Genomic DNA, 144,179 nt, shown 5'->3' with positions numbered 1-144,179 from the left:
GCCAGGTACGGTGGTAAATTTTTGCTGAGGAGGACTTACGAGCCTTGAGCATGGTGCGAAAGAATTGGGAAGAGAAACCACTGCTCTCAAAACCGCGGTCTCGACCGCCACGCCATCAAAGCAGAGACGGCAATAGGGGTGGCACAGGAGACCTGAGATAGGAGGACTGGACGATAGGGAAGGCTCAACGTTAAGTCGTTCAGGAGCCTGACCATGACGACGTACCACGCCCATTGGGCCCAGGCTGGGCCACTAGAATGGCGGAAACTTCCCACTGAGAGTTTCCTCAAGACCCCGAAAAGAGAAGAAAGGGAGGGAACAGATAAGGTAGGGCAAAGCCCGACCACCAAATAGACAAGGTAGGGCAAGGCTCAACCAAGAGAGAGGAACGCTTCGGTTGTGGCAGGACAAGCAGAGGTCCATGTCTGGAGCGCCCCAGGGGTTGCAGATCACAGCAAACACCCCTGGATGTAGGGACAAGTGGCCTTGGACGACTGAGGACCGGCCAAGAAGATCACATCCCAGGGACGGCCAGACTGAAGACAACTGAGCTGGCCGGAAACCTGAGTTCCGCCCAGGAGGGAAATTCCCAAGAAGCAAGCAAAGAAAGAATTGCCCTAGGCCCCAAAATGTTGAAGGGGAAAAAGCTTCTTGGGGGGCGAAGACCCTGAAAACACCTCCCCAGGCTAACAGACTGGCAGGGAAGGACAGGAAGGAACACCCCCGAAAAAAATGAGGGGGAAAACGAAGCCACCATAGAAGGGACCAACAAAACTGACGAGAGAGAACTATCTTGCAGCCGAGAGACAATGGAGACCTGTCACACCGGAAGAAAATCACCAGTTTAAGAGGTCGGTGATTAAACTGGGCAAATGGCACAGCCTCCACGGCGGCCGCCAATCGACCCAGGACATCGATGCAAAAGCTAATGGAAACTGGAGCAGGGAGCCGAAGGCATCAGACCCTTGAAAAGAGTCGGCGGAGTCGAAAGTGGGCAGAGGCCGCATCGAACTGGAGCCCCAGGAGAGCGGTTGGGCTCGTCCCAAATGACCATTCAACCGAAGTGAGACAAGGTCGGGAGGTTGAGACTAAGACTCTCCAGGATCTGGGTCCTGGCTGGAGCTCAGATCAGGAGGTAGTCCAAATAAGGAATCATGGAAACAACTGTTGTCCGTAAAAAGGCTATCACAGGCGCCAGGACTTTGGTAAAGGTCCGCAGAGAAGTGGCCAGACCGAAATGGATAGCCACAATAGAAAATGACCGTCCGGAACTGCAGAGCGGAGGTACCGCTGATGACCGGGAAACAATGAGAAGTAGAGGCAGACATCCTTGATTTCCACCGAGGAGCGAAAACTCCCCTTGAACCATGGACACCAGCACCGAACGAAGAGACTCCATTCGGGATGGGAATGCAAAATGCTGGCTGAGATACTCGAGAACCAAGACTGGGCGAACAGAAATGCCTTTCTTGGAGACCACAGAGAGGTTGGAATAAACCTCGAAAACGTTCACTTGAAGCTGCATGTCCAGGCATCTCGGAGGGTAAGAGGCGACCAACCACCCGAGAGAGGTCGGCGGGTGGGGGCGACCCTTCAGGCCGAGGAAGGCCTAGGGGTGCCTGATAGCCGACCCCCGGGAGCAATGGGATCGGAAAGAGGAGCCCTTTTCTCATGAAGGCGGTGGCTACCAGGCAGCTTGTGGTAAAGGCAGCACAGTGGCTGCACATGGAAGCAGAACACAGAAAAATCTCCGGCTGCAGAGCAGAGCTAGATTAAATAAATCCTCTGGAGGGATCTTGAAGACTACCCTGGCGGAGTTGGAAGACCATATTAAAAGGGCCTTTGACATCCAGGCAGAAGCAAAGCAGGAAGAACCTGCTGCCTCAAGGGCAGAGATTGCCAAAATATCCACCTTCATGTCCGCTGGATTCTTGAAGGCAGCCGCATCAGCCAACGGCCGGGTAGGCGCCTTAGAGAGGCGGGAGACCGGCGGATCCACAGTTGGAGAGGAGGTCCACCGAGCAATGAGGTCCTTGGCGAAGGAATACCGCGCTTGAACCTTCTTAGTTTCCTGAAACTTCTTGCCAGGGTGACTTCAGGCGGATATCCGCAGGGCGTAAAATTCAGCATGAGAGCTGAAAGTCTTGAGTGCCAGTCGGGCACAAAGAAAGGAGACTTCTGGAGCCACATCCGAAGTTCCTGGGTCCTTTAGATGGAAGGTGTCTCTTATGGCTGCAACCACTGAGTACACCACATCAGGCACATCCGTGCGGTCCTCGGAGTCGGAGGCCGAATCAGAAACCTCATCCACAAGTTCTCCAGGTGAATGGGAACGAGGTGAGGATCCCCTGGGAGAGGTCGGACACGATGAAAGGAAACTTCTGGACCACGTCCGAAGTTCCTCGGTACTTTAGCTGGAAGGTGTCTCTTATGGCCGCAACCAATGAGTACACCACATTAGGCACATCCTTGCGGTCCTCTGAGTCGGAGGCCGGATCAGAAACTTCTTCCACAAGTTCTCCAGGTGAATGGGAATGTGTGAGGCGGCCCTGGAAGAGAGAGAGACGGACCTGGTATGCGGGTCTTAAGAGCCAGTGCGGCGACCCTGGGAGCATTCTCTAAAGGAGCGACGCTTGCTACAGGTCGGAGTAACGGGGCGATGCCTGCGAGGGGAGCGCCTGTGCCTGCCAGAAGACTTGGGGGATGAGTCAGATGACACACCCCTATGATGCTGCGAGAGCATCAGTATAGGGGGAGAGCGGAACCCTCAGATGGGCCGGTGTAGGGAGGGCCTCTCCAAGGCAGTCCCACATAACGGGAGACCTGAGCCAAGTCGGATATAGACTGGGAGAGGGAGGGAACCCAGGCTGGAGGGGTGGCCGAACCCACCGGGTCTGGAAGAACAACCGGGGTAGAGTAGCAGGGGGGTCTAGGGGAGCAGTGGAGCAGGCAGAACAAGTGGTTCAGCAGAACCAGACAGTTTAGAGTTACAGTATTAACAGAGTAAAGGAGTGGCTAACACTCCAGTTAACTGTTTAGAGGGAGGCCGTTTTGGGCCTCTCTCACCCGACTGTGTTCCATTTCACTGTGTTGCTGATACAGTCTGCTTATCTTACTGTTTCACATGCCTTGAGATCCCCATGGACCACAATGGACCTATTTTAAAAATTAAACCACAACACTGTAACACTCTGTCCCACCCCGGGACTCAAACCCGTGGTGGTCTCCAGGCTGTCAGAGAAGAGAAATGCCGGCCAATAGCAAGGGAGGGGCGTGTTAGGAGCAGGGGGAACCAATGCTGGGCCCCTGCCACCATAATCGCGCGCACATCGCTGATTGGTGGACAGTTCGCGCCCAGAGAAGCTTCGGCGGCCCTGGGTGGATGGAGCTAAAACGCACCAGGCTGTCGAAGTATTAACAAGAAGTCCCGCAATGGTGCCCGCTCCTTGCCCCGAGCACACATGTGAATGCATGTGCGCTCACGGGGAATTGAGTAGCCTAGACGCCGCCGGCAGCAGCCGCTGCCGAAAGTGAAAGTAAGCCGGTGCTCAGAGCGCCCGCATAGAGAATGCCCCGGCTGTCAGCCGCTTCAATGTAAAAAACACACACTCACAGTCGTTCCACACACACACACACATATATATATATATATATATATATATATATATATATATATATATATAAAAGTATAAAGTGTAGAAAGTTGTGCCCAATTCAAACTGCCACTGCTCACCCCAGTTTTTAATAAAGGACCCCCTGTCCATGCCAGCCCCATTAGACCCATGAGAAAGGTGGGTCAAAAACTGAGGGTCTCCAGATGTTGCAAATCTGCACCTAAGGAGAAAGTGAAATTTATTCACCTCAGTCAGAAGAACTTACCTCATGAAGTCTTCCTATGAAGTCTTCAGCCAGCTTTTATCACCTGCATCATGCTGGGCTACCATGTGCGAGCAAGGCGAGCAGGGAGATAGGATGACCCGGACCCACGAGGTCCAAACCCAGGCGCTGACCGTTGGCGAGGGGGGGGGGGGGGTGAACAGCGCATATACGCAATGTCTGTGCCCCCTTACTCGCAATGGGGAAACCGTGAGCCGCAGTTCCTGAGTCCCCATCTGAAAACAGGAAAGAAAATGGAATAAAAATCTAACACATCCCTAACTAGGAAAATAATAAAACATAAGACCTGGTCTGGAGAGAACTCCAGACCATGTCCACCTCCTTAGACACTAAGCTTAAAACTGATTACCTCAGGGCCTGGAGGCGGGTATATCCTGCTGGGAGGAGCCGACTTCTTTGTTGCCATAGTGTCATACCTCCTAGAGACAGCAGCATACACCCACGGTCTGTGTCCCCCAATGGAGTCGTTAGAGAAATGCTATTTTGTTGTGCAATATTGGTGATGGAGACATAAAAGTTACATGTACATGATCAGGATAAGGTACTGAGTAACATATAAAAGGACTAAAACAAAAGTATAAAAAAATAAAAAGATAAAGTTGAAGAAAAAAAAACCTTTCCATTTAATATATATATATATATATATATATATATATATATATATCTATCTATCTATATATATATATATATATATATATATATAAATTGTATCAGTGTAAAGTTATACATTGCACATAGTTAATGCTGTTAACCTGTTGGGGACGAAGGGCGTATGCATACGCCCTTGTGTCCTGGTACTTAAGGACGAAGGGTGTATCCATACGCCCGTGGGAATTTCGGTCCTCGTCACGCGTCGGGTGGGGACCGGACTGGGGTGACTGCTGATATTGATCAGCAGGCACCCCGTGCAAATGCCCAGGGAGGTCATTAGACCCCCCATGTCGGCAAACAGCACAAATCGCAAGTTAATTCACACTTGCGATATGCGCCGATTCCGGGTCATATGGGTCTATGGTGACCCAGAATATAAGGGGGATCGCGGTTGTCTAAGACACCTACGATCCCCCTTACGGGATAGGAGTGAGGTGGCAGGGGTGCCAACCCTCCTATCCCTGCTATTGGTCGTCAGAAGCGACGACCAATAGCAGATTGGGGGCGGGGGGATTAACTTGCGCTTTCCCCGTCCTGCCCACCGACAATAGACGGGGCAGAACGGGGAACCAATGGGGACTTACACATCCGGAGGCTATGGGCGACGGAGATCGGTGGGCGGCGATGTCGTGCGTAAGAAGAGTACGGCTCCCTGGATCCTAAGGAAGCCGGTAAGTTACCTAGCAACATCTGGAGGGCTACAGTCTGAGGCTGTAGCCCTCCAGATGTTGCAAAACTACAACTCCCATCATGCCCAGACAGCTGTTTGTGCATGCTGGAATATGTAGTTTTGCAACAGCTAGAGGGCTGCAGTTTGAGACTAGTGTTGCTCGCGAATATTCGCAATACGAATTTTATTCGCGAATATCGCATTTTTGTGAATTCGCGAATATTCGCGAATATAGCACTATATATTCGTAATTACGAATATTCTTTTTTTTTTTTCCCACAGTACTTATCACAGTGATCATCCCTCTCTGCTTCCAGCTTGTTTGGTGTAAAGAAGGCTCTAATACTACTGTGTGAGACTGGTGTGCGAATTTTCGCTTATGCTATTTTTTGTATGTGCTACTTTTCGCATATGTTAATTTTCGCATACGCGAAATTTTAACATATGCGAAAATAAATCGAGAATATTACGAATATGCGAATATTCGCGAATATATGACGAATATTCGTCCATATATTCGCGAATATTCGCGAATTCGAACATGGCCTATGCCGCTCAACACTATTTGAGACCACTATACAGTGGTCTCTAAACTGTATCCCTCCAGATCTTGCAAAACTACAACTTCTAGTATGCCCAAACAACTTTGCTGTCTGGGCATGCTGGGATAAGTAGTTTTGAAACATCTGGAGGTTCACAGTTTGGAGATCACTGTACAGTGGTCTATAATATGTAGCCCTCCAGATGTTGCAAAACTGCAAATCCCAGCATGCCCAAACAGCAAACAGCTGAAGCAAAGCAGGAAGAATCTGCTGCCTCAAGGGCAGAGATTGCCAAAATATCCACCTTCATGTCCGCTGGATTCTTGAAGGCAGCCGCATCAACCAATGGCCGGGTAGGTGCATTAGAGAGGCTGGAGACCGGCGGATCCACAGTTGGAGAGGAGGTCCACCGAGCAATGAGGTCCTTGGCGAAGGAATACCGCGCTTGAACCTTCTAAGTTTCCTGAAACTTCTTGCCAGGGTGACTTCAGGCGGATACCCGCAGGGCGTAAAATTCAGCATGAGAGCTGAAAGTCTTGAGTGCCAGTCGGGCACAAAGAAAGAAGACTTCTGGAGCCACGTCCGAAGTTCCTGGGTCCTTTAGATGGAAGGTGTCTCTTATGGCTGCAACCACTGAGTACACCACATCAGGCACATCCGTGCGGTCCTCTGAGTCGGAGGCCGAATCAGAAACCTCATCCACAAGTTCTCCAGGTGAATGGGAACGAGGTGAGGATGCCCTGGGAGAGGTCGGACACGATGAAAGGAAACTTCTGGACCACGTCCGAAGTTCCTCGGTACTTTAGCTGGAAGGTGTCTCTTATGGCCGCAACCAATGAGTAAACCACATTAGGCACATCCGTGCGGTCCTCTGAGTCGGAGGCCGAATCAGAAACTTCTTCCACAAGTTCTCCAGGTGAATGGGAACGTGTGAGGCGGCCCTGGAAGAGAGAGAGACGGACCTGGTATGCGGGTCTTAAGAGCCAGAGAAGCGACCCTGGGAGCATTCTCTAAAGGAGCGACGCTTGCTACAGTCTGAGGCTGTAGCCCTCCAGATGTTGCAAAACTACAACTCCCAGCATGCCCAGACAGCTGTCTGTGCATGCTGGAATATGTAGTTTTGCAACAGCTAGAGGGCTGCAGTTTGAGACTAGTGTTGCTCGCGAATATTCGCAATACGAATTTTATTCGCGAATATAGCACTATATATTCGTAATTACGAATATTTTTTATTTTTTTTTTTCCCCACAGTACTTATCACAGTGATCATCCCTCTCTGCTTCCAGCTTGTTTGGTGTAAAGAAGGCTCTAATACTACTGTGTGAGACTGGTGTGCGAATTTTCGCTTATGTTATTTTTTGTATGTGCTACTTTTCGCATATGTTCATTTTCGCATACGCGAATATTCGCGATACAGTGGTCTCTAAACTGTATCCCTCCAGATCTTGCAAAACTACAACTTCTAGCATGCCCAAACAGTTCTTTGCTGTCTGGGCATGCTGGGATAAGTAGTTTTGCAACATCTGGAGGTTCACAGTTTGGAGATCACTGTACAGTGGTCTATAATCTGTAGCCCTCCATATGTTGCAAAACTGCAAATCCCAGCATGCCCAAACAGCAAACAGCTGTTGTAGTTGCGTAACCTCCAGCTGTTGTAGTTGCGTAACCTCCAGCTGTTGCAGAACTACATCTCCCAACATGCCCTTCGGCGATCAGTACATGCTGGGAGTTGTACTTTTGCAACAGCTGGAGGCACACTGGTTGAAAAACCTTCAGTTAGGTTCTGTTACCTAACTCAGTATTTTCCAACCAAACTGAAGGTTTTCCAACCAGTGTGCCTCCAGCTGTTGCAAAAGTACAACTTCCAGCATGCACGGTCTGTCAGTACATGCTGGGGGTTGTAGTTTTGCAACAGCTGGAGGCACACTGGTTGGAAAATACTGGGTTAGGTAACAGAACCTAACTGAAAGTTTTCCAACCAGTGTGCCTCCAGCTGTTGCAAAAGTACAACTCCCAGCATGCACAGTCTGTCAATACATGCTGGGAGCTGTGGTTTTGAAAAAGCTGGAAGTTTGCCCCCCCCCCCCCCATGTGAACGTACAGGGTACATTCACACAGGCAGGTTTACAGTAAGTTTGCTGCTTCAAGTTTGGGCTGCAGCAAATTTTTCGACACAGCGCAAACTCCTAGCAGGAAACTCACCGTAACACGCTAGTGCGAATGTACCCTAAAAACACTACACTACACTAACACATAATAAAGGGTAAAACACAACATATACACCCCCTTACACTGTCCCCCCCCCCAATAAAAATGAAAAACGTATTGTACAGCAGTGTTTCCAAAGGGAGCCTCCAGCTGTTGCAAAACAACAACTTCCAGCATTTCCAGACAGCCATTGACTGTCGAGGCATGCTGGGAGTTTAGCAATAGCTGGAGGCACCCTGTTTGGGAATCACTGGTGTAGAATACCCCTATGTCCACCCCTATGCAATCCCTAATTTAGTCCTCAAATGCGCATGGCGCTCTCTCATTTCGGAGCCCTGTCGTATTTCGAGGAAACAGTTTAGGGCCACATATGGGGTATTTCCATAATCGGGAGAAAGTCCACTACAAATTTTGGGGGGCTTTTTCTTCTTATGAAAAGGAAAAGTCGGGGGCTACACCAGCCTGTTAGTGTAGAAAAATAAAAATGTTTACACTAACATGCTGGTGTTGCCCCATACTTTTTATTTTGACAAGCAGTAAAAGGAAAACAAGACCCCCAAAATTTGTAACGCAATTTTTCCTGAGTTTGGAAATACCCCATATGTGGACGTAAAATGCTCTGCGGGCGCACAACAAGGCTCTGGAGTGAGAGCACTCCATGTACATTTGAGGCCTAAATTGGTGATTTGCACAGGGGTGGCTGATTTTACAGCGGTTCTGACATAAACGCAAAAACATAAATACCCACATGTGACCCCATTTTGGAAACTACAACCCCCACGGAACATAACAAGGGGTATAGTGAGCCTTAATACCCCACAGGTGTTTGACAAATTTTCATAAAATTTGGATGGGAAAATGAAAAAAAAATGTTTTCCCTAAAATGCTGGTGTTACCCTAAATTTTTTATTTTCACAAGGGAAAATAGGAAACAATCCCCCCAAAATTTGTAACTCCATTTCTTCTGAGTAAGAACATACCCCATGAGTGGATGTAAAGTGCTCTGCTGGCGCACTACAATGCTCAGAAGAGAAGGAGTACCATTGGGATTTTGAAGACAAAATATGTCCGGAATTGAAGGCCACGTGTGTTTACAAAGCCCCCATAGTGCCAGAACAATGGACCCCCCACAAGTGACCCCATTTTGGAAACTACACCCCTCATGTAATGTATTAAGGGGTGCAGTGAGCATTTACGCCCCACAGGTGTCTGACAGATTTTTGGAACAGTGGTCTATGGAAATGAAAAATTTTATTTTTCATTTGCACAGTCCACTGTTCCAAAGATCTGTCAAATGCCAGTGGGATGTAAATACTTACTGCCACCCGTATTAAATTCTGTGAGTGATGTTGTTTCCAAAATGGGGTCCCATGTGGGGGGGGGGGTCCACTGTTCTGGCACCACAGGGGGCTTTGTAAACGCACATGGCCCCTAACTACCATTCCAAACGAATTCTCTATCCAAAAGCTCAATGGTGCTCCTTCTCTTCTGAGCATTGTAGTTCGCCCGCAGAGCATTTTACGTCCTAACATGGGGTATTTCCATACTCAGAAGAGATGGGGTTACAAATTTTGCGGGGCATTTTCTACCATTACCCTTTGTAAAAATGGTAAATTTGGGGAAAAAACTGCACTTTAGTCGCATTAGACGCCCCGGATGAAGCAGTAGCGAAACGTTGGGTTAGTTGTTGGTTACCCAGATATACTCTGTCCCACTGTGGTCTTCATGTATATGTCGTTTTATACTTTGTTATTAATCTGTAACTTACCAGAGTAACCTTTTGTACTATGTTCTACCATTGCACATGGGCTTAGTCCCATCAATAAGGGTTTGTTTACATACATCCTTGGGTGGCCACCATTTTCAGTCTGGTCCATTGTGGCCATTATCATAACTGTTTGTTGTGTCTCTCTCAATCCCTTTTATGGGTTTTTAATGTAATTTATGTATTTAATAAAGCATTGTGTGATCTCTAAAATTCTTTTCTCTCCTTTCTTCCAAAGCCCCCATAGTGCCAGAACAATGGACCCCCCACATGTGACCCCATTTTGGAAACTGCACCCCTCATGTAATGTTTTAAGGGGTGCAGTGAGCATTTATGCCCCACAGGTGTCTGACAGATTTTTTGAACAGTGGTCCATGAAAATGAAAAAAACATTTTTTCATTTGCTCAGTCCACTGTTCCAAAGTTCTGTCAAACGCCAGTGGGGTGCAAATACTCACTGACACTCTTATTAAATTCTGTGATGGAGTAGTTTCCAAAATGGGGTCACATGTGTGGGGGGGGGGGTCCACTGTTCTGGCACCACAGGGGGCTTTGTAAACGCACATGGCCACTGACTACCATTCCAAACGAAATCTCTTTCCAAAAGCTCAATGGCGCTCCTTCTCTTTTGAGCATTGTAGTTCACCCGCAGAGCATTTTTGTTACGCCGAGCACTCCGGGTCCCTGCTCCTTCCCGGAGCGCTCACGGCGTCTCTCTCCCTGCAGCGCCCCGGTCGGTCCCGCTGACCGGGAGCGCTGCACTGACATGGCCGTCGGGGATGCGATTCGCACAGCGGGACGCACCCGCTCGCGAATCGCATCCCAAGTCACTTACCCGTCCCGGTCCCCTGCTGTCATGTGCTGGCGCGCGCGGCTCCGCTCTCTAGGGCGCGCGCGCGCCGGCTCTCTGAGACTTAAAGGGCCAGTGCACCAATGATTGGTGCCTGGCCCAATTAGCTTAATTGGCTTTCACCTGCTCCCTGGCTATATCACATCACTTCCCCTGCACTCCCTTGCCGGATCTTGTTGCCATTGTGCCAGTGAAAGCGTTTCCTTGTGTGTTCTAGCCTGTGTTCCAGACCTCCTGCCGTTGCCCCTGACTACGATCCTTGCTGCCTGCCCTGACCTTCTGCTACATCCGACCTTGCTCTTGTCTACTCCCTTGTACTGCGCCTATCTTCAGCAGTCAGAGAGGTTGAGCCGTTGCTGGTGGATACGACCTGGTTGCTACCGCCGCTGCAAGACCATCCCGCTTTGCGGCGGGCTCTGGTGAATATCAGTAGCAACTTAGAACCGGTCCACCAGCACGGTCCACGCCAATCCCTCTCTGGCACAGAGGATCCACCTCCAGCCAGCCGAATCGTGACAGTAGATCCGGCCATGGATCCCGCTGAGGTGCCGCTGCCAAGTCTCGCTGACCTTACCACGGTGGTCGCTCAGCAATCGCAGCAGATTGCCCAAAAAGGACAGCAGCTGTCGCAGTTGACTGCCACGTTACAGCAACTTCTGCCTCTGCTACAGCAGCAACCATCTCCTCCGCCAGCTCCTGCACCTCCTCCGCAGCGAGTGGCCGCTCCTAGCCTCCGCTTGTCCCTGCCGGACAAATTTGATGGGGACTCTAGACTCTGCCGTGGATTTCTGTCTCAATGTTCCCTGCATATGGAGATGTTGTCGGACTTGTTTCCTACAGAACGGTCTAAGGTGGCGTTCGTAGTGAGCCTTCTTTCAGGAAAGGCCTTGTCTTGGGCCACACCGCTCTGGGACCGCAATGATCCTGCCACAGCCACAGTCCAGTCCTTCTTCGCTGAAGTCCATAGTGTCTTCGAGGAACCAGCCCGAGCTTCTTCTGCCGAGACTGCCCTGCTGAACCTGGTCCAGGGTAATTCTTCAGTGGGCGAGTACGCCATCCAATTTCGTACTCTTGCTTCCGAATTATCATGGAATAACAAGGCTCTCTGCGCGACCTTTAAAAAAGGCCTATCCAGTAGCATCAAGGATGTGCTGGCCGCACGAGAGATTCCTGCCAACCTGCAAGAACTTATCCATTTGGCCACCCGCATTGACATGCGTTTTTCTGAGAGACATCAGGAGCTCCGCCAGGAAAAAGACTTAGATCTCTGGGCACCTCTCCCACAGCATCCTTTGCAGTCTACGCCTGGGCCTCCCGCCGAGGAGGCCATGCAAGTGGATCGGTCTCGCCTGACCCAGGAAGAGAGGAATCGCCGTAGGGAAGAAAATCTTTGTCTGTACTGTGCTAGTACCGAGCATTTCTTGGTGGATTGCCCTATTCGTCCTCCACGTCTGGGAAACGCACGCACGCACCCAGCTCACGTGGGTGTGGCGTCTCTTGGTTCAAAGTCTGCTTCTCCACGTCTCACGGTGCCCGTGCGGATTTCTCCTTCAGCCAACTCCTCCCTCTCAGCCGTGGCCTGCTTGGACTCTGGTGCCTCTGGGAATTTCATTTTGGAGTCTTTGGTGAATAAATTCTGCATCCCGGTGACCCGTCTCGTCAAGCCGCTCTACATTTCCGCGGTCAACGGAGTCAGATTGGATTGCACCGTGCGTTACCGCACAGAACCCCTCTTGATGTGTATTGGACCCCATCACGAAGTGATTGAGTTCTTCGTCATTCCCAACTGTACCTCTGAGGTCCTCCTCGGTCTGCCATGGCTCCGGCTTCATTCTCCCACCCTTGACTGGACCACCAGGGAGATCAAGAACTGGGACTCTGCTTGCCATAGGAAGTGCCTCTCCCCCCCTCCCAGTCCCGTCAGGCAAGCCTCAGTGCCTCCTCATGGCCCCCGTCCTGGTGACACACTGTCCCGTGCCAGGCTTCGCCCTCTGCCCTCCCTCCCCATTCCCACTCCTGCTGTACTGCCTGCCTTTGAGGAAACCCTCCATTCACTACCGGTGTCCTCGTCCCAGGTAAAGCAGTTGTCGGACAAAAAAAGGGGGAGACCTAAGGGGGGGGGTACTGTTACGCCGAGCGCTCCGGGTCCCTGCTCCTCCCCGGAGCGCTCACGGCGTCTCTCTCCCTGCAGCGCCCCGGTCGGTCCCGCTGCACTGACATGGCCGTCGGGGATGCGATTCGCACAGCGGGACGCACCCGCTCGCGAATCGCATCCCAAGTCACTTACCCGTCCCGGTCCCCTGCTGTCATGTGCTGGCGCGCGCGGCTCCGCTCTCTAGGGCGCGCGCGCGTCGGCTCTCTGAGACTTAAAGGGCCAGTGCACCAATGATTGGTGCCTGGCCCAATTAGCTTAATTGGCTTCCACCTGCTCCCTGGCTATATCACATCACTTCCCCTGCACTCCCTTGCCGGATCTTGTTGCCATTGTGCCAGTGAAAGCGTTTCCTTGTGTGTTCCTAGCCTGTGTTCCAGACCTCCTGCCGTTGCCCCTGACTACGATCCTTGCTGCCTGCCCTGACCTTCTGCTACGTCCGACCTTGCTCTTGTCTACTCCCTTGTACCGCGCCTATCTTCAGCAGTCAGAGAGGTTGAGCCGTTGCTGGTGGATACGACCTGGTTTCTACCGCCGCTGCAAGACCATCCCGCTTTGCAGCGGGCTCTGGTGAATACCAGTAGCAACTTAGAACCGGTCCACCAGCACGGTCCACGCCAATCCCTCTCTGGCACAGAGGATCCACCTCCAACCAGCCGAATCGTGACAATTTTACGTCCTAACATGGGGTATTTCCATACTCAGAAGAGATGGGGTTACAAATTTTGGGGGGCATTTTCTCCCATTACCCTTTGTAAAAATGGTAAATTTGGGTAAAAACCTGCACTTTAGTGAAACATTTTTTTTTTCATTTACACATCCGATTTTAACTAAAAGTCGTCAAACACCTGCGGTGTGTTAAGGCTCACTGGACCCCTTGTTACGTGCCTTGAGGGGTGTAATTTCCAAAATGGTATGCCATGTGGGGTTTTCTGCTGTTCTGGCACCATAGGGGCTTTCTAAATGTGACATGCCCCCCCAAAAAACATTTCAGCAAAATTCACTCTCCAAAATCCCATTGTTGCTGCTTCCCTTCTGAACCCTCTACTGCGCCCACCGAACACTTGACATACACATATGAGGTATTTCCTTGCTCGAGAGAAATTGGGTAACACATTTTTGGGGGGATTTTTCTCCTATTACCACTTGTAAAAATTCAAAAACTGGGTCTACAAGAACATGCGAGTGTATAAAATTAAGATTTTGAATTTTCTCCTTAACTTTGCTGCTATTCCTGTGAAACACCTGAAGGGTTAACAAACTTACTGAATGTCATTTGGGATACTTTGAGGGGTGCAGTTTTTATAATTGGGTCATTTGTGGGGTATTTCTCATTTGAATGCTCTTCAAATCCACTTCAAAACTGAACTGGTCCCTGAAAAATTGCGATTTTGAAAATTTTGTGAAAAATTGGAAAATTGCTGCTGAACTTTGAAGCCCTCTGATCTCTTCCAAAAGTAAAAACATGTCAACTTTATGATGCAAACATAAAGTAGACATATTATATATGTGAATCAATATATAATTTATTTGGAATGTCTATTTTCCTTACAAGCAGAGAGCTACAAAGTTAGAAAAATGCAACATTTTCAAATTTTTCCTAAATTTTTTTAATTTTTCACCAAGAAATAATGCAAGTATAGACGAACATTTCCCACTACCATAAAGTAGAATATGTCAAATAAAAACATTCTCTGAATCAAATTTATAAGTAAAAGCATCCCAGAGTTATTAATGCTTAAAGTGACAGTGGTCAGATTTGCAAAACATGCTCCCGTCCTTCGGGTCATAAAGGGCTCTGTCCCCAAGGGGTTAAAGGGGTACTCCGGTGGAAAACTTTTTTTTTTATTAACTGGTGCCAGTGGTACCCCTCGATAACATCTATGCATCCCCCCATGATGTACTGATTGTTGTGAGTATGTGCAGATAAATTTGCAGAAGTTGGAAGATTGGTGAGTTGCCGGCTTTTCATTTCTTCTATCAAGTTTGCTACAGTATTATACTTCTACAAGCCAGAGCACCACTTAGCCACCAGTAAAACCGCAGTAGTGACTTTGTATCCAGTAACAGAGAGGTACAGAAGTAGGCAGTGCCGGATTTCTTCATTTTTTCTTTCAAGATTTGTAAATAATTACTTCTATTAAAAAATATTAATCCTTCCAGTACTTATTAGCTGCTGAATACTACAGCGGACATTATTTTCATTTTAATACACAGAGCTGTCTGCTGACATCATGAGCACAGTGCTCTCTGCTGACATCTCTGTCCATTTTAGGAACTGCCCAGAGCAGCATATGTTTGCTATGGGGATTTTCTCCTATTCTTCTACAGCTCCGAAAATGGACAGAGATGTCAGCAGACAGCTCTGTGTTTCAAACGGAAAATAATTTCCACTGTAGTATTCAGAAGCTAATAAATACTGGAAGAATTAAGATTTTTTAATACAAGTAATTTTCAAATCTATGTAGAAGATGTTCGGCACTGCTAACTTCTGTACCCTGAAGCTGATGGACACTAAGTCGCTGTTGCGGGGAGAGGATTCAGTGGTGCTCAGACTCACGTAGGATATGACATCAGTGCATAAGAAGAAAAATGAAAGGTCAGCACTCACCGGATTTCCAATTCAGCAGGTTTTATTGCACAATACTCACAGCCATAGTACAGTTCTAGGGGAGACGACGGATGGTAACAAAGGTGGGCTCTCTGTGGTACCCCCCTTTGTTACCATCCGTCGTCTCCCCTAAAACTGTACTATGGCTGTGAGTATTGTGCAAGAAAACCTGCTGAATTGGAAATCCGGTGAGTGCCGACCTTTAATTTTTTTTCTTATGCACTAATTTTCAAATCTGTTTAACTTTCTGGCACCAGTTAATTCAAAATAAAAATAAAAAGTTTTTCAGTGGAGTACCCCTTCAAGAAAAAAAAGTCAAAAAGTTATGTGCTCCCAAATATTGTACCAATAAGAATTACAGTTTTCCCCACAAAATAAAGTGATCACATGGATAGGGGGGGGGGGGGGGGAGTTGTGGGTATCAGAATATAGTGATGCAAAGCAAGATTTTTTTTAATAAAGCAAACAATCAAAAAATAAAAAACTATATAATTCCGGTAACATACTGAGCTGCAAAATATTGATATATATATTTTCTTTATACTGAATGGTTTACTCCAAAAAGTTGAAGGGGTATTCCGACCTTAGACATCTTATCCCCTATCCAAAGGTATTTTGTGTTCCAGGCATTCTGTGCTGGGCACTGCTCCGGAGATGCCCCCATCATGCCCCATCCCATAGACATTAATGGAGGTGGCGTGACATCATGAGGGGGCATGGCATGACATCACGTCTCCGTCTCTGGAGCAGCGCCCAGCACAGAATGGTGGGAGCTGCCCAGAGATTGTGGGGGTCCCAGCGGCGGGACCTCCGCAATCAGACATCTTATCCCTTTGAATAGGGGATAAGATGTCTAAGGATGGAATACCTCTTTAACCTGTTAAGGACATAGGACGTTCTCTAACGTCCTCACTACCTGGGCTTTAATGCCCAAGGACGTTAGAGAACGTCCTGTTGTATTCCCGATCTCTGCCGCTCGCCGGGCAGAGATCGGAACTGGATGCCTGCTGAAATCCTTCAGCAGGCATCCAGGGCAAACGCCGAGGGGGGCCATGTAGATCGCCGATACTGGGCTGATCGGGTCTCTGGGACCCGACCGCCCGGTAATTTCGCATGATCCCGGCTGTCACAGACAGCCAGGACCATGCTGAAGTATCGGAGCGAGGTGGCAAGCCTGCCACCTCCTCCGATCCCCTGCGATCCGTCGGTTTACTAACCGACCAATCGCAGGAGGGGGGGCGGTTACTTCCTCCCGTCCTGCCCGGCCCCTGGAAGTCCGGAGAGGACGGGAGGAAGACCGGAGGACGCGGCGGGGGACGGGGGAGTGCTGGGGACCGGCCCCGGTACTTACCTAGTCCCTGAAGACCCGGATCCAGACGGCGGCAGCGGCGACAGGTTAGTAGATCTTCAGCCGCGGTCGGGCCCTTTACTGCAATGCAAGTCGCCCTAAAGCGACATGCATTGCTGTAATGGGACCGTGTATACTACAACTCCCAGCATGCCCAGACAGCCCTTAGCGTCTGGGCATGCTGGGAGTTGCAGTTTTGCAACATCTGGAGGTCCACAGTTTGGAGACCACTGTGCCCTTCCAGATGTTGCAAAACTACACATCCTCAGCATGTTCTTACTGTCCAGGCATGCTGGGAGTTGTAGTTCTGTAACATCTGGCCCTTCAGATGTTGCAGAACTACAACTCCCAGCATGCCTGGACAGTTTTGGCATACTGGGAGTTCTAGTTTTGCAACATCTGGAATGACACAGATTGGGAACCACTGTATTAGTGGTCTGCAAACTAGTCCTCCAGATGTTGCAAAACTACAACTCCCAGCATGCTGGGAGTTGTAGTTTGGCAACATCTGGCTCTAAAGATGTTGCCGAACTACTACTCCCAGCATGCCTGAGAATGCTGGGAGTTGTGGTTTTGCAACAACAGGAGGCACACTGGTTGGGAAACATTGTCTGTTTCCTAACTCAGTGTTTCCCAACCGTGTGCCTCCAGCTGTTGCAAAACTATAACTACCAGCATGCACTGATAAACTGTGCATGCTGGGAGTTGTAGTTTTGTAACAGCTGGAGGTCCCCCCCTGTGAATGTACAGGGTACATTCACATGGACAGGGGGCTTACAGTGAGTATCAGGCTGCAAGTTTGCGATGCAGCAAATTTTGCGTGGCAGATCAAACTCGCAGCGGGAACTCGCTGTAATCCCCCGCCCGTGTGACTGTACCCTAAAAACACTACACTACACTAACACAAAATAAAATAAAAAGTTAAAAAAACACTACATATACACATACCCCTACACAGCCCCCCTCCCCTCCCCAATAAAAATGAAAAACGTCCGGTATGCCACTGTTTCCAAAATGGAGCCTCCAGCTGTTGCAAAACAACAACTCCCAGTATTGCCGGACAGCCGTTGACTGTCCAAGCATGCTGGGAGTTTTGCAACAGCTGGAGGCACCCTGTTTGGGAATCACTGGCGTAGAATACCCCTATGTCCACCCATATGCAAATCCCTAATTTAGGCCTCAAATGCACACGGCGCTCTCACTTCAGAGCCCTGTCGTATTTCAAGGCAACAGTTTAGGGCCACATATGGGGTATCGCCGTACTTGGGAGAAATTGTGTTACAAATTTTGGGGGGCTTTTTCTCCTTTAACCCCTTATGAAAAGGTGAAGTTGGGGTCTACAACAGCATGTTAGTGTAAAAAAATAAATTTTTTACACTAACACACTGGTGTTGCCCTATACTTTTCATTTTGACAAGAGGTAAAAGGGAAACCCCCCCCCTCAAAATTTGTAATGCAATTTCTCCCGACTACGGAGATACCCCATAAGTGGGCGCAAAGTGCTCTGGGGGCGCACAACAAGGCCCAGAAGGGAGAGTGCACCATGTACATTTGAGGTGATTTGCACAGGGGTGGCTGATTGTTACAGCGGTTTTGACAAACGCAAAAAAAAAAAAACACATGTGACCCCATTTCGGAAACTACACCCCTCACGGAATGTAATGAGGGGTGCAGTGAGAATTTACACCCCACTGGTGTCTGACAGATCTTTGGAACAGTGGGCTGTGCAAATAAAAAAAATTGGTACAGCCCACTGTTCCAAAGTTCTGACAGACACCAGTGGGGGGTAAATGCTCACTGTACCCCTTGTTACGTTCCTCAAGGGGTCTAGTTTGCAAAATGGTATGCCATGTTGGGGTTATTTTACTGTCCTGGCACCATAGGGGCTTCCTAAATGCGACATGCCCCCCGAGCAAAATTTGCTCTCCAAAAGCCAAATATGACTCCTTCTCTTCTGAGCATTGTAGTTTGCCCGTAGTGCACTTCAGGTCCACTTATGGCATACCTTCATACTCAGAAGAGATGGGGTTACAAATTTTGGGGGGTATTTTCTGCTATTAACCCTTGCAAAAATGTGAAATTTGGGGGGAAACACACATTTTAGTGAAAAAATATATATATTTTTTTACATATGCAAAAGTCGTAAAACCCCTGTGGGGTATTAAGGCTCACTTTATTCCTTGTTATGTTCCTCAAGGGGTCTAGTTTCCAAAATGGTGTGCTATGTGAGGGTTTTTTTTCTGTTGTGGCACCATAGGGGCTTCCTAAATGCGACATGCCCCCCGACCAAAATTTGCTCTCCAAAAGCCAAATATGACTCCTTCTCTTCTGAGCATTGTAGTTCGCCCGTAGTGCTCTTCAGGTCCACTTATGGGGTACCTTCATACTCAGAAGAGATGGGGTTACAAATTTTGGGGGGTATTTTCTGCTATTAACCCTTGCAAAAATGTGAAATTTGGGGGGAAACACACATTTTAGTGAAAAAATATATATATTTTTTTACATATGCAAAAGTCGTGAAACACCTGTGGGGTATCAAGGTTCACTTTACCCCTTGTGACGTTCCCCAAGGGGTCTAGTTTCCAAAATGGTATGCCATGTGGGGATTTTTTGCTGTTCTGGTACCATAGGGGCTTCCTAAATGCAACATGCCCCCCAAAAACCATTTCAGAAAAACATACTCTCCAAAATCCCCTTGTCGCTCCTTCGCTTCTGAGCCCTCTACTGCGCCCGCCGAACACTTTTCATGGACATATGAGGTATGTGCTTACTCGAGAGAAATTGGGCTACAAATATATGTATACATTTTCTCCTTTTACCCCTTGTAAAAATTCAAAAATTGGGTCTACAAGAACATGCGAGTGTAAAAAATGAAGATGGTGAATTTTTTCCTTCACTTTGCTGCTATTCCTGTGAAACACCTAAAGGGTTAAAACGCTGACTGAATGTCATTTTGAATACTTTGGGGGGTGCAGTTTTTATAATGGGGTCATTTGTGGGGTATTTCTAATAAGAAGGCCCTGCAAATCCACTTCAAACCTGAACTGGTCCCTGAAAAATAGTGAGTTTGAAAATTTTGTGAAAAATTGGAAAATTGCTGCTGAACTTTGAAGCCCTCTGGTGTGTTCCAAAAGTAAAAACACGTAAATTTTATGATGCAAACATAAAGTAGACATATTGTATTTGTGAATAAATGTTTTTTTTATTTGGAATATCCATTTTCCTTACAAGCAGAGAGCTTCAAAGTTAGAAAAATGCTAAATTTACAATTTTTTCTGCAAATTTTGGAATTTTTCACTAAGAAACGATGCAAGTATCGACAAAATTTTACCAATAACATAAAGTAGAATATGTCACGAAAAAACAATCTTGGAATCAGAATGATAGGTAAAAGCGTTATTAATGCTTAAAGTGACAGTGGTCAGATGTTCAAAAAACGCTCCGGTCCTAAGGTGTAAAATGGCCTGGTCCTTAAGGGGTTAAAGGGGTACTCAGGTGGAAAAAAAAACATTTTGGAAAATCAGCTGGTGCCAGAAAGTTGAACAAATTTGTAAATTACTTCTATATGAAAATCTTATTCCTTCCAGTACTTTTCAGCTGCTGTGTGCTCCAGAGGAAGTTCTTTGTCTTTTTTGCATATATATTCAATAACAATTATATGATTGATTGTTATACGCTTGTTTTTGCTTTTTTGTACACTCATTACAAACAGATCAAACATGTATTGCACCATATAAAGTGGCAAGGTGCAATGCATAAGCCACATGGTCTATCGACAAGTAATTAAACATATAAAAGATATACAGAGGAAAGTAACAACAATCATTACCAAGTGGGAGAGAATAATGTTCAAGCATTCACCACCCAACATTTCGCTCCAAGGCTTCTTCCACTCCCCGGAAGAAGCCTTGGAGAGAAACGTTGGGTGGTGAAGTGTTTCAAATTATTCTCTCCCACTTGGCAATGATTGTTGTTACTTTCCTCTGTATATCTTTTATATGTTTAATTACTTGTCGATAGACCCTGTGGCTTATTCATTGTACTTTGCCACTTTACTTGCTGTTTTAATTATGTAACCATAGAGGTCCCCTTTTTCTATTTCTTTCTGATACCTTAGTGTCCCAAATTGTAATATATGTGCTAGCCTCCACTTTTATTTGTTTCCTATCAGTAGCACCATCAGCATCCAATGTAATTGTTAAGTAGTTAATTTTTATGGTCTTTTAAATGTATGTCTTTTTTGCATATATGTTCATTAAAAAATATATGATTCATCGTTATACGCTAGTTTTTGCCTTTCTACATGAATCTCTAATGGCGTTAATCTAGTACTTATGGGATTATTTATTGTGTTTTGGTGAATTAGTATACACTCTGCATTACATATTGCATCTTTTAAACAAGTTAAGGGTAAGTAAGAATAAAGCCCAAAAAAAAGTAAAGGTTTGTGATCATCTTTGCATTCATGGCCTTTAGGGATGATCAGGTAAATGATGAGGCGATAACAATAGCCTAACCAGTTTAGATAAATCTTTTGTTCTTTAGATTCTTTTATTCTCATGTCTACAGTAAAACATGAACATTTTATGAATACAGTTGTACAAGGCAACCGCCTGGCCATGGACTGCATTTTGTGCTGAAAGAAATTTTATTTCTGATCATTAATCAATGTTAAGGGATTAATGTCACCTGCCAGTTAATATTTAGTAGAAATGTAATACTTTTTAATGTCCAATTTTAATCCCAAACTATTTCCCTTTAACCACACCATTAGGCTTTCTTATGTACATGTAATCTGCATCTGTATAGTTTTGGGAACGACATCCATTTGCCATGTAAGCTTGCTGTCCTGCAGTGTTGATATAAACCTTAACAGTGCAAGGAATGAATGTAATCAGCATTGAAAACCTTGTCAGTCATAATACAGCGTTGACCTCAGGCGAACTGCTGGGTGCATTACAACACGACTGTGGGGAGCACTTAAATGCTAACACTTCATTTCAACTGCAGCATGTGAGCTAATACAAAAGAGAACGAAAGGATTGGGCTTTAAAATCCATCTCTCTTCTTCTCATCTTCAACATCATCTGTAGGAGGTAAGTTAAAGGGGTTATCCAGGAATTAAAAAAACAGAGCTAATTTCTATCAAAAAACAGCTTCACATCTGTCCCAAGGTTGTGTGTGGTATTACAACTTGGCTCCATTTACTTCAATAGAACTGAGCTACCAAACCACACCCAACACGGAGACAGAAGAAATTAGCTCTGTTTTTCTATTCCTGGATAACCCCTTTAAGTGACTCCCATAAAAATTAGATAGTCAGTCATGCCACCCAAACAAGAGTATTCAGCTGGTTTCCAGGATTTCCGGTTCTTTGAATGTGAGGCTGTTAGTCTAGTTACTAATATACTCTGCTTACCTGAGTTTGGCGGTTGGCATCAAATTCCTTTGACTTTATTTTTCCTCGAAGTTCTTTTTTTGCAGCCTACAAAATAATTGTTGTCTTGGACTTTTCCCAGCCTGCTGTGCAGACTTACACAATACATCAAATGTCATGTGCTGAAAGGGTGCTTGGCTACTTTTACTAATTAGCCAATTACCAAAAAAGCTAGCAGCATGGTGGGGGACACAGGACACAGCCATTTACCACCAACACAAGCACAGATCATTGGTAAGTATATCCATTACTATATGACACTTAATTGCTATAGATACCTTATGTTGAAAAACCCCTTTAATGGGTATGAGGGCCTTAAAAGGTTATTCTGGTTTTTGAAAATTATATTTAAATAAGGTTATTCCAGTATCAGAAATTTATATTTTAATATTAACTCGTTACTGGCCGAATGTAAATATACGGCGCAGATGGTCTATGTAACAACCTCAGCAACTGAGCTTGTTTTATATCAATTAGTTGCCAACTACTATCAGCATCCAGGACCCATGGGTAGTGCCGTACATTGGCGATGAGGTTGATGTCTGACATTAACTCTAAAATGCTGAAAAACTAATGTCGGTAGCTCAGCAGAGCTGATCGGGACCACGACGGTAAAAACGCAGTGTCCCGATCAGCTGAGAGGACGTCGGGAGGGCCCTTACCTTCCTCCATGCCTTCCGATCGGTGCTCCAATGCTCCAGACAGCCATGGCAGATTGAAGCAATGGAGCACCGATAACACTGATCAATGCTATGCTATGGCATAGCATTGTTCAGTGTATGCGATCTAAAGATTGCTTTTTATAGTCCCCTATGAAGACAAATTTTTTTTATGTTAATAAATGTGAAATAACCCCTTTCCAAATAAAAGTTTTAATCACCCCCTTTTCCCATTTTGTAAATAAAATAATGTAAACAAAAATAAACAAAAACATATGTGGTATCTTCGCATGTGTAAATATTCAAACAATTAAAATATAATGATAGTCGAACTGCATGGTCAATGCATAAAAAAATACTACATTCCAGAATTGCGTATTTTTGATCACTTTATAAACCAAAAAGTTTAAGTCCTATCAAAACAAAATTGGTACCAATAAAAACTACAGATCACAGCGTAAAAAAGGACCCTCTTACATCTCTGTAAAAAATAAAAAGTTTGAGAGGTCAGAAGAGGACAATTTTAAGCTTACTACATTTTTTTTTAGTAAAGTAAAACAAAACTTATGTAACTTGGGTATCATTGTAATTGTATGTAGGTCCAAAAAGTGCACTCTGTAGAAACAGAAGCCCAAGAAAGTTGCTGAATTGCTTTTTTCTTTCAATTTCTCCCCACAAATATATATATTTTTTTATGTATTGCCATATGTTTTAAGGTAAAATGAATTATGTCATTACAAATTACCACTGGTGGTGCACAAAACAAGCTTCATATTGGTCTGCAGGTGAAAAAATTAAAGTGGCTGTCACGATGCCGGCTGGCAGGAGGTGGATCCTCTGTGCCAGAGAGGGATTGGCGTGGACCGTGCTAGTGGACCGGTTCTAAGTCACTACTGGTATTCACCAGAGCCCGCCGCAAAGCGGGATGGTCTTGCTGCGGCGGTAGTGACCAGGTCGTATCCACTAGCAACGGCTCAACCTCTCTGACTGCTGAAGATAGGCGTGGTACAAGGGAGTAGACAGAAGCAAGGTCGGACGTAGCAGAAGGTCGGGGCAGGCAGCAAGGATCGTAGTCAGGGGCAACGGCAGGAGGTCTGGAACACAGGCTAGGAACACACAAGGAAACGCTTTCACTGGCACAATGGCAACAAGATCCGGCGAGGGAGTGCAGGGGAAGTGAGGTATACATAGGGAGTGCACAGGTGAACACACTAATTAGAACCACTTGCGCCAATCAGCGGCGCAGTGGCCCTTTAAATCGCAGAGACCCGGCGCGCGCGCGCCCTAGGGAGCGGGGCCGCGCGCACCGGGACAGGACCGACGGAGAGCGAGTCAAGTACGGGAGCCGGGGTGCGCATTGCGAGCGGGCGCCACCCGCATCGCGAATCGCATCCCGGCTGGAGGCGGAATCGCAGCGCACCGGGTCAGTGGATCTGACCGGAGCGCTGCAGTAGCGAGAGTGTAGCGAGCGCTCCGGGGAGGAGCGGGGACCCGGAGCGCTCGGCGTAACAGTGGCTATTAAAAGGCAAAGAGTAAAAAAATTAAACCCCACAAAAAAAATTGTCCGGGTCCTTGAGGGGTTAAAAAATGTTTGTCTGTTTTCCCTTTCCTTGTACTGCTTGTACTCCACCTGCCCTAATGTCTACCTGACTGGCTATGTTTATGGCCTACTAGTATGGCACCACACTTGGAGTTATCAACTGTTGCTATTCAAGACTACTCTTAGGGAAGTCTTGGCTAGTCTTGAAGGATGTAAATGACTAAAGTTATATTTAAATGGGCACTGTCATTAAACATGGTGTTTAATATTTCATTCCATATGCCAAATAAATAACTTTTGTTATTGTCTTCCATTAAAAAAATAAAATAAAATATGTTAGTTTTTCTTCTGTATACTTCTGGCCACCAGAGGTCTCCCTACTTGGCCAGAACACATTCCATCTAGGTCAAAATATCTGATTTTGGTCTCCTGCTTGTAAAGGCAGGAGAACAAACTAAGGAAGTGTTTCTCTGCACTGAGCTTGATTGACAGCTGCACAGAGCCTCACTGACAGCAGCTGCACAGACTAAATGGTGAACGGAGCCTCACTGAAAGATAAACAGACTGAAAGCTGCTGCACAGAGCTTGAGGTCTTCTATTCATCACAGCACTGCAACAATGTGAGGGCGGAAGTGGTCCCCCAGCAGGCTTCAGTGATGTTATGCCTGCTGGGAAACACCCAATTTCTTCTGCTGGGAGATTTCACTATGTGAGCAAGACTAAAGGTAAGATACACAGCTTTTCAAACCTCTGAAATTTTTCTAAGGGTGGGAGGGTTGTTAGGAATAGTTAGGGAACATAGCCTGAGTTGGATTAGAAAAGTTTATTTAATTACAGGTACTCTTTAATCTTTTCCACACAAATATATCTCAATCTGCTCAGATCCTCTTACTATAATAACATGATATCCACAGATAGGACTGCATTGTCAATTAGACAGGTTACCATTAAAGAGGTACTCCACGCCCCCTCAATGCAAGTCTATGGGAGGGGGTGTGGTGGCTGCCATGCCCCCTCCCATAGACTTGCATTGAGGGGGCTTGGTGTGAATCCACAAGGGTCGTTCGCCGTGACATCACGACCCCCGCAGCCCGCACCCAGCATTCAGAACAAATTGTTCAGAATGCTGGGGCAGTGAAGTACCCCTTTAAACTCTAGTCTTCAGTTTAGACCAAAGAAAAGTCCAAAGTAACCAAGAGGATTCACATCTACTACCAGGAAGGTCTTGTGTGATGATAGATAGATAGATAGATAGATAGATAGATAGATAGATAAAGAAAAGCAATATATCCGCAGCACACTGTTTCCAGAATAATTCAAAAATCTATTCCAAAAAACTTGAGTGTCAGTAGCAAAGTTTCGGCTAGCTCACCTAGCCATTCTCAAGCTAGATAGATAGATAGATGTGGCTTGAGAAAGACTGGGTGAGCCAGTGAAAAAGTTGCCTCGTAAAGACAATTGTTCTATGAAATAAACAGCACTTTATTCACTACGCTGGAGTGCTCTGGAGAAATTTTATTTGCTAGATAGACAGACAGACAATTAGAGATTCTACATATATCCATTAAATAAAAACTTCTCCACAGCAACCTATACATGCCAATGCCCCATTCACAGAATAGACAATGACCCCAATTACTCAGATCCAAATCCTTTACTAACATAAGTAACAATGAAAGCATAGGGTAAAACCAAGAACTCAAGAAAAAAAAATGTTTTGCTTAACCATGTAAAACCTCATAAATCACTGGTCTACAAGCAAGAACACTGTTCTTTTAGTCTTATTTTCCCTCTTTTTTTTCTCCTCGGGCAGCAGAAAGACTCTCCAGAGCATCATAAAGGAGCCATGCTCTGAGTTACTGAACGCTGGCTGTATTGTTCCCCATAGCAAGAGGTGAAGCTTCCCTTTGGCAGAAATGTGTTTGGAATGATCTCATTTATAGTTATTATTTCGAGTACAATGGGACGGTTCTTCATAATCACCTATCACTTGAATAGGAAGACTAAAGTTAATTGCATTGCACCAGGCAATAATTTCCCTGGGTTATCTCCCTTCACAGTGGTTCTGCTTCCCCCGGAAACAATGGTATAATGCCTCATTAATCACAGGTGGATTCCACGTGTCCCACGTAATTTATCACACCTTTTAGATACTGTTGCAATACAATGCAGAGTGATTTAAAGACAGAACTGTAACAAGTCTTATTGTTTTCATATAATAGATTCACCGACAGGGTCATTAATAGCAAACACCCTCTACAAATATGGGAAATTGTGGAATGTCTCTCACAAAAAGAATGAAGAAAAGAACTCCTAGTACCCTGAAGAGAAGACTTTTATTATATAAGAAGACAATAATATTTTATATGCATTTTATGCAAGCATTACTGCATCTAGCTGTAAAACACTGAGTCCTGGGCCATTAGATACATTTAATAAAGTGTAAAAAAGGTTAAAAAAAATACTATAAAGTAGCAACACTATGGAGATGTCTAACTGTAAGGTTTGTCAAGAACTGCTGAAAAGACAATGTATTATAGTGTGTGTGTGTGTGTGTGTGTGTGTATATATATATATATATATATATATATATATATATAAAACTCAACATGTGTGTGTGTATGTATGCATGTGTGTATGTTCCAGCATCACGTCCAAACGGCTAAAGATATTAACATGAAACTTGGCACACACATTACTTATATGTCAACAACAAACATAGGATAGGTGATTTAACCCTTACCCACCCCCATTTGCCAGGGGCGGGGTTTATGTTTAAAGTCCCATACAGGTCAATGGGAAATACATGTTACAGCATAACTTCCAAACGGCTGGAGATATTTTCCATAATACTTGGTCACATGTTACTTATATGTCCACTTAAAATATAGGATAGTTAATTTAACTCTTAACTACCCCCATCTGTGAGGGTCAGGGCTTTTGTTTAAAGTCCCATGCAAATCAATGGGAAATGTATGTTCCCACATAACTTCCGTACAGCTGGAGATATTTCAATACCTGGTACACATATTACCTGTCAGGATAGGAGGTCAAGATAGGAGGTCAGGATAGGAAGACGCGATATGAGGAAGGGATAGGAGGAAGGGATAGGAGGTCGGGATAGGAGGTCGGGATAGGAGGTCGAGATATGAGGTTGGGATAGATGGACTGGATAGGAGGACGGGATAGGAGATTTGGATAGGAGATTGGGATAGGAGGTCAGGATAGGAGGTCGAGATAGGAGGTCGAGATAGGAGCAGGGGGGATAGGAGGTCAGGATAAGAGGTCGAGATAGGAGGATGGGATAGATGGATTGGATAGGAGGATGGGATAGGTGGTAGGGATTGGAGGTCAGGATTGGAGGTCGGGAGAGGAGGTCTGGATAGGAGGTCTGGATAGGAGGTCGTGATAGGAGGTCAGGATAGGAGGTCGGGATAGGACGGGGTAGGAGGATGGGATAGGAGGACGGGATAGGAGGTCGGGATAGGAGGTCGGGATAGGAGGTCGGGATAGGAGGACGGGACAGTTGGTTGGGATATGACAACAATATATGAGGACCGGATATGAAGTCAAAAGCTTCCTCCTTTGTTTATTTTCCTTCCCAACAAGGATTAGGAAGGAAAAAACGGGCAACGCCGGGTACTCAGCTAGTATATATATATATATATATATATATATATATATATATATATATATATAACTCAAAATGTGTATGTATGTATGTATGTGTGTGTGTGTATGTTCCACAATCACGTCCAAACGGCCAAAGATATTACCAAACGGCCAAAGATATTAACATGAAACTTGGCACACATGTTACTTATATGTCCACTTAAAATATAGGATAGTTCTTTTAACCTTTAACTACCCCCATTTGTGAGGGTCTGGGTTTTTGTTTAAAGTCCCATGCAAATCAATGGGAAATGCATGTTCTCACATAACTTCCGTATGGCTGGAGATATTTCAATACCTGCTACACATATTACAGGTCGGGATATGAGTTCGAGATAGGAGGTCAAGATAGTAGGTCGAGATAGGAGGTCAAGATAGGAGGTCAAAATAAGAAGACAGGATGGTCGGGATAGGAAGACGGGGTAGGAGGTCGAGATAGTAGGTCAGGATAGGAGGTCGGGATAGGAAGTCAAGATAGGAGGTTAGGATAGGAAGACGGGATATGAGGAGGGGATATGAGGAAGGGATAGGAGGTCAGGATAGGAGGACGGGATATGAGAATGGAATATGAGGATGAGATAGAGGGTTGGGATAGGAGGTTGAGATAGGAGGTCGGAATAGGAGGACGGGATATGAGAACGGGATATGAGGATGGGATAGGAGGTCGGGATAGGAGGTCGAGATAGGAGGTACACATAGGAGGATGGGATAGGAGGACGGGATATGAGGAGGGGATATGAGGACGGAATAGAAGGTCGAGATAGGAGGTCGGGATAGGAGGTCGAGATAGGAGGTTGAGATAGGAGGACGGGATAGAAGGAAGGGATAGGAGGTTGGGATAGGAGGACAAGATAGGAGGTCGAGATAGGAGGACGGGTAGGAGGACGGGATAGGAGGACGGGATAGGAGGTCGGGATAGGAGTTCGGGATAGGAGGTTGAAATAGGAGGTCGGGATAGGAGGACTGGATAGGAGGTCGGGATAGGAGGTTGGGTTATGAGGACGGGATATGGGTTTGTGATATGACAACAATATATTAGGATGGGATATGAAGTCAAAAGCTTCCTCTGTTGATTTTTCTCCACAACAAGGATTAGGAAGGTAAAAACGGGAAGCGCCGGGTACTCAGCTAGTAATCGTCCAATTCGATTTGCTCATCTCTAGTATATATATATATATATATATATACAAAAAAGAAAGTTGCAACAACACTCTTGGTCAAAAAATGGAGGCTCTCAGCGCACTGTTTGATCAAAATGTGTCCCCCCATTCACCACGCGGAGGTGGCCTCATATCGGATGGGACCCTAACATGATAATTCACCTCTGCTGTGCATATATTCTCTGACTGTGTGACATGTTGGATCAGTCATTGACTAAACCACCTCCAGTCTGAGAGGGGTGGGGTGCACGGCTAAAGAGGGTGCCACACCCCCCAACTTTCAAAGTAAAAACAAAAGGAAAAATAGCCAGCACAACAACCTAATACACAGGTGCCCGCTGCTGTGGCAAATACAAAATGTACAAAAAAAGAAAGTTGCAACAGCACTCTTGGTCAAAAAATGGAGGCTCTTAGAGCACTTTTTGATCAAAATGTGTCCCCCCATCCACCACGCGGAGGTGGCCTCATATCGGATGGGACCCTAACATGATAATTCACCTCTGCTGTGCATATAGCCTCTGACTGTGTGACATGTTGGATCAGCCATTGACTAAACCACCTCCAGTCTGAGAGTGCTGCTCCACCTGCCAGCTATATATATTGATATAGATAGATATAATAGAGATGAGCAAATCGAATTGGACAAAGTCTAATTCGTTCCGAATATCATGAAAAATTAGATTTGGACCAAATCAGGACTTTGACTCGATTCAAAATAACTAATTTCTTCATTAGCGACACCCCTGCGATCGTCCTGTATAATGCACAGATACAAGAGGCTTTCTCCTGCACTTGCATCTCTGCAATAGATAGGACGATTGCAGCGGGTGTCAGGAGTGACACCTGCTGGGATCTGTCCTTAATTGTAGGTACTACTGCTCCCAACATGGAGCACACTCTGCTCAATGCTGGGAGCTGTAGTACCTGCTTTAATAGACAGATCACAGTGAGTGTCACTTCTGACACCCGATACAATCATACTATATAATGTATACATGTGGGTGGCCAGCCACTCTTCTCTGGTCCCACTGTAGTATGCGTATATGCCGTGAATATACCTATTCATATTTCCCGCAGAGAGCTGTGAATGGCTGGACCCATCTGGCCAATCACAGCTCTCTGTGGGGAAATATGAATAAGTGATGTGAATTCTATTTATATCACTGGCCAGAGGAGTACAGTGCAGAGATGCGAGCGCAGGAAAAAGTTGTTCCATCTCTGCAATAGAAAGGACAATTGCATCGGGTGTCAGGAGTGACACCTGCTGTGATCTGTCTATTAGTACAGGAACTACAGCTCCCATCATGGAACAATCTGTTCCATGCTGAGAGTAGTAGTACTACCTAACAAATGTAAAAATAGAGAAAAAACGTGAAACCCACACACCCACACACTTTATTAAACACAATATTAAAATACATTACTAATAAGAATCTTTAAAACATTTATTATAAAAAATATATTATTTTTACATTTAAATGGCCCCTTTCTACATTTTAATTATTATCGACTACATTTTTAGGTCCCTGCCCACCCATATAAATTGATCCCTGTTTAAAATTAACATTAACATTTTTTCTTTTTGCCTTTCATTTTTCAGGAGCGGCCAGGGATCAGAAAATTCAGCGCTCAATATTAAAATATTAAAAATTTTGAATAAAAACTACAAAAAGAATTATGAAATGCGCTCCAAATTCATTTTCAATATTGAGCGCTGAATTTTCTGGTCCCTGCCCGCTCCTGAAAATTGAAAGACAAAAAAAAAAATGTTAATGTTAATTATTAAACAGGGATCAATTTATGAGGGCGGGCAGGGACCTAAAACTGTAGCTGACAATAATAAAAATTTAGAAAGGGGTCATTTAAATGTAAAAATAATATATATTTTTTTTATAATTAATGTTTTAATTTTTTTTATTAGTAATGTATTTTAACCCCTTCCAGCAAATGGACGTTTATGAACGTCCATTTTTCCTGTCACTCAGCGCAAATTGACGTTCATAAACGTCCAATACAATTTCTATCACCATGTCTGGTGGTATGGTGATAGAAACATTATTGCAACTGTTTTGAACAACTGACCAATGACACTATGCAGCTGTGGACCAATCAGAATGGTCCCATGCTGCTAATCATTGTCATTGGCCAGTCAGTAAGTGACTGACCAATGACAAGGGACTTAGGGGTTCAGGGCGGTTCTTGGCTGATCGGGTCTTTGGTGACCCAATAGCCCAGAAAACAGGGATGATCGGGGCTGTCAGAGAAAGCCCTGATCATCCTGAGGGATAGGAGCGAAGTTGCAGCGGTACCACTTCCTCCTATCCCCTGTCATTGGTCGGTTAGAACTAACCGACCAATGGCAGTTGAGGGCGGGAGGTTAAAGTTGAAATCCCCGCTCTGCCCGCCCCAGGATGTCAGGACAGAGCAGGGGGAAGATGGCGGTGGGCCCCAGGACCCAGCGATCGCGGCGGGATTGGCGACAGACAATGGCGGGATCAGCGGCAGGCAGTGGCAGAGGCAGCAGTAAAGATTAGCGGTAAGTGATCTTCACTGCTGTCTTCCATGAGTTGCCAAATACAACTCCCAGCAAGCCCAGACAGCCAAAGGCTGTCTGGGCATGCTGGGAGTTGTAGTTTTGCAACATCTGGAGAGCCACAGTTTGGAGACCACTGTGCAGTGGTGTCCAAACTGTAGCCCTTCCAGACGTTGCAAAACTACAACTTCCAGCATGCCCAGACAGTCCAGGCATGCTGGGAGTTTTAGTTCTGTAACATCTGGCCCTTCAGATGTTGCAGAACTACAACTCCCAGCATGTCTAGACAGTCTGGGCATGCTTAAAGCTGAAGTTTTGCAACATCTGGAGGGCTACAGTTTGGACACCACTGCACAGTAGTCTCCAAACTGTTCTCCTCCAGTTGTTGCATAACTACAACTCCCAAAATGTTCTTCAGCTGTCTGGGCATGCTGGGAGTTGTAGTTTTGCAACAACTGGAGGCACCTTGGATGGTAAACACTGAGTTAAGTAACAAATGTAATCATTGTTAAGTAATCAGTGTTTTGCAACCAGTGTGCCTTTAGCTGTGGCATAACTACAACCTCCAGCATGCTCTTCTGCTGTCAGCCAAATGGCATGCTGGGAGTGTTAGTAGTTTGCCAACAGCTGTTGCATAACTACAAGTCCCAGCATGCTCTTCAGCTGTCACTGTATGCTGAGAGTTGTAGTTTTTGCAACGGCTGAAGGCTCACTTGTTGCGAAACACTGAAAGTTTATTACCTAACTCAGTGTTTCGCAACCAGTGTGCCTCATATCAAACTGCACCTCCCAGCATGCACTGATAGACCATACATGCTGGAAGTTGTAGTTTTGCAACAGCTGGAGGCACACTGGTTGCCAAGCACTGAGTTAAGTAACAAGCTCTGTGTTTTGCAACCAGTGTGCCTCCAGCTGTTGCATAACTACAACCCCCAGCATGCGCGGACAGCCAAAGGACATACTGGTAGTGGTAGTTTTGCAACAGCTGGAGGCTTGCCCCCCGCCCCTACCCCATGTGAATGTACAGGGTACATTCACACGGTTGGGGGTTTACAGCAAGTTTCCCGCTGCAAGTTTGAGATGCAGCAAACTCCCAGAGGGAAACTCGCTGTAAATCCCCGCTGTCTGAATGTACCCTAAAAACACAACACTACACTAACAAATAATAAAGGGTAAAACACTACATATACGTATGCCCTTACACAGTCCCCCCCCCCCCCCCAAATAAAAAAAAAGTCTCATATGACACTGTTTCCAAAACAGAGCCTCCAGCTGTTGTAAAACAGCTCCCAGTATTGCCAGACAGCCATTGACTGTCCAGGCATGCTGGAAGTTTTGCAACAACTGGAGGCACCCTGTTTGGGAAACACTGCCGTAGGGTATTTTTGGTATCGGAGGCAAGTCTAATTCTTGCATCCGGGTCCATCCCTATGCAAATCCCATATTTAGGCCTCAAATGCGCATGGCACTCTCTCACTTTGGAGCCCTGTTGTATTTCAAGGCAACAGTTTAGGGTCACATATGGGGTATTTCTGTACTCGGGAGAAATTGGCTAAGAAATTTTGGGAGACTTTTTCTCCTTTTACCTCTTATGAAAAGGTAAATTTGAGGTCTACTCCAGCTTGTTATTGTAAAAATGTTTTCATTTTTTAAACTAACATGCTGGTGTTACCCCATACTTTTCATTTTCTCAAGAGGAAAAAGGAAAAAAGTCCCCCAAAATTTGTGGAAATACTCCATATGTGGACATAAAATGCTCTGCGGGTGGCTGATCGTTGTGGTTCTGACATAAACAAAAAAAAAACTCATGTGACCCCATTTTGGAAACTAGACCCCTCACGGAATGTAACAAGGGGTACAGTGAGCCTTAACACCCCACAGGTGTTTGACGAATTTTCGTTAAAGTTGTACGTGAAAATTTTTTCACTAAAATGCTGGTGTTTTCCCAAATGTTTCCTTTTTACAAGGGGTAATAGGAAAAAAGCCCCTCAAAATATGTAACCCCATTTATTCTGAGTATATAAATACTCCATAACTTGATGTAAAGTGCTCTGTGGGTGAATTGCAGGGCTCAGAAGAGAAGGAGCGTCATTGGGCTTCTGGAGAGAGAATGTGTCTGGAATTGAAGGCCATGTGTGTTTACAAAGCCCCCATGGTGCCAGAACAATGCCCCCCCATATGTGACCCCATTTTGGAAACTAAAACCCTTAAGAAATGTAATAAGGGGTACAGTGAGCATTTACGCCCCACAGGTGTCTGAATTTTTTTGAACGTCCGTAAAAATGAAAAAATTTAATTTTCATTTGCACAGCCCATTGTTCCAAAGATCTGTCAAAGGCCAGTGGGGTGTAAATGCTCACTGCACCCCTTATTAGATTCCGTGAGGGGTGTAGTTTCCGAAATAGGGTCCCATGTGGGGGAGTCCATTGTTCTGGTAGCACGGGGAGGTTTTGTAAATGCATGTGACCCCCAAACTCCATTCCAAACAAATTCTTTCTCCAAAAGCCCAATGGCGCTCCTTCTCTTCTGAGCATTGTAGTTCGCCTGCAAAGCACTTTACATCCACATATGGGGTATTTCCATACTCAGAAGAGATGGGGTTACTAATTTTGGAGGGCATTTTCTCCTATAACCTCTTGTAAAAATGGCAAGTTTGGGAAAAAAAAACTGCATTTTAGTGGAAAAAAATTGTCATTTACACATCCGACTTTAATGAAAAGTCCTCAAACACATGTGGGGCTCACTGTAGCCCTTGTCACGTTCCTTGAGGGGTGTACTTTCCAAACTAGTATGCCACATGTTTTTTATTTTTTATTTGCTGTTCTGGCACCATAGGGGCTTCCTAAATGCAACAGGCCCCCCAAAAACCATTTCATCAAAGTTTTCTTTCCAAAAGAAAAATGTGACTCCTTCTCTTCTGAGCTTTGTAGTACACCCGCAGTGCACTTGACGTCCACACATGGGGTATTTCCATACTCAGTAGAGATGGAGTTACAAATTTTGGGGGGCATTTTCTCCTATTACCTCTTTTAAAAATGAAAAATTTGGGGGAAGACCAGCATTTTTGTGAAAAAAAAATATTTACACATCCAACTTTAAAGAAAAGCCGTCAGAAATCTGTGAGGTGTTATGGCTCACTGTACCTCTTGTTATGTTCCTTGAGCGGTGTAGTTTTCTAAATAGTATGCCACATGTTTTGTTTTTTTTCTGTTATGGCACCATAGGGGCTTCCTAAGTATGACATGCCCTCCAAAAACCATTTCAGAAAAACTCACCCTCCAAAATCCCATTGTCGCTCTTTCCCTTCTGAGCCCTCTACTGCGCTTGCCGAACACTTTACATCCACATATGAGTTATTTCCTTACTCGAGAGAAATTGGGTTACAAATTTGGGCAGGATTTCTCTCCTTTTACCCCTTGTAAAAATTCAAAAACTGGGTCTACAAGTACGTGTGAGTGTAAAAAATGCAGATTTTTTATTTTCTCCTTCATTTTTCTGCTATTCCTGACACCCGATGTGATTGGTGTCACTCCTGACACCCGATTGTCCTTTCTATTGCAGAGATGGAGCGGCTTTCTCCTGCGCTCGCATCTCTGCACTATACTCCGCTGGCCAGTGATGTGAATAGAATTCACATCACTTATTCATATTTCAAGCAGAGAGCTGTGAATGGCCAGACGGTTCCAGCCACTCACAGCTCTCTGCGGGAAATATCAATAGGTATATCTACGGCGTATACGCATACTACAGTGGGACCAGAGAAGAGTGGCTGACCACCCGCATCTCTACATTATACAGTACGATCGCATCGGGTGTCAGCAGTGACACTCGCTGCGATCTGTCTATTAATGCAGGTACTACAGCTCCCAGCATGGAACAGAGTGTTTTCCATGTTTGGAGCAGTAGTACCTGGAGTTGAGGACAGATCACAGCAGGTATCACTCCTGACAGCCAATGCGATCATCCTATCTAGTTGCGAGAAAGCCACCCGCATCTATACATCATACAGGACGATCACAGCAGGTGTCAGGAGTGACACCCAGGGCGATCTGACTATTAGCACAGGTACTACTAATCCCATCATGAAACAGTCTGTTCTATGCTGGGAGTATTAGTACTACTTAAATAATGTAAAAAAAAATTAGAAAAAAAGTGAAACACACACACTTTATTATACACATTATTAAAATACATTACCAAAAAAAATATGCAAATTATTTGTTCGGATCAAATCAATTTTTTCTAAAAAATTTGTCGAATCTCTAAGATATATGTATATATATATATATATATATATATATATATATATATATATATATGTATATATATATATATATATATATATGTATATATATATATAATGGAGTAAGTAAGAAAGAAAGGAATAGCACTACTTGCGATTACTACAGAACTGATAGGGTTAAACTTCAAACGAACAGCTCCCACGGAGGCTCCCACGGAGGCGGGTCCGAAAAGGCCGTCAGCTGTGGTGGTGCTGGGAAGATCCAAACATGCTGTAATGGGTGCTCAGGTGTGAGGCGATAAGCCGGATGAAGCGCACATAGCGCGAAAAAAACGGTTATCGCCTCACACCTGAGCGCCCGTTACAGCATGGTCCCCGTTCCGTTGGTCTAACCATCATTAATTCCTAGGAGCTGGCTGTCGCTAACCTAATGGTGAGTGCGGGTATTTTATCTTTGAATCTATCTTCTATGCACATTGATATATATATATATATATATATATATATATATATATATATATATATATATGGGAAGGCTAAGTCATTATTGGGAGGCTACCTGCAGCCGTACCTGTTTCTTTCACTGTGGGTTCTTCCCGTGACATTGCTGTCAGCTGACAGGAAGTAGGAGGTAGGCACAGGAGGTGAATGCAGCTTTGCCACAGCACTGCAGGAGCTCCGGTTTCGAGCACGCGGGTGACGGATAAGTTTTGGGATAGAAGTGGTGCTGTTAATCTGGTTCGCCATGCCGGCCAGCAGTTTGGTTGTGGTCACGGCATGCACTTATTATGATGGCATGTGTATCTCAGGCGCAACGGAGCTCCCACTTACACTGAAGGTACTATTCATATTAACAGATCGAGCTCGGGCTTCGGTCTGTTTGCTCTCACGAGCCAGGACGGATATGTGTGGCTGGTCACGTGGGACCATAGCCTATCACGTGGGGCAGTTCTTAATTGTAGTATCACACTTAAGTTTACATTTTTAGTCTACAGTCTCTTGTATGTGTATATGCTGGCAGTAGGATCATGTGATCACTGGTAATATGAGTTAAGTTCAGTTCTAGTATTTGACGTTACTTATCACTCAATTTAATTAAGGATGTAATTTAAGTTCACTACATGTACTGTTATTATATTTGTTTTGATATGGTGCATATTGATCTCATGACAATCCTTGCTGTTTTACCCCGAGGTCTGTTTCTGTGATATTGTCCGTTTATCAGGTAGGGGTTTAGACCATATTCATGCACATTTTTTCAACCACAGAAATTGATTGAGTTGTCAAGTTTACTGGAAGCCTGTGCTAGCATTTCTCCTGCGGTGTTGCTATCAGTGTGTGAAGAGTGGGAGAAGAGGGTTGCATTGACAATCCAACACAATGGGCAGCACATTGAACATATTTTATAAGTGGTCAGAAACTTGTAAATAACTCATGAAAGAATTAAGTTACGTTAAAGCCAAGCACATCATTGTTTTCTTGTGAAATCCCCAATTAGTTTGATGTGTCACATGACCCTCTTCCTATTGAAAAAACAAAAGTTGGATTCAAATTGGCCGACTTCAAAATGGCCGCCATGATCACCACCCATCTTGAAATGTTTCCCCCCTCACATATACTAATGTGCCACAAACAGGAAGTTAATATCACCAACCATTCCCATTTTATTAAGGTGTATCCATATAAATGGCCCTGTATACATGTCTCCTGAGGTGGGGGGTGGGTGGGTTCGGTCAGTTTCAGAAGATAATTTCTCTTTCAAAACAATAGTAAACATAGTGCCTTCTAGGAACTGTATTGCCCCTCAACAGGCCAGTGGTACACAAATGGGTCTTGTCTGTTGGGTCTGGACCCCACTGGACACCTATGAGATTTCTTTACCTTTTTTTTGGTCCCTCTGCTCCATCAAAACATATCATGAAACTGCACATTCAACAAAATGACACACGATAGCACCACTTCAGTGGCAAAAGCTCATGAAGGAAAACACACTCAGGAGCTGTAAGTAAATAATACCACAACCCCAGACAACCCCTAAATATAATTTATAGTTAAGCCTCTCCTGCAAACAATAGCTTATGCATTGGAATAGCTTATACCTTGAGCTTCCAATTTCTGATATCTAGATATTATATGATATTGCAACTGATGTTTTCACTACAGATATCTGATTGGAAGCACAAGATTAGACAAATCCACCAGAAGACCAGTGATCCTTTAGTGGGCCAAAATTGTGACATAATACGCAGGGCATGCATTGGAAAATGGTATTAGAAAAATCTGCCTTTTATGTGCAATAAAATAATGCTTCTACATGTAACTCACTTTTTCCAATATTTAGCAAGGTGTAGGCCATTTCCCAATATATTTGTCCCACAATCCCTCCACCATTTATAAGATGCATTATAATGTATGAGGTGCAATCTGGAAGTGAATTAGTACTATCCCAGTACTCTAGTGTCTTTTTGGTTCCATGTTGTTTGTAGAGGCTAGTAGCTTCTAAAGTCAATTGTAAAGGGAATTTATCACTAAGATTTTTATAGAGCCTTAAACTGAGACATGTCCTTTTTTCTCATCTGTTTCTATTTTCTGATTTTTTTTTCTTTATGGAGCAGCCATGTAGTCTGAGCTGTGTTTCACAGTGTTAAGAGGTATATTTTACAGCACGCCCTAAGGAAATATGCATAGTAGGCTGGATGAGACACTATTTATTTTTCTGAGATAGTTTTCTAGGCATGCTCTGTGACTGGTGCAGAAATCAATGCACCGGGAGTTGGGTTGTGACTTGTGAGGCTGAGCTGTGACCATTACCTATTGTGAATACCCTGACCAAACCAGGTTTCTGCCATTCTAGTGGAGCCGGGGAAACTTTGATGACACGTCGATGGTGTATTGGTGAGTAACAACATTATGGCTGAAATTATTATTACTGTTTAAATTATTAAAATATGGATATCTGTAGTGGCAATTGTAACACCCATAAGTCTGCAAGAGCAGAGATTCTCTGCTCAGATATGGTGCCCTTCATCATGACACTGCAAGCATTTTGTGCTCATGAGCCAAGTCAACTCTTCTATGTGGTACAGCAAAGCTGAGTTGGTTCATGAGCACACAATGCTTGCTGTGGGGTATAGCAGAACTGACTTGGTTTATGAGCACACAATACATGCCAAGTGGTATAGCAGAGCTGATTTGGTTCATGAGCACACACTGCTTGCTGTGGGGTATAGCAGAGCTGACTTTGTTCATTAGCACATAATGCTTGCTAAATAGAATGGCAGATCTGAGTTGGGTCATTAGCACACACTGCCTGCTAAGTTGTATTGCAGGGTTGAGTTGGTTTATGAGCACACAATGCTGTGTTGTTTAGCAAAGCGGACTTGGTTTTTAGCGCCTAGTGCCCGTTGACCTCCACAGCAGTAAACCAAAATACACTACCAAGGGAGAGACTTCTAAAAACTGATCTGTACAGAATGGGAAGTGTCAGCCTAATTTTAGGTTTAGTGGCGAGAATAAAAACTGTAAGGGTATGTTCACATTGAGGAATTCAAGAGGAATTCACAAGGAATAATTTCGGTCAGGAAATTGTTGTCTTCTGTCATTTTATCCATCAAGCAAAATTCGAGCTGAATTCAAGCAGAATTTGAGCGGAGTTTGAGCACAATTCAAGTGGAATTTCCATGGGGAAATGAAGAGGAATGAAGGTGGAGGCTATTTAATTCTACTTTCCTGAATTCCGCTTGAATTCTGCGTGAATTCCGCTTGAAAACAATGTTGGATGGAATTTTTTTTAACCATTGACTTCTATTGAATTCTGCTTGAGGATTCCGCTTGAAGATGTTCTTTCTTCAAGCGGAAAGGAATTCAGCGTCGGAATTCCGCTAGCGGAATTTCCGCAGTGTGAACAGGACAGCAGAAAAAACATTAAAGTCAATGGACAGAGGTGATGTGTATTAGTTTGGAGCAGAGAATTCAAGAGGAATTTCTCAAGTAAACTCCTCTCCAATTCCTCGGTGTGAACATGCCCTAAGACAAAATGTGTTAAGCATAAAAGCTTGTTTAAAGTTAAAAAAAAAAAAAAACAACAACTATGAGATAGAGAAGGAGAGGTCATTTGTGTTCTATTAAGTAACCTTTTGGGAATTTACAAAATGAAGTGGTATGTATGACCTGCAACTAATAAAAGGAAACTATTATAAGACCAGCTTTTGCCTGCAGCTTCACTGGCGTTAAATTTGGGGTAACACAGATCTACTTTTTACGATCTCCAATTACAGGAATAACGTTGTGGGGCACCATAGTCCCATCTATTTTCGACAATTCTACATTCATTGTGATAGATACCAAACTAAAGGTAAATTGTAGTCAGAATAAAGAAACAAAAAGGGGGAACCCGCCTTCTCGTGCTGCTTATATACTGTCCGGATGCAGCGTGTACATGTTGCATTTATAATGAGGTGGCCCACCTTCTCGCACTGCTTATATACTGTCCGGGTGTAGCACGTGCAAATTTTTTAGTGTTTTGATTGATTATTCGGAGGATTATTATAATGTAAATACAGATACAGACAGACGTTGTTTTCCTTTAAGAGTAATGGTGCAAATTTTCTAATTAAAAAATCAACCTTCATACAAACTTTGAACCCCCGTTTCACCTCTTCAGGGGTGGAATTTTAGAAAATATTAAAACACGTGTTTCTTTATCTCTAATTGTTAGCCTAAAAACAAAGTTTCATGCTTCTAGCTTTAAAAATGACAAACTGCCATCCAAACTTTCAACCCCTTTTTCACCCCCTTAAGGGTTGAATTTAGAAAAATCCTTTCTTATTCCTCGTCTATGTCTTAAAAACAACACCTGTGAAAAAATTCAGCTTTCTAGGTCTAAGGGTTTAGGCTGGGCGTTGATGAGTCAGTAAGTCAAACCTTCTCTTTTTATATATATAGAATAACCTTTTCAACATTCTAGTTTTCAAACATTGTTTATCTGTTAATCACTATAGGTATTCATATGGTTCTATGTGTACTTACCACAAACTGGGATGTCCATGTCTTTGGGAATGGAGGCAAGGAGGCTATAGTTTATATCTAACTCTCTTTTATTGCAGCTGCCAAACAGCATAGTATCTGTATAGCTAGTATCACCCTGAGGTACTATCTATACAGATCGTAAAAAAGTATGTGTGCCCCAAGAGGATTTCAATTGAATAATAAAAACAGTATAACTCATTTAAAGACTTACTATACAAGTAATAAAACAACATTTCCTTATATGAAACATTCCCGTTAACACCTTTTGTCAATGGAACAAAAATAGTACCTCCTTTGCTCTAACACGTCCAACATACAAAGAAAATTAAATATGGTCTCCAGTGACTAAAATATATTTTCCCTGCCAATAGACACATTTTCTTTTTGTCTGGTAAACTTGTTCCTATGAGTTAAAAAAATAGAACTAAGAACACCGCGCCCTGCTGAAAATATTTTCCACTTCACTGAACTATGAGGATAACGTCTACATGTATACATACAATGGCAGGACCTTATGGTTTTATCAGTGAGAAATTCTCTCCACAGATTGCTGCCGTTTCCTCTACTACCTATCAATGTTTTCCTTAAGTCTGAATTACTTGTACCAAAGAACCAACAACGAATAAGATCTATGGTCCTCGAGAACAATACAAGGAAAGTCCTGTTTTCACTGGAGTGTGCCCATAGAATTTCTATCATATTTCTTTCCACAGGAAAAAAACTTGGTATTGTAACTACTATAAGGAAAGAAATGAGTTATTATGTTGTGTTGTGTTTACTACGGATGTACTACTAGAATATGAAAAATCTGTTCACACGCAAAGGTTATAGTGGTCCTCTAAATGCATCATAAACCAAGGCTCTTTGTAAGGTTGGATGGTCTGTTGGAGGTTGGAGTGTACAGTAGGCCCAGGTTTCAACCCAAAGGTCAAACAGATGGCAGCCTCACTTGGAGCCAGTCACATGCCACTGGGTTATTTTTCTTATGGGTTCACATTTAGCCTTTTTGATCTTATAAATTACATGTCCAGAGTAAGAAAAGTCTATGTACACAGGCAATTTTCCGTGGTTGACTCAAAGAACCCCAGTCTGATGTTGGACTAGATATATTCATAAGACATATAACAGTGAAAATACCATTTTACTTGTCGCCCTCACAAAAAAATATGTTAAAGCCTTGGAAATACTGTCTTAAATTTGGTTCACATGTAGTATTATGGTAAGTATTTTTAGGCAAAACGGCGGTTGGGTCCAAAACACAGGAAAGGTGCAACACAGTGACATTAGGAATAGTACAACCATAGCCTCTAGAAAAAGTGTCAGTCATATACTTACTATCCCACTTTGTTTAGTGGTGCATGTTAAGGCCTTCTTCTGGCCTAAGACCAGCGCTGTATGCCTGCTAAGACCAGTCTAATATTATTGTGTGATGCTTCCTGTTTGTCAACACACCATTTATCACCATTTGTCACAAACTGGCGTTGGACAGAATTTTTTTAAACTGAGAAACCATGGTTTATCACTCTAGCAGATCTTTATACGTATAGGTTGGATGCTAGTGCTATTCAACATTACATGTCCCAGTGGTTGGCAGATAAAGAAGGAACTGAAATTACAGCCATAGGTGCACAGAGACAAATCTCTCTATAGATGGATTGTCAGGTTAGAAAAATGGTGAATAGAATACATTTTATTTGTGAGTAAAATTGCATGTACCACACTAAGCCTAGGGCATTGAACAGTGTCTACAAAAACCATCAGAATGTACTAGCATGACATTGACCTATGAGACTGATGTCCATCTACCAGTGTTTCATTGAACTCACAACCCTCCTATCAAGTGTTATCATTGTGCAGAGCAAGATGCAGTGGAGGCTGAAATGGAGACTGGTCGGGAGAACAAATGGGCAATGCTATGAAGACAGCTTTACAAGGAAACATCACCTACCTTATGGAGTGGGATGGCATTATATAATGTGGTCATGCTCCTTTAGTCCGATATTACATTGTTTTCATTGTGGAACCAGTGGTACAGCCAGTTCTCTGATGTGTCCGAGGAGCCATTTTTTATTTTCCATTCAGCGTGGCAGAACATTCCTCAAACAACCTTTAATAACTTCATTGATAACATGCCAAGGAGAGTAAGTTCCTGTATTTCTGCATGCAGCACTCATACTAGCTGCTAAATAAATTGAAATGTGCTGAACATTTTGTTTCTCTTTTTTATTATTTGCATTGCATTAACATGTCTATTGATTTTATGATTTTCATAATTCCACATTTTCCTTCTCGGTGTTACAATTCCAATGTTTAGGAGTATATTATGCAGCATAATTTTACTACATAGTCTAAAATGTTGAAGCACATAGATATAAGCCATTACAAAGATAGTAACATCACATAAAACAAATGGTTATTGTGAATATTAATGCAAATTATTGAAGCTGTTGAGCAGAGTAACCTGCCCAGTCAGATTCAATTCTGTGTAATTTATCTCCATTAAGGCAAACTAACTAACCTTGCTATGAGCTCTCCTCATATGAGTGTAGGTACAGTCAACATAGAGTTAAAAGTGACGTACAGTTTATGGCACTAGAATGCTTCATCTCCTCTCCTGTTAGCACGCTGTGTGAATACTCACCAATGTGGAAATAATTGTGCTTATTAAGATGAATTCCTCATGACACTGCTCCACTTGTCTTTGTTCATCAGCCATTAATAAGATGGCAGATTCACATTATTGATTCTGTTCCAGATGTTTTGTAGGAACTTTCTTGTACTGAAGTCATATAAAATCCATTGCAGTAGAATTTTCATTTACTTTTATAAATCTTGTGAAAATATCAGTCATTGTGGATAATACATCAAACATAGAAGAGGACAATCTGATATTACAGATTAATGTGGATGGTTAAGAGGCTTGGGAAGAGAAGGGGCAAATGAGATTTAACACTGGTGAATACTGTAAGATTTACAAAGCGTACTACATGGGAAAATATTGACAACTAGCTGAGTACCTGGCGTTGCCCGGTTTTTCCTTCCTAATCCTTGTTGGGGAGGAAAATAAACAAAGGAGGAAGCTTTTGACTTCATATCCCGTCCTCATTCATTGTTGTCTTACCCCGACCTCCTATCCCGTCATCATATCCTGACCTCCTATCCCATCCTCCTATCCTGTCCTCCTATCCTATTCTCCTTTCCCGTCCTCCTTTCCCATCCTCATATCTCGACCTCCTTTCCTGTCCTCCTTTCCCGTCCTCCTTTCCCATTCTCCTATTCCGTCCTCCTATCCCATCCTCCTATCCCATTCTCCTATCCCGTCCTCCTATCCCGTCCTCCTATCCCGTCCTCCTTTCCCGTCCTCCTTTCACATCCTCAAATCTCAACCTCCTTTCCTGTCCTCATTTCCCGTCCTCCTTTTCCGTCCTCCTATCCCATCCTTCTATCCCGTCCTCCTATCTTGACCTCCTATCTTGACCTCCTTTCCCGACCTCCTATCCCGACCTCCTATCCCGACCTCCTATCGCGTTCTCCTATCCCGACCTCCTATCCCGGTCCTCCTATCCCGGTCCTCCTATCACGTCCTCCTATCCCGTCCTCCTATGCCGTCCTCCTATCCCGACCTCCTATCCCGTCCTCCTATCCCGTCCTCCTATCCCGACCTCCTATGTCGTCCTCCTATCCCGACCCGTAATATGTGTACCAGTTATTGAAATATCTCCAGCCGTACGGAAGTTATGTGGAAACATACATTTCCCATTGATTTGCATGAGACTTTAAACAAAACCCCCGACCCTCACAAATGGGGGTAAGGGTTAAATTAACTATCCTATATTTTAAGTGGACATATAAGTAACGTGTGACCAAGTATTATCCAAATATCTCTGGCCGTTTGGAAGTTATGCAGTAACATATATTTACCATTAAGATGAATTCCTCATGACACTGCTCCACTTGTCTTTGTTCATCAGCCATTAATAAGATGGCAGATTCACATTATTGATTCTGTTCCAGATGTTTTGTAGGAACTTTCTTGTACTGAAGTCATATAAAATCCATTGCAGTAGAATTTTCATTTACTTTTATAAATCTTGTGAAAATATCAGTCATTGTGGATAATACATCAAACATAGAAGAGGACAATCTGATATTACAGATTAATGTGGATGGTTAAGAGGCTTGGGAAGAGAAGGGGCAAATGAGATTTAACACTGGTGAATACTGTAAGATTTACAAAGCGTACTACATGGGAAAATATTGACAACTAGCTGAGTACCTGGCGTTGCCCGGTTTTTCCTTCCTAATCCTTGTTGGGGAGGAAAATAAACAAAGGAGGAAGCTTTTGACTTCATATCCCGTCCTCATTCATTGTTGTCTTACCCCGACCTCCTATCCCGTCATCATATCCTGACCTCCTATCCCATCCTCCTATCCTGTCCTCCTATCCTATTCTCCTTTCCTGTCCTCCTTTCCCATACACATATCTCGACCTCCTTTCCTGTCCTCCTTTCCCGTCCTCCTTTCCCATTCTCCTATTCCATCCTCCTATCCCATCCTCCTATCCCATTCTCCTATCCCGTCCTCCTATCCCGTCCTCCTATCCCGTCCTCCTTTCCCGTCCTCCTTTCCCATCCTCAAATCTCAACCTCCTTTCCTGTCCTCATTTCCCGTCCTCCTTTTCCGTCCTCCTATCCCATCCTTCTATCCCGTCCTCCTATCTTGACCTCCTATCTTGACCTCCTTTCCCGACCTCCTATCCCGACCTCCTATCCCGACCTCCTATCGCGTTCTCCTATCCCGACCTCCTATCCCGGTCCTCCTATCCCGGTCCTCCTATCACGTCCTCCTATCCCGTCCTCCTATGCCGTCCTCCTATCCCGACCTCCTATCCCGTCCTCCTATCCCGTCCTCCTATCCCGACCTCCTATGTCGTCCTCCTATCCCGACCCGTAATATGTGTACCAGTTATTGAAATATCTCCAGCCGTACGGAAGTTATGTGGAAACATACATTTCCCATTGATTTGCATGAGACTTTAAACAAAACCCCCGACCCTCACAAATGGGGGTAAGGGTTAAATTAACTATCCTATATTTTAAGTGGACATATAAGTAACGTGTGACCAAGTATAATCCAAATATCTCTGGCCGTTTGGAAGTTATGCAGTAACATATATTTACCATTGACCTGTATAGGACTTTAAACATAAATCCCGTCCCTGGCAAATGGGGGTGAGTAAGGGTTAAATCACCTATCCTATGTTTGTTGTTGACATATAAATAACAAGTGTGCCAAATTTCATGTTAATATTTTTAGCCGTTTGGACGTGATGCTGGAACATACACACATATATACATACACACACACACACACGTTGAGTTTTATATATATATAGATAAATGTAACTGTAGCAACCAGTGTCAGACAGCTCCTGCCAAGGCAGATAAGTTAATGAAATGTATCAAAAGTTTCATAGAAATCCATGACCCACACATAGTTTCACTTATTTACAAACCACTAAATAGACCACAAATGGCATACTGTAAAACGTCTTTAAATGGGCACTCTTGAAATAAAAAATGTTTTATACAGAAGTGTAGGCCCCCTGGACAACTTTAATTTATAAATAATTGGGTGTTCGGATCAGCAATTTAATTTTGAGCTATCAAATCTCTGAAAGACACAGTAATATCTCAGAAATAAAATTTGTTTTGCATCAAAACAAAAGTAGACAGGTGCATCAATTTGGACACCCCAACAAAAAAACCATATCAATATTTAGTTAAGCTTTCTTTAATAACGTTCTCTAAATACTTCCTATAGCCTGTAATGAGGGTCTAGATTGTGGAAGAAAGGATTTCGTTCCATTCCATCTCCTGTTTAGTTAGGTTTGATGGTTGCCAAAGCTGAAGCACAGGCTAGGACAAAGTCCAGGAAGTGGGAGTGACACTAGAACTCCTCTGTGCTTACTCTTGTACCACCTATCAGACTCCTATCTGAAAATAGAGAGGTAGGGGTTACAGAGCAGCTTGCAGTAATTGGATGAAGAGACCCAGCACAGCAGACTCAGGGAGGAAGTGAATGCATGGTGATGGCAGTGGAAATTCAGTTACTTTAGCTAATGTGATCTTGGAATCTGTATGAAAGAGGCACTTACATGTGAGGTTTCAACTGGGCTTTCATCTCCTTCCTGCTGTCAAAGAGAAAATATGGAGAGGGGAGTACATAGATATGTTCTCCCTCTTACCATCTGCTAAGGAACAAGCTTTCAATTCCACAGATAGGAAAAATGATGATGATGAAAAACATCTTGTGCCGGTTAAACATTTCATAATTGGGTCCAAGCATTCTGTATTTTTGCTGCTGTGATGGGGGAAAAACACTCCCATCAGTGCACCGCCCTATTTCAACATCTAGATATTGTGTTGGAAGCCTATTGGAATTTTGGCAGGTCTGCTTGGATTTCTTACGATGAAATGTTTAGGCAAAAGTTGTCTGTTCACCCTCAGGTAAAGTGGGGACAAAAAGACGTAGGCTTATGGCTCAATCTAATACTTCCCCAGAGAAATCGCAGCTTGCCTGCCACAGTACAGGGTCGCAATGGAGTGTGTTTCGTATTCAATGAAGGACAATGCAAGTGGCAGGCCAGCTGTAGATACAAACATGAGTGCACACATTGTGCCGTGAATCACCAGATGAACAGGTGTTTTTAAAAAATTTATTCATCCACTCAGCACATGCCGTCCAGCAGGGAGACGCTTTCCCGCAGCATTGACTCCGGTGAAGCTCATAAGCATGCTTCCTTATCTAAACAGGTACACAAACACTCAGATGGCTAACTTGCTTATTGAAGGTTTCTCTAAGGGGTTTTGTGTTCCGGAGTTTTCTGGTTACGGCTGTGCTTGGGTGGAGAACCTGAAATCAGTTTCACAATACACAGAGGTGGTAAGGGAAAAAATATATAAAGAGATCTCTGAGGGCAGGGTGGAGGGTCCTTCTGATACCCCTCCCTTCAGAGACTTCAGGTTGTCCCCCCTGGGCTTGGTTCCTAAAAAAGAGCCAGGGTCTTTTAGATTAATCCACCACTTATCATATCCAGACAAAGGTTCATTAAATGATGAGGTGAATGCCAAGGATTGTACAGTAGAATATGCGTCTTTCGACTCTGCTTTGGCCAGGCTGAGGGAGGCTGGCAATGGAGCTAGGCTGGCTAAGGCAGATATAAAATCCGCATTTAGACTTTTACCAGTGAGGGAGTTCGGTTACAACTCATTGGGTTTTCAGTTTGAAAATCTGTTTTATTTTGATAAATCTCTGCCCATGGAGTTTTCCCTTTCATGTTTTTATTTTGAAGCCTTTGTCTCCTTTTTAGAGTGGGTAGTTAGAGAGGAATGTCCAGTAGGGCACATGGTTCACTGCTTGGATTATTTTTTATTTTTGGGTTCCCAGTTTAGTTCAGATGTTTTTAGATTGTTTGACACTTTCATTAACATTTGCAGTGAGTTTGGCATCCCTTTAGCACATGAGAAAACAGTTTTACCGGTTAAAGAGTTAGTTTTCCTAGGTATTAAAATAAATAGTTTATTAAGGAATTCTAGTTTACCGCAGGATAAGGTTCATGCAATGTTAGTAAGTATTAATAAGTTGATGGTTAGGAAAAAGTTAACATTGAGAGAGCTCCAACAATTATTGGGTATATTTGTATTTGCATCAAAAGTAATCCCTATGGGCAGGGTTTTCTCTAAAAGGCTGTATTTGGCAACTTAAGGTATCAAATCCCCTAAACATTACATCAGGCTGGATAGAGCACTGAAAGATGATTTGTCCTTATGGGCGGAGTTTTTGTCAGATTTTAATGGGTCATCAGTGTGGCAGGCGGATTTTAAGGACTTAAATCAGCTTGGGGTGTATACAGATGCCGCTGGAGCTTTTGGATACTTTCAAGGGCATTGGTGTGCCGACCCCTGGCCATCTAAATGGGTATCGGCAGGGTTAAATGCCAATACTGTCTTGTTAGAGCTGTTCCCAGTGGTAGTTGCATTAGTGGTCTGGGGTACAATATTTAGGAATAGACACATCATCATAAACACTGATAATAAAGGGGTAGCATTTGCAATCAATTGTCTTGCATCGAGATCTGATCTGGTCATTAAGGTCCTCAGGCATTTGGTATTACTGTGTCTTAAATTAAATATTTGGGTTAAAGCTAATTATATAAGAGGTGAGTCCAATATTATAGCTGATGCACTATCACGGGGTCAGTTTTGCAGGTTCCGTCAGCTTTGCCCAAATGCAGATATGGAGGGAGTACCCTGTCCACCCCCCCTATGGAACCTAGTATGGGACTGATTCAGCATTTTGCATTGAAATCAATTTCTGCAAAAACCCAGTAAGTAGTAAGTTGTGGGATAAATGGTGTTCCTTCTGTGTTTCTAGGGGTTTCTCTGTATCACAGTCAGATGTTAATTGTTCCTTGTAATTTTTATCCAGTTTGTTATTAAAAAAGTTTTTTTTATAGCCATTTAAGCAGCATTTTAGCAGGCATAGCCTTCTTTCAGAAGTGGTTGGGGGTCCACCCTATCAATTCTTTCTATCAAGTTAAACAAGTACTGAAAGGCTACCGTTTATCGTTTAGCAACAAGTTTCAGAGGAGGCCCATTAACTTTGATTTGTTACAGAAATTGGGTCATACTTGTGGTACGGTCTGTTTAGATGAGTATGAGGCATTACTTTTTCAGACAGCTTTTGTCTTGGCTTTCTTCGGTGCCCTGAGAATAAATGAAATCACAGCAAAGAATAAATGGTCGGCTGCACCGCTGGATCTTTCAGATGTTAATATTTCTTCAGTCAATTTAGTTATAAATGTTAAAAGGTCTAAAACGGATGTGCTGGGGCAGGGTAAACAACTACAAATTGCCCGCTTGTCCAATAATCACATATGCCCTGTGGGAATGGCGGACATTTTTTTATCTTCCCGCCCACAGGGTTATCTACCTTTCCTGATACATAAAGACGGCTCTGCCATGGCCAGTTTCCAGTTCAGGTTTATTTTAAGAAAATGCTTAACATGTCTAGGTCTCCACAGGTTTAAGATAAGCCAATCCTAAAGGAATGTGCGGCAACCGAGGCTTCTCTGGCTGGCCTTTCGGTTGACACTATTAAATCTATTGGTAGGTGGAAATCGGATAGGTATAAGAGTTATATCCTTCCAGATCTGTTAATTAACTCACTCCTTCCATTGCAGAGGAGCCTGTCAGAATAATTTGGATAATGGGACATTCCTTCATTTATTGGGCAGAAAAAAATGCAGCAGTTAGACCTTAAAACCTGAACCTGGGTTTTCCTAGTAATAAGGTTTGTGTATTCTGGGATGGAGTTAGAGGTTTAAGATGGGATGATTTATTTGACTGCTGCACCAGTAAAGCGGGGCTCTGGCCTCCTCCTGATGTAATCATAATGGGGGAGATTTATAAAACCTGTCCAGAGGAAAAGTGGCCCAGTTGCCCATAGCAACCAATCAGCTCGCTTCTTTCATTTTTAACAAGGCCTCTGCAAAATTAAAGAAGCAATCTGATTGGTTGCTATGGGCAACTGGGCCACTTTTCCTCTGGACAGGTTTTGATAAATCTCCCCCAATATTGGCAAATGTAACACCTCCTTGTTGTTCCAAAAATTTAAACAGGTTTGCTTTGCAATCCACGAATTGTTTCCAGCGGCAGTATTAGTGTTTTCGGAAATCATTCCTCGGCTGTCCTGATCTCCCAGGAGAGCAACGTTTATAGATCGCATACGAAAACGCCTGAATAGGGGGATGGAAATTTTTTTAAAGAATATAGGTGGTTTTTCCTATAGGCACAGGGAGTTGGAAGGGTTCGAAGTAGGCCTTTTTAGAGGGGTGGACATTTTTTATGTGGGGTTGCAAAATATTATAGACTTGTCCACGGCTGTGGGGGGTGCACGCCTGTGATCAGGCATGCTTTTGGGGGTCACCCAAAATGTTCTGGGTGGACAGCTGGTGGTTATTTAAAGTTGGTGAGTTTATTACAGTATATGGAGTTCATTAGTTTATATACATTTATGGTTTAATAATATTTATTTATTTAATAAATTACTTGATAAATTATTTATTTATTTATTTAATATTTATTTCCATTCAATAAACGGCCGTGGCCTTTATCCCAACAATGGTTGTTGTCTTTATTTAAAGGTGGTAGTTGTTTGCGGGTGGGGGGCGATGTGAGGGGTCCCTATCCCATGTAAAGGGCCCAGGAGGGTAACGTAGGGGCCACATGGCATGGGCTCCTCTCCCCTCCCCCTTTTTTCCCATTATTGGCTATGTATGTCTCATATTGGTATGCATGCTAATCTGACAGTATAGTAAGGGTTAATGGCTGTTTACCTATTCATGCTGGCGCTGAGTCTCTCTTACAGGACTGTTGCTGGGAAGATATTAGCTTGCCGCGGATTGGCTGAGAGGCTAGCAGTGGGAATTTCATAAGGTATAAATAGCCAGGCATCGCTATTGCTGGGGTCAGTCTGGAAAACCTGTGAAGAAAGAAGAAGATCCAAGCTCCCCCCCCTTCCCTTGTCACGGCCGTTGTTGATGGGTGTCACCGAGTTAGGTGGACAGTTGTTTGGTTATTTTATATGGAGCTCACCCAGAATGTTCTGGGTGGACAGCTGGTGGTTATTTAAAGTTGGTGAGTTTATTACAGTCTATGGAGTTTATTAGTTTATATACATTTATGGTTTAATGAAATGTATTTATTTAATAAATTATTTAATAAATTATTTATTTATTTAATATTTATTTCCATTCTATAAATGGCCGTGGCCTTTATCCCCAAAATTGTTGTTGTCTTTATTTAAAGGTGGTAGTTGTTTGCGGGTGGGGGGCGGTGTGAGGGGTCCCTATCCCATGATATTTCAAGCAAGTTATTCCGGCAACTATGGTAATGAATGTAATGGGAGGACTACAGTACATTGAAGGATTTGGGATAATGATTAACCACTACCGACTACTATGGTAGAAAATAGTGCAGCAATAACTTGACAGACGCAGTCTTTGCAAATAACTCAAGCAGACTTTACTTAATAAAGGCTGTTCATGCATTATAGTTGCATTAACATACATTCAAAGGTAAAGTCATTGGCAGTTCTTCTTGGATACATTTTTAGCTTGTTGGTTTCTTAAAACAAGCACACAGTTCTTAACAATTGCTAGTGATACTGTTGCGGCAATAACTCACTAACTCAGTCTTTATCCCTGTAAGGCTGGGTTCACACTACGTTTTCTCCCATACGGGAGCGCATACGGCAGGGGGGAGCTAAAACCTCGCGCTCCCGTATGTCACCGTATGCGCTCCCGTATGTCATTCATTTCAATGAGCCGGCCGGAGTGAAACGTTCGGTCCGGTCGGCTCATTTTGGCGCTGTATGCGCTTTTACAACCGGACCTAAAACTGTGGTCAACCACGGTTTTAGGTCCGGTTGTAAAAGCGCATACGGCGCAAAAATGAGCCGACTGGACCGAACGTTTCACTCCGGCCGGCTCATTGAAATGAATGACATACGGGAGCGCATACGGTGACATACGGGAGCGCGAGGTTTTAGCTCCCCCCTGCCGTATGCGCTCCCGTATGGGAGAAAACGTAGTGTGAACCCACCCTTACTGGGGTTGTTTGTCTCAATCTCTGACCCCAGCTACCAGGGAAACCTTTACTGCTCTTTATTCTGCAAGCTCTATTGCAGCACACAAACAATACTCTGTAGTTAAAGGGGTTATCCAGGAAAAAACTTTATATATATATATATATATATATATATATATATATATATATCAACTGGCTGCAGAAAGTTAAACAGATTTGTAAATTACTTCTATTAAAAAATCTTAATCCTTTCAGTACTTCTGAAGTTAAGGTTGTTCTTTTCTGTCTAAGTGCTCTCTGATGGCACGTGTCTCGGGATCCGCCCAGTTTAGAAGAGGTTTGCTATGGGCTGTTCCTGAGACATGAGACATCAGAGAGCACTTAGACAGAAAAGAACAACCTTAACTTCAGAAGCTCATAAGTACTGAAAGGATTAAGATTTTTTTTATAGAAGTAATTTACAAATCTGTTTAAATTTCTGGAGCCAGTTGATATATAAAACAAAGATTTTTCCTGGATAACCCCTTTAGGTACTCTACCAGCCTTACTCATGTGTACCAGGAATCTGTCAAGCAATGAACTCACTTCACACAAGGCAGGGTCTTGACCTAGCACTCACCACCCCCCCCCCCCCACACACACACACACTTACAACACACACACTTACAATCTTATTATTTTCGGTGTTTTAGCGCTCATCACAGACACATTGTGTCCAGGGACAGATTTCCCCTTTGCTATAATAGCAATCCACACAGTGGCCACAGAGAAAACAAAACCACTAGCACAAAGACTAAAGGTGCAGCAAAACATTCTGGACAGAGAACCTTCCCAAGCAAACGGCATAGTTCATCAGGGTTAAAAAAATGTATATGTTCATAAAGTATAACCTGTACAGTATATTGCATCCCTACAGTGTTGATCTAGAGGAAAACCCTTATGAGGCTCATACTGATTGCCCCATAATAGCCGAAAAATTCCTTCCTGACTTCAATATGTCAATCAGAATAAATCCCTGGATTAATATTCTGCCCCTCTAAATCTAGTATCCATAACCTGTAATGTTATTGCAGAAATGTATCCAGGCCCATTTTTAACAGTAAACAGTAAAACAAGATAAAACAGCATGGGCAGAGTACACTTTTTTTTTTCTTTTTCTTTTTTCTTTTTCTTATAAAATACGAAAACCTTTATACCTTAACCCCTTGAGGACAGGACCATTTTTCATTTTTGCACTTTCATTTTTTCCTCCTCCCTTTCTAAAAATCATAACGCTTTCAATTTTCTACCTACAGACCCACATGCGGTTTGTTTGTTTTTTATTTTATTTTTTGCGCCACAAATTTTACTTTGTACTGACATCAATCATTTCGCCACAAAATCTATGGTGAAACAAAAAAAAGTATTTGTGAGGCAAACTTGGAAAAAGAAATGACATTTTGAAACTTTTAGAGGCTTTCAATTCCACACAGTGCACTTTTTGGTAAAATAAAAAATGACACCTTATATCTATTCTGTAGGTCCATACAATGAAAATGATACTCAACTTATATAAGTTTGATTTTGTTTTACTTCTTACCTTTTTTGTTTTGATAGGACTTTTTGATCACTTTTTATAAATTTTTTGAGGGTAAAGTGACCAAAAATAAGCAATTCTGGACTTTGGTATTTTTTTACGTATATCAGATTGACCTGGTGCTCAAAGTAACATTACATTTTTATATTTTGGACATTTATTAACACGGCAAAACCACATATGTTTATGTTTTTTTTTTTTTTGGTTGCATCTTTTTTTTTTAAATGGGAAAAGGGGTTGATTCAAACTTTTATTAGGAAAGGGTTTAAATCACTTTTTTTTTAAACTTTTTTTAAATACAATTTTATAGTCCCCATATGGGACTATTACATGCAATCTTCAGATTGCATACACTGTTCATTGCTATGCCATAGAATAGCATTGATCAGTGTTATCAGTGCCCTGCTGCTCCAGCCTGCCATGGCTGGCTGGAGCATCAGATCATCGATTTGACGGCGAGGAGGCAGGTAAGGGCCCTCCTGCTGTCCTCTCAGCTGATCAGGACACCGCAGTTTCCCTATGATGGTCCATATCAGCTGGGAAGTGTTTTTAACATTTTAGATGCCGTGATCAACTTTGAACTATGTCTGCTATTAGCCACAGGTCCCAGTGGCTACCTGCCCTGCTATGACCCTGTTATGACCCGCGCTCAGCTCCTGAAGGCTCATCATAGAAGAAGAGCGGGATATGGGTGTACAGGTATGCCCTTCATCCTCAAGAGGTTAAAGGGGTACTCCGGTGGTCAACGTTTTTTTCTGTTTTTGACTTACCCTATTCATTTTGTTTCATTTATATTCTTGTTGTTTAGGCTACTCTATTTCCATTCTTTGTTGTGTTTTTATCCCCCTCTTTGTTTTCCTATCTTTGCTTCTATTTCCTGTTTCTTTCTGTGCTGAAAACTACAAATCCCAGCATGCCACATGCCTTGCTGATTTGGGGCAGCTCCTTTTTTGTGTGTGTTTGTTCCCCCCTTTACCCACCCTACTATTTTCCCGGATCAGCCCCTTTATACACAGCACACTAATATAATCATCCCTGGTTGGGATACACTGGCATGCAAACACAAAAGGGACTACAACTCCCAGCATGCGTCATTCAGGAGTCTTCAGTCTGTGGTATAACACCAGCATGCTGCCTCTGTAGTCTCCTGGGGGTTTCTAGTTCACCACACCTCTATAGGGCATACACCCGTGTTTCCCAACCAGGTGTTGCAAAACTACTACTACCAGCATGCCCGAACAGCCAAAAGCTGTCCGGGCATGCTAAGAGTTGTAGTTTTGATCCAGCTCAAGACACCCTGGTTGGGAAACAATGCACTTTGTTTGTAATATACTGAATAGGCTAGGCCAGTGTTTCCCAATTTGTGTGCCTCCAGCTGTTGCAAAACTACAACCCCAGCGTGCCCAAAGGCTGTCAGGGCATGCTGGGAGTTGTAGTTTTACAACAGCTGGAGGCACACTGTTTTGGAAACACTGGTGTAACATGATGTGTATGCTAAATAGGCTAGGACAGTGTTTCCCAAACAGTGTGCCTCCAGCTGTTGCAAAACTACAACTCCCAGCATGACCAAAGGCTGTTACAGCATGCTGGGAGTTGTAGGTTTACAACAGCTGGAGGCACACTGGTTTGGAAACACTGGTGTAACATGATGTGTATGATGAATAGGCAAGAACAGTGATTCCCAACCAGTATGCCTCCAGCTGTTGCAAATCTACAACTCCCAGAATGCCCAAAGTCTGTCCAGGCATGCTGGGAGTTGTAGTTTTGCAACAGCTGGAGGCACACTGGTTTGTAAACACTAGCATACACACACATATTAGGGACTACAATTACAGCATGTGTCATTCAGAAGTCCCCCCCCTTCACACATAGAAATAATCCCCAGTCTGAGATTTATGGCCCTGCAGTCTATACATCCCCAGCCCGTGCACTTTGTTATCCTCCCCTTCAGATAATATTCTTATCATCTCTGTCTTCTTTCAGTGCAGACCTGCATCCTCAGAAGACAGAGCAGGGGGAGGGGAGATGAGGAGCTGTGTACGTCCTCTCTCTCCCCCTTCTCTGTCTTCAGGAGGGGGAGATGAGGGGGCATGGCTTCTTTCTCTCATGCAGTTCTGAAAGAACAGAGGAAAAAAAAGCTCTGACATGTTGTCCATAGCCTAATCCTAACATGGCTGACATTGTGGAAAACAGTAAGGGATCCATTACAGAACTACAGAACTTCCTGGCCCACAAACAGGTAAGAAAAAAAGACACATGCTACAGAAACATATCATACATGTCAATTGCAAAAAACATGAACATTAAAAGAAGATGCAATATAGCCAAAAATCTTAACCACTGGAGTACCCCTTTAAAAAGTAAACATTCCAATCATCATCAGGATTTTTACATTATGAAAAGATATATTACATCCTCATAAAGATGTGCAGAGTACACTTACTATAAACATGGCAGTCTTTTAAGGAGGGTGAAAGTAGGCAAAATTTAGGAACTTACACAATTTGATGGTTGCCCCAGTTTTGCACTCCTTACATGCCACCAAAGGGACAATGTAAAACTCCATAATGTCTGCTAAATGCAATGAGTTGCCTCCATAGCATATGAAGTTTCTGTGTCTTTAGGAGTCTCTCTTGTAGCCATGCATGATTCAGAAGGTACAGAATAAGTCATTCTCTTCTGATCAAGGATATACGAATATAGGTTTTTGAAACCAGGCAACCCCTTTGCTGACAATTTTTTTTAAAAAAATCTCCAGACATTCGTATTTCGGTTCAATTCCTCGAACTTGACTTTTAGTTTCTATTGGATTTGGAAGAGCCCCGTTTGCTTGGAAGACCCCATACAAAGTATATACAGGTGTAGAGCACCTTGTCCAGAAAAGGGTGTAGTGAGGGTAAGCCGTGATGCAGACAGCTTAACCACTTACCTCTGTGCCACTCGGTGTACAGAAGTGCAAAAACAAATCTAAATTTCTTTTTACAAAATTGGACCAGATCTGAGTTGTGCTGGCCAAATCTGACTCGAATATTATTAAAATAAATGTTATTGGGTATTTTAAGAAGCCATGAGTAAATGTAGAGCTTTGGAAAGGAATGACAAGGGACTGTAATTAAAATTTACTTTAAAACTTAAACAGTTAAAATGTACATAAGATATCCAAATTTTGATATATTGTAGTGGTTTCTGTAAACACATTTAGTATATCCTATGATATATTACAAAAATAATTGCACTGTATATTATGTGTCACATAAAGTCTTCAATGGAAAGATCTATTTATGTGTAAACCAAGGGAGATGTAATCTTCCCACACGAGATAATAGTTGCAACAAAAGAGGACTTTGACACTTTCCCATCTCATGATTCCTCCAAAGAGACTGTAACATATACTATATAAGACATTTTTACTGCAAATAAAATTGAGCTAAAACTCAATATTTCAAAGGTTGCATTATACCTCTGTAGGGCCGGCATTGATTTTCCTCCTTTACATTGTGTGGTTAAACAAATTCTATAAAGGGACGTGTTATAGGCTGTTGCATACCATCATCTAGTTCAGCAGATTGCAATCAATAAATGCCTCGTTCTCCGTAACAATGTGAACCTAACAAAACTCTCCATAAACACAACTTGCCTTCTGTGTTGCTGACATTTCCAGTCAATAATGACTTTGAAAAATGACATTTAGCTCAAAATCGATAACTCATAACCCCAACAGTATTGTTTTTGCTATATGTGTTTGAAATGAAATATATATACACAAACATTCTGTTATGAAAAGTCTCCTTTTTTGACCTAAAAAATGGTTATCCTGAGGCAAAATAACTTTGGCTGACCAATATTCTTTAAGCATATAAAACAATGTCAACATACTTTTATAATGTTAGCCTGCTGTTTACTATGCTGGTGCGGGACTGCCTTAGTCCATGTAGTGTTTCCAGCTCAGTTAAAGGGCAACTACTGAGAAATTGGGGAAAAAAGATGATTGTGACTTTATGAGAAAAAAATAGATTTCTCAGTTCAGTTATTATTAAAAATTTTAAGTACAAAAATACTGTATTAGGATGCGTTCACACTGAGTTATTCAAAAGGAATTTACTAGAGTAATTCCTCTTGAATTCTCCACTTAGAAATAATGAACATCTGTTTTTGCCATTGACTTCAATGTATTTTACTCTGCGCTGTTCACACTGCGTAAATTCTACTCGCAGAATTCCGTTCTGCTATAGGAAAGAACATGTTCCTTCTTCTTGCGGAATACGCCAGCAGAAGTAGTTTTAGTGCAGAATTTGCATGGAATTTGCGCAAAATTCGCACAGAAAAAAAGGGAAATTCTAATTGGTGGTTGTAGTCATCTTAAATGCTACTATTTTGGGCTTAAAAGGGTACTACAATTATTAAAACAATTTTTGTAATGTTGCTCAGACAAGTCAAAAGTTGTGATTGAACCTAGTCTTACACCTAAGACCCGCTGCAATAACGCATAACAGCCAGGTGAAGTTCAGGGTGGTGCACGCCTCACTCTCCGGTTGTCACTCAAATCCGAACTTTTCAGATGTGCACACTGTGCAGTGAAAAAGTAGGATCTGTTTTCCAACAGGCCAACCGCGTGGAATCACTAAAAGATGTTGTTTTTTGCCAGTCAGCTGTAAAATATGGTGCGAGTATATATCCAAATGGCAAAGTTATAGGAGGAAAACATACAAGCTAAGAAAGGAAGACATCAAAGTGTCATGGTAGAAAACTAAAAGCAACATACCCTAAAAATGAAAAATTCTAAACAAATGAAAAACAAATTTGTAGGAACCGGAGTCAATGATTGAGAGAGAACAGTAAGCAGTCTACACAATAGAATTTTCATGCAGAAAAGCCAAATGTTAAAACTAACACCGAAACAGTAGAAAATAAGGTTATAGGGGCAAAAGAGAAGCAATAATTGAGTGTGGAGAATTAGATGATAGTAGTGTTCAGTAAGCAATTACCAATCTACATTGGCTAAAGTGTTGATTATCAACATTTTTGTCTAATGCTGTTCTAATGAAACACTAAAAATTAAGATTTATTTTTATTTTTCTAAAAATAAAATTGATCTGAAGAAATTTTTTCACAGCATAATAAATCTTGCAAAGAGTGGTAAAACTTTTCTTTGGAAAAGGCATACCAAAACCAAAACAAAGTTTGCAATGCTTATACATAAATCTACTCAATTCAATAGTTCTTTATATATTGGTATCACAATGTCCTTATTTGAACCCGTGTTCCCTTCTATTTTCTGGTTTAGACTTTAGTGTACAATTTTCATATGTTTTATATATATATGCTAGCTTCAATTCTTAAAGAGGTATTCCAGGAATTATGTTTATTTGACTATGCTACAGGGGCTGTAAAGTTAGTGTTGTTCATAATATAGTGTCGGTGACGGTTTTCTCACAATTCCTCTGTGATTTTCACTCCAATATTTATTTTTATCAGCATACAAAATGACTGTTGTCTCAGATTTTTCCCAGGTTGCAATGCCTGGCTCACTAGTCAGCTGATGACAGGGACCCTGTCTGCTTCAGTGGGTGGAGCGATCGCTTGGTGGGAGAGAGATCAATCTGCAACTACTGCAACAGCTGTAGGCACCCTGATTGAAAACCACATGTCTTTGAATGGATGCCGCTCATTTATGGGTGAGGTGGCTGATGTGTGGGAGGGAGGAAAATGGAATTGTGGGATTTGTAGTCAAAAAAAGTCAAACAGGAAACACCAGTTCACAAAAAGTTATCCACAGTATTATGGTAATCTCACACCATAGCCATTTAGCCCCAAGACAAGCCCAGATCCTACCTAAGCATGCCCATTACTGTCTGTCAGGTATGTACTAATATCACCTTATGGTGGATAACTCCTTTAATAAAAAGTGATTTGTTATAATATATCAATGTAATATGGTGGTAAACCCTCCTTACTCTGCTTTCAATCATTTTGTAACAGCAAAAAAACTATAGAATATTGTGACCCCAGTTAAAAAGTTAGGAGATTCAATGGAAAAGTTACTAACCAACTTTACTACTTGAATTTCTTTTAGAGTTCAGTTTATCAGTAAGTTGAAATTTACTTTCAAACAAAAATGAAAATGGTCCACTCACCTTGTCCGGCAAGCAATGTAAAAAAAAATGTGGCTAGTAGTCAAAAAATATTCAGTTTTATTTGAGACGTAAATAGAAAAGGCACATACAAGTGACTAAGTCTAGTAAAAGCATACAAAAAAAGAGCACAGAAATGTTGATCATGACGCATTGCGAGTGACCTGAGTCCGAATGTCCGAACAAACGTCACAGGGAACATGTTATATAATATATATATAGTGACTTCAAGGTGGGATAGGGGTGAAGCAACACAAGTCGCTAACCATTTTAGGCCTGCCATAAAGGAAAACCCGTAACAATATGAATGCCATATCATAAGTACAAACAGTAACCCTGGGAAAGTTTAAAATAAAAAGGCAAGAGAAACAAAAGGAAAAATGCAAAGTATAAATAATAACCAATGCACAAGTAATAATAGTTCAAAATAATGAACAAGCTAATGATGCAGAATAAAGTTAAACCTAACATTTAGTCCTTTTGGCTTAGAGCATTGTAGCGTGAATATCCCATGTACTTCTCTATTGTGCAAAACTCTCAGCCAATGAAATTTACTTTACTTCTTTTCTCAGTACACAAGAAATAAGTCACATGGAGACAATTTAATAGAAAGCTACTTTATATCGGCTCAACAGTGCATTTTTAAAGGGGTGCTCCGGTGAAAATTATTTTTTTTCTTCATCTTCATCATCCTACCAGTACTTATCAGCTGCTGAAGTTGAGTTGTTCTTTTTGTCTGACTACAGTGCTCTCTGCTGAGACCTCTGTCTGTCTCAGGAACTGTCCAGAGTAGAAGCAAATACCCATAGCAAACCTCTCCTGCTATTGACAGTTCCTGAGACAGAAAGAGGTGTCCGCAGAGAGCACTGTGGTCATACAGAAAAGAAAAACTCAACTTCAGCAACTGATAAGTACTGGTAGGGTTAATTATTTTAATAGAAGTAACTTACAAATCTTAGCAGGAGACTGAATGTAAGTTCCCTCCTTACATTCTCCCAGCCCTCTGTTAGGGAGCACATGGTAAGTGTTCACACTCTCAAGGTTCTCTGTGGTGGCCATTGTTTCTGTGATGCTTTGTCTGTGGGGTGGTGCGGCCCAAAGCCAGGGGCTTGGTCAGGCAGCAGTGGGGCTCAGAGGCAGTGGTTGCCGACTGGCGCTACGCCAGTGTTAGGTTAGGGACCCCCTCTGACTAGGTGGCCTTGACGTGGCGACTGGGCTTGTACTTTTTGATCAAAATGTATACTAACAACCTGTTAGTTTTTTAAATTATGCTGAGAAGCAATTAGATCAAAATACAAATGGTGGATGTGCGGCTATGTTTCTCTATTTATATTGTGACTTACATATCTGTTTAACTTTCTGGAGCGAGTTGATCCGAAAAAATGTTTTTTCACCAGAATGCCCCTTTAAAGCGGTACTCCGCTCTCCAACGTCCAGAACATTTAGTTCCGAACACTGGGTGCAGGCTTCCGTGGTCGCCCCGCCCTCTAGTGTTGTCACACCGCACCACCGTCATGCCATGCCCCACCCTTCAATGCAAGTCTATGGGAAGGAGGTATGAAGGCCGTCACGCCCCCTCCTATAGACTTGCATTGAGGGGGCGGGGTAGGACATCACGAGGGGGCGGGACGACCAAGGAAGCCTGCACTCAGCGTTCGGAACTAAATGTTCCAGACGCTCGGGAGCGGAGTACCCCTTTAAGTATCGCAGGTGAGAATTGTGCTAAAGGTAATATGTCATCGGAAAATATCGTACTGTGTGCATAGGTCTAAAAACATACTTAGATCATGTACATGGGTCATCAGGTAACCTTCTGCATTTGACTTACTGTAGTTCCTATTAAATAAAACACAGAAGCATGCAAAAAACTATAGATAAGATAAACTTAATAGTGATCAATGAATTGCACAATTGATAGGTAAGCAATGTCCTCTTATCCACAAGTTGGTACACATGTGAGCTTGTTGACTACAATATAATGTTTCCCAACCAGTATGCCTTCAACACTTGTAAAACTAGCTGTACCACCACGACCATTATTCTGCAACAAAAGTTTATATTAATAAATTGTAGTACAGAAAGTTATTGGTTGCATCTCAAATTCTGAATTTGTTCAGTGAACAACACTATTTCATCTGTTTTCCAAATTAAAAATATCTCTCGCTAGCTACAGTGTCATATCCTACTAGATAGAGTTTCATCAGCCGTGATCGCTCAAATCGAGTGTTACATTATTGCCGTGCTCAAAGCAGGAGAATTATTATGGGGTCGTAAATGAAACTGTCAATAAATTAAGTTGAGCAAAATTAATCAAAGAGAACTTGTGAAAAAAATCAAAACCTGATTGACTTTCTCTTGCGTTCTTATTTGTAGCTGAACGATACAGTTTACATAGAAATGAACACAGATGCCCCAGGAATATTTCATTTTAATTACAAATGAATTGCTACAACAATTAAAATAAAAGTCAATTGACCAAACATTCAGTATATACAGTATGTGTTGCTTCTGAAATGCAGAAAGTGCTATTTATTTTGAAAATAATCTCACAGCTAATGTTTTTCATTTATCAAAATATTGAACTTAATGCGGAATATGGATTTAGATGGTTATTGTCGCTTTCACAAATAATCCAGTGTAAAAAAAAAATGCCATTTGTCGTACAGTAAATAAATGCTTTACGTAAAGTATCTTGTGCTGATTCTTATTTAAAGGGGATATCCACTAAAAGGGTTATTTATTTTTATTTTTTACCAACATGCCAAGATTGCCAAATAAAAACAAAAAAATAACTCTATACTGTGACCCCCGACCTACGATGGCCTCGACATACGATCATTTCAACATATGATGGCCTCTTAGAGGTCATTGCTTGTTGAAGGTAGCATCAACATACGATGCTTTTGTATGTCGGGGCCATCGCATAAACGGCTATCCTGCAGCGCAGACTGCTTCAGCTGCCACCGTATAGCCGTTTACGGTGCCCCGTGTGGTCCGCTGACGATCACTTACCTGTCCTCGGGGCTCCGGCTCATCCTCTTTGGGATCACCTGCATCGTCGGCGCTCTCCATCGTTGTTATTACGTCGCTGCACACGCCGTCCCGTCATCGAATAGGAGCGGCGTGCGTAACAACGTGATGGCGGTGTCGGAGATCGAGGGTGCCAGGGAAGCAGAGGCCTTGCCAGAGCGTCGAGGACACCCTGGGGACGCGGCGACAGCGATGGAGGGCGACATCCAGGGCAGCGTTGACGAGCGGTGATGGTCCGGAGCGATGGGGATAAGTGAGTATGACCTCCAATACCAGTGGTCTTCAACCTGCGGACCTCCAGATGTTGCAAAATTACAACTCCGAGCATGCTGGGTGTTGTAGTTTTGCAACATCTGGAGGTCCGCAGGTTGTAGACCACTGTCCTATACTTTACATTGCACGGATCCCTCAACATACGATGGTTTCAACAAACGATGGTTCATTTGGAACGGATTACCATCGTATGTTGAGGGACCACTGTAATTCAATCCCATAGAAAAATGATGGTCAGAACTGAAACAATGTGTGCAAGCAAGGAGGCCTACAGACCTGCCTCAGTTACACCAATTCTGTCAGGAAAAATGGGCAAAATCCCACCATCTTTATTTAATAAAGTTTGTGGAAGATGACCCAAAACATTTGACCTAAGTTAGACATTAAAAAGACAATGTGGCCAAATACTAACCACGTATATGTAAACTTCTGGGTCTCTTGGAATGCGATGAAAGAAATATCCCTGGTGCTCTTACGTGCCATATTATTCCAGAAAGTGGGCAAAATAATACGGATTTAGGGTGCGTTCACATGTGTGCATTTTTGCTGCAGATCTGCCCATATTATATGCTTTTCTATTATTGTACTGCTTTTAACCCCTTAAGAACGCAGGGCGTACCTGTACACCCTCGTCCCGTTTTCCGGGTTTAAACTGTTCTTTCCTGCAGAGGTTAAACCCAGTGGGTCCTGGTTGCTACAGCAGTCACGATCCATGGCTAATGTCGGGCACCACAGATTGGGTCGATTCCTGGCATTAACTCTTTAGATGCCACGATCAAAGTTGATCGCAGTGTCTAAAACGAAAGTAAAAGAATCCCGGCAGCTCAGCGGAGCTGACAAAATTGTGATGTCCCTATCTGCTGAGAGGACGATGGGAGGGTCCTCACCTGCCTCTCTGTCATCCTATCAGCGATCTACTGCACCATGCCTGCTCAGGAGGCTAGAGCAGCAGAGTGCCAAGAACACTGATCAATGCTATGCTATGGCACAGCATTGATTAGTATATCCAGTAAGAAGATCGCATGTTGTAGCCCCCGATGGGGGCTAAAAAAAATAAATAAAAAAAAAGTGTAAAAAAATAAAAAGATAATAAAAGTTGATTATCCCCTTCCCTATTAAAAGTTAAAATCACCCCCTTTTCTCATTTTTTAAATAAAGTAATGTAATAAAGAATAAACATAATCATATGTGGTATCACTGCGTGCGTAAATGTGCGTGCAAACTATTAAAATATAAGGAAAGCTAAACTGCATGGTCAATGGCGCACTTGTAAAAAAAAAAATACCAAAGTCTAAAATTGTGCATTTTAGGTCACTTCATCTGCCATAAAAATATTAATAAAAAGCGATCAAAAAGTCCCATCAAAACAAAAATAATACCGATAAAAACTACAGACGACGACACAAAAAATAAATGTGGAAAAATAAAAAAGTTATAGGGGTCAGAAGATGCCAAGTTTAACCCCTTAAGGACCTGGGGTTTTTCCGTTTTTGCATTTTCATTTTTTCCTCCTTGCCTTTAAAAAATCATAACTCTTTCAATTTTGCACCTAAAAATCCATATGATGGCTTATTTTTTGTGCCACCAATTCTTACTTGTAATGACATCAGTCATTTTACCCAAAAATCTACAGAGAAACAGAAAAATAAATCATTGAGACAAAATTGAAAAAAAAAAAAAAAGCTGTTTTGTAAATTTTGGGGGCTTCCGTTTCTACGTAATAAATTTTTCGGTAAAAATGACAACTTATTTTTATTCTGTAGGTCCATACGATTAAAATGATACCCTCCTTATATAGGTTTGATTTTGTCGTACTTCTGGAAAAAATCATAACTACATGCAGGAAAATGAATACGTTTAAAATTGTCATATTCTGACCCCTATAACTTTTTTATTTTTCCGCGTATGGGGCGGTATGAGGGCTCATTTTTTGCGCCGTGATCTGAAGTTTTTAGCGGTACTAATTTTGCATTGATAGGATTTTTTTTATGATATAAAAAGATACCAAAATGCACTATTTTGGACTTTGGAATTTTTCTCGCGTACGCCATTGACCGTGCAGTTTAATTAACGATATATTTTTATAACTTGCACTTTTTTTTGGCAGTGTTATAGCTCCCATAGGGACCTATAACACTGCACACACTGATCTTTTACATTGATCAGTGGTTTCTCATAAGAAACCACTGATCGATGATTCTGCCGCTTGACTGCTCATGCTTGGATCTCAGGCACTGAGCAGTCATTCGGCGATCGGACAGCAAGGAGGCAGGTAGGGATCCTCCGGCTGTCTTTTAAGCTGTTCGGGATGCCGCGATTTCGCCGCGGCTATCCCGAACAGCTCCCTGAGCTAACCGACATGCTTTCACTTTCACTTTAGACGCTGCGTCTAAAGGGTTAATAGCGTGCGGCACCGCGATCAATGCCGCACGCTATTACCCACGGGTCCCACAGGTCTCCTGTGGCCCCGCGTTATAGATCGGGAGCGGACTCATGACGTACGCGTAAGTCATGGGTCCTTAACAGGTTAAACATACTAATTTTGGTGCATGTAGTATATAATTTTTTTTAAGTGCTAATACTTAAAACTCATCTAAATTGGGTATCCTTCTAACCATATGGATCTACAGACTAAAGATAAACTTTCATTTTTACTGAAAAGTGCACTGCGTAGAAACGGGAGCCCCCAAAACTCACAAAATGGTGTTTTTTTTTACTTCACCCCACAAATAATTTTTTGGGGTTTTGTCGCAGATTATATTATAAAATACTGTAAGTGATGTCATTACAAAGTACAATTGGTGATGCAAAAAATAAAAACCTTATATGGGTCTGTAGGTGCCAAATTAGCGTTAGGATTTTTAGAAGGGAAGGATGAAAAAACGAAAATGCAAAAGGGAAGGTGAAAATGGGCTGAGTCCTTAAGGTGTTAAAAAGACTTTTTAACAATATAAGTTTGTTTAAAATCACCCTATTCTGACCCCTATAACTTTTTCATTTTTCCTTATACAGTGCTGCATGAGGGTCATTTTTTGCACTGTGACCTGTAGTACAGTAAGGAGCATGAAGGTGGGCATTATTACACAGTAAGGGGCATTTGTAGAGTGTGGGGCATGAAGAGGAAAACTATTACTGTGTAAAGAATAAAATGAGTGCTATTACTGACAGGCAGCACTGAGATGATCACTGTTACAGTATATTTGGGCGCTATTACTGACAGGCAGCACTGAGAAGATCACTGTTAGGGTAAGCTCACACGTAACGGATCCGCAGCGTATTTCCCAGTGTGGATCTGCCGGTGACTCAACCCATTTTGTGCCTCCAGTTTTTTCCACCCCACTTCCCCCGACTCGAGTGCCCCTGGCCTGCTCTCAAACATCGCGGCTGCTCTGCGATGTCAGAGTGGACTCGGCAATTCGCAGGTCCCCTGTGTGGCTGCTCGTAGCGGTGGATTGAGGGTGTGAGCAGGCCACAGGTGGGTGAGGTGGGGAAGGGGGGGTGGCAACAGCTGGAGGCACAAAATGGGTCGGGTCACTGGCGGATCTTTTATGTGTGACCCTACCCTTATAGTATATGTGGGCCTGTTAAATTTAGCAGGATTCTGCTGCATTGTGTTCACGGCGGAATTTCCGTGCCAGATGTTTCCGGCACAGAAATTCCATTTTCTGTGTCCGCACAAAGAATGAACACGTTCTTTCTTTGTGCGGAGTCTGCACAGAATGCATAGCTGTCTATGAGATTGTGCATGAGATGTGCATTCCTGTGCGGTCCTAGTGCCGGTATATTATGCCGGTGTCCCCCAATTTGCGGAATATCCGCACGGAGTTTCTCCATGTGGACATTCCGTCTATGAACATAGCCTTATAGTATATATGGGCGCTATTACTGATAGGTAGCATTGAGAAGATCACTGTTTATCTGTGTGCGGTGACTATTACAAGAACAAGGTGACAGTATTAGGTTAGGGCTACATGGCAACAGTGGCGTCTCTAGGGGGGGGGGCACAGGGGGAGCCATGGCCCCCCCTACATCATGATTGGCCCCCCCTTGTGCCCCCCCTAGCAGCAGTAGGTCACTAGCAGCTCTAATGGCCCTCAGGGGGGTACAGCTAGTTCACCAGTAAGGGTCCCGAGCCCCCGCTGCACCCCCCGCCCCCCGGGGCCATCTACTCCGTCATCCTTTCTTATAATAAATCTTCAGCCAGCAGCCCTGTCACCACGCAGGGGCCGCGCTATGCAGACTGGGAAGAGCAGACAGGAAGCTCCTCCCCCTCTCTCACTCCCCTGTATACTGGACCTTGTGGAGCAGGCCCGCTGTGTGTATACAGGCCCGGACACCACCAGTATGGAAGACCTACCTGCCCAGTGCCCACTGCTGATGCTGCCCTTTTAAAGTAAGGAACTTGCTTGGGGGAGAGGGGGAAAGTTGTAGGAGACAGTGGGAGGTAGTTCAGTGTTTCCCAACCAGGGGGCCTCCAGCTGTTGCAAAACTACAACTCCCAGCATTCCTTTGGCTTTATGAGCATACTGGGAGTTGTAGTTTTGCAACAGCTGGAGGCCCCCAGGTTGGGAAACACTGATCTATTTATCTATCTATCTGTTAATCTCCTATCTATCTATCTCCTATCTATCTATCATCTATTATCTATCTATTTCCTATCTATCTATCTATCTATCTATCTCATATCTATCTATCATCTATCTATCTATCTCATATCTATCTATCTATCTATCGATCTATCTCATATCTATCTATCATCTATCTATCTATCTATCTCATATCTATCCATCCATCCATGCATCTATCTTTCTATCTCTCTGTCTATCTATCTATCTATCTATCTATCTATCTATCTATCTTTCTCATATCTATCTATCTCATATCTATCTATCTTTCTCATATCTATCTATCTATCTATCTATCTATCTATCTATCTATCTATCTCATATCTATCTCATATCTATCTAACTCAGATAGATGAGAGATAGATAGATGAAAGATAGATAGATAGATAGATAGATATGAGAGATAGATAGATATGAGAGATAGATAGATGATATATAGATAGATAGATACATACATATATATAGATAGATAGATATGAGATAGATAGAAAGATAGATAAATAGATTATATATAGATAGAGAGATGATATATAGAAAGATACATAAATAGATGGATAGATAGATAGATAGATAGATGATAGATACATAGATATGATATAGATAGATAAATGATAGATAGATAGATATGATATAGACAGATAGATGATAGATAGATTAGATAGATAGATAGATAGATAGATAGGAGATAGATGGATATGATATAGATAGATGGATATGATATAGATAGATTGATATGATATAGATAGATAGGATATAGAAAGATAGATAGACAAAGAACAATATGATGCAGCACGCCACAAGTTTGCAGAAAATGGTGGTTTATTCCATCATGTGCATAGTCTATGCACATGATGGAATAAACCACCATTTTCTGCAAACTTGTGGCGTGCTGCATCATATTGTTCTTTGTCTGGATTAAAGGGGTAGTCCAGTGGTGAAAAACTTATCCCCTATCCTAAGGATAGGGGATAAGTTTGAGATCGCGGGGGGTCCGACCGCTGGGGCCCCCTGCGATCTCTCTGTACAGAGCCCCGGTGCATTGCCGTGGAATGAGATTTGCCATAGAATGAAATGATCCGCCTCCATCACATCCTATTGGCTCTCTCTTGTCACGTGACATATTTAAACGTCACGCATCCATGCGCACAGTAGTGTCAGTTTGGCTATCACAGGGAGAGGATCTCCTATCCTTGTGATTGCTGAAGCTGTACGGAGCTCTCATGGCCTCTGTGGCCCGACAGAAGTTCACACATGTACGCAGCTCATACGGCTGCCTCATATACATTTACTCTATTATTACATGTACTGTTGATCCACAGCGCTATGGGGATCCCTATGCCCGATGGCGCTGTCATCAGTGTGCGTCCCCGCGAGCGCCCCACGCCCGCAGCTGTACTCCCCGTCCCGTTAATGCTGAGGGAGCGGGGAACAGAAAGTAGAGCATCGGGCGCAGGTAAAGTAGTACTGCGCATGCGCAGCACTACGTGAATAACTTAACCTGCGCCCGATGCTCTACTTTCTGTTCCCCGCTCCCTGAGCGTTAACGGGACGGGGAGTACAGCTGCGGGCGTGGGGCCCTCGCGGGGACGCACACTGATGACAGCGGCATCGGGCATCGGGATCCCGATAGCGCTGTGGATCAACAGTAAATGTATATGAGGCAGCCGTATGAGCTGCGTACATGTGTGAACTTCTGTCGGGCCACAGAGGCCATGAGAGCTCCGTGCAGCTTCAGCTATCACAGGGAGAGGAGATCCTCTCCCTGTGATAGCCAAACTGACACTGCTGTGCGCTTTGATGCGTGACGTTTAAATATGTGACCATCTCATTCTATGGCACATCTCATTCCACGGCAATGCACCGGCTCTCCGGCCAGATAGTAGGTGTCGACCCCCGCACGAAGCGGCGGCCAACACGCCCGCTCAATACATCTCTATGGCAGAGCTGGAGATTGCCGAAGGCAGTGCTTCCGCTCTGCCATAGAGATGTATTGAGGGGGCGTGTCGGCCGCCGCTTCGTGCGGGGGTCAACACCCGCTATCTGGCCGGAGAGCTGGGGCCCTGTACAGAGAGATCGCAGGGGCCCCAGCGGTCGGACCCCCCGCGATCTCAAACTTATCCCCCATCCTTAAGATAGGGGATAAGTTGTTCACCACTGGGTCACCACTGGACTACTCCTTTAAGGAACCAGTGGACCCAGGTTCCAGGCACCCCGACTTCTCTCTAATCTCTGGATTTTGGTTGTGCCGTTTTTATTTGTTTTAGATAGATAGATAGAAAGAGATAGTATCTATATATCTATCATCTATTTTTCTATCTTTCTATCTATCTCATATCTATCTATATATCCATCTATTTATGTATCTATCTATATTTCATCTATCTATCTATCTCTCATATCTATCTATCTTTCATCTATCTATCTCTCATCTATCTGAGATAGATATGAGATAGATAGATAAATAGAAAGATAGATAGATACATAAATAGATAGATGGATATAGATAGATGGATGGATAGATAGATAGATAGATAGATAGGAGATAGATGGATAGATAGATAGATAAGATAGATAGATGATTGATAGATAGATAGATCAGTGTTTCCCAACCAGGGGGCCTCCAGCTGTTGCAAAACTACAACTCCCAGTATGCTCATAAAGCCAAAAACATGCTGGGAGTTGTAGTTTTGAAATAGCTAGAGGCCCCCTGATTTGGATAAACTGATCTATCTATCTATCTATCTATCTATCTCATATCTATCTATCTATCATCTATCTATCTATCTCATATCTATCTATTAATCTATATTATCTAAGTGTTTTATTCCTCCATGTATGTGTGACGTTTCGATAGCATCCCGCCATCTTTATCATACGTACAGTTTTACATTCTGTAGTCTCTGTGACATCACTGTGCTTCATAATAAAGTGTGACATCACTGTGCTTCATAATAAACTGTGACATCACTGTGCTACATAATAAACTGTGACATCACTGTGTTTCATAATAAACTGTGACATCACTGTGCTTCATAATAAACTGTGACATCACTGTGCTTCATAATAAACTGTGACATCACTGTGCTTCATAATAAACTGTGACATCACTGTGCTTCATAATAAACTGTGACATCACTGTGCTTCATAATAAACTGTGACATCACTGTACTTCATCCTGTAATTTGATGTCACTGTGTATAACAACCCTGTAGTGACATCACAGTTTATTATTCTTGAATGCTGACTTCACTGTGTATATTTTCCCGGTACAATGACATCACTATATAGTTACCCTCTACTGTGACATCACTGCGTTTATTAACCCTGTAGTGGCAAAACTGTTTATTGTCCCTGTACAGAGACATTACTGTTTATATTAACTCTGAACTGTGATGTCACTGTATATATTAACTCTGAACTGTGATGTCACTGTATATATTAACTCTGAACTGTGATGTCACTGTATATATTAACTCTGAACTGTGATGTCACTGTATATATTAACTCTGAACTGTGATGTCACTGTATATATTATCTCTGAACTGTGATGTCACTGTGCATATTTACCCTGTATTGTCACTCGCAGTGCAAGGTAAATATGTACAGTGACATTAGGGTATACAGGCTTAATATATACAGTGATGTCACAGTGCAGTGTAAGTATCAACAGTGATGTTGCAGTATAGAGATAACACACAGTGATGTTATAGTTCAGAGATAATATACACAGTGATGTCACAGTACAGGGATAATACACAGTGATGTCACAGTACAGGGATAATACACACAGTGATGTCACAGTATAGAGATAACACACAGTGATGTTATAGTTCAGAGATAATATACACAGTGATGTCACAGTACAGGGATAATACACAGTGATGTCACAGGACAGGGATAATACACAGTGATGTCACAGTACAGGGATAATACACACAGTGATGTCACAGTACAGGAATAATACACACAGTGATGTCACAGTACAGGGATAATTCACAGTGATGTCACAGTACAGGGATAATACACACAGTGATGTCACAGTATAGGGATAATACACACAGTGATGTCACAGTACAGGGATAATATACACAGTGATGTCACAGTACAGGGATAATATACAGTGATGTCACAGTACAGGGATAATATACAGTGATGTCACAGTACAGGGATAATACACACAGTGATGTCACAGTACAGGGATAATACACACAGTGATGTTATAGTTCAGAGATAATATACACAGTGATGTCACATTACAGGGATAATACACAGTGATGTCACAGTACAGGGATAATACATACAGTGATGTCACAGTACAGGGATAATATACACAGTGATGTCACAGTACAGGGATAATACACAGTGATGTCACAGGACAGGGATAATACACAGTGATGTCACAGTACAGGGATAATACACACAGTGATGTCAGAGTACAGGGATAATATACACAGTGATGTCACAGTACAGGGATAACACACAGTGATGTCACAGTACAGGGATAATACACACAGTGATGTCACAGTACAGGGATAATACACACAGTGATGTCACAGTACAGGGATAAAATACACAGTGATGTCACAGTACAGGGATAATATACAGTGATGTCACAGTACAGGGATAATACACACAGTGATGTCACAGTACAGGGATAATACACACAGTGATGTTACAGTACAGGGATAATATACACAGTGATGTCACAGTACAGGGATAATACACACAGTGATGTTATAGTTCAGATATAATATACACAGTGATGTCACAGTACAGGGATAATACTCAGTGATGTCACAGTACAGGGATAATACACAGTGATGTCACAGTACAGGGATAATATACAGTGATGCCACAGTACAGGGATAATACACACAGTGATGCCACAGTACAGGGATAATACACACAGTGATGTTACAGTACAGGGATAATACACACAGTGATGTTGTAGTTCAGATATAATATACACAGTGATGTCACAGTACAGGGATAATTCACAGTGATGTCACAGTACAGGGATAATATACACCGTGATGTCACAGTACAGGGATAATACACACAGTGATGTCACAGTACAGGGATAATACATACAGTGATATCACAGTACAGGGATAATACACACAGTGATGTCACAGTACAGAGATAATACACACAGTGATGTCACAGTACAGGGATAATACACAGTGATGTCACAGTACAGGGATAATATACAGTGATGTCACAGTACAGGGATAATACACACAGTGATGTCACAGTACAGGGATAATACACACAGTGATGTCACAGTACAGGGATAATACACACAGTGATGTCACAGTACAGGGATAATACACACAGTGATGTCACAGTACAGGGATAATACACACAGTGATGTTATAGTTCAGAGATAATATACACACAGTGATGTCACATTACAGGGATAATACACAGTGATGTCACAGTACAGGGATAATATAAACATTGATGTCACAGTACGGGGATAATACACAGTGATGTCACAGTACAGGGATAATACATACAGTGATGTCACAGTACAGGGATAATACACACAGTGATGTCACAGTACAGAGATAATATACACAGTGATGTCACAGTACAGGGATAATACACACAGTGATGTCACAGTACAGGAATAATACACACAGTGATGTCACAGTACAGGGATAATACACACAGTGATGTCACAGTAAAGGGATAATATACACAGTGATGTCACAGTACAGGGATAATACACAGTGATGTCACAGTACAGGGATAATATACACAGTGATGTCACAGTACAGGGATAATACACACAGTGATATCACAGTACAGAAATAATACACAAAGTGATGTCACAGTACAGGGATAATATACAGTGATGTCACAGTACAGGGATAATACACACAGTGATGTCACAGTACAGGGATAATACACACAGTGATGTCACAGTACAGGGATAATACACACAGTGATGTTATAGTTCAGATATAATATACACAGTGATGTCACAGTACAGGGATAATACACAGTGATGTCACAGTACAGGGATAATACACAGTGATGTCACAGTACAGGGATAATACATACAGTGATGTCACAGTACAGGGATAATACACACAGTGATGTCACAGTACAGGGATAATACACACAGTGATGTCACAGTACAGGGATAATACACAGTGATGTCACAGTACAGGGATAATACACACAGTGATGTCACAGTACAGGGATAATATACACAGTGATGTCACAGTACAGGGATAATATACACAGTGATGTCACAGTACAGGGATAATACACAGTCATGTCACAGTACAGGGATAATACACACAGTGATGTCACAGTACAGGGATAATACACACAGTGATGTCACAGTACAGGGATAATACACACAGTAATGTCACAGTACAGGGATAATGTACACAGTGATGTCACAGTACAGGGATGAGACACACAGTGATGTCACAGCACAGGGATAAGACACACAGTGATGTCACAGTACAGGGATAATACACACAGTGATGTCACAGTACAGGGATAATACACACAGTGATGTCACAGTACAGGGATCATAATACACAGTGATGTCACAGTACAGGGATAAGACACACAGTGATGTCACAGTACAGGGATAAGACACACAGTGATGTCATAGTACAGGGATAATATACACAGTGATGTCACAGTACAGGGATAATACACAGTGATGTCACAGTACAGGGATAATACAGTGATGTCACAGCACATGGATAATACACAGTGATGTCACAGTACAGGGATAATAAACACAGTGATGTCACAGTACAGGGATAATACCCACAGTGATGTCACAGTACAGGGATAATACACAGTGATGTCACAGTACAGGGATAATATACACAGTGATGTCACAGTACAGGGATAATACACAGTGATGTCACAGTACAGAGATAATATACACAGTGATGTCACAGTACAGGGATAATACACAGTGATGTCACAGTACAGGGATAATACACACAGTGATGTCACAGTACAGGGATAATGTACACAGTGATGTCACAGTACAGGGATGAGACACACAGTGATGTCACAGCACAGGGATAAGACACACAGTGATGTCACAGTACAGGGATAATACACACAGTGATGTCACAGTACAGGGATAATACACACAGTGATGTCACAGTACAGGGATCATAATACACAGTGATGTCACAGTACAGGGATAAGACACACAGTGATGTCACAGTACAGGGATAAGACACACAGTGATGTCATAGTACAGGGATAATATACACAGTGATGTCACAGTACAGGGATAATACACAGTGATGTCACAGTACAGGGATAATACAGTGATGTCACAGCACATGGATAATACACAGTGATGTCACAGTACAGGGATAATAAACACAGTGATGTCACAGTACAGGGATAATACCCACAGTGATGTCACAGTACAGGGATAATACACAGTGATGTCACAGTACAGGGATAATATACACAGTGATGTCACAGTACAGGGATAATACACAGTGATGTCACAGTACAGAGATAATATACACAGTGATGTCACAGTACAGGGATAATACACAGTGATGTCACAGTACAGGGATAATACACACAGTGATGTCACAGTACATGGATAATACACAGTGATGTCACAGTACAGGGATAATACAGTGATGTCACAGTACAGGGATAATATAGACAGTGATGTCACAGTACAGGGGTAATATACACAGTGATGTCACAGTACAGGGATAATATACACAGTGATGTCACAGTACAGGGATAATACAGTTATGTCACAGCACATGGATAATACACAGTGATGTCACAGTACAGGGATAATACACACTGTGATGTGTACAGCTGGTATCTACCACTATAAGGCCAGTGTATGTGGGAGTATTGGTATTTGTAAAATGAATTTTATACAGTAACAATTGGTGTTAGTCGGTCATTAGTCAGTCACAATGGTAGTCGTGGTCATGGTGTGGCAGTATTATTTGTTTCTTGCTAGTAACGCACAAAACTAACAGTAAGCACCTTTTGTCTGACCATTTTTATTTTTTTGTACTGGTATTATAAGTAATATTGGTGTCAGTAACAGTATGACCATAATATGTATGATGACAATATTTCCTCCCTGTATGCTGGTATTATTGGTAATATTTGTCTCAGTATACAGGATTTGGTCAGTTACAGTATGATGGTAATATGTATGGTGATAATATTCCTTCTTGTATACTGATATTATTTGTAATATTAGTCTCAGTATACAGGTCATTGTTCTCACTAGCGTGGCATGGAGCCGCTTTGCCTGCACACCCTGGAATTAAAGCATGAAGTCTTGCAAAAGATTGGTGAGTTGCCTGTAATTTTTCTACATCATTGTGATTGAATGAACTGTCTTTACCTATATTACATGAGTACCACCATATTACAAGCCTGTGCTGTCTGATACTTTAGAGTCCGGATTATAGGACGAACGTATTTTTTGTGAACCACACAATACAGGTACTGCCAGCACGCTTCTATCTACACATATATTACTTATGTTAATGTTTGACAGGGAACTGGCCAAAAAATAAGTGACATGTCACTTCTTCTCCACGTAGACACATGCTGAAGCTGCCTTTAAAGTCAATGAGATGTTCATGGTCCCCCGATGCTGCCCTTGGCTTGGATATAATTTGCACGTGCAATGTATAAATGTGGTGTTGTTATAATTGCCCCCCCTACTTTTGTCCTGGCCCCCAGTGTGCCCCCCCCAAAATTTTAAAGCTGGAGACGCCACTGCATGGCAAAAATGGGTTGCAGTCAAAGATTGCCATGTTGTTTTCCTTGAATTGTGCTGAATCTCAGCTAATGTAAGTAAATGTGGTCACGTAGAGAAATCCAGCACAAATCAATTCTTTTGGTGGTTTATTACACCCTTTAAACAGCACCATAAAATGTATGGCTTTCTGTGACCCTGTGGTTTCCTGTGGCCATACATTTTATGATGCTTTATTGCACTGGATTTCTCTATGTGTGTCCTTACAAGTTTCTGTCGCTCCACAGCTGTTCGTTCACTTCGTTCTTGCAAAAACGGGAGCTGAGCTGATCTGCACTAAATGGGGTCACTTTGCAACCCCCAAATTACTGCAACCACAAATTCATTCTGGATGGAATTATTACGTTTGTTATGTTGTAGTTTCAGCCATTTGTGGTTTGCAGTGCAATCTCATTTACTCACAATAGCCAAGATACAGCACAATTCAGGGGGCGCAACATTTGGGGGCCCCATTTTTCATTTTTGCCCAGGGCCACACTTAGTCAAAAACTGGCCCTGTGTGTGAACGCACCCTTAGGGTATGTTTACACGTGCATAGTTTTGCTGCAGATCTGCAGCTACATATGTGGTAGCCCTTGGGGTATTGCTTCAGAATATAAGGGGTTAATTTAACCCCTGTCACTCGTGACACCAGGGTGAGGGTTAATACGCTGAGGTAAATCTCCAGCCTATCGCCACCCTGCCCAGGAACGATAGGTGCGTGTTTAAATGAATAAAGGTCCACAATGGAGATGAACTTGAACTTGCATAAACTTTACTTAAGTACTTGCGGTACATCTAATTAACAGCAACAGTCTTAGTAATACAGTCTCTATATAGCACGGCAGTGATTGACAGATGCTGAGGACCATTGACGTATCCAAAGAGTTATTAGATTTAGGATTTTTGCAGAGATTCGTCCGGATTTAGGGGAATATTTAGGTCCGGGGATCTTGCTGAGGTAATAGGGATTGAAATAACTCACAGTTTTGAGAGATGACTGTCGCCGCAAGGCTTAGGCCTGGTTACTGCTAATGACAGCTGCGCAGATCCGTCCTCATCAGCAGCCCACGAGGAAAGAGAGAGAGTAATGGCCGCTGCTCCCTTATATGGGCAGGGCCGTTTTGGATTGGTCCGTGTCAGCTGTCACTCACCGTTACAAGGCATGGTGGGTGAACACGTCACGGGGACCTCCAAAGGTCCTTAAGCAAAACCATATACAGTTTCTATACCTATAGCCATGTAAATATCACATAGAACCACTATATATCTACTGACTAAGTGAGAGGTGACAAGGGAAAGACTAGAAAAGAGGGACCACGATGTCCTAGGGACTCTGGCTATGGGGACCTCTACACAGGTAACGTATAGGATATGGTACCGGGACACCACAAACCCCCTTACTTAAAATAAGTCGACCTCAACGCCAGTACCCTAAGGCAGAGGAACTAGGACTAAAACAGGATTATACCAATAAATTTGCTATACATCCTAAGTAAACATTGAACACTTTACATTCTCTGATACTCTTACTAGTATCTGGACTAGACAATAGGAATCTATCTAGACATTTGGATAAAGCTATCTAGACATTCGGATAAAGCTATCTAGACATTGGTGAAGCTATCTAACCTTTAGTTTCTAGCTCCTTAGACATTTTTATTTTAGCTTACTACTATACAATTAGGCAGCTATCTGACATTTAGTTGCTAGCTCCTAAAACATTTTGTTTTAGCTCTCTTACACATTTTATGAGGCTAACTAGACATTAGTACAGCTCTCTATACATTTAGCTTCAAGCTGACTAGACATTTTTATTATCTCCCACATTTGTATTTTTGCCAACAATAAGTTACCTGTTAGTACATGAAAGCTATAGTGGCTAGCCGGAAGCTAGGTCACAGTTAGATGGCTGCTAGGGTCTATCAGCTACACGCTACTTACCCCTAGAGCACTTCCAAATAACCTACCTAGGTTACCTTTAGAAATACGTGTTTAATTCTATACTCGCAAGAACACCTACTGGCCAGGTAGAGCATCTCACACACGCAACACAGAGAAAAGAAATATGAGTGTACCTAACAGTGGAAGGAATTGGACATCAATAGGCTACATTTCCTAAGTGTTTCTTGAATGTGAGATATATTTTATTTTTGTGTATGTATTGAAAAAGATTAAGGTAGTACATTTAAGTGAGAAGTTTGGAGTACTGAAAAGTTATAGGCAGATCATTGAAGTGGGTTATCAAAGGTACTATGTGTGCAGGTACTAAATGTGAATCTTGGTACCTTACGAGTAATTTGCCCTGGGTAGTCCTTTGAGACCGCCGCAACACCACCTCCGAGTCATCAGGAGTTCCCTCACTTGGTGATTCTGCAAGAAATTCAGTCCCCGAGGGACCAGCTGGAGGGCTGGAAACAGAAGCATTATCTACGGTTGGACTGGGAGGTTCTCTGAAGACAGGTGGAGTTGGTACATCAAAACAGTCACAGGAACAGGACTGATGTTTGGTGTAGCAACCAATGGTGGTTGACAGGGAGCCACAGCTATTGGTAACTGGCTAGGTGGGAAGGCTGCTGGCAACTGTCTGGGTGGAGCAACCGGTGGCAGCTGGCTGGATGGAGCTGGAAACGGTATACCCCAATACATGGTAGGCTGCTGAGATGGGAACAAAGGAACGTCCATATTGGGATCAATTCCTTCTCCCGGCACATATTCTCTCACTGGACTTGTTGGAGTTGGAGTAGAAGTAGCAGGAGGAGTAGAAGGAGATGGGCCAAGCATGTCTTCTTTCAGGCACACTTTTATTCTATTCCTGTGGACCACCTGTGGCTCAAACCCTTCTTTCTGTACCTCATATACATCCGTTTCGGGGTAAGGGACTTCAGTAATGGTGTATGGTTCCTTTTCCCATAATGAGTCCAATTTATGGGTTCTAGGGAATTTTCGGAGCCACACTTTATCTCCAAGCTGTAAGGGCTAAGCCGAAGCATGTCAATTATAATCTTTCTGCTGGCGCTCATGAAATTCGCCCATTTTCTTCTCAACAATGTTTTTGGCTTCTTCAATTCTTCGTTGATGCTCTGACATCCAACCTTGGGAAACCTGAGGGGAATTGTTGAAAGGTGCCTGCAGCCCAAAGGTCCGTTCCTTTGACAATTGGCCGTGTCGGCCCATCATCAGGAAAAAAGGCGTATACCCCGTAGAGCAGTGGACAGTTTTGTTGTAAATTTCTAGGAGTTCAGGCAACAGCTGAGGCCACTCTTCGTGCTTTGAGACAGAGGCAGCTCTGAGCATTTGGATGAACACTTGATCCTCTCACAGAGCCCATTCCCTTGGGGATGGTAGGCCGTCGTCCGGAGCTTCTTTCAGTTATGCAACAGGCAAAGTTCTTGGAACAACTGGGCTTTAAAGGCAGTTCCCCGATCCGTGGGGACCGATTCGGGACACCCCAGAGGTTGGATCCAATGACGATAGAAGAGCTGAGCAGCAGTCTTGGCGGTAAGATCCTTGACAGAGACCACGACCAGCCACTTGGAATAATGATCCACCATGGTTACAGCATGAAAGTAGCCAGATCGAGTGGGGGCCAGCTTCACATGATCCAAGGCAACAATCTGGTTCGGCCTCTCTGTACAGATGGGATGTAAGGGGGCTCTTGCGTCCTTTCGGGGATTCTTGATAACATTGCACACGGAGCATTCGGCACACCATTTCTCGATGTCTCCCCGCATCCCAATCCAGTAAAATCTCCTTCTGATGGTGGCCTCTGTCTTATGGACCCCGAAGTGTCCGGATTGATCATGATAGGCATTAGTGTTGAGCAGCATAGGCCATATTCGAATTCGCGAATATATGGACGAATATTCGTCATATATTCGCGAATATTCGCATATTCGTAATACCCTTGTTTTATCTTCGCATATGCGAAAATTCGCGTATGCGAAAATTAGCATAAACAAAAATTAGCATATTCGAAAATTCGCACGCCAGTCTCACACAGTAGTATTAGAGCCTTCTTTACACCACACAAGCAGGAAGCAGAGAGGGATGATCACTGTGATGTGTACTGTGAAAAAAAACCCCAAAAAAACGAATATTCGTATATTCGAGATTATTCGTGAATTCGCGAATATGCGATATTCGCGAATAAAATTCGCTTTGTGAATATTCGCGAGCAACACTAATAGGCATTCAGGACCATGGCTGCATCTCTTCTGGGAACCATAATCTGATGTATGTGGTCTCCGGAGACAGGGTCCAGGGAATTTCAGTAGACCAACCCCTTGTGCAGGAACAGGCGATTCCTCTGCCGCCACAGCCGCTTCAATTCAAAGTCCCTTTGTGTCTTGTGCACCCGAGTGGGCACTTTCTTGTGTAGACAATAGTCTAAGAGGTCCCCGATAACCCGGCTTTCATCCATGTAGACAAATCTTCAGGGACTTTGGGAGATTCAGGTCCGTCACCCGCCTGGGCAGTTAGAGCACTCTGGCTCACGAACCTCTTCCCACACATCTTCAGCAGGAGGTGCTTCTCCCAGGGCCATGCGAGAAAGTACATCCGCATTAACATTCGTTTTTCCGCTGCGGTACTTAATGTTGAAATCATAGTTGGCCAAGAGGCCCAGCGCTGTTCAAGAGCTCCCAACTTAGCAGTGTTCAAATGGGCCAAGGGGTTGTTATCAGTCAGATAGTCCTTAAACTTCTCAGTAATGGCCCAGACCAGGGTCAGGAGCTCCAGTTTGAAGGAGCTATAGTTGGCGTCATTCTTTTCAGCACCTCGGAGATGTCAGCTGGCATAGGCAATCACCCTCTCTTTGCCATCTTACACCTGAGATAAGACTGCCCCCGACCTTCGAAGCTAGCATCTGTATATAAACGGAATGGCAGGCTGTAGTCAGGATACGCCAAAATGGGGGGTTCCGTGAGGAGGTACTTCAGGGCTTGAAAGGCATCTTCTTGTTCTTCAGCCCACTGTATGGATAGCCTCCCATTATAATTCTCCGGGGCAGTCCCTCTCAGTAACTCGGTTAAGGGCCCAGCAATTTGAGCAAAATGGGGGATGAAGCGTCGGTAATAACCAGCAAATCCCAGGAAACTTCGGACGTCTCGCACCGTCCTAGGTGAAGGCCACTCTTTCACAGCACTCTCTTTGTCCGGATCAGGCTGGACTCCTTGAGCACTGACGACATGTCCCAGATAGTGTACTTGCGGCTTTAGCAAGTGACATTTGGAAGGTTTAACCTTGAGTTCATGTTGGATAAGGACTTGGAAAACTTCTTTCAGGTGATCCAGGTGTTCCTGATATGTCCGGGAATAGACAATGACGTCATCTAAATACAACAGAACACTCTAGAAGTTAAGATGCCCCAAACATTGTTCCATTAAGTGTTGGAAAGTAGCCGGTGCATTGCGCAGTCCAAAGGGCATACTTTTAAACTCAAAGAGTCCCATAGGGGTCACAAATGTGGTCTTCTCTCTGTCCTCTTCTGCCATTGGCACCTGCCAGTAACTGCTCGTGAAATCCAGTGTGGAAAAGTAGACGGCAGACCCCAATGCAGTCAAGGATTCTTCAATACGGGGAAGAGGATAGGCATCCTTATGAGTTATGCCATTCAACTTCCGGTACTCAAAAGCGGATAGTCCCATCTTTTTTCTTCACCAGGACCAAAGGTGCAGCTCAAGGACTCTGGCTTTCTTGGATGACATCAGCCTCTTTCATCTCCATGAGCATCTTCTTTATGGTCTGATACATCCCAGGAGCCACAGGGCGATGTCTCTCCTTAATGGGTGGACTGTCCCCAGTGAGAATCCTATGTTTAATCAAGGTGGTCCTGCCAAAGTCTGTGGGGAACTTGCTGAAAGCTTGATATTTCTTAGCTACCTGGATGACTCCTTCCACCTGTTCCTTGGGGGTATCTTCGCCTCATATTTGTAGTTGGCTCCAACAAGATTCCGCAGGATTCCGGTCAGGTCCTCGTTGAGCCACTTGTGACTTCGAGACCACATCTCTGACATCTAAATGGTGCAGGGTAGCTAGCAGAGTATACTTGGGTAGTCGGACAGCAACTTGAGAGAAATTAATAAGTCTCACCGGAACTTTCCCATTACGTACTGTTACAAGGCTTCTAGCGGCTCTCACCAAGGGACAATCTTCCAGTAGGATGGGTTCCAAGAGCGCTTGATAATCTTGATTTTTCACCCCGGGTCGGGCACGACACCAAATAACTGTCTCCGTCTGTGGCTGTAGACTAACGGCTCGTATATCTTGAATCCTTACTCGACAGATTTCTCCTTGATGATTCACAAACTTCTGTTCTGCAAGGAGGATTTTGAGGTGGTGTTGGGCAGCTCGCCGGCCTGGGGGTGACAAGTGAGGGAGAGATGCATACAGTGCACAGACAATATCATCAAAACAGTGTCTCATAATATTCATTCCCAAGATGAAGTCAGCTGCTCCTTCATCCCTAACATTGGTGACAATCACACCCTGTCTATCTAACACATGCTTTCCCACCTTCACCGTGTGCTCCCAGTAGCCATGCCTGGGTACTGGTTTCCTGTTCCCAGCAATTACTCTAAACTCCGCTTCCTTAGGTTCACACAACCTTTCTGGCCCCAATACTTATAGAAAAACCCCTGCGGAATAGTGGACACCTGAGACCCCGTATCTATCAGAGCTTGTAACCGGATACCTTCAACTATCACCTGTACATAAGGACAAGAGGCTACATACATAGACAGTCCTTTCTTGTCGCTGGTTGGTTCTGGACCTTCGGCATCTACCCCTGAGGTGCGGTCCTCGACCCCAGGGGACGCCCGTTTAAAGCCCAGCATTGACTCTTCCAGTGTCCATTCTTGTTACAATAACTACAGACAGGTCTCTGACTCCCAGGTGGTCTCACAGGAGGGGTATTAGGTGGATCAGCAGGGCGGGGGTCAGGTTTCTTAGGTAGTGGTGTTGCAGATCTAGAAGGATTGGGCCGTACAGCCATTTCTTTAAAGGCCTTGGCTAACTGCTCAATGTCCTGTTTAATGTCTTGTAGGTCAGCTGTCCAAGGGCTAAAAGAAGGTGTTGGCAGGCTGAGAAGGGACAGGTGGCTGGAGCGAGGGCCCCGGAGATTCTGTAACGGGAACACTAGCCTCCTCTGTCTGACGTCCTGACTCTATCACTTTAACCGCTAGTCTCTTAAAAGCTGGGAAAGCCATGTCGGGATTTTGCACAGCCAGCCTTCCTTAGTTGGGCCTTGTCCCATTTGTTCAGTGCCCCTTCTATAAAACGATCCATCAGTACTCGATTGCCCTGATCGGGTGTGATGCCGTCCAACTTCTGTACCGCCTCTAATGCGCTCTGTAAAGCTACCGCATATGCTCGGAGAGTCTCACCTGGCTTCTGACGCCATTCATATAGTCTGAGGCGTACCTCCGAGGGAGAATGAGATTCAAACACTTGAGAAAGTCCTTCAAAAATCTGTCCCAATGTGGCTTTATCAGCTGCCGGCCAGGTGCAAAGTTCCTCCAAGGCGGGTCCCTGGAGCTGTCCCAGAAGCAGCTGTATCTGTTGATGAAGGGGTAATGAATAAAATCCAAAGAGGCTGTAGAACTTTTCTTTAAAGTCTCTCAATGTAAAAGGGTCACCATTGTAGGTGGGAAGCACAGGATTCCTCAAGAAGACAGGTGCAGCAACAGGGGCTCCCAACACATAGGGAGAGACTGGAGGTGGACTGGCTTGGTCCTGCTCCACCTGTGATGGATGTCTTGCTAGGATCACAGGTAGAGCACGTTTTTGTGAGGTGGAAAGTGTTGGTGAAGGCGGCAACACCCTTCTGACTTGGGGTGGAGACCCCATTGGTGGTGTCACTGGAGCATCGCCCCCCTGCTGTTCAGATGGGGACTGTGGCGCTGCAGGTTCTGACATCTTTGTACTTAGTATGCTGGCCCTTTAAATAAATCTTGAATTCCTAGAACTTGAGAGCGTAGATTTCAAATTTGAGAGCGGTGACTTCAAACTCAATAGATTTTAATTGAAATTTGAGTGCGTTGATCGGCAGCTGAAGTGACTCTATATAGGACTTTCAGCAATCTGGTGTCTCAGAGTCCCTTACTGTTCTGGCTCCTTAGAACTCCCACCCCCCTATCGCACCCTGCGCTTTTTCCCACGCTGAACTATCTCTCTTTGTTGGTTTCCGGCACTAGACTCCAACAAAATGTCCGCCACGGCACCGAGGGCTTCAGTGGGCGGGGTCTCTGGATCACGTGCCCAGGAAAGCCCCGAGCTAACTTCAATTCTTTCTCTCACAGCTTGTAACTCCGCTGTGCTGTTCGCCTCCCCCTTACTTTACATGTGCACTTCCTCCATACAGCACCGTGCGCGCAAACTCTTACTCCAGAGTATAAGTCACAGTACATGAATAAAGTTTGTTGCTTGGGTGGGAGTACACTTTTACTAGTGGCAACAGTAGTAGGCACACACCCGAATCCTGTTCGTGCGATGCCAAAAAGGCTTTGTGGTAGCCCTTTGGGGGTATAGTGTAGTTGGGGTGTTGCTTCAGAATATAAGGGGTTAATTTAACCCCTGTCACTCGTGACGCTAGGGTGAGGGTTAATACGCTGAGGTAAATCTTCGGGTTATCGCCACCCTGCCCAGGAACAATAGGTGCGTGTTTAAATGAATGAAGGTCCACAATGGAGATGAACTTGAACTTGCATAAACTTTACTTAAGTACTTGTGGTACATCCAATTAACAGCAACAGTCTTAGTAATACAGTCTCTATATAGCACGGCAGTGATTGACAGATGCTGAGGACCATTGACGTATCCAAAGAGTTATTAGATTTAGGATTTTTGCAGAGATCCGTCTGGATTTAGGGGAATATTTAGGTCCGGTGATCTTGATGAGGTAATAGGGATTGAAGTAACTCACAGTTTTGAGAGATGACCGTCGCCGCAAGGCTTAGGCCTGGTTACTGCTAATGACAGCTGCGCAGATCCGTCCTCATCAGCAGCTCACAAGGAAAGAGAGAGAGAGTAATGGCCGCCGCTCCCTTATATGGGCAGGGCCGTTCTGGATTGGTCCGTGTCAGCTGTCACTCACCGTTACAAGGCATGGTGGGTGAACACGTCATGGGGACCTCCAAAGGTCCTTAAGCAAAACCATAGAGTTTCTACCTGATCACGTGACCCGCAGGTCCTGCTACGCTCCGTACAGGTAAATAACCAAATATATACAGTTTCTATACCTATAGCTATGTAAATATCACATAGAACCACTATATATCTACTGACTAAGTGAGAGGTGACAAGGGGAAGACTAGACAAGAGGGACCCCAACATCCTAGGGACTCTGGCTATGGGGACCTCTACACAGGTAACGTATAAGATACGGTATCGGGGACAGCACACATATTTTGCTGTCCATTGAAGTCAATGGGCAGGCAAATCTGAAGCAGAAAATATGCAAGTGTGAACGCATCCTACAAAGGTAAACACTGTCATATCTGATACTTTGGATCATTGTGAGATAGAATGGACACTGCCTATTTCAATGATTACATATGTAATAACTGTCCATCACCACCATGATATGTTACAGGTTAAACAATGACCTTACACTGTTATTTAAGATATGTACAACCACTTTTTGTAACTTCATTGTTTCTTGCTTTTCCCATTTTCCCCCCTATTTTTACCTGTAGCTTTGGTATTGAGTCCCATTGTTCATGCTCTACTTACATGTACAAGCTTTAGTTGTGAGCGCCATTTATTCTGGTATTCTCTTTATTCATGTGATAATGGGCATCTCTTTTCTTTTGTGTTACGGAAGTGTATCAGTCCATAAATACTCTTAGAAGCTTAAATGCTTTCAAAGCTGTTCCAAATGGCAGCACTTATTTTCAATGGAGATCCACTTCTATTCAATAGAAAAGCATATACAGAAAATTGTACTCAATATAGGAGAACAATGGGTGGCATGTTATATAGAAAGCAATATTAACTGCAATTACCAATGGCAACCACAAGAAGTATATAAGCATATTTTATATATATAAATATATATATATATATATATATATATATATATATATATATTATTTTTTTTTTTACATAGCACAGTATGGTTATATGCTTTTTCTTGAGCACATTTATAGGAACAGTAAAGAATGGGCAGTGGAAAACTAACACTAGCATGAATGCACTGTTTTGGGGCTCTTGAAACATGTTATGGATGCCATTTACATATGGGTGGACCAGATACAATGAACTGCTTCACTCCGATCCTGAGTGAGTGTGGACTGTCTCTTCTGTATTGTTGATCTAGAGGAAGGCAAAAAACCCCAAGAGGTTAAAGCCAATTTTCTTTTTCCCCTTACTGGAGCAGACATTCCCCAGGCTATCGGAGGAAGCATCTGGCTGCAGCAGTTGAACCCCTAAACTGCTGTACCAGATCAAGACTGTCACGCCGAGCGCTCCAGGTCCATCTCCTCCCCCGGAGGGCTCGGGGCGTTCGGCTCCTGTCCACAGCGCCCCGGTCAGACTCGCTGACCGGGAGCGCTGCTCTGTTTCCCCTGGTCGGGATGCGATCCGCTTGGCGGGACATGCCTGCCCGCGGGTCACATCCCATTCTGTTTACCTGCCCCATCTTCCTTATGTTCAGTCCCATTAATTGGTGCCTGGCCCAATCTGTTCCCAATCACTCCCTAACATATATAAACCCACTTCCCCTTCCTGTCCTCGCCGGATCTTGTTGCCTTGTGCCAGTGAAAGCGTTTTGTGAACCCATTGTCTGTGTATCCAGACCCTTGCTGTTGCCCCTGACTACGAACCGTTGCTACCTGCCCTGACCTTCTGCTATGTCTGACCTTGCCTTTGCCTTGTCCTTTTTTTCCCGTGCCAGTCTCAGCCGTCAGAGGGATTGAGTCGCTACCGGGTGGAACAACCTGGGGGTTACCTGCCACAGCAAGTCCATCCCGCTTTGCGGCGGGTTCTGGTGAAAACCAGTAATCCCTTAGATTCCGTTCCCCTGGTACGGCCCACGCCATCGCCCCTCTGGCACAGAGGATCCCCAACCTGTGTCCTCCCTGCATACCAGTCCAGATCCTGACAAAGGCAACCTCCCCAACACGCTTTCCTCCACCATACTTTCTTTCACGCAGCTAGAAATAATGCACATGCTTATTGCCACATGTGTAATGGCCTGTAGATTACTGTCTACATATAGTCAACGGCTCACAGGATTTAACCTTCTCTAAGTTTTTAACCTAGAGGTCTGATATTATACTTTGCTTTGTACTGTTCTCAGGATATGCTGAGACTTGTAGCTCGTTAACAAATTTACAGACAATCCCTTTCATAAGTGGGGTGTAAAGGTAAAAAAAAAGTCATCTCAAACCAAAAAAGCAAAAAGAGCTGTAATATTAATCCTGTAATAGAAAGAGATTATTATTATTATGCCCAGTACGTTGGCATTGCACAGTGATGCTGCCTCCTACTACTATAATAGAGCAACTGGAGAACTTCGAAGCTGCAGGCTGGCAGCATGGATGGCCAAGATGGAGGAGAATAAGAGGCCCCGTGGGCAGAATCCCATTAAACTCCACAGGGCTTGGAATTTTTTTCAGAATTCTGTGTTTAGCGCACACAGAAATTCCACTGAAATTCCGACAAATTCTTTAATTCCTCGAGAATTCAGCTGCAATATTTACAGAACAGAATTTGAGTGTAATGGTGGAATTCCGTCATGTGAACATAGATGTAGAGCCATTTTTTATGCAGAAAAGCAATTGATGAAAAAGTCTCTTACAGGCGCTGCACCATTTAATACATTTGGTGCATGTACACTCCATCTACACCATCAAAACCTGTGTAGAACTTCAGTTCACCTACACAGACTTTGATAAATGTCCCCAGTGAAAATTACGCAAATAGCGTAAAAGAGACGTCTCAACTGAGAATATGCCATAAAACATGCAAGATGGGAAGAATCCTTTAAGGCTATGTTCACATGCCAGATTAACTGCATGGAATTCCGCATAAAAATTCTTCCTTAATTTATAGCCAAGCCACATTAATGGGATTCCGCTGTCCTATTCACACAACAGAATTTCTGCTACAAAATTTACACTGTAGGAATTCCATTGAAGTGAATAGGCAATTGATTTCTGCAGAATTTACTGCAGAATTTTCATGCAGTATTCCGTGCAGAAAGTGTGCCTTGTGAACATCGCCTAAGGCTGGTGTCAAACACAGCAGGAAAACTTGCCACTGAGCAAATGACCAAAGGAATGAAAAATATAAAGGAAGGAAGAAGGCTATGTTCACACGGGAGAATGTCCACACAAAAATAAACAGCAATGCATTTCCCCAGCAGAAACGTGTGCACAGCACAGCAGAATCTCATTGATATCAATGAGGTGCTGCTGTTGTGGAATCTCTGTGAACAAACCCTTATACTTCTGTCTCCTAACATAGTATGAACTGGCCCTTACACCAGCAAGATAACAGTTAAAGGGTACTCCGGTGGAAAACCTTTTTAAAAAAATCAACTGGTGCCAGAAAGTTAAACAGATTTGTAAATTACTTCCATTAAAAAATCTTAATCCTTCAAGTACTTATTAACTGCTGAATACTACATAGGAAATTATTTTCTTTTTGGAACACAGTGCTCTGCTGACATCATGAACACAGTGTTCTCTGCTGACATCTCTGTCCATTTTACATATGTTTGCTATGGATTTTCTCCTACTCTGGACAGTTCTTAAAATGGACAGATATGTCAGCAGAGAGCCCTGTGGTCATGATGTCAGCAGAGAGCACTGTGTTCCAAAAAGAAAAGAATTCCCCATGTAGTATTCAGCAGTTAATAACTACTGGAAGGATTAAGTATAAAGCCTGATGGGCTGTGTTTGTGCGAGGGGCGGAAGTAATTATCGCTCCCTGCACTTCCAGGTGGGGCTCATTGGGAACAGGTGGGGGCGTGTGTATATAACTTCCCCCTCTCCTACAGGGGCGGAGCACGTGTCGTTTGTGGAATCTCTGCTTCCTGTGGCAGACTGGTGTTTGAATCTCCCACAAAAATCTTCAGAGCTGCTGCTCACGGTGCGGAGGCCTCGCTGATCATGGGTCTGGGGTGGTGCAGGCGCGGCATCCTGGCAGCTCCGCTGGCTGTTTTATCTGGGGATGCTGTCTCACTCTGATTATAAGGTAATATTGGGCAGGTATGGTTCTGGCTGGCTCTGCCCGCAGCGGTAGTGGGGGCCAGGAGCGGCAAGCAGGTGAGTTAAATCGGTGCTGGGGGTGGTGCGGCCTCAGCATTTCGCGCAGCCCGCTAGCTGCCTCATGGCGACATGTGGACCGCCCGCCACCCACACAACTACAATTGTCTATGCCCTTGGGACAGGTTGCGGCAGCTGCCCAGTCCTCGTTAGGCGGTCCTGTCAGCTTGTCTGCTATCGTTAATCTAAAGTATAGTGTAATGCTCTGCGGAGGGTTGTTTCAATATAAAGTTTGCTGTATACAGTGTGGTGCAATGCTCTGCAAAGAGTCGTTTCAATATAACTTTTGCTATGCTCTGCAGATGGTCTTGTTACAATATAATATATACTATATACAGTATAGTGCTATACTCTGCAGATGGTCTCATTATAAACAAACTTTATACAGTTAGTGCAATGCTCTGCAGATGGGATGGTTTCAATACAACATATTATATAGGGCATAGTGCAATGCTCTGCAGAGGGTCGTTACAGTTAGCATGTCCAGTGTGGTGCAGTGCTCTGCGAAGGGTCTCGTTGCAACACAGGGTGGCATTTACTGTTTGGTGTGGTGCAATACTCTGCAGAGGATCACGTTGCAGGGTAGCATATGCTGTGTGTGGTGATACAGTGCTCTGTAGACTGTCTTGTTTCAATATAGTATATAGTAGGGTGCAATGCTCTGTAGAGATATAACATAGGCTACATCCAAATAAATCATAGTATACACAGTGTTATTTGCACGATCATGGTATCCATATGGTTCATACGCTTGGTTTATTATGGGCATACACGCATTACTGGTACAAGGTGCACACGAGTAGAGCATCTTCACGGTTTGATAACTCCATGAGTTTCTTATTGTCCGTACTCTCATGGTTAATTCATACGCTTATGGCACACTGCTCGTACGCGCTTAGTATGCATACAGTTTCATGTGCTAATATTATTATATACGGTACATATACTCACTGACGATACATTCACAGCATTTATACTGGGCAAACTCGTTTATGCTGTTCACCTCATGGTTATTCTCTCACTCACTGGTGTTTTACACGGTCCACAAACTTGGCATTAATGCTGTTCACATATTCTTGGCATGTTCACGGTCTTACGTTCTTTCTACCATGTTACGTTCATGGCAATCAAACACCTCGTAATTATCACTGGTTCATACGCTCAAAGTATCATTCGCTTCATATGTTAATGGTATTTCATACTGGTTACGGCAGTATACTGCCTATAGCAATTATACGGTTCATACACTCATGGCAGTTATAGTGGTCACACTCTCACGGTTCTTAAGTTGTTCACATGTTCACCGCAGGGTTCATACGGTTCATACGCTCATGGCGGTTGTATTGGTTGCACGGTCATGGTTTTGTTGTTCACGCGTTCACCGCATTCATACACGCAGGTTTTATACGCTCATGGCAGTTATATGGGTTACACGGTTATGGTTTTGTTGTTCACACGTTCATCGCATTCATACACGCAGGGTTCATACCCTCATGGCAGTTATATGGGTTACACGGTCATTGTTTTGTTGTTCACACGTTCACCGCATTCATACATGCAGGGTTCATACACTCATGGCAGTTATATTGGTTACACAGTCATGGTTTTGTTGTTCACATGTTCACCGCATTCATACACGCAGGTTTCCTATGGTTCTCACACATAGTGACATACTTCTAATGTTCACAGCATTATACTGCTCATAGTACTCATACCTCATAGCGTCATACCACATATTAATTCGTAGCACATATGCTCGACGCTTATACTGCACATACACATGGCCTACATCAGGCACATACGCTCTTAGCATTGATATCGCAAGTATACTCATAGCATTATACTGCTCATAGTATCATATCACTATACGCTCATAGCATTTATACCACATACACGCTCGTTGTATTCATACCACAGACATGTTCACGTCATATATATTGCACATAGAATTGTAGCAATACACTACACGGACATTCGTAGCATTCATTCTGTACATACGATGGTAGTAATTATTATGCTGACACGTTGTAGTACTTATTCTGCGTACATGTAGCATTCATTCTGTTATGTTATCTGCACTAACATCCATAGCGTTTACTGTACATGGGTAATGGTATTTATTCTGCATGTTCATCCATAGCGTCTACACTACACACATGCTCCCGTAGCTTTTACTGTACGTATGTTTATAGCATTCATTCTGTGTATTCGTGCATAGTCTTTTATATGGAAAGTTCACTCAGGTTTGTCAGGATGTAGCCCTATTGCCTGACTCCTCTTCAGGTTAAGGGGTCAATGTCGGTTGCTACTGACTTGTTCAGAGCAATCGCATTGTTGTTTATTGTCATGTCCTGCAAGTTCTCAGGTCAGATACAACCTCCTCTGTTGTATTTCACGACTAAGTTATCAGTTAGTTATAGAACACATATTCAACTATCCGGCACAGGTACTCGTTCAAGGGTGGTCATCATTTTAGTGGCACTAATCGGCTGTTCAATACCCGGTCACCTGACTCGTTCCTTCAGGGGTTGAATCGCGGTTGTTACTGACTCACATTCAGAGCAACCAATTTCAGGAATAGTCACAATGTTAACCTGTTGCCTGACTCCTCATCAGGTTAAGGGGTAATGTCGGTTGCTACTGACTCGTATTCAGAGCAATTTTGTCGTTCGTGTATTTGTTATGACCTGACACGTTTTCAGGTCAGATACAACCTCGTCTGTTGTATTTCTCGATTATGTTATTTCGTTATAGTACACAGATTCAACTCTCTGGCATAGTTGCACGTTACGCTCATAGTCTGGTTACGTTCATAGCTTTATTTTGTTGTACTGCACATGGGTAATAGTTTTTCTGCATTTCCATCCTTAGAGTCTACACTACACATATGCTCCCGTAGCTTTACTGTACTCATGCTCATAGCTTTCATACTGCATATTCGTGCATAATGTTTATACGGAAAGGTTATACAGCTTTGTTAGGATGTTGCCCTATTTGCCTGACTCCTTCAGCTTAAGGAGTTAATGTCGGTTGCTACCGACAAATTTTCAGAGCAATTACATTGTGGTTCATTGTCACGACCTGAGACGTTCTCAGGACAGATACAGCCTCCTCCGTGGTATTTCATGACCACGTTATCAGTTACTTATAGTAGACATATTCAACTATCCGGCATAGTTGCACGTTGTCTATCTTTTTAGATATATGTTTACACTTTATTTTCTAGGCATGTATGAGGTACTCATAATGATGTTAGAGCATAAATTCATAACGTTCCTTACGTTTTCACGGTACTTACGCTCTCAGCTTGTGTATGATACATGCACCAGTACACAGCATTTGTTGCATACTACCATAGTTGTATGCGGGTAGGTTATGTGCATTCGTTCCTAGTGTTGAATAGCAGTTGCACCTCTGGCTGTACATATATTTACAAGACACGATTACAGTATTCATATGGTGCTTACATTCATTGCAGATATATCGAGCACATATTCTTAAACCTCCTACGTCTGCAGGGGGGGATGCACCACATAGGTTATTGTTAGACATGTCTCAGAGCAATAACATATTGAGTAGCGACTTGTAGTTGGGTATACTGTTAGCAGGTTATGCCGCACATACGGTTAACATGTTTCATGTGGTGCACACAGGGGAGGTAGATCCTTTGCTTAGGGTATTGGACACAATTGGTCATTTTTGTTACTGACACGCCTTCAGAACAACACGCCAGCTTCATACAGGTATCTTGTCATGAATACTCATGATGTTACCCTGTTGCCTGACTCCTCTTCAGGTTAAAAGGGGTAATGCCAGTTGCTACTGACTCGTTTTCAGAGCAATTTTGTCGTGTGTTATATTTGTTATGACCTGACACGTTTTCAGGTCAGATACAACCTCGTCTGTTGTATTTCTCGATGACGTTATAATTTCGTTATAGTACACAGATTCAACTATCTGGCATAATTGCACGTTCTCTTTTAAGGAGGGCCAGCATTTAGTTGCAGATATATTCTGCATTTAATACAGTTTCATGACTAATTTCTTTAGGATCGGGGATTGAATCATGGTTGCTGCTGTCTCATTTCAGAGCAATTGATTTGACATGGTTATGTAGGTAATCTGACACGTTTCAGATAGTATACAATCTCAATATGGCATTTCACACCTACGTATTTGAGAAAAAAAAAAAAAAAAAGTGGTTTACAAAGACCTGTGACGTTTACAGGCACAATGATTTCACAAAGACCTGTCATGTCTACAGGCTCGATGGTTCCGCGGGGACCTGTGACGGGTTCAGGCACGACGGTGTCACAAAGACCTGTCAGGTCTACAGACATGATGGTTCATCTAAACACTGGTCACGTCTACAGATACGTTGCTCTCGCAGGGAGCTGTCATCTGCAATGGGTCATCACTTCCAAGTCCAGTTGGGTCAGTACAGTGGCTAGTTAGGTATGTCTGTTACAGTCTCAATCAGGTAAGGTGCCTTCGTGAACCTTGTCATGCGACATGACCCACACGATCTATCAGGTAGATAGGTATTTCTTGTCATTTACCTGTCAGTTTAGTTTTTGCCTCTTAAATAGCAGGGGATTGGTGCTTGTCAGACCTGCCATGAAGTTAGCCTTTCCGTGTCCATTTGAAGTAATGTCACAAGTAGGGATGGTGATAGGTATAGTTCAGTTAGTATTTGGCAGAGAAGGTTATTCTCAGGTTGATTCTTTACAGATGGACGTTACTACCACGGTTTCAAAGGTATGGTTACCACCTCTAGTAGTCACTAGTTGGTCAGGGCTACTCTTTCAGCACATTAGGTATAGTCTACTTCGGGTATGTGAAGATTGATGCTGGATGTAGGATGTTTTATTTCAGGAATTGTATTCATCCTAGCATGGTTGCTTTTTGCCCTCTATAGGCGTGCCCTCATTGCGCGGTTATGGCACAACTCAGACCGCTATGCTAGGGTAAGATCTTGTATAGGTATGTAGGCAATCTTTCCTGTCACTAGTACACGTATGGAGCCCCGATCACAAACATTCTTAATAGAAGTAATTTACAAATCATACACAGTCTGATAGAGAGTAGCTCGACACCACTGACTTGTATTCTGAAAATGGAAAACCCATAGACAACTGGTAAATCCCCTCGCAACTGCTGGAGGTACTTCGTTGGTGTTACCATGCTTAAAGAGATAGAATCTCATATATCCACAGAAGAGAAAGAAAGCAGAGCACTCACCAGCGTCCTCTCTTGATAGCAGCTTTTATTTCAGTGTTCCGTTCACAACCATCAGGTCTCAGGTACACATCGGGGGGATACAGACAGGGGAGTGCGGCAGTAAGACGCGGGGGTATCCTCTAGGTGATGGGCCGTTGCGCACCGAAGCGCTTCTCCAGACCAGGAATTCCTGGTCTGGAGAAGCGATTCGGCGCGCAACGGCCCATCACCTAGAGGATACCCCCGCGTCTCACTGACGCACTCCCCTGTCTGTATCCCCCCGATGTGTACCTGAGACCTGATGGTTGTTAACGGAACACTGAAATAAAAGCTGATTTCAAGAGAGGACGCTGGTGAGTGCTCTGCTTTCTTTCTCTTCTGTGGATATATGATAATTTACAAATCAGTTTAGCTTTCTGGAGCCAATTGATTAAAAAAATATATATATTCCACCGGAGTACCTCTTTAACTCTACCTGTCCTGTGCAGCTGGTATTGATAGCTGCTCTGGATCTGCTGTTTGAACCTGAACCCCATCACTGATCCCATTCTCTTTTTGTTTCTGCCCAGTGCTTGTGGTCTCTGGATTACTGCCTATTCCTAGACACAGACCAGACTCTTTGTGCAACATCTCAACTGCATTAATCTAAATAGGTCCTGGATGCTTCTAAAACGTGAATTAATCGAGTTGTTATGGACAACTGCATAACTCTTCCTCTTCCCAGGTTTGGATAATTCTCCCCTTTAGTCTTCAATGTACAGCCTGGCCTGCATACCCCATCCATATTACTCTCTAGGCAGATTAGAGCCCCATGTATCCACTCAATGGCGTTCACAGAACAATACAATTTACTGGCTGCTATTTTTTAGGATGACAGTTTTATTTCCTTTAGGATTGCCATCACAGCCATTACAAATGTCATCTATGTCATGTACATATTGTTCCTATAGCAGTCAGTAAGTTACATGGCTCCTTATAATGAACAGCGCCCCCTCTGTCCTGCACTGTACAATGTGGAGGTATACAAAGTGTAATATCACTTACCAATTAAACTGTCTAGTGTAAGTTTCGATCAGCTCCACACTATCAAATGTGTCTCCTTACCCTTCACCTTGGCTCTGGGGTCTTTTTCCGGGGCCCGGCCCCAAAGTGACCTGTTCTTTCTGTGAGTTGGGTACAACTGTTCTTAATGGTTTAGTTATTGCATTGTCTCAATGTGGATCTATGTCATGTGAAAGCATCATTGCCACAGTAGGCAACACACACTGATAAATAGACCTAAAAAATAAAAATAAAAAAAAGTTTAGACCAACAATTGGCTTAAACAGAACCAGAATTTTGCATAAGTGTTGCATCTTTAGCCATGTCCCCCCCCCCTTTTTTTTTTTTTTTTTACAGAAGTCACACCTCTTTACCATTGTGTAAAACGTTTAAAAAAATGTCTAAAACGTGGAACAGATGCTTCATGTCACATTACTTTAAAAATGAGCTGTCAGCTGCAATTCACATTCTAAACAGATGACACAGTTAAATAAATGTTACTGCAAGGAGACACATGGTACCTTTCATATATCTGTCTGTTTAAAAATGTTGCACCTGCCCTGAATTTGAATGCAAAGCACAGAAATGAGATTTGGAAAAAGGGCTCAGCTTCCAGTTGACTGTCAATCAAGCAGGGATAGGGATGGAAGGGTGAGGAAGGAGGTGTCCAAACAGGTATCTAACAGTGGTAACAGTTTGGAACATGAATTGCAGCTTAAAAAACAAACAAAACAAACAAGCAAAAAAAAAAAAAAAAAAATATATATATATATATATATATATATTGTAACGGTCCGGACTGGAGACAGGAGATGGATCCACTGGACCAGAGGAGTGATGGCGTGGGCCGTACCCAGGGAACGGAATCTAAGGAGCAAAGCGGGATGGTCTTGCTGCGGCAGGTAGCCCCCAGGTCGTTCCACCAGATAGCGACTCAACCCCTCTGGTTGCTGAGATATGCGCGGTACAGGAGGAACAGGCAGAAGCAAAGTCAGACGTAGCAAAGGTCAGGGCAGGCGGCACAGGATCAGAAGCGGTAGTCACTAGCAACAGGTCTAGGCAGGCGGCACGGGTTCAGAGGCGGTGGTCACAGGCAAGGGTCGGCAACAGGCAGGCAACACTTTAATCATATGGAACGCTTTCACTAGGCACGAGGCACAAAGATCCAGCGAGGGCAGGAAGGGGCTGGAGACCTTTATTGGAACAGTTAGGGCCAGGCACCAATCAATGGTGCACTGGCCCTTTAAATTTCATGAAGCCGGCGCGCGCGCGCCCTAAGGAGCCGGGCTGCGCGTGCCAGGAGGCAGAGGCAGCGCATGAGGATGGGGCCGCGGGTAAGTGGACACAGGATGCGGCGTGTGTGCGTTGACCGGCTGCCACACTAACCGCATCGCCGACGGAGGAGACCCTGCGATCCCGGCCAGCGTGTCTGACCGGGACGCGCAGGGACATCGTAGACCGGGGCAGAAACCGCGAGTGCTCCGATCCAGAGGAGGGGACCGGAGCGCTCACTGTTACATATATGTATGCACATATTTATGCAATTCATTACATATAATTCTAGAAAATGATGACGTGTGATGTCACTTACCTTCCTGCTATGGGTAAGGAATGAAAATAAGGGGGACTGGCCCTTGTCACCGGTGGTTTGTGTTTATGCAAGACCTGTCTTATATATTGTGCATTTCTGTGTTCTACGAGCTCATCACAAACAAATATCCCTTGAGGAAACCAGCTATATAGTTGGTGAAAATACGTAGAGAGGATAGGGTGTAATAGGGAGAGGCAGAGGCAGGATACAGTGTGGGGTTGCCCTTTTTAGGGCTATCATCCCACTTTTGAAGAAGGGCATAACAGGACCCAGGGAAGGGTAAAGTTTTTATGACAACAGTACTCAACCTTTTTAGACTCTGATTTACAAATTCATTATTGATTTTCTTTTCTTATCTTGGAGGAACACATTTAAGGACAAAATGTGGATATGGCCATTGCTACATCACATAATCTTGATGGAGTTTTATATAGTTAATAGCCAAGCAAGAGATGAAAACTTGGAACTTGGCACTGCAACAAAATAGTCTCTGTGCTTTTATGAGGATATGAATTGCTGATTGTATGGATGGTGTACCAGGGGTGCTCTTACTCAAGACAATTGCGGTGCATACAGTAGAATAAGAAATGAAAATAATGCACTCCCCCAGTGTTAAGGGATCCAGTAGACAGTTTATTTCATAATCCATGGTGCACACACACAGAGCAGGAGAGGGTAGGACGGAAATGGAACTCCGTATAGCGCGTGTGTGACGGTCCCATTTCGCGGGTGTTTTTTGTTTGGTTGTCAAATTCGTTCCGAATGTCATGAAAAATTTGATTCTGAACGAATCCAAATTTCTTCGCGCTTTGTTGTAACAAATCACTTCATTCACTACATTTTGTGTGGGCCGGGGGGCTAAAATGGTGGCTACACATGTGAGGACATGTAACAAGGAAGTCTGCTTAAGCGGATAGGCGGGATGACCCTGAATCACATGATGGCATGCAACCTATCAGCAGCTAGCCAGCCCTGTGATTTGACAGCCCTATATATTCGGCAGCCATTGCCGAAGACGGGAATTTCCCGGACATTTTGCTGAGAGAGCAGAGACTGTGTGTGCGCACTAATCACCATTACTGACAATATAGATCAGCACAGGGGTAATCCATTGACATCAAGCCCGCATCACTGCAGGCAGGCCAGGAGAGTTTAGAAGTCGTTTCATAGTCTGCCAATTGAGATCATCACAGGAAGCACACCCCATTCAATGACTGCAAGCAACCATAGTGCAGGCAGGGTAAGTGCAAAAGTTGTTTCATAGTCTGCAAATTGAGTTCAGAACTGGGAGCAATCCCCATTCAAAGACTGCAAGCAACCATAGTGCAGGCAGGGACAGTTCTGAGAGAGAGTGTACGAGTTTCTGTTGCAACCGTACTGAGGTGAATTACTGTAAAAAAAAGTGAAAAATATATGCAGTCTGCAGTTCTACATTTTTTTTCTGGTTAAAGCTATTGGGGGCAGTAAGTGTAAAAGCACTAAAAGACTTGCGCACTAGATTGTTACGCTTATTTCTGGTGCAACCGTACTGGGGAGTATTACTAAAAAAAAAGTGAAATATATATACTATACATATAGTGGCCTGTAATTGTAAAAGCAGGGATATATATACAGTACATGCATTGAGTGTTCCACAAGTTTCAGTTGCAGCCGTATAGGGGCGTATTTTTCTATTAAAAGTAAAATATAGACACACTCGGCTGTTGTATGTGTTTTCTTTTTCAAGCATATAGTGGCCTGTTAGTGTAAAAGCACGGATATATATACACACACACATTGAGTATAGTGTTGAGCGCGAATACTCGCATTACAAATTTTTATTGCGAATATCGCAAATTCATGAATATTGCAAGTATATTCGCTATATATTTGAAATTATGAATATTCACTTTTTTCGCATATTATTATCACTTGTGGGCCAACTAAAATGATGCAAATACACTTGTCAGAGGTTATCAACAACATCCCTAGCAACCAATAGTAACCCACCCCCTCACTGTTTTCTTCCTCGAATATGCAAATATTTGCATATGCAAATATTTACATTTGCTTATATAACGAATTCGCGAATATAGGATGAATATTCCTCTATATATTCACGAAATATCGCAAGTTTCTGTTGCAGCCGTATTGGGGCCTATTTCCCTATGAAAGTAAAATATATACGCACTCAGCTGTTGTACGTGTTTACTATTTAAAATGTATAGTGGCTTGTTAGTGTAAAAGCAGGGATATACACACACACACACACACACATTGAGTGTTCCGCAAGTTTCTGTTGCAGCCGTATAGGGGTGTATTGCTCTATAAAAAAGTAAAATATATACGAACACCACTGTTCTACATGTATGTCAGGCAGAGAAGTGACAGGCCATGCACAGAGGAGTGGAAAAGGCCTAAATGTATCAGGCACAGGCAGAGGTCGCAGCAGAATAGGCGCGTGTGGCAGCAGGAGTACCAGCGAGAGGTAAGCTAGCAGTCGTGTCTCAACCAGCAACCCAGCAGCCGTTATTGATTGGTTAACTCGGTCATCCACTACATGCCAAGTGACAGTCAACAGTCATTGGGTTCCTCAGACCCAGCCTTCAGTTGGCATGGCTGGGAGTAGTCCCTGTCCTCCAACTGCCTCTGTCCCATGATGTTCCCTCATGCAGAGAAGTAGTGTATACTCTGGGCTCAGCTCCACTATACAGCGAGGATGGTCAACTAGAGGACAGTCAGCAGCTACTGCCCAGCCCAAAAGTGGAGGAGACATTCACCGCTTCCTCCGCTAGGAGGACAAGTAGTGATGAGGAGAGTGGCATGGGAGTTAGTGTTGCGAGCGTTCAGGCTCCTGAAACAGACACTGATGAGGAACTTGAGGATGGCATCAGTGATGTGCAGACACAACTCGATGACAATGAAGCCAATAGCACTTGGGAGCCGGGTGCAGAAAGGGCTTCATCATCATCAGGAGAAGAGGGTTGCAGGTTTCCCGTGAGGCAGCAGCTGACCCAGCAAGGTGGTAGCATGGTTGGGAGTCAGCAGAGGGGCAGCAGTGGGAAGTCTGGAGCCAAACGTGCCCAGGGTAGACCACCAGCTTAGCTGCAGCCTACCTGCTCGGGAGGTAGTGGAGCAGGAATTCCCGGAGTCCGCGGCAGTAGCAGCCAGTCAGTGCAGACTGTGGGGGGGGGGGTCTGTTGGAAATCAGCTACTCAGCGGTGTGGCAGTGTTTTATCAAGCATCTGGAGGAGGTTAACATGGCAACATGTAAGATAGGTTGGCAGAAGGTGAAGCGTGTCCAGGGTCCCAATGTTGCACTAGCTACCATTAATCTTCAATTTAAATTTGAAAATTCATCTTTTAAAATTAGGGTTTGTGAAGCCCTATTGTCTACTCATGCTGGCACCAGTTCCAGGCTGTGTGATTCAGCCACTATATGGTTTACTGATGCTGCTGGGCCTGGGACATTACCTAAAAAATGTTATGGTAGCACTATCTACCATAAATCTTCAAATTAAATTTGAAAATTCATCTTTTAATCTTAGTGATTGTGAAGGACATTAAACTTGGGAATCTAATATAAATCTTAAATTTAAATATAAAAAAATGATGTTATCTTTTCAAGACTGAGGCCCTATGGTTGTCAACATCATATTGACTGTGGAATTTTCACAAGAATCCAATTAAACAGCTTTGAGCAATAACAATGAACCATAACTGATTAAATGAAACATTCGCACTTTCACAGTCAGGGGGCGCTGAGAGTCAGGGACTGGGACAGGTGGCATCTCACTTGGGGAGGGCAGCCAGCTCGATTTTAAGATACAAGTACTAGCTTTTTCACTGCAGCCACTTCTATCTTCATGCGCCCACTTATCCAATGGCACAGAAGCTGAATCTGTTCCTTTCCAAGTTGCTGGTACTGCAATCACTCCCTTTTCAAGTGGACACTCAGAGTATGGTGGTCGCTGAGAGGCAGGGGCTGGAATAGGTGGTAGCTTGCCTCGCGGCAGACTGCCAGCTCGATGCTCACCAGAATGGGTAATCAAAAAATTAAAATAATATAAATTAATTAATTAAAAATTACATAAAAATCGTCCATATCCAAATGCTCTGCGGCATTGTTTCTTATAGCGATGCCTGTAATCTGCATGTCATACTGAATAACAGTATTATTTCACTACCACAGCACACTCCCTATGCGTGTTAGGACAAGGCAAAGTGTTCTACACTCCTATTGAGCCTCTCTGTAGGCCAGAAATAGCCACTTTTAATAGCAATTTGCCGCAGATAAATTCGGACCAAACCCACTCTGTCACCGAGTCACTTTCAAGACTCCTGATGCTGCTGCTGCCACCTCCAGGCTCTGTCATTGTGCCACCAAATGGTCTCCTCATGCTGCTACCACCTCTAGGCTCTGTCATTGTGCCGCTCTATGGTCTCGTCTTGCTGCTGCCACCTCCAGGCTCTGTCAATGTGCCACCCTGTGGTCTCGTCATGCTGCCGCCACCTCCAGGCTCTTCAATGTGTCGCCCTATGGTCTCATCATGCTGCTGCTACCTCCAGGCTCTGTCATTGTGCCGCTCTGCAGCCTACATAGGCTTCCACCACCTCCAGGCTGTGTCTTTGTGCCACCATGTGATCTCATCATGCTGTTGGCACATTAAACTTTTTAATCTCTTCAAAAACTTCAATTGACAATTGACATTTAAATTGACAATTCAATTGTGAGGCCCTATGGTCTTGTCAGGCTGCTGCCACATCAAGGCTCCAAGGAAAGCGATAAAAATAAACCATAACATGGCACACGTGTTCAATCTGGTTGTCAAGCAGTTCCTTAAGTCTTCCACCCATCTGCAAGACATCCTAAAAATGGCCAGGCAACTTTGCATGCACTTCAGCCACTGGTACACCGCAAACCATGTTCTCCTTAAGATGCTCGTCATCATATATCAGCTTTGGAATTACCACAAGAATCCAAGGAAACAGGTTGGAGGGATAAAAATAAAATGAAATGACACATTCACAGTTTCATATGCAGTTTTGCAGTACCTGCCATGTTTACTTACACATGTATGGCTTAATATTTCAGACAAGCATATGATACTGGCAGGATCTACCCAGTAGCCCTACAGGGTTAGGCCTGCACCACTGAGAGGGAGGACAAACTGACACACTACTCTGTCATTGTGCCACCATACAGTATGATCTAATGCTGCTGGTGGCACATTAAACTAAGTAATCTCTTTAAACTCTTCAATTGAGATCTCAAAAATCTCTTGAATTGTGATGCCATATGGTCTCCCGAGCCTGCTGCCACATCCAGACTCTGTCATTGTGCCACTCTGCTGCAGTGATTCTAATAGTGATGCCTGTAACCTGCATGTCATACTGAATAACAGTTTTATTTCACTACCCTAGCACACTCCCCATGCGTGTTTTGGCAAGGCATAGTGTTTTACACCCCTATTGAGGCTCTCTGTAGCCCCAAAATAGCCTTTTTTTTAATAGGCCAAATCGAGTTTTTGAAAAATTCACCCATCTCTAGTCGTGACTAAGCGAAATACCCATGAAATGCCACCGACAAGCTCAATGGAGCTCCATCTCCTTCCTACTCTCCCTTGCCCTGTGTGCATACTGTGGATTATGAAATAAATTGTCTACTAGATCACTAAACACTGAGTGTGTTACTTTCAATTCTCATTCTACTATATGGATAATAGGATGCTCTTTACATGTATAGACTTTTAATGGGCACTCTTCTTTTGAAATCCCTGAGTGAACTATATATCTTGGAAAGCTGTTTACAGTGTACGATTAAAACACAACTTGGTTTGTGGGTTTTCACTCTACAAGACTTATCATGGTGTCCTAAACGGGTGTCACTTTTGTAAATTAAATTTTCCACCATCTAGTATAGGATGACTGCTATATTACTTTATCATCTATATTAATCCAACTTCTAGTTTGATAGAAAGAATAGCTGCCTGCAAACTTTAGATTAGAATACTCTTAGTAAGTGGCACTTTTAATTTGTTTATCTGTATTACTTTTTGTTCTTATTTTTTGCTTTTCAGATTTAATTGCTTGTTTTTCACCATGTCTTGACACTGATGAATTTGGAATTTGCATAATTTCCATTGAACTGACACAGCTACAAGAACCTATTTCATGCCTGATTAAATCATTTGTCTAAAGTTGTCCAGAAACATATAACACTATTACATGTCCCACTTTTATCTGCATTACAGCAAGGTTTTTTTTTTCTAGATCTCAGACAGTAAATGCATTTTCGAAACTGGGAACAAAAATAAAATCCATGAGTAGAGATGAGTGAGCCGAGCCCTGGGAACCCAATCTCACTTCGAAATTTGGGGGGACAGTGACTCGCCAAACTTTCAAACATCATCAGGTTTGGCTCATGCAAGCCTGGCAGTGGCAGTAATAATGGCAGATTGGATGAGGAACACATGGTTCTGATTTACTAATGTCAAACCAACTCTTTTTCTCGGGTTGTGCGAAATTGTAGAAAACCTAGACTTGTAATAATTCGGGCTCAGTGGTGTCTGCCAGGATAGCGAATTCGCTTATAGTTGAAAAGACACAGACAGACAGTCAGTGATCCGGCAATTGATTCCTCCTTCAGCATAGCAAGAATCCTCCTGGGGAGGTCAGTGTTCAGTTTATTTATGTACACAACAAAGAGAGAGGGGTTACAGTAGCCACTCCCACATATACAGTATCAGGTGTCACACCTACAGCCACTGTCTCAAAGGCCCTCCCACAGTGGACACAGACAAGTTACAATATGGTTACAACATTGTGCACTGAGGCCTGCACGTCACTGACCACCAACACATCTGCAGCTGTGCCAATAGCCAAAAGCAACAAACCACACTGCACAACATTACACTCACCATGAAGGCAATGTGACAAACAAGAAAATATTTCCACGACAGTTCCCCCCTTTTTGTCATATTCCTTCCTAGTGGTATATTACCTAGAGGGAAGAAGAACTAGATAGGCCACGTCAGCCCCCCCAATGAAGGCAAACCCAAGGGCCATTCCCACCAGGAAGTCCAGAAATGTAATAAAATAGTCCAAAATTGAAGGTTGTTGATCTTCTTGCTTCAAACTTCCGGCTTCAAACCTGTGATGTGGTGGCTTGATCTTCATAGTAGAGTGGTCTTGATATCATGATGTGATTGGTTGCTCGATCCCTGGCAATTCTCTCCATCAGACAGCAGGAACATCAAGTAAATGCATATATTATGAGGATGGAAAAGATTAGCATTAATATATATACACTCCAATCCGCTTCAACCAGTTACCAATTGACCAAATGAAATCTCCAAAACTGCCTAATGCTTTAAACGGATTCCATCCTTCCGCTGCAATCGCCAGTGCCCTGCAGATCCTTGATCTTGTCCACATAAGCCTGCACTGATCCTTGGTATCTGCGATCCAGGTGCAGCTATCTCTTCCTATGAATTCACAAAAACCCACCCTTAGCTGCCAACAAATAGTCCATAGTCATTTTCTCCTGAAACAGGAGACTTTTTATCTGTCTCTGTTCCTCAGAGATCTTCTTTACAGCTTCCACAGTTTCATTAAACATTTGATGCACTATAGATGAGAAATTGTTTAATCTGTTCATAAGCTCTATCCCCCACCCCGTCCATGCAGGAAACCATGCCCAAGCTTCATCGGACTTAGTAAATCACTCCCTTTTGCTCTTCCAGTGAAATTTTAATTTCACATGGGTAGAGGAATCCTCCTCAGATGTAACATAAGAGGCTGGTACTAATTTGACCAATGTGCAAATGCCCATTGACCCTGGGGGAATTACCTTATATGCTGAGGATCCACAAAGGAAATAGTAGGGACCAGTCAAACCAATGTCGGGACCCCCAACTGGACGGTGTTCCTCTTGTGCGATTACCCGAACAATTTGGGGAATCTCTACACTAGTCTGGGTCCCACAGAACCTGTTCCAACAGACATATTCAGGTCCTTCTAATCCACCAGGTTCACCTGAGAAGTCAAGAACATCATTGTCCAAGCCGATTGTAACACCATTTTTACAAGTGGTGGTTCCCAGGTCGTTATTTCCAAAACTAAAGTCAAAACACACCCGTGGATCACCCAGTCTTCCAGAAACCTAGATAGGTTTACTGAGGGTTATGCATGAGTCACGGTCATGGTTTAAATTATACAGACCCTCCCTTCCCATTCTGTCATCCATAAATGTGCTGTTGAGTTCAATTGTTAGATCCCTACCACCTCCCGTGGACAACCCAAAACTATATGTGGCATAGATGGCTGCCATGGCCGATGTGCTCTGACTAGGGGGCGGGAGGGAGCACACCCAACAGTTGGTAAGATTGGCGGCTTTAGCGAACTGCACGTGTATTCTGAATAACAGATTAGGACGGTCACTCATACACAAACCTAGGGTTACAAAAACAAGAGAGTAGCCAACACTGATACTTAGACCCGTTTCCCGTATATTTCTGCAGCTTCTTGCAGTGGCTGGCGCAGATCCAGATGTCCTTGTCCTGAGGCTTTAGAGATGTTGGTGATGAGCTTCCACCCCCTTCTGTTGGAATTATGACCCAATCACCTGGTTGGATGGAATGTAAACCAGTTATTGAATGTAGGTCAAGGATAGATACATGGACATGATGGTGGATCATAGAAAGCCTGTGTCGCAGGGGCTGCATACTCTCAGTCAGCAGTACAGTCCTGTCTTCGGGCCGACTTAATAACTATGTATTAATTTATTGGGGGCAGCACAGAGATCTGCAATATGCAATGTCCCAGGTGACCTCATGTTCCTGTTGATGTTAGTAGATTTATCAGAGACATAGTATGACAATAACAAGTCAATCAGTATGGACAACAGATCAACAGATTATTGACACACTGTGGGAGAAAGACATCACTATTGTCAGACATCCACTGGTCTAATACCAGCTTCAGTCACTATACTCATATGGTCTGGTCACCAAGCCCTGCGGTAAACGTGTCCGACTCTACTGTTGACCCTGTAATGAGAAAGCAAAAAGGTATTGACATCGTGAGTCCAGTGACACAAAGAAAAAAAAAAAGAAAAATACATTAGTGAGGTCAGTCACACCAAGACAGGATAAATCGGGTGGTATAGAGACCAAATCAGGTGGTATAGAGACCAGCAATGTGTGTAAATTAGGGAACATTGGGGTGTCATTCAAAATAATCTTATTGATATGTACACGCCTATCAGTGACCTTCTGGGAAAAGGGACGTGTAGCAAGAGAACTGGACCTTTGTTAATCTACACCTTTAATATAACGTCTATCTGCACCTTCATACTATCCATTTGCTCTACACTAAGGGGATATTATGGTATATATTGCACTGACAAACGTGTTCTAATCTCATCATCCCATCAGCGCAACACAAACAACACACATGAGACTATCTGCAATATTGATGTGTTGAAGCGCAGATCAGTGCCTTATAAGGGATACCATGGTAGCCAAGTGAGTGTAGAACCAGGTCTTGTCCCGACTATCACCAAAGACACATCTCCAGTGAGATCAGGCCGTCTGATTCCTGGATGCAAGGTATGGCAACAATGGTGCATATCCTTTCATCCATGAGCGCACCAGCCACCACAATACCTGTTGGGGTGATGAGGCCTGAATCATCTGATAAAATGTTTGCTGTGAAAAAGTTTATAGGGATATTATCTTAAAGCAGCATAAATGTTATGGCTGTACTTGGTGTTTGGGGTTACCCATATCCATGTCCACATGCATTGTGATTCCTGAAAGACATGCTAAATATGAATGGTTAGATAAACGCATTGAAATTCTTACAGGTAAAATCAATTGTTTCCAACACAAAGAAATGCTCCTCCCCTGTCTTTCCAATTATTTACTGATACCTTTTCCTATGTAAATTAGTCTAGGCCTAAACTTACACTATGTGCTCCTTACATAGTGACATTCAAATAGAAAGAATTTCAATTACAAAACAGAATAAAAAAACATTACAGTTTGAACTCATTTACATCCCTACAGAGGTAGAAATGCAGATACAGAACAACCTGGGCACAATACAATATATATATATACACTCATCTCTTTCTCTACGGAACAAACTCGTTACTGACACTTATAAAACAGAACATTTCTATACAATATGGGGTCTTTGTTTCACATTGACCATTTGCCATATATCCTGTTTATTGAACTCTTTAAGACAAAACCAAACCCCCCCTATGGAGTTTGGCAATATCCCTTTTTAACAAAAAAATTCCATATAACTCTGAATCAGTACTCCACCAAGATACCTTCTACTATAACCCCACACAGGGGACAATTGAACTACCCCACACAGGGGACACCTACCCCACACAGGGGACAAATAAATACCCACACAGGGACATGAAATACCCACATAGGGACATGTTAACTACTCCACACAGGAGACACTCCACACAGAAGACAATAACTACCCCACACAGGGGAAAACTATCCCACACAGGGAAAAAAATGACTCTTACTTTTGTGAATATGGAAGCAAAACTCTTACCCATTCGCTTTTGTGTTCATGGAAGTATGTTAGAGGAATACTATTCAGTTAAAACTTATGGACTATCAACATAGGGAGAGGGCTCAAAGCAGTTAAAACATTTAAATAGAGAGGTTAGAAAAAGTGCTGGAAAAGCAGTTAAAAAAATTTAAATAAAGAGGTTGGAAAGAGCGGGAAAGACGGTTTGAAAAAAGTTTTTTTTTTAACAAAGAGGTTACAAAAACAGCGGGAACATTACACTTTGAACAAAGAGAATACACCACTTCAATGGGTTTGTGCAAACACCTTGCTCAAATCACCTTCCCTCCAGCACAGCACAATGTGACTAAACACAACCAAACACAATTCTAATATTCCAACAATATGGTCAATGTGAACACTCTGCTTATCAGAAATACTCTAAAAACACAGACAACACAATCTATATACAAACATGGGCCGCAATGCTGGTAATTTCCCTTAATGGCAGACACAATCACTGGCTATAACTAAGGCAGCCTTTGTCCCTATAGCTGGCCAGATAGGCCGTATGAGTTGAACCATAAGTCAAATTTAAAAAGTTACAAAAAGAAATACAATGTTTCTTACTTTAAAAGACCGGTCAGAGTTATGGCTTCAAAACATACAGATTATCCATTAAATGCAGCTATTGAAACATAGGTGCCTCCTGGCTGGCTCGCCAAATGTTGTAGAAAATCTAGACTTGTAATAATTCGGGCTCAGTGGTGTCTGCCAGGATAGCGAATTCGCTTATAGTTGAAAAAACACAGACAGACAGTCAGTGATCCGGCAATTGATTCCTCCTTCAGCATAGCAAGAATCCTCCTGGGGAGGTCAGTGTTCAGTTTATTTATGTACACAACAAAGAGGGAGGGGTTACAGTAGCCACTCCCACATATACAGTATCAGGTGTCACACCTACAGCCACTGTCTCAAAGGCCCTCCCACAGTGGACACAGACAAGTTACAATATGGTTACAACATTGTGCACTGAGGCCTGCACGTCACTGACCACCAACACATCTGCAGCTGTGCCAATAGCCAATAGCAACAAACCACACTGCGCAACATTACACTCACCATGAAGGCAATGTGACAAACAAGAAAATATTTCCATGACAGCGACCAAATTTGTGTCGCATAGCCCATGCAACACTTTGTGCGACACAATTTCCTGACACAAAATACCATCACTCAGAGTGTTTTTTAAACCCGTCAAAATGGTCATGTTAGCCGAAAAGTGGCCGTGTTCCAGACAAAAATGAAAAGTCACTCTGAGTATGATGAAAAACTTACAGGAAAAGGTGTGAATTTTGCTTCAACAAAACCCGACAGCTCTGAGTTGTCGGGAATTTACTCAAAACAGAGTGAATCCTACCCCCATCATGGAACAGGGTCTGTTCTATTTTGGGGGCAGTAGTACAGGGGCTGAGGGATTGATCGCACCGGGTCTCACGTCTGATACCCGATCCGATCAGAAGTTATTAAGCAGGGGAGTGGGCGGCATGCTTCACTGCCCAGCAATGTACAGTGTACTTTTTTTTCATTTTTAAATTCCCCATCGGGAGCCCTGAATGGCCGGTACTGATTGCGCTGCGGGGGACAATACCTATATAAATGCTGGGGGCATGACTTATGTAGAGCAGCAGGGGGCAAGATATTTAGAAGTGCTGTGGGGTGCCAGACATATACCCCCCCCCCTCCCCAGAGATTCTATATATTTTTTTCCCACTGCAGCACTTCTATTTGCAAACCCCACCTGGAGCCCTGAATGGATCCTCAGTACCGGCCATTCAGGGCTCCCGGCGGGGAATTTAAAAATGAATGTAAAAGTACACTATACATCGCTGGAGAGAAGTGAGACCCGGTGCGATCAATGCCTTAGCCCCTGTACTATTGCCCCCAGCATAACTTGCAGACCCCCGATTATCCAATCATTGCTTTGCATATTTGCTTTTTTTCCCAGGCCAATAAGAACACAGCAAAGGGATGGGTTTAAGAGGCTACTAGAGAAGTATTTGCTGCATTACGGATGCAATTTTGGAAAGATAAAGCTGAGAGAGAAAGCAAGTACTATTGATCTCAGAAAGCTTTCATAAATCTTTTAGAATTTCAAAGCAATCTAAACAAAGCATTAATCAGTGGGCTGACCTCAGTACCGTGACCTCCTGTCACCTGCAGTTGGTGCACTACAAATCCCAGTCAGCAGTGAACAGTACTATAAAAGCTATCACATTACAATACCAAGCAAGCTGAGCAAAGCAGTGGGCTGACCCGAATTTTAACATAAATACGCATTAAAAGCATTGAGAATAGAGATGAGCGAATCGAAGCTGATACCCGAATTCGTTATGAATTTCATGAAAATTTTGATTTGCAACGAATGCAAATATCGCTGCTAATTGCTTAATTAAACTCCATTTAGTGCAGTCCAGGCTCCAGGGCATCTAAAATGGCGGATCCACATGTCAGGACATGGGGCAAGGAACGCTGGGAAGGTTGGAAGGCAAGACGGGAAGGCGGTGGGTGGGATGACCCTGAATCAAATGCAGGATGCAGCAGCCAGTCACCCCTGCAGCCAGTCATGCAGCAACCAGTCACCCCTGTGATGTCACAGCTCTATATATTCTGCAGCCAAATTCTAGCTCATCATTTCAATCATTACACTGCAGAGAGATAGGACAGACATCGCTGTGTGTGTGTTACACAGAAAAGAGCCTTCTGTTGGACACCGAGCACTGCGGTTTTGCACAGAAATTAATTCTTAAACAGCAATTAACCGCTCAGTCACTGTGAACAGCATTTTATTACAGAGAGCGAGAAATACATTTTTAGGGCAAATCTGTGACTTTGTTCCACAACAAATGGTCTGCTGGTTCTACTAGTCTGTAGACGGTATATTCCATACCCAGCAGTCCATTGCTAATAGTATTTGAAGGAGTCATTTTGCAATTTTGGTTTAAGTACACAGTGACTGTTCGCTGAAGTACTGTTGTGTACTGCTGGTGTGGGCAATTTTTTTTTCAGCGTACTGTAGAGCATTTTTCTGCCCTCATAAGTGCATACCTACATCTAAGTGGTGTACTATTTTGTACCTAATAATTAGTGATGTCGCAAACATAAAATTTTCGGTTCGCGTACTGCGAACGCGAACTTCCGCAATAGTTCGCGAATCGGGCGAACCGCCATTGACTTCAATGGGCAGGTGAATTTTAAAACTCACAGGGACTCTTTCTGTGATTTTAAAGTTGTTTCAAGGGGACTAACACCTGGACTGTGGCGTGCCAGAGTGGGATCCATGGCAAAACTCCCATGCGAAATTACATAGTTGATGCAGAGTCTGGTTTTAATCCATAAAGGGCATAAATCACCTAACATTCCTAAATGGTTTGGAATAACGTGCTTTAGCCCCCTTTAGGCAGCACATAGAGCCCCCCTTTAGGCATCGCATAGTTAGATCCCCCCTTTAGACAGCACATAGATTCCCCCATATTAGGCAGCAGATAGTTAGAGCCTCCCTTTAGGCAGCACATAGTTAGAGCCCCCCTTTAGGCAGCACATATTTAGATCCCATTTTTAGGCAGCACATAGTTAGAGCCCCCTTTAGGCAGCACATAGTGGGATTTGAACCCAAGGCCCCAGCGCTGCAAGTCAGCAGTGCTAACCTCTGAGCCACCATGCTACCCTTACCATGCATCTAATATGCACAGTTGCTAAAATGGACAGACATGTCAGCAAAGAGTACCAGAAAAATTAGGCATGTACACATGGCTCAAAAATTTGGTATTGTTGCAGCCGCAGCTGTAGCAGCGCCCAGAAAAATTGCAGCAGCAGAAAAAGTGCAGCACCAGAGGCCCAAAAAATTAGGCGTGTACACATGGCTGAAATATAAGAACAAGCGCATATCCAAAAGTCCAGAGGACTCTATAATGCAGGATGGTGAAAATCACAGTGAAATCCTTTTCAAAATAAAAATTTTCATCAAATAAAGAAACAGAGTTCTTCCCTCTCTGTATTTTACTTTTGAAAATTTAAGTAAAAAAATCACACACAACAAGCGTTCCTTTGTGTAATGGTTAGTACTCTTGAAAATGCAAGTTTAAATTATCATTAAGACCAGAAAACTCTATAATGCAGGACGGTGGTGCGGTGTGACTCTCCGCTTTGAGGCAAGTCAACCACAAGATGGCGTGACACTGCCATATCCGGGATGTGGAATAGCACCTGGGGAGCTGGGAGGGGGTGCCGCTGATGTGGAGTAAGACACAGCAGTGGAAGAGGACTCGGCCGAAGAGGTTATGGAAGTGGATGGAGTACGAGGAGTATAGAAGGTGGCAGCAGGCCTGCCTGTAAGTCGTTGCGGTGTCACCAACTCCTCTGCAGAGCCAAGCATTCCATGCTTGGCAGCCGTCACCAGGTTTACCCAATGCGCAGTGTAGGTGATATACCTTCCCTGACCATGCTTTGCAGACCAGGTATCAGTGGTCAGATGGACCCTTGCCCCTACACTGTGTGCCAGATATGCCATAATTTCCTTTTGCACAAAGGAGTAAAGGTTGGGGATTACCTCTCGTGCAGAAAAATTTAAGCCGGGTACCTTCCACTGCGGTGTCCCAATGGCTACACATTTTTTAAAGGCCTCAGACTCCACCAGCTTGTATGGTAAAAGCTGGCGGGCTAGCAGTTCCGACAAGCCAGCTGTCAGACGCCGGGCTAGGGGGTGACTTTGAGACATTGTCTTCTTGCACTCAAACATCTCCTTGACAGACACCTAACTGTGGCCAGATGAGCAGGAACTGCTGAAGGCGAGAGACGGAGAGGCGGATGGTTGAGAGGGGGCAAGGAGGGCAGCAATGGTTGACCTGGCTGAAGATGCTGGACCAGGAGGAGGATGTCGGCATTGACTTTGTGTTCTGCTTGTACTGACATGTTGATCCCATAGGCGTTTGTGATGTGACATCATGTGCCTTCGCAAAGCAGTTGTGCCTAGGTGGGTGTTGGACTTCCCACGACTCAGTTTCTTCTGGCACAGGTTGCAAATGGCTTCCCTGTTGTCAGAGGCAGACACACACAAAAAATGCCACACTGCTGAGCTCTGCGATGACAGCATTCTGGTGGTGGCAAAAGCATGCGTTGATTGGCGTCCCGCCTGGCTGACCCTGGGTGCCGATGCATGTTGTCTGACTGTGCCACTAGCTCCTTGCGACGACCTCCCCATGCTTCCAACTCATCCCCTCCTCCTCTCTGTCTCCCCATCTGAACTTTCCCCCTCTTCTTCTCTTCTAGCAGGCACCCACGTGGCATCCACGGACACATCGTCATCATCAACACCTTCACCGCTATCTGACACCTCAAGAAAGGAGGCAGCAGCGTGTACAACATCATGTGTGTAATGCTGCCTGACTGAGACATTTCCCTGTTAACTACATCCTCTGGCAATAATGGTTGCGCATCACTCATGTCTTCAAACTGATGTGTAAATAACTCCTCTGACGGATCAAGTAAAGCTGCTGTGGTGCTAGTGTTGGTGGTGGCGGCAGGCGGGCAAATGGTAGCATGAGAGGTGCCGAAGCTAAGATAGAGGAGGAGAAGGACGGTGCGTCAAGGTTCCGAGCGGGTGCCTTGTGATAGCCAGTCAACTAAGTCCTCAGAACTTTGGGGGTTCAGGGTACGTGGCCTCTGAACACTGGCCATTCTAGAGCAAATGGGAATCACAGCACCACGACGGCCCCTGCGTGATGGCCTTCCTCTGCCTGTCATTTTTTTGGTTGAATTTGCACAAGTGTCACACCAAATGTCATTTGCACTAGAGTGACACAATTTGCCCTGCAGGCAAAAAAAACTGGCAACTGTGACGAGACCTGACACTGACGACTGATTTTATTTAACAGCCAAAAAAGGTAATTTTTTTTTATTTGCACAACTATCACACCTAATGTGATTTGCACTAGGGTGACACAATTTGCCCTGCAGGCAAATAAAACTGGCAACTGTGACGTGAACTGACAGTGACGACTGATTTAATTTAACAGCCAAAAAAATTTTTTTTTATTTGCTCAACTGTCACACCAAATGTGATTTGCACTAGTGTGACTGAGCAAAAAAGCTTGCCAGCGGAGTTCCCCTTTTAAGCAGTGGTCCCCAACCAGGGTACTTCCAGCTGTTGCAAAACACACGGACTGATATATTTCAGCCCTTTGAATACTGTAGTAGTTAGTTGCTTTAAAGAAAAAAAGCTTGCCAGCGGAGTTCCCCTTTTATGCAGTGGTCCCCAACCAGGGTGCCTCCAGCTGTTGCAAGACACACGGACTGATATCTTTCAGCCCTTTGAATACTGTAGTAGTTAGTTGCTTGAAGTAACTTAAGTTTGATTCTGGAGTACCCCTTTTAACCAGCGGTTCCCTCCCAACCAGGACTGATATCTTTCAGCCCTAAAAAGGGCTTTTTTTGGGTGCTGTCTTTAAAGCAGATGTTACACTAGTGCTTTAGAAGTAAACTGGACCCTGAATACACCACCTAGCAGCAACCTAGCTATCGCTTTCCCTATACAGCAGGAGCAGCTTCTCTGACCTTCCACTTCCTAAGCCTGCAGCATGCTGAATGAGGCTAAAATGACGTCCGTGCAAGAGGTAGGAGGGTCTGGAAGGGAGGAACTGCTGCTGATTGGCTGTAATGTGTCTGCTGACTCTGACTCACAGGGTCAAAGTTTACTGCAATGTTAAAGTATAGGGGGCGGATCGAACTTCGCCCGGCGATGGGAACGCGAACATGCTAAATTAGCCGGGAACTGTTCACCGGCGAACAATTCGCGACATCTCTACTAATAATCTGTCAAGGGCCTACATATTGTGAAAGGACAGCCAAAAGAAATTACCGGCTGGTGTTTTACTCAAATAATTTTTGAAGCGCACAGTAGCGCATTTTTCTTCCCTCATAAGTGCATACCACATACCTACATCTAAGTAGTGTACTATTTTGTATCTGGTAAACTCTCAAGGGCCTAGATACTGTCAAAGGCAAGGGAAAAATAATCACTGGCTCGTGTTTTACTAAAATAAGTTTTTTTAAACGTACTGTAGCACATGTTTAAGCCCTCATAAGTGCATACCACATACCTATATCTAGGTAGTGTACTATTTTTTACCTGTTAAACTCTCAAGGGCCTAGATACTGTGAAAAGACAGCTAATAGTACACACCTGCTGCTATACTAGACAAATACTGTTTTAAGCATAGTAAAGTGTATTGTACTCCCCTCATATACGCAATAAGTATGTCAGGCAGAGTAGTGCCTGTACGTGTACAGAGGAGTGGCAGAGACCTAAACTTATCAGACGCAGGCAGAGGTCGCAGCAGAGTAGGGGTGTGTGCCAGCCAGAGTCGCAGCGAGAGGTCTGAGCTCCTAGTGTCAGCTAGCAGTCATGTCACAACCACCAACCCAGCAGCCGTGATTGATTGGTTCACTCGGTCATCCACTTCACCCCAAGTGACATCCGACACCCCCAGTCCACAGTCGGTGGGTTCCTCAGACTCAACCCTCAGTTGGCATGGCCCTCATGCTGCTGCTACCACCTCCAGGCTCTGTCATTGTGCTGCTCTATGGTCTCCCCATGCTAATGCTACCACCTCCAGGCTCTGTCATTGTGCTGCTCTATGGTCTCCTAATGCTAATGCTACCACCTCCACGCTCTGTTATTGTGCCACCATATGGTCTCTTCATGCTGATGCTGCCACCTCCAGGCTCTGTCATTGTGCTGCTCTATGGTCTCCCCATGCTAATGCTACCACCTCCAGGCTCTGTCATTGTGCTGCTCTATGGTCTCCTAATGCTAATGCTACCACCTCCACGCTCTGTTATTGTGTCACCATATGGTCTCTTCATGCTGATGCTGTCACCTCCAGGCTCTCTAATTGTGCTAATCTATGGTCTCCTCATGCTGATGCTGCCACCTCCAGGCTCTTTAATTGTGCTGCTCTATGTTCTCCTCATACTGATGTTGCCACCTCCAGGCTCTCTAATTGTGCTGCTCTATGGTCTCCTCATGGTGATGCTACCGCCTCCAGGCTCTGTCATTGTGCCACCATATGGTCTCCTCATGCTGATGCTACCACCTCTTGGCCCTGTCATTGTGCTGCCATATGGTCTCCTGAAGCTGATGCTGCCACCTTCAGGCTCTCTAATTGGGCTGCTCTATGGTCTCCTCATGCTGATGCTGCCACCTCCAGGCTCTCTAATTGGGCTGCTCTATCGTCTCCTCATGCTGATGCTACCACCTCCAGGCTCTCTCATTGTGCTGCCATGGATACTGCAAAACATATTTAAGGTGCTGGTCCCCAGTTACAGAAATTCCTCTCCATTAGGATAACTTTCAGGACTCCTGCTGCTGCCATCTCCAGGCTGTCTCATTCAGCAACTATATGGTCTCCTCATGCTTCAGCCAACTCCAGGCTGTGCCATTCAGCCACTATATGGTCTCCTTGTGCTTCAGCCACCTCCAGGCTGTACCATTAAGACACTATATGGTCTCCTCATGCTGCCACAAACTCAAGGCTGTGCCATTCAGCCACTATATGGCATCCTCATGCTTCAGCCATCTCCAGGCTGTGCCATTCATCCACTTTATGGTCTTCACATGCTTCAGCCACCTCCAGGCTGTACCATTCAGACACTATATGGTCTCCTCATGCTGCCACAAACTCCAGGCTGTGCCATTCAGCCACTATATGGTATGCTCATGCTTCAGCCAACTCCAGCCTGTACTATTCAGCCACTATATGGTGTACTGAATCACCTGGGCCTGGGACATTACCTACAAATATTTTATGGTAGCACCAGCTACAATAAATCTTCAATTTCAATTTTAAAATTCATCTATTAATCTTAGGGATTGTGAAGCCCTATTGTCTACTCATGCTGCCGCCAGCTCCAGGCTGTGCCATTCAGACACTATATGGTTTACTGATGCAGCTGGGCCTAGGGCATTACCTAAACATATTTAATGGCAGCACTAGCTACCATAAATCTTCAATTTTAAAATTCATATTTTAATCTTAGGGATTGTGAAGCCCTATTGTCTACTCATGCTTCAGCCACCTCCAGGCTGTGCCATTCAGCTACTATATGGTCTCCCCATGCTTCGGCCACCTCCAGGCTGTACCATTCAGACACTATATGGTCTCCTCATGCTGCCACAAACTCCAGGCTGTGCCACTCAGCCACTATAAGGTCTCCTCATACTGATGCCACCTCCAGGCTCATGTGACTCCTTGTTAGATTTGGTCCTTAGTAACCACGCACTGGGCCCGGGACACTAAAACTTTTCAGTGTTAGCTAAAATTTCAATTTCAAAATCTTAAATTGAAATTTAAAAGTCTTACATTTAAATTAAAAAATCTTAAAGTTCAGTTTAAAAATCAATGTAATCTTTTCAAAACTGAGGCCCTATGGTCGACGTCATATAGTAGCTGTGGAATTACCACAATAATCCAATGAAAAAGGCTGGAGCGATCACAATGAACCATTAGTGATTAAATGAAACATTTGCAGTTCCACAAAAGAGTAAGACAGAGGGTGCTGGGGCGGGGGGGGGGATCAGTGAGGCTATGGGCTGGAACAGGTGGTAGCTCGCCTCGTGGAAAACTGCCAGCTCGATGCTCACCAGAATGGGTACTCAAAAAATGTAAATCAATTCTAATTAAATTAAATACAAATACAAAAAAAAATCTATTTACTCTCTTTAATTTTGACCACAAGTGGTCTCCCTGCTGCCACATTCAGAGACTCTGCGCCAGTGATTCTAATAGCGATGCCTGTAATCTGCATGTCATACTGAATAACAGTATTATTTCACTAACACAGCACACTCCCCATGCGTGTTAATACAAAGCAAACTGCTCTACACCCCTATTGAGGCTCTCTGTAGGCCAAAAATAGACGTTTTTAACCCCTTAAGGACAATGGACGTACTCCTACGCCCCCGTTTCCGAGTCCTTAAGGACCGAGGACGTAGGAGTACGTCCTGTCCTTTCCCGGCCCCCTGCCGCTAGCCGGAGGGGAGCCGGTGCCAGATGCCTGCTGAAATCGTTCAGCAGGCATCGCGGCATATCGCCCAGGGGGGTCATTATCCCCCCCCATGTCGGCGATGGCCGCAGATCGCTGGACAATTCATTCCAGCGATCTGCGGCGATTCCGGGTCAATCGGGTCTCCAGTGACCCGGTGACCCGGAATTACTGGCTGATCGGGGCCGTCAGAGACGGCCCCGAACAGCCAGAGCCTGCAGGGGTGAGGTGGCACTGGTGCCACCTCACGATCGCCCTGATTCATCGGCCGGATTACCGGCCGACCAATCAGGGCGCCTGCTGCGGGTGTCACTCCCGCACCCGCTCCGCCCCTCTTCCAGAGGACGTGAGCGGGTGCGGGACGTGCACCCCTGGTGCTGGGGACCCCGATCCCCGGCGTTAATGTTGGGATCGGGGCCCCAGGAGCGACGACGGTGGCGGCGGCGGGACTGACCTGTGCGGCGATCAAGCAGCAGCAGGAGGTGAGTGACAGCCTCCTGCTGTTGCTTAGCAACAGCTCCCAGCATGCAAAAAGGGCATGCTGGGAGCTGTAGTTATGCAACAGGAGGAGGCAGACCACCACAACTCCCAGCATGCACTTATGGGCATGCTGGGACTTATGGTTTTGCAACAGCTGGAGGCACATTCTTTCTATGGAAAAGTGTACCTTCAGCTGTTGTGTAACTACAACTCCCAGCTTGCACAAACAGCTTAAGGGCATGCTGGGAGTTGTAGTGGTGCATCTGCTGGTTGCATAACTACAACTCCCAGCATGCCCGTTGGCTGTCGGTGACTGCTGAGAGTTGTAGTTTTGCAACAGCTGAAGGCACACTGAGTTAAGTAGCAAACCAGTGTGTCTCCAGCTGTTGCATAACTACAATCCCCAGCATCCCCAGCCAAAGTAGTATGCCTCCGGCTGTTGCATAACTACAACACCCAGCATGCCCTTCCGCTGTCCGTACATGCTGGGGGTTGTAGCTTTTGCAACAGCTGAAGGCACACTGGTTGCAAAACACTGAGTTTGTTGTCAAACTCGGTGTTTCACAACCTGTGTGTCTCCAGCTGTTGCAAAACTACAACTCCCAGCATGCACTGATAGACCGTACATGCTGGGAGTTGTAGTTTTGCAACAGCTGGATGTTCCCCCCCCCCCCCCCCAATGTGAATGTACAGGGTAAACTCACATGGGCGGAGGATTACAGTAAGTATCCGGCTGCAAGTTTGAGCTGCAACAAATTTTCTGCTGCAGCTCAAGCTGCCAGCGAGAAACTACTGTGAACCCCCGCCCGTGTGACTGTACCCTAAAAACACTACACTAACACAAAATAAAATAAAAAGTAAAAAACACAACATATGCCCCTACAATAAAAATGAAAAACGTCTGGTACGCCACCGTTTCAAAAACGGAGCCTCCAGCTGTTGCAAAACTACAACTCCCAGCATGCACTGATAGACCGTACATGCTGGGAGTTGTAGTTTTGCAACAGCTGGATGTTCCCCCCCCCCAATGTGAACGTACAGGGTACACTCACATGGGCGGAGGATTACAGTAAATATCCGGCTGCAAGTTTGAGCTGAGGCAAATTTTCTGCCGCTGCTCAAACTGCCAGCGAGAAACTACTGTGAACCCCCCGCCCGTGCGACTGTACCCTAAAAACACTACACTACACTAACACACAATAAAATAAAAAGTAAAAAACACTACATATACACATACCCCTACACAGCCCCCCTCTCCTCCCCAATAAAAATGAAAAACGTCTGGTACGCCACTGTTTCCAAAACGGAGCCTCCAGCTGTTGCAAAACAACTACTCCCAGTATTACCAGATAGCCACTGACTGTCCAGGCATGCTGGGACTTTTACAACAGCTGGAGGCACCCTATTTGGGAATCACTGGCGTAGAATACCCCTATGTCCACCCCTATGCAATCCCTAATTTAGGCCTCAAATGCGCATGGCGCTCTCACTTTGGAGCCCTGTCGTATTTCAAGGCAACAGTTTAGGGTCACATATGGGGTATCGCCGTACTCGGGAGAAATTGTGTTACAAATTATGGGGGGTATTTTCTGCTATTACCCTTTTTAAAAATCAAAAATTTTTGGGAAACCAACATTTTAGGTAAAATTTTTTTTTTTTTTACATATGCAAAAGTTGTGAATCACCTGTGGGGTATTAAGGTTCACATTACCCCTTGTTACGTTCCCCGAGGGGTCTAGTTTCCAAAATGGTATGCCATGTGTTTTTTTTTTGCTGTCCTGGCACCATAGGGGCTTCCTAAATGCGGCATGCCCCCAGAGCAAAATTTGCTTTCAAAAAGCCAAATGTGACTCCTTCTCTTCTGAGACCTGTAGCGCGCCAGCAGAGCACTTCTCACCCCCATATGGGGTGTTTTCTGAATCGGGAGAAATTGGGCTTCAAATTTTGGGGGATATTATTTGCTATTACACTTTTTAAAAATTTAGGGAAACCAAGCATTTTAGGTAACATTTTTTTTTTTTAACATATGCAAAAGTCGTGAAACACCTGTAGGGTATTAAGGTTCATTTTACCCCTTTTTACGTTCCCCGAGGGGTCTGGTTTCGAAAATGGTATGCCATGTGTTTTTTTTTTTGCGGTTCTGGCACCATAGGGGCTTCCTAAATGCGGCATGCCCCCAGAGCAAAATTTGCTTTCAAAAAGCCAAATGTGACTCCTTCTCTTCTGAGACCTGTAGTGCGCCAGCAGAGCACTTTTCACCCCCCTATGGGGTGTTTTCTGAATCGGGAGAAATTGGGCTTCAAATTTTGGGGGGTATTTTCTGCTATTATCCTTTTTAAAATGTAACATTTTTGGGAAACCAAGCATTTTAGGTAAATTTTTTTTTTTTTTTTACATATGCAAAAGTCGTGAATCACTTGTGGGGTATTAAGGTTCACTTTACCCCTTGTTACGTTCCCTGAGGGGTCTAGTTTCCAAAATGGTATGCCATGTGTTTTTTTTTGCTGTCCTGGCACCATAGGGGCTTCCTAAAGGTGACATGCCCCCCAAAAACCATTTGACGCTCCTTCCCTTCTGAGCCCTCTACTGCGCCCGCCGAACAATTAACATAGACATATGAGGTATGTGCTTACTCGAGAGAAATTGGGTTTCAAATACAAGTAAAAATTTTCTCCTTTTTACCCCTTGCAAAAATTCAAAAATTGGGTCTACAAGAACATGCGAGTGTAAAAAATGAAGATTGTGAATTTTCTCCTTCACTTTTCTGCTATTCCTGTGAAACACCTAAAGGGTTAATACACTTATTGAATGTCATTTTGAATACTTTGGGGGGTGTAGTTTTTATAATGGGGTCATTTATGGGGTATTTCTAATATGAAGACCCTTAAAATTCACTTCAAACCTGAACTGGTCCATGAAAAATAGCGAGTTTGAAAATTTTGTGAAAAATTTCCAAATTGCTGCTGAACTTTGAAGCCCTCTGGTGTCTTCCAAAAGTAAAAACTCATAAATTTTATGATGCAAACATAAAGTAGACATATTGTATATGTGAACCCAAAAATGTTTTATTTTGAATATCCATTTTCCTTACAAGCAGAGAGCTTCAAAGTTAGAAAAATTCAAAATTTTCATTTTTTTCATCAAATTTTGGGATTTTTCACCAAGAAAGGATGCAAGTTACCATAAAATTTTACCACTAAGTTAAAGTAGAATATGTCACGAAAAAACAATCTCGGAATCAGAATGATAACTAAAAGCATTCCAGAGTTATTAATGTTTAAAGTGACAGTGGTCAGAATTGCAAAAAACGCTCCGGTCCTTAAGGTATAAAATGGCCTGGTCCTTAAGGGGTTAATACTGATTTGCTGCACATAAATTCTACCCAAAATAAAAAAAAATCTGAAAATTCAGCGAATTGGCCGAATTGAATTTTTCAAAAGTTCGCTCATCTCTAATTGAGAACATGGAATACGAATTTTAGGCCAAATTACGTGTATTTTCTGACTTCATTGAGGGTATAGCATTTCTACCTTGGTTTAACATAACTACGCATTGTGTTGAGAGTGAATGCGGCATAGCCATCTACCGACAAGCCACAAGCCAAGTGTATTTTCTGGGTTTAACCGAACATTCAGTACTTCTGCCTGGGTTTAACCTAACTATTTATTTAAAAGTATGGAGAGTGAATGCTACATAGCCATCCAAGGACAAGTTACGTGCATATTTTGGTCTTCATTAAAAAATTTAAAAAAATGAAACATAATTAAAAATAACCTTCAAATCCTTTTCACTTAAAAATTTCTGGTACACAAATTGTTGGAGAAGGTAGAGGACAGAGCGCCCCTGTCATGTCTTCTGCCAGTAAGAATGTTGGTGGCAATACCAGCACCAGTACAGGTAGCACTAACAGCCAGGTGCCTGCTGGTAGTAGCAGCAGCACCATCATCAGCAAGCAGAAGTTCTAATTGTCTTCCAGGGTTCATGAGGTTTTGATAAATAATAGGGTTCTTGTGAACTGGTTAACTTGTTTGAGATATTCTCAGGAGGAGGAAGAAGAGTCTGACGGTGTGACGTTGAGAAATATCTCAGTGGATTCTTTATTGTTTCCTTTACAGTTACATGGCACAGTGGAAATGTCATTCCAAGATGGTCTGTTCCATCACCTCTGACTTTGCTTCTCCCACCTAGTAAGAATAGCAATAGCCACAAGAAGGAGTTGTATCACAGTCAGCCTTTGGAGTATGTTGCAAAGGTGGTGGAGGTTTAAGCAGTGGCTGAGCATAGCACTAGTGGGACTGGTGGTGAAAAGCATGCTGGTAAGATTGTAAGGCATCATAGTGGATATGCTGAGGGGGAGAAAGGATTTCATGATCAGAAGTTCACACTGAGAAGAGTGATGGGGATGGGGAGAATTTTGATGATGATGTCAGCAGATATGCTGGTCTGATCAGCTTAGGAGCAAGTGACAGTGACACTGCTGCATCTGCAAGCTTGAGAAAAAAAAAACCTTACAGTGGACGGGCACAGTCAAGTGGTGGTGTACCTATCTCTTTGCAGTATCCTGCAGTGGGGAAATTCTTTTCTATCTTACCAGATACAAAACACCAGGCATAGTGTCACGATTCGGCTCGCAGGTTGTGGATCCACTGTGTCAGCGAGGGATTGGCGTGGACCGTGCTGGTGGACCGGTTCTAAGAGGCTACTGGTTTTCACCAGAGCCCGCCGCAAAGCGGGATGGTCTTGCTGCGGCAGTAGCAACCAGGTCGTATCCACTAGCAACGGCTCAACCTCGCTGACTGCTGAGAAGGCGTGGGACAGAAGGACTAGGCAGAGGCAAGGTCAGACGTAGCAGAAGGTCGGGGCAGGCGGCAAGGTTCGTAGTCAAGATGGATAGCAGAAGTTCAGGTAACACAGGCTTTGGACACACTAAACGCTTTCACTGGCACAAGGCAACAAGATCCGGCAAGGGAGTGCAGGGGCAGTGAGCAGATATAGTCTGGGAGCAGGTGGAAGCCAATTAAGCTAATTGGGCCAGGCACCAATCATTGGTGCACTGGCCCTTTAAGTCTCAGAGAGCTGGCGCGCGCGCGCCCTAGGGAGCGGAGCCGCGCGCGCCAGCACATGACAGCAGGGGACCGGGACGGGTAAGTGACCTGGGATGCGATTCGCGAACGGGCGCGTCCCGCTGTGCGAATCGCATCCCCGACGGCCATGACAGTGCAGCGCTCCCGGTCAGTGGGACTGACCGGGGCGCTGCAGGGAGAGAGACGCCGTGAGCGCTCCGGGGAGGAGCGGGGACCCGGAGCGCAAGGCGTAACAGTACCCCCCCCTTAGGTCTCCCCTTTTCTTTGTCCGGTAACTGCCTCCCCTGGGATGAGGACACCGGGAAAGAATGGAGGGTTTCCTCAACGGCAGGCAGTACAGCAGGAGTGGGAATGGGGAGGGAGGGCAGAGGGCGAAGCCTGGCACGGGGCAGTGTGTCACCAGGACGGGGGCCATGAGGAGGCACTGAGGCTTGCCTGACGGGACTGGGAGGGGGGGAGAGGAACTTCCTATGGCAGGCAGAGTCCCAGTTCTTGATCTCCCCGGTGGTCCAATCAAGGGTGGGGGAATGAAGCCGGAGCCATGGCAGACCGAGGAGGACCTCAGAGGTACAGTTGGGGAGGACGAAGAGCTCAATCACTTCGCGATGGGGTCCAATACACATCAGGAGGGGTTCTGTGCGGTAACGCACGGTGCAATCCAATCTGACTCCGTTGACCGCGGAAATGTAGAGCGGCTTGACGAGACGGGTCACCGGGATGCGGAATTTATTCACCAGAGAATCCAGAATAAAATTCCCAGAGGCACCAGAGTCCAAGCAGGCCACGGCTGAGAGGGAGGAGTTGGCTGAAGGAGAAATCCGCACGGGCACCGTGAGACGTGGAGAAGCAGACTTAGAACCAAGAGACGCCACACCCACGTGAGCTGGGTGCGTGCGTGCGTTTCCCAGACGTGGAGGACGGATAGGGCAATCCACCAAGAAATGCTCGGTACTGGCACAGTACAGACAGAGATTTTCTTCCCTACGGCGATTCCTCTCTTCCTGGGTCAGGCGAGACCGATCCACTTGCATGGCCTCCTCGGCGGGAGGCCCAGGCGTAGACTGCAAAGGATGCTGTGGGAGAGGTGCCCAGAGATCTAAGTCTTTTTCCTGGCGGAGCTCCTGATGTCTCTCAGAAAAACGCATGTCAATGCGGGTGGCCAAATGGATAAGTTCTTGCAGGTTGGCAGGAATCTCTCGTGCGGCCAGCACATCCTTGATGCGACTGGATAGGCCTTTTTTAAAGGTCGCGCAGAGAGCCTCGTTATTCCATGATAATTCGGAAGCAAGAGTACGAAATTGGATGGCGTACTCGCCCACTGAAGAATTACCCTGGACCAGGTTCAGCAGGGCAGTCTCGGCAGAAGAAGCTCGGGCTGGCTCCTCGAAGACACTACGGACCTCAGCGAAGAAGGACTGGACTGTGGCTGTGGCAGGATCATTGCGGTCCCAGAGCGGTGTGGCCCAAGACAAGGCCTTTCCTGAAAGAAGGCTCACTACGAACGCCACCTTAGACCGTTCTGTAGGAAACAAGTCCGACAACATCTCCATATGCAGGGAACATTGAGACAGAAATCCACGGCAGAGTCTAGAGTCCCCATCAAATTTGTCCGGCAGGGACAAGCGGAGGCTAGGAGCGGCCACTCGCTGCGGAGGAGGTGCAGGAGCTGGCGGAGGAGATGGTTGCTGCTGTAGCAGAGGCAGAAGTTGCTGTAACGTGGCGGTCAACTGCGACAACTGCTGTCCTTGTTGGGCAATTTGCTGCGATTGCTGAGCGACCACCATGGTAAGGTCAGCGAGACTTGGCAGCGGCACCTCAGCGGGATCCATGGCCGGATCTACTGTCACGATTCGGCTCGCAGGTTGTGGATCCACTGTGTCAGCGAGGGATTGGCGTGGACCGTGCTGGTGGACTGGTTCTAAGAGGCTACTGGTTTTCACCAGAGCCCGCCGCAAAGCGGGATGGTCTTGCTACGGCAGTAGCAACCAGGTCGTATCCACTAGCAACGGCTCAACCTCGCTGACTGCTGAGAAGGCGTGGGACAGAAGGACTAGGCAGAGGCAAGGTCAGACGTAGCAGAAGGTCGGGGCAGGCGGCAAGGTTCGTAGTCAAGATGGATAGCAGAAGTTCAGGTAACACAGGCTTTGGACACACTAAACGCTTTCACTGGCACAAGGCAACAAGATCCGGCAAGGGAGTGCAGGGGCAGTGAGCAGATATAGTCTGGGAGCAAGTGGAAGCCAATTAAGCTAATTGGGCCAGGCACCAATCATTGGTGCACTGGCCCTTTAAGTCTCAGAGAGCTGGCGCGCGCGCGCCCTAGAGAGCGGAGCCACGCGCGCCAGCACATGACAGCAGGGGACCGGGACGGGTAAGTGACCTGGGATGCGATTCGCGAGCGGGCGCGTCCCGCTGTGCGAATCGCATCCCCGACGGCCATGACAGTGCAGCGCTCCCGGTCAGCGGGACTGACCGGGGCGCTGCAGGGAGAGAGACGCCGTGAGCGCTCCGGGGAGGAGCGGGGACCCGGAGCGCAAGGCGTAACACATAGCCAAAGTCATAGTTTAGGAATTTTGGCTCTACATAAGGAGCGGCATAACAGGGCAAGAAGGATCACTAGTCCATTACTGCCTGCTGTCCACTGGCTACAACTACCACAAGTCCACCATCACCCTCATTCCCTCTACTACCAGCCATGTCTACACATAACAAACTAATGAGCCCTAAAAATGGATAATTTTTTTTAACTTTTTATGCAAAAGTTGTTTCTTTTTCACTATTTTAGAACAACAATACTGTTGTAACTCCCAAAGAGGGAGAATTTTGCATAATTTTTTATACTTTTTTCAAACTTTTAATATTTACAAAAGCTATTTCTTTAGCATCTACATGTTCTTCGCTATTTTGAAACATTATCACCAATCTTCTTGCAACTCCCAGTAATAGAGAATTGTGGGAACCCTTGGATACAGCCATTGCGTCTTCTGATATCTCTGTGTATCTATGTTTGGGTTACCGCATGTCGCCATAACTTGACATTAACTTAGCCTTCATAAATTCGTAGGTGACCCTAGCGTTGTTATACAGGGCTTTATGGCTCTCAAGCAGTATTATACACTTGTTTTGAGGCTCATTTATTTCTGGTTTATGGAGAACCTGTTAGTTGTGAACCAAATTATTTAAGAAATTTCGTTGAGCCCGCAAACCAAACTTTTTCTGAAAATTCTGCAAGCCCGCTGAACCAAACTTTTGATAAATTTTCTCAACTATATCCATGAATGCTGGATATCAGGTTGTCATAAGTAGTAAACTCTTCAAATGCCAAACAAAATAGTAAATGATCCATGTTGTTTTGTTTTTTTCCTTAAATTGTTGTGTTCTAATAGGTACAGAGGCTGCAGCTGAGTGAAAATTGTGCCTGTAGTGGCCAAAAGGGGAAAAAAAGTATTTCATTCCAGTTATATAAATGAATGACCACCTAATAAAGAGGGTCTCAGCAGTGCACCCTCCTCAATGGCATGTGTTTGATCTAAGAGGGCACATCGAGAAGAACTGCTTTTATTAGACAATCCTAAATGTGTGTGGCCAATAGGTTATTTACCTCCCTGCAACCCCGGGCCCATGTTTTTATAGGAATACAACCTAGTTGTTGGCTCCTTGGCTGATGCATAATTTGCTGTCCAGGAGGATGAAGAGAGCGTTGTTTGTCCTACCGGTGGCAAAATAAAAACATTGCTCTTGCCCCCTTGCAGGGACCTTTTTGGCCTGGAGGGAAAGGGAAGGTTTGTGAGGGTCCCTCACATTTCTGAAAGGGCCATGTGTGCTTTGTTTGAAATTCTTGAACTTTTTTTTGCACCTGGATGTTGGATACACTGCCTTGGAACCCCCCCCCCCCCCCATAAAATGTAAGAGTCAAGCAAAACTATGGACACCAAGGTAAAATTGGGACTCTAATTTAAAAGTATCCCAGACAGAGTACAATGCTTAATTAAGCCCACATTTTAACTGTTTATTAATTTACTCAAGCTAACAATAAGTTCCTTATCTTTAACAATTATGCCATGGTCAGTTTGCTGGCTTCATGTCTGCATTGGTACCAGGCACTGTAACCTGTTATGGGAGAAATTCATACCATGAATAAAATCTGCTACCCACCTAAATCCCATTAGCCCCTGTTTGTGGGAAAAGGGGAGGCCATAATTTCTGAACCGCCCATGGTACCCTAATTCACCCCTACACTTTTTCTGCTAATTTTCTTTAAATGAATACTGACTTTCTTTTCCATAGCCCTGTTTTAGAAGCACTTGCTCTGTCTTTGTTTATTGGTTCCCTTGACCCGTGCTATTTGATTATTTTCCCATTTCCTTGTTTCCGATATCATGATGGCTGCTTGGAATCTTGTTGCTATTGTTAAGTTCCTAGAAATAAGCACTTTCAATCTATTTGAAGATTGAAAATATAATGCTTTAAGAGACATAAGATACATAACAATAACACATTCCAGTAGACAAACAACAAGTCTAAAATGCTGTAAATCAAATGATTGTCACAATGTAAAGTATACTATACATAGATAATATTGTAGCGTGGTTGTATATCACAGTCTAATACAGTAGGGAGTAAAAAGAATGCTAAGTATCTCATAAATTCTTTCCATCCGGTTGTTATTTCATCTCATGCATTCATTCATGTAATTTACATTTTACAAGAGCTGTAATAATTCCATATAGTTCTCTAAAATAGCAGTGACATTGATAGTTTGCAATTACTTGAGCACTCCATCACATCAAAAGCCACAAGTTTATTATGGTAAATATAATTGAAGTAACGTGTTTAAATAGATAATGGTGCAGATTTATTCTTACTGTCTTAAACTTAAAGCTAGATTGGGCTGGCGATAGGAGAGCAAAAATTCATTATAGTTGCGCCTGCTGTATGGTAGATATAAGGAATACAGGCCTGGACTGGCCATATGGCACATTGAACATCTGCCCGGTCAACGGGGCCATCAGCTCGTCCTTCAGCTTGCCCTGACTCCAGATATTTATATATATTCACCTGGTTGCACTGAAGGGGCTTTTTCTGGGACAGTTCCCAGGCCCCAAGCAAATTCTGCCGGAGCAGAGACTCTTTGCCACTTTAAGAGCAGCAGCAGCTGCTGGGAGCAGAGATGTCATGCACAGGCATGTCTGTTTTATGGTCCCCGGCGCCAGTAGCTAGGTGGACTGCCTTACATGCCCACAGTGTGGCACTGTGCCAAATTGCCTGAAGAGAAATGTGATGTCAGAAAACTTTTGCAGGTCTCCTTCGCAGGTTCGGGGTCCATTCTGGGAAGGGGAAGTGAGGTTTTATAGGCATGGAGCAGATGGGAGCAATTACACTGATTGGGCCAGGCACCAATTAGTGGTGCACTGGCCCTTTAAATCTTAGAGAGCCGGAGCGCTCCCGCCCTAGAGAGCGGACCGCGCGCGCCAGGACGTGACAGCCGGGGAACGGGACAGGTAAGTAAATTGGGATGCGACCCACGAGCGGGCGCGTCCCGCTATGTGAATCGCATCCCCGCCGGCAGTGACAGTGTAGCGCTCCCGGTCAGCGGGTCTGACCGGGGCGCTGCAGAGAGGAGAACGCCGCGAGCGCTCCGGGGAGGAGCAGGGACCCAGAGCGCTTGGTGTAACAATACCTCCCCTCCCCCTTAGGTCTCCCCCTCTTTTTATCTGCTTGTCCCTTCATACGAGACGAGGCCAGTGGGAGCGACTCTTGAGACTCCTTCAAGATAACGGAGAAGTCCTGGGTTACTTCTTCTATGGCAGGAACTCCAGAAGAAGTGGGACTAGGGAGGGGGGGGCAGAGGGTGAAGTTTGCCACGGGGCAGAGTGGTACCAGGAAGGGGACTATGAGGAGGTAAGATCTCTGCTTGCTTTTTCTCAGAAAAGTCCTGGAAAGCCTTGGGAGGGACTGGTAAGGGTGGAACCTCAGTAGTTAGACAAGTGGGGGCAGTTGTGACAAGAAGGACCCCAATTTTTTATCTCCCCGGTGGTGCAGTCAAGGGTGGGAGAATGATGTTGGAGCCATGCAGTTGTGCAGAACTAAAAATTCAATTTTTTTGTGATGCAGTCCAATGCTCATAAGCAGGGGTTCTGTGCGGTAGAAATATAGAGCGGCTTGACGAGACGGGTTACTGGGATGCTGAACCTATTAACAAAAGAGGCCAAAATAAAATTTCCTGCAGAACCAGAGTCCAAGAAGGCCACAGCTGAGAAGGAGGAGTTGGCAGAAGGAGAAATCTGCACAGGCACAGTAAGACGTGGAGAAGCAGAATTCACAGAAAGGGACGCCACCCCCACGTGAACAGGGTGCGTGCGTGCGTTTCCCAGACGCAGAGGATGAATAGGGCAGTCCACTAGGAAATGTTTGGTACTAGCGCAGTACAGGCATAATTTTTTATCTCTGCGACGAGACCTCTCTTCATGGGTCAGGCGAGACCGATCCACTTGCATAGCCTCCTCGGCGGGAGGCACAGGGGTAGGTTGCAAAGAATTCTGGGAGAGAGGTGCCCAGAGATCAAGGTCCTTTTCCTGTCGGAGCTCCTGGTGTCTTTCAGAAAAACGCATGTCGATGCGGGTGGCCAAATTTCTCGTGCGGCCAGTACATCTTTGATGTTGCTGGATAAGCCTTTCTTGAAGGTCACGCAGAGAGCCTCATTGTTCCAGGCTAGCTCAGAGGTGAGGGTACGAAACTGGATGGCGTATTCGCCTACGGAAGAACTTCCTTGGACTAGGTTCAGCAAAGCAGTCTCGGCAGAGGAGGCCCGGGCTGGCTCCTCAAAGACACTATGGACTTCAGCAAAGAAGGCCTGGACAGTGGCTGTGGCAGGATCATTGCGGTCCCAGAGCGGTGTGGCCCATGACAAGGCCTTTCCAAACAGAAGACTAACTACGAAAGCCACCTTAGACCGTTCTGTGGGAAATTGGTCCGACAACATCTCCAAGTGTAGGGAACATTGAGACAGGAAACCACGGCAGAGTTTATAGTCTCCATCAAATTTGTCCGGCAGGGACAAGAGGAGGCTAGGAGCGGCCACTCGCTGCGGAGGAGGTGCAGGAGCTGGCGGAGGAGATGGTAGCTGCTTTAGAGGAAGAAGCTGCTGTAGCATGGTGGACAACTGTGACAGCTGTTGTCCTTGTTGGGCGACCACGGTGGCGAGGTCAGAGAGACTTGGCAGTGGCACCTCAGCGGGATCTATGGCCGGATCTACTGTCAGGATCCGGATACTGTCAGGATGCTGGTGGTGGATCCTCTGTGTCAGTGGGGTGATGACGTGGGCCGTACCAGGGGAACGGAGTCTAAGGGGTTACTGGTTTTCACCAGAGCCTGCTGCAAAGCGGGATGGACTTGCAGCGGCAGGTAACCCCCAGGTCGTTCCACCCGATAACGACTCAACCCACACTGACGGCTGAGACAGGCGCGGTACAAGGGATTAGGCAAGAGCAAGGTCGGACGTAGCAGAAGGTCAGGGCAGGCAGCAAGGATCGTAGTCAGGAACAACGGCAGAAGGTCTGGAACACTGGCTTGGGACACACAAGGAAACGCTTTCACTGGCACAAGTCAACAAGATCTGGCCTTGCTAGGAAGGGGAAGTGAGGTTTTATAGGCATGGAGCAGATGGGAGCAATTACACTGATTGGGCCAGGCACCAATTAGTGGTGCACTGGCCCTTTAAATCTTAGAGAGCCAGCGCACGCGCACCCTAGAGAGCAGAGCCGCGCGCGCCAGGACGTGACAGCCGGGGAACGGGACAGGTAAGTAGATTGGGATGTGACCCGCGAGCGGGCGCGTCCCACTATGCGAATCGCATCCCCGCCGGCAGTGACAGTGCAGCGTTCCAGGTCAGCGGGTCTGACCAGGGCGCTGCAGAGAGGAGAACACCGCAAGCGCTCTGGGGAGGAGCAGGGACCCGGATCGCTCGGCGTAACAGCAGTGATTGCCTCAAAAGGTTGTGCAACAAATATTAACCCCTTAAGGACACAGCTCATTTTGTACTTGAGGAGACATAACTCGCCTTCTAGGAGACATGACTATTTTATTATTCCATAGACAGAGCCATGAGAGAGCTTGCTTTTTGGGCAACCAATTGTACCTTGTAATGACACCATTCATTTTACTGTAAAATGTACAGCGCAAAAAAACCAAAAACTATTTGTAATGGGTATTTGAAAAGAAAACCGCAATGTTGCAAATTTGGGGGCGGGGGGGGGGGGGGTTGTGCATGGTAAAAAGGACATGTTATCTCTATTCTGTGGGTCAATACGATTAAAATGATACCCATCTTTACATATCTGTCTATGCTATATTCAACTGCTAGTATTATAGCAGTCTATGCTTCTTTAAAAACTAAGATTTGACTTTGAGAGATTACTTACAAATACCATACTGTATTGCTTATGAAGAGTCTAGTTAAGGAATTAGGGAAACCAAAACAAGTTAGGAATCATATGGTTAAACAAAACCAAGACCATAAATAAAGAATGTGTAATAAAATTAAATCTGAACATAGCACAAGAACGAGAGCTGGAACATGGAAGCATAGGAAATGAATTCCTGAGATGTCAGGGTAGAAAAAAGCTGCCACTAAAGGATGCCAGGCAACACATCACCACCCCAGAGAAATTGTGTACCCAATTTAAGTATAGGCCCAAACAGTTGATGGTTTTAAGAAAAGCTTAGGTGTAGACTGAGAAAAGACTGATTCATGGCCGAAGTTTTTGCTTTCTTTAGATAAATAGGAAGAAACAGAGTTCTAAACCTCTTTCTCCTTCCACTGATTGGCCCAGGCCGGTACCCTATATTGTCTTATATTGTAAGGTTATAAAAAGTACATGTTAAAAATCTACAACATTTAAAGGAAATCTTTCATCAGTGTCACCTGCACTAACCTGTGTGTACAAACAGGTAGTGCAGAGGACTCTGATGATAACCGTACTTACCTGGTCCTTCTTCATGCTCCAGTTCTCCAGCTATCTTCCTCCATCGTTTTCATTGGTTGTCGACTTGGAGCAGGACATCATATACTGTACAGTATAGAAATTGTTACAATACCTTTCACACTCATCTATTTTCTCACAATATGTCCTACAAATCTTTTCTTAAACTATAGAAAAGCTATGAGCAAAAATATAACCTTACAATAGCTAATAATATATATATATAGAGAATGAACAGTAAAGGAAATCAAGATTTAGATTTAATAGATTTATTTTTAACTAAAAGGTCAAAAGTATTACTGCAAATGTCAGCAAAAATTGAAATCCATGCAAGTCCACAATGCGCGACAAGAAGATGAAGAGGTTTGGCAGTATGGTACATTATCTACTTTAAATTTGTGTCTATTGCTACATATTTAAATGGTTGCAAAGTTTAGATATGAAAGGTCAGTGTATGAAGTACATGTCCATTGTGTGTTGTATTGCACTACTTTTTTTTATTTTTTTATATTAAATGGCTTTTAGAACTCTTGGTTCTACAATCTCAGGCCACTAATTGCCTGAACCAGTAGAATCATTTTTTTTTATTTTTTTTTATCAAATAAATGGTAAACTAATGATCCAGATTTATCAATTTGCCTGAAAGCAAAAATACCCATAGGAACTATTTATATTAATTATTATTAATAATAGTAATAATTATTATTATTATTTATGTTGCACCAATAAATTCTGCAGTGCAGCCAAATATCGGACATTACTATATTAAACAAGTGCAATGAGGTCCCTGCTTGCAAAAGATTACAGTTTATGAGGGATGGGATATGAAAGGAAGGTGGAAGGTGCCTAATTTGTACAATGGTCCAGCTATGTTTAATATATAGGGTAGAATACATATGGTTGGTGAACTGGCCACTAGCCAATTGCTTAAAGGGTTACTCAGCCACTAGACATCTTATCCCCTATCCAAAGGATAGAGGATAAGATGTCTGATTGTGGGGATCTGGCTGCTGGGACCCCCGTAATCTCCGCTCAGTCACCCGGGGTTCTGAACATTATGCAGCAGTGGTCATGACGTCACTCCGTGCCCCATCATGATGTTATATCACACCCCCTCCATTCATGTCTATGGGTATGGGAGGTATGGGGGGGGGGTACGGCATCAATCAGACATCTTATCCCTTATCCTTTGGATACCCCTTTAAGGTCTAAAGTGCAAAGAGCATGGGGGATACTGCCAAGTAATGTGAAGGGACATATCAATAAAAAGGGAGACGAAACAAGGAAATGTAATATAATACAATCACTTAGTACATTAAGACAATTACAAGCATATTTACATGTGAACAGATATGTACTAGGGACAAATCAAAAGTTTTATTGGTTGGAGTTGGTGTTCAGACACCAACTGATCATAAGAACAAGTCAGGAGAAGTGCTCTCATAGAAAAGTCTAAGGTGGCTATGGGAATATGGGTGAATTATTATGAAAGTATTAATGTCTTAATATTTCATTGTATACCATTGTTAAAGGGTAACTGACAGCCGCACTAAACCCAGTTCACAGGGTAATGGCTCTGATATGTCTGCCCACAGAGTGTCCACTTGAGCAAAGGGTCCTCCATGAATATTCATAAGGTGGGCATGCATTTCAGAACATAGGGAGGGATGCTGGGTATGGCGGTGTGAGGTGCAGAACTGCGCTCCATGCATTTTTACATCGGCCCCTCCCCTCAGCTGTCTGGAGATTTCCAAGTCCAGAAGGTGGAGCTGTGTAGGACGCAGTTCTACACCTCCCTCTTTCCGTACACAGTTCCCTCCTCGCCCCTCCCTCAGGATGAGGACATAGATTTTCACAGCCCCGCTCCTGGACGTAGATTTTCACAGCTGGGAAAAGCTACTACCAGGGAGCTGTGGAAGTGGGGCTGTGAGAATACCTCTCCTTCCAAGGGAGGTGCACACACCCCCTGGATGTAGATTTAAACAATAGCTCAGTGACACAATCACAAGTAGAGATTTTTACAGCCCAGCTCCTGGACGTACATCAATATCTCCATCTAGGAGCGGGGCTGTGAAAATCTACATTCCTCCTCTCCTCCTGAGGGAAGGGCGAGGGAGGTGCATAACTGCATCCTGCACAGCTCCGCCTTCCCTCTCCCCTCGCTCAATTGCGCAAACCTGACTATAAACATATTAGGAATGGAAGCTAATAATGGGTCTATCTCCAGAACCAAATCAGTTATACCTTTAGTGTGGGTAAACCAGCTGTCAGTTTTGCTTTAATCATATGTGTGTAATGTGTGTAGTAGATACATGGACTGAAGGTGGAACCAACCAAGCTTGGAGACACTGGGGGACAACTCTTCACATCAAAAATTTCGCATTTACATAATTTATTTAAAGTGTTTTACATGAGACTGATCCAAGGTTTACACTAGTCACACCAGTTTTGCCAAAGTGGGCATGGCTATGTAAATTTCATGTTTTACATGATATTTTCAAAAGGGTGAGAGTCCATTTTACATAAAAAAATTTCACACCAGCTTTTTGCTAGTGTAGAAATCACAGAAATGTTTATTTTTTCTTTATTTTTTTTTAATTTTTTTTTTTTTTGGGGGGGGGGGAGGAAAAGGTGTTATTTAATCAGTTATTGGAATATTGAAAAATAAATAATTATTATTAAAACATTTTACTGAAATACTGAAAAATAAATAATTATTATTAAAAATTTTGTAAAAAATAAAAAAATTTGGGGTCACTGTACCTGACTCACATTTAAGCCTTAGAAAAGTTTTATTTATACAATTATCGCTTGTGATTATTTATACAGTTATCGCACTAGTAATCATGGAATATTGCGTGAGATGCTTTGGCCAGAATATTCCAGGATGTAAAATTTGGCACCAAACTCTGCAATTTTGGCACAAAAAGAAATCCAATATGGCAGAAAAAAAATATGCGCCACATTTGGAAATTTTGGTCTGGAAAGCTTTAGTATTTGTGTGAACAGTTGTCGATTAAAAATGTAGAAAAAAAATGGAAATAATCCGGGTACGCTCCTAGTGAAGCCTGTCAGGGATATGCAGAGAAAACTTAGGGTGTAAATGTTTGTCCTTACCAAATGGTGTTGGCTAAGAGCTCAGTACAGTAGCATGTGGAGAGAAGTCGTCCGTTGAGCAGCCTCAGGATGGAACTGGTGTGAGGATTCCCTTGTCTGGTGTGGTAAGTGAGCAGAAAATACAAAAATGATCCTGTATCTTGGCGCATCAATCGGACTCAGGTATAGGTTTAGGTAGATTTATTAATAAAAGCGCGCTTCGACCCTGGACTAGGGTCTTCATACAGTTATGATCATAACCTGATGAAGACCCTAGTCCAGGGTGAAAATGCCTTGTTTTTTATTAATAAATCTACCTGAACTCATACCTGGGTCCGATTGATGCGCTAACATACAGGATCATTTTTGCATTTTCTGCTCAGTTGTCGATTTAGGATGATTAACATAGATGTGCTGTTGTCAGGAAACTGCTTGCCTGGGTGACAAACACCTCCGTTGAGCATCAGGATGTTTCTCTAAAGGATGAAAGACATGCTTGTTTCAGACTCCTATTTACTAACAGCATATCCATAATTACTAAATATGGATTAAGGTACCCGTAGCTCCTGTCATATACGGGTAAACTTCTCACCATAACCCTTCCAAAAAGATCCTACACATGATAGTTTATCCAGAACCATTGGAGAACTGTACCAGATAGGTAAAACTCAGTTACCTTATGCAAAGCAGGGGACATCAACCTGGGAACTTCCAAGCCCCCCGTATTTTTTCTGCCCTGTTGATCTCATTTGCGCTTACTGAGCACTCATGTGACCAGCGCCTATGAATATTCAAATTCACCTGGAGGGCCTGCTTCCAGTGGGCAATTTTCCAAAGAAAAAAGCGGACCTTCAGAAGGACACTGCTCTGGGCTGCAGGTACGTATTTTAGCATCAATCTCCTGCATCAATCTCCTGTTCACACGCACTATAACCCAGTGTATTGGGTTTAGTGTGGGTGAACAGGATGACCGTTTTCCTTCAAGTTCCTGTCTTTGTCTTGTATTAAAAACACATTCTCCTGAAGTGATTTATTTTATAATCCTAAATTTGCCTGAATGTTTGTCAAATTTGTACATCAATTATTATTATTATTATTTTTTTTTTTAAGGCTACGGCAGGCAGAACCAAAAAGATATAACGACAGGTTTACAGAGTATTGACACACAGGTACGGATTCAGATATGCAGAATACAGGTAAGTGGAGTCAGGACAGAATACAGTTTTAAGATTCAGGTGCAGGTTCAAATAAAGTGAAGCAGAAGAACTAACACACAAGGGAAGTGGCAAAACAAGAAAAGGAATGTGTCAGACCAATACTAAGGTGAAGTACAAAACACAAGCAAAAATACAAGTTCAGGTACAAACAAGATAAAGCCTAAGTACTAACACACAAGACAAGAGGCAAAGCAAAAAAAAAAAGCAATGGGTCAAACCTATACCCAGGTGTAGTATGAATCATAAGCAAAACAGAGGAAAGGTCAGGATACGATCCAGAGTAAAAATATACAAGACTAAAATAGTAACAAGTGCAGACAAAACTCGAGAAAGACAGGACTAGGCTAAAATCAAGGTAAGCAAGTCATAACTGCAAATTCATAGACAAGCCAGAATCCAGAGGGGGAAACTAAATACTAAATACCCGCCTCAGCTGCTGATTGGTTCAGTGCCTGTAACTCCTCACTGACCAGAGAGGAACATACACAGACTGACCAAGTGTGATGGTTACATATCCATGTTCAGATTAGAGGCAGTGTTATTCAACTTAGAAGAAGTGGGTGTGTAAGTGTCACCCCACATGGACATAAAAAGTTTTGGAACATACTTTACATTCATTGTATATATATAAAAATAAAAACTATTTACACAATACATACACTGGGATAAAAGTGTCTGAAACTCTTGTAATACAATCACAAACCATAAGAATATTTTATATTTTAAATTACATAAAAAAATAAAACAGTGTCCAGATTTGACTTTGATATTTCTGCATGTGGGTTTGTATCACCATAAAATTGACTTCGTCGGGGGTCAGATTTCTTTTGTTACATCTACGGTTATAGTTATGGCCCTGTCTTTAGTATTGGTTTTGTTTTGACACTCTTCATAAAAAAAACGTAGAGTGTGAGAGCTTTTAAAAACACTAAAATTATCCCCTTGATAATAACATGGAGGGAAATTCTTTCAGTCTGAACCATTTACTTTTTATCACCTTTTATTACTATTATTTGTATTACAATTTATGATAATGATATACCGCTCTACAGCACTGCTCAGTTTGACACTCCGGCTTTGGCAGATGTTTTTATTTAGTTTCCTGCTGATTTTTTTGTGATCAGCTAATAGAAAGTACACAACAGACTCTTCAGATTAAAGCCACGATGGGACTGAGAATTGAATGTTTTGGAGGACAGGCTGTGATATTGTGTCTAGTGAGCACAAAGTCACCTCTCTTTAATGCCATATCATTTCTTGATTTCATTCCAGATGAAAAAAAATAGGCCGGAAATTAGGCCAAACTATTGAGTGGGGGAAAACAAATGGGCCTAACTACTAAGTGGCGGCACACAGAGTGGGCATTAATATTGAGTGGGGGCACGAAGGAAGACCTATCTATTGTGTGGAGACAAATAGAGACACTATTATTTTTTGGGAACACCTTTATTGCGTGGGGCAAAACAAGGGAAGAACTATTAGGTGAGTTCACATAGTATTTTGGTCAGTTTTTGGCCAGTATTTTAGCTAAAACCAAAGATGGGTCTAAAACACAGAAAAATGTGAACATCCTACAATTATAGTTTTCTTTTTACTGTCAGTTGCACTCTTGGTTTTGACTAAAATTACCACATGGGAACCCATCGTTTCCCTTGGATTAGATTGCTCAAGTGTCAGGCATTTCAAGGAAGTATAAACATTAATTGGTGTTCATGTAAAGCTAGAAGCACCAACACTGCCACCAGCTGATTGCCCCGTGGAAATGGGCCCTTCTCCCTTCTGCCCCCTTCTCATATGTAAAATAAATCGTTTATGTAAAAATAAAATAAAAGTAATATATATATATATATATCAACTCTGTTGGTCCTAGGGGTCTAGGGCAGTAAAGTGGTAAGTGATAACAATAGTGATAATAATATGGAAGGCTGCAAGACCCTTCCTCTTGCTGGATTGCTATATTGTGAGGCAACTTACTCAGATGTGCACACCAATTGGAGCATAATTATTTGTTTGTATCTTTTGTATGCTGTGCCTATTATGGCCTCATGTTAACCCCCCAGCAAGCAGCTTTTGATGTATTTTTGCTATAGCTACTTGCTCTATTATACTTGCCTTATTATACTGCTAATAATTGGACATGTTTATCTTCCGCCTATCTTGATATTTAAATATATATATATATATATATATATATATATATATATATATTGGTATTGCACTACTTGACAGGTCCATATACTATGATAACTATATGTTTTCTTGATGAACTCACAATGTAGTTGGAGAAACACGTCGAGACAAGCACCAGACAATGAATGGTAAACTGGGACTGAGAATAGGGTCTAATCTTTGACCACCTTTTGCTGCGCTAAGTGACTACAGTGAGAGATAACCATGGCACTTGGAACAACTCTCATTTTGGGCTAGAAGGATTTATGTTGAAACAACTTTGAAGTATTTTAAGTGGTTTCCTCTAAAGAGGGTTTTTGTTTTGTGGCTATATCCTTATTTTTTTTTATTGGCTATTTTAACATATACATGTAAAAGTTAAGTTTCAGTAAGGCTTCATCCACACCAGGTTTTTACAATACAGTTCCCGTATACATTTTTAATTTGAAAACCATACGGAACCGTATTAAAAACCGTATGCATTGACTCCCCATTGAAGACTGTATGCCAAATGATGCATCCGGTTGTGTACTTTTTGCATCTTGTATGGTTTTGTCTGTTTTTCCACCGTACCCAAAACCATAGCCAACCACGGTTTTTTGTCCGGGTGAAAAACCGTATTGAAATCGTATACGGTTTCTTTCACATGAGAGTCAATGAGAACCATAGAGGACCATATGTGCGTAAGGTTTCAACCGGTTTGCACTATACTGTTTTTGAGTTTGCACATGCACAGTGCACACCGAATGGAATGAAAAGTTAAAAACATACTTTTTTTTAAACGGATCAGTCGGGCATAGTTTTTCAAACCGTATACGGGTTAAAATTTGTACACACGTTTTGATACAGTTTAGTCCGGTTTTGAGGAATCCGTTTTTCATCAAAAACCTGATACAGGAACTGTATTGCAAAAATGTGGTGTGATTGTAGCCTAACATTTGTTTTTTGACTTCTTGCCTCCTTGTTGTTTGGTCCTATACATGTTGACTAACCTTAACCCCTTAAGGACTCAGCCCATTTTGGCCTTAAGGACTCAGACAATTTAATTTTTACGTTTTCATTTTTTCCTCCTCGCCTTCTAAAAATCATAACTCTTTTATATTTTCATCCACAGACTAGTATGAGGGCTTGTTTTTTGCGTGACCAGTTGTCCATTGTAATGACATCACTCATTATATCATAAAATGTATGGCGCAACCAAAAAACACTATTTTTGTGGGGAAATTAAAACGAAAAACGCAATTTTGCTAATTTTGGAAGGTTTTGTTTTCACGCCGTACAATTTATGGTAAAAATGACATGTGTTATTTATTCTTAGGGTCAATACGATTAAAATGATACCCATTATTATCTACTTTTATATTATTGTTGCGCTTAAAAAAAATCACAAACTTTTTAACCAAATTAGTATGTTTATAATCCCTTTATTTTGATGACCTCTAACTTTTTTATTTTTCCGTATAAGTGGCGGTATGGGGGCTCATTTTTTGCGCCATGATCTGTACTTTTTTTTGATACCACATTTGCATATAAAAAACTTTTAATACACTTTTTATAATTTTTTTTTAATAAAATGTATTAAAAAAGTAGGAATTTTGGACTTTTTTTATTTTTTTTCGTTCACGCCGTTCACCATACGGGATCATTAACATTTTATTTTAATAGTTCGGACATTTACGCACGCGGCAATACCAAATATGTATATAAAAAATGTTTTTTACGCTTTTTGGGGGTAAAATAGGAAAAAACGGACGTTTTACTTTTTTATTGGGGGAGGGTATTTTTCACTTTTTTTTTACTTTTACTTTTAAATTTTTTTGCATTTTTTTTACACTTGAATAGTCCCCATAGGGGACTATTCATAGCAATACCATGATTGCTAATACTGATCTGGTCTATGTATAGGACATAGAACAGATCAGTATTATCGGTCATCTCCTGCTCTAGTCTGCTCGATCACAGACCAGAGCAGGAGACGCCGGGAGCCACACGGAGGAAGGTGAGGGGACCTCCGTGCGGCGTTATGAATGATCGGATCCCCGCAGCAGCGCTGCGGGCGATCCGATCGTTCATTTAAATCGCGAACTCCCGCAGATGCCGGGATCTGTATTGATCCCGGCACCTGAGGGGTTAATGGCGGACGCCCGCGAGATCGCGGGCGTCGGCCATTGCCGGCGGGTCCCTGGCTGCGATCAGCAGCCGGGATCAGCCGCGCATGACACGGGCATCGCTCCGATGCCCGCGGTTATGCTTAGGACGTAAATGTACGTCCTGGTGCGTTAAGTACCACCTCACCAGGACGTACATTTACGTCCTGCGTCCTTAAGGGGTTAATCCCGTAAATGTACGTCCTGGTTTGGCGAGACTTCGCACAACAGGACAAACATTTACGTCCTGTGTATGGGAACGGTGCTCGCGTCATACACGGCAGGACCCGCCGGTAATGGCATCTGCGATCACGGCATTTGCGGCAGTGCGGTACTTTGAATGGATAATTGGATCGCCCGCAGCGCTGCTGCTGACATCCGATCATCCGGCATGGCGGCCGGAGGTCCCCTCACTTGGCTCCGGCTGTCTCCCGGGGTCTTCTGCTCTGGTCTGAGATCGAGCAGAACAGAGCAGAAGATCACCGATAATACTGATCAGTGCTATGTCCTACACATAGCACTGAACAGTATTAGCAATCAAATGATTGCTATAGATAGTCCCCTATGGGGACATAAAAAGTGTAAAAAAAAAAAGTAGAAAAATGTAAAAATAAAAAGTAAAAAAAAAAGTGAAAATCCCCTTCCCCAACAAAAATAAAAATTGTCAGTTTTTCCCATTTTACCCTCAAAAAGCTTAATTTTTTTTATAAACATATTTGGTATCACCGTGTGTGTAAATGTCCGAACTATCAAAACATAATGTTAATGATCCCATACAGTGAATGGTGTAAACGTAAAAAAATAAAAAAAAATCCAAAAATGCAGCTTTTTTGTCACATTTTATTCAAACAAAAATGTATAAAAAAGTATGTAAAAGTTTTATACATGCAAATGTGATATTGATAAAAAGTACAGATGATGGCGCAAAAAATGAGCCCTCATACTGCCCTATATACGGAAAAATGAAAAAGTTATAGGTGGTCAAATTAGGGCGATTTTAGATTACTGATTTTGTACAAAAAGCTTTCGATTTTTTTAAGTGGTACAAAAATATTAAAGTATCTAGCCATGGGTATTATTTTAATCGTATTGACCCACAGAATAAAAAGCACATGTAATTTTTACCGTAAATTGTACAGTATGAAAACGAAACTCTCCAAAATGTGCAAGATTGTCGTTTTCATTAAAATTTCCTACCTAAAAAAAATTTTTTTGGGTTCGCCGTACATTTTATGGTAAAATGAGAGGTTTCATTACAAAGTAAAATTGGTCATGCAAAAAAACAAGCCCTTATATGGGTCTGTAGATGAAAATATAAAAGAGTTATGGACTTTAGAAGGCGAGGAAAAAAAAACGAAAACGCAAAAATAAAGTTGGCCTGGTCCTTTAGGTTAAAATGGACTTGGTCCTTAAGGGGTTAAAGGGTTTTCCAGTGGGGGGGGGGGGGGGGGACATTTTCAAATCAACTGGTGCGAGAAAGTTGAACAGATTTGTAAATTACTTCTATTAAAAAATCTTAATCCTTCCAGTACTTATAGATTCTGTAAACTGCAGGAAAGGTTGAATTGTTCTTTTCAGTCTGACCACAGTGCTCTCTGCTGACACCTCTATCCTTGTCAGGAACTGTCTAGAGTAGGAGCAAATTCCCATAGCAAACCTCTTCTTCTCCAGTTCCTGAAATGACAGAGGTGTCAGCAGAGAGCCATGTGGTCAGACAGAAAAGAACAACTCAACTTCCTCTGTATTATACAGCAGCTATAAGTACTGGAAGGGTCAATATTTTTTAATAGAATTAATTTACACATCTGTTTAACTTTCTGGAGCCAGTTGATATAAAAAAAAATTGTTTTCCCCCTGGAGTACCCTTTTAAGTTCTACCAAAAAGGCATTTTACGATACACAGCTTTGTTCTAGACACCAAATTTATCAGGAAACAAAATCACTAGAGATTCTCTCATTTCTTATCACAGAAGACATTGCACTTAAGTCAATGAAGGTTTCTGTGTTGTTTCAGATATAATTGTTTCTCGCGTAGATTAGACTCCGAACACTCAATTAGAGACAAGTGAAAACAAATGCTGACTGCTCATCTATTTATAACAGTGATGCACTCATTTAGTCAGAAGGGTTTAGCTTTGTAGCTGCAGCATTGCTATATGCTTCATTTTACTAACATTTCATTCTGGTTAACCAGGCATAAAATCATTATTAGCAGAAATTATA

The 144,179-nt window shown here is 43.5% G+C and overlaps 1 long non-coding RNA gene across 1 annotated transcript; it reads left to right on the top strand.

The window, feature by feature from the left end:
• Nucleotides 1-67,917: 67,917 nt before the first annotated feature.
• Nucleotides 67,918-137,620, top strand: LOC130301106 (uncharacterized). The gene is made up of 3 exons (XR_008851808.1): nucleotides 67,918-68,020; nucleotides 76,492-76,585; nucleotides 137,534-137,620. It is a non-coding gene; the product is annotated as an uncharacterized LOC130301106 (long non-coding RNA).
• Nucleotides 137,621-144,179: the final 6,559 nt, after the last annotated feature.

This window comes from Hyla sarda, chromosome 1, assembly GCF_029499605.1.
Source record: "Hyla sarda isolate aHylSar1 chromosome 1, aHylSar1.hap1, whole genome shotgun sequence".
Lineage (NCBI taxonomy): Eukaryota > Metazoa > Chordata > Amphibia > Anura > Hylidae > Hyla > Hyla sarda.
The sequence above is the reverse complement of the archived record's forward strand: the minus strand, read 5'-3'. Positions and strand labels throughout refer to the sequence as shown.